This window comes from Salminus brasiliensis, chromosome 1 (assembly GCF_030463535.1).
Source record: "Salminus brasiliensis chromosome 1, fSalBra1.hap2, whole genome shotgun sequence".
NCBI classification, from domain to species: domain Eukaryota; kingdom Metazoa; phylum Chordata; class Actinopteri; order Characiformes; family Bryconidae; genus Salminus; species Salminus brasiliensis.
The window spans coordinates 56,357,719-56,501,897 of record NC_132878.1 but is presented as its reverse complement, the minus strand read 5'-3'; the positions used below and the strand labels follow the sequence as shown (position 1 = coordinate 56,501,897).

At 40.5% G+C, this 144,179-nt stretch overlaps 6 protein-coding genes across 6 annotated transcripts; 4 read left to right on the top strand and 2 right to left on the bottom strand.

Annotated features, from left to right (window-relative positions):
- Positions 1–23,840: 23,840 nt before the first annotated feature.
- On the bottom strand, positions 23,841–26,302 carry six1b (SIX homeobox 1b). The gene is made up of 2 exons (XM_072696573.1): positions 25,530–26,302; positions 23,841–24,822 (listed from the first exon to the last, which is right to left on the bottom strand). Exons 1-2 carry the CDS (start codon positions 26,087–26,089, stop codon positions 24,528–24,530), a joined length of 855 nt encoding a protein of 284 aa, XP_072552674.1. The 5' UTR covers positions 26,090–26,302; the 3' UTR covers positions 23,841–24,527.
- A 7,636-nt stretch (positions 26,303–33,938) lies between these two features.
- Positions 33,939–39,924, bottom strand: six4b (SIX homeobox 4b). The gene is made up of 3 exons (XM_072696561.1): positions 39,233–39,924; positions 36,607–37,238; positions 33,939–34,429 (listed from the first exon to the last, which is right to left on the bottom strand). Exons 1-3 carry the CDS (start codon positions 39,922–39,924, stop codon positions 33,939–33,941), a joined length of 1,815 nt encoding a protein of 604 aa, XP_072552662.1.
- Positions 39,925–76,798: 36,874 nt separating this feature from the next.
- Positions 76,799–99,616, top strand: prkchb (protein kinase C, eta, b). The gene is made up of 14 exons (XM_072682747.1): positions 76,799–77,475; positions 83,156–83,219; positions 83,310–83,466; positions 84,169–84,203; positions 84,348–84,427; positions 84,587–84,716; positions 86,133–86,266; positions 86,382–86,522; positions 86,927–87,100; positions 88,834–88,988; positions 93,033–93,171; positions 93,273–93,461; positions 97,428–97,574; positions 97,750–99,616. Exons 1-14 carry the CDS (start codon positions 77,131–77,133, stop codon positions 97,894–97,896), a joined length of 2,037 nt encoding a protein of 678 aa, XP_072538848.1. The 5' UTR covers positions 76,799–77,130; the 3' UTR covers positions 97,897–99,616.
- Positions 99,617–105,457: 5,841 nt separating this feature from the next.
- hif1ab (hypoxia inducible factor 1 subunit alpha b) lies at positions 105,458–118,459 on the top strand. Its single transcript, XM_072682736.1, has 14 exons — positions 105,458–105,849; positions 111,764–111,954; positions 112,603–112,748; positions 112,839–113,033; positions 113,390–113,592; positions 114,202–114,308; positions 114,467–114,614; positions 114,716–114,987; positions 115,194–115,426; positions 115,705–115,827; positions 115,933–116,270; positions 116,461–116,569; positions 116,681–116,798; positions 116,925–118,459. Exons 1-14 carry the CDS (start codon positions 105,818–105,820, stop codon positions 117,077–117,079), a joined length of 2,370 nt encoding a protein of 789 aa, XP_072538837.1. The 5' UTR covers positions 105,458–105,817; the 3' UTR covers positions 117,080–118,459.
- A 1,957-nt stretch (positions 118,460–120,416) lies between these two features.
- snapc1a (small nuclear RNA activating complex, polypeptide 1a) lies at positions 120,417–126,107 on the top strand. The gene is made up of 11 exons (XM_072682733.1): positions 120,417–120,475; positions 120,560–120,704; positions 121,489–121,648; positions 121,749–121,889; positions 123,017–123,121; positions 124,099–124,242; positions 124,426–124,497; positions 124,632–124,694; positions 124,960–125,101; positions 125,800–125,859; positions 126,003–126,107. Exons 1-11 carry the CDS (start codon positions 120,466–120,468, stop codon positions 126,038–126,040), a joined length of 1,080 nt encoding a protein of 359 aa, XP_072538834.1. The 5' UTR covers positions 120,417–120,465; the 3' UTR covers positions 126,041–126,107.
- A 1,601-nt stretch (positions 126,108–127,708) lies between these two features.
- On the top strand, positions 127,709–141,990 carry sgpp1a (sphingosine-1-phosphate phosphatase 1a). The gene is made up of 3 exons (XM_072682732.1): positions 127,709–128,813; positions 134,008–134,097; positions 139,871–141,990. The coding sequence occupies exons 1-3, from the start codon at positions 128,049–128,051 to the stop codon at positions 140,420–140,422; spliced, it is 1,407 nt and encodes a 468-aa protein (XP_072538833.1). The 5' UTR covers positions 127,709–128,048; the 3' UTR covers positions 140,423–141,990.
- Positions 141,991–144,179: the final 2,189 nt, after the last annotated feature.

Sequence of the window (144,179 nt, the reverse complement as noted above, 5' to 3'; positions counted from 1 at the left end):
ATTAAGTAACTGAAACAACTCATGACAACATGCTTCAGGCCATAAATGCAGACGTTTAGCATTTACTTCAGTTTGACACGTTTTTCTGTAGACGGCTAAAACGCTGGAGTCTTTGCGTTGTTAAAAATGAGTTCACATTTAGAAGGTGGATGCCGTTAATGGGTGAATGTAGACTGTAGCGGCGTGTTTAACGTGATCGCTTCCTGTGTGTCCGCTCGCGTTAACTGCACTGATATTGGCTTTGCGCTCCCTAATGCTCTCTGACAGGAGAAGGTCAGCGAAAGGGCGGAGCGCCTCGCTTTCAAAACGAGCAGGCTGGATACAAAAAGCCTCAGAAATCCTCTAATCCTCACACTTAAACTGTATATCATTCTTGGTATGGTATGTTTTGTTTATGCAGATTTGATTGGCGTTAATGATTACAGTAGTTTGGAAAAAGCTATTTTTGTTTGAATTTAGGTATATTATTTTCTGTACAACACTACAAATACAGTTATGTTAAACATGTCTGTTAGGCTCTAGTCTAGAGTATTAGGCCAGAATGTCAAAATATTTGACAGCAACATTTATATTATAAACAATGCTGCTAAGCCTTTATTTAAACTGCGACTATATTCCTCCACAGTGCCCCCAGAAGCGTGTCCTTTTCCAAGCTACAAAGTTCCCAGTTTAACAGCAGGCTGGTGAAATATAGACTCAAACAGCCAGACAGAATCGATCCACAAAGCAGACCGTGTAGTCTGCAGGCGAGATGTGTTCAAATGATGCGGGCATATCTTTAAATATTGATGTCGCGTCATCCGTTCCTTCTTTAAACTATATTGAAAATGCATTTATGCATGGTTTATTTCTCTCTGACTGTGAGTCACGACGCACAGAAAGGGCCTCTTTATTTTACTTGTGTTACTGGAATGAAGGGCAAGCTGGACGCTTAAGGTATTTTAACCATATGAGTGGCAAACTAATTGTCACTGTGATAAAAATGGAGGAACAGTGGAAGCAGGCGAAGGGAGAGAGAAGCTCATTGAATTTGTGGTCGGACAAAAGCGGAGAGGTTAGCTGAAAAGAGTGTTTCTGGCAGTCAATAAGGTTGTCAAACTGTTCAGCGCTAATCAGCGGTAATGACGGGCTCTCAAGCCCAAAGAGAACAAAAGCAAAGCCCCTCAAAGTTCTGCGGGGGATTAGAAGGAGGGAGCGCACTATATTCTTCTAAAACCTAGTTTACCTGGCTAACGGTTTCCATTTATAACACCAATATTACCTGCACCACCATTACAACGGAAATAATAACAATAATAATAATAGTATTTTTTTAATATATATATATATATATATATATATATATATATATATATATATGCCATCGCTGCCACGCAAAAAAAAACACCTTCTTACCTTTTAAACTGAAAACAATGTAGAAAAATCTTATTTCATTTAATTTTGGAGCGTTTTGATCTATTGATAAATTCATAATGAAATTTTGACGCAAAAGACAAATACCAAATTCTAGTTCTGCCAACAAAATGAAAAGCTATGATACATACAAAGTTTTGGCGTGACAGCGACGATATGTGATTGTCTTATGCGAGAATTCCTTGTGAAAATGACACATTTTGTCTGTCGTAATAATACGACAAATAATAAACAGAAACACTAAACTGAAATAATAATCATAGCCTCTGTAGTTTACCAAATCATGCTTTTATTCACAATTAACCAAACAATGTTTTATTCACAGTTTTTGTTCTTAAATACTGTCTCTCATACCATAACAGTAACACCCCACTGGCCTAACTCACAGCTTTCAAACGCTTTTGGTAGCAGCCAAACGTTGGAACTCTTGTTCTAAGTTGTCTTGCATACACAGATTGTTTGAATTGTTTCTTTAGGTACTTTATGGTGGATCTTGACTTTTTGAATCATTATCCTGTTGTTGAAGCCTTCCTCTTTTCAGCTTCAGATTAGTTATTTGCATTCATAATTTGCAATGTATTTTGTGAAATTCATTGCCTCCCCACCACGCAATGGCATTGGCAATACAACCCCAAAACATGATTGATTCACCACCATGCTTCACAGTTGGCTTGGCGTCCTTTTCATGAAATGCAGTTCCTTTTCTCCAAACATACCTTTGCAAATTGTGGCCAAAAGTTGTTTTTTTTATCCACCCACTTAACGTGTTTTTAAAACCCATGTGGTTTCTGTAGATGTTCTGTAGCATACTCAAAATGTTGAGTTTTGTTACAAGGTCACAGTTAAGATTTCCTACTTACAACTCATCCATGCTGCACAATGAAACATTGACTCTTGACTCTAATCTTCAATACAGGTTATTTGCAGTGGAAGGTTTGATTTACCTGTCTTACCAGCATATAAGAATTTTCTCTGAGAATTTTCTTGGTCTTCCAGATCCTATCTTGACATCCACAGTTCCCCTGAACTCCCATTTCTTAATAACATTCCTCACTGTAGATACCGCAAAATGAACATGCTTGACCATCTTGTTATATCCTTGCCATACCTTGTTGGCATAGATTATGCTCATTTTCAGATCTTTAGACAGTTGCAGAGGACGATTGTGTGATTAATATCAGTAAAAGGCTTGGAGAGTCAGAGAATTGATAAAGTTTGGAAATCTGATCAATTTAGAGTTCTTGATTGAAATTGGTGATACGCCTCAGGTCTGAACTGCTGAGACCTGAGGCGTATATATCTATAATAAAAATATATATATAATAAAAAAAAAAACAGATGCAATGCTTATGGTTTCTAAACATCTGCACAGGCCACACTGATGATTTTATTTGTTATGATGTTTTGAAAGATAGACTATGTGTTTATGTTTCATTACAGAGGCTGTGTACTACCTATTTTAAAACACGAGAAAATGTGCCAATATTCATATAGTCTAATTTGTTCTCAACACAGTCTAATTTTATATCAGATGGCTATATCACCAATGTCAATTTATTCCTGTTATTCTGTTTGTTAAAACCTAAATTGAAAAGAAAAGACAGGCACATGAAATGTTATTATGAGTCCGACAAACTGGCTTTCACACCTGACTACAGGGTCCATATTTATGAAGAATACTGATCTAACATCAGTGTTCATCAGTTCCTAGATCAGCATTCGCTGGTACCACGAGTGGTTTGGTAAACATGGCTCAAATTTCATTGTGCAATACTTAAGCTATAAGCTGCAGTATTTCAGATGTGAAAGGGTTATGTTAAACATGAGTCTGCGCTATGTGAGAATCGTATTTGCAAATCCAGCACAGTCATTTCTTTGTAGCTAGCCTGGCCGTGTCAGGCTGAGATTTCTGGGTTTTATCTGTTCTCTACAGCATGAACCAAACCCACAGTCCAACGGAGACGAACGATCTAGTTGTTGAGACTGAATCTTTATTTGCTTAGCTCGTTTTGTTCTTTGTATCATAATGTTGTTTACACATGTTCAATTCCACAGATAATGTTCAAATGCCTAAAATGACCAATAGCATATTCTGCTATTAAGTTACCAATCTACCCTTGTACCATGCATCAAGTAGCAAAGTCACACTGAAGTTTCTTCCATCGCTCAAATCGCTCAAATTCAGGAATTTGTCGCAATAGGGGTAAAAAGTTGAACTTAAAATCTTTATTGCTCTTTAGTCAACTTTGTCAACACTTACACTTAATATCCTCGTTGTCACCGAAAAACCTTAGCTTTGATATATTTTTAAGTGTTTTGGAGAATTTCTATTGGTCTATTCATAATGGAATTTTCACACAATGGAAAACACTCAGATTATGAAAAAAGTTTGAAACGATAAAAAGGGAGATACTGAGATTTGGTGTAATAGCGACGATATGTATTAACAGTAACAGTTGACTCACTTTCTGATAAATAATAATCCCTCCTTTATGCGCCATTGTTGTTTCTGAGTTTCATTAACATGTGTATTCTAATGACATTGTGATTTTCGCTAATGCTTTCCTATTTTGCAGGCACTGGAACCCGTGGTAAATTGCTTTACACAATACCTATACTTATAGAATTTAGTCGATACCTCTTAGAATTCCAATATAACATTATTGCAAAACTGGCTAAACCAAGAGCTACGAGATTGCTAATGTGATCAGATGCCACTGAGTACACATAGTACACTGACATGATGTGAGACCTAAAGAAAACATTTGTGGCTGGTTCAGACTTTTTGAGTATATTTCTCCTCAGATAATTACAAGCCTATGTTTAGAGAATACGCTATTCAGCACTACACGCTGAACAATTAAACACCAGATGAACTTAAAACTCTACTGAGTCGCACACTCGATATGTCTCAGTTATTAGTGTTGCATTTATTTGGAAGTTTTTACTCACTCTACCAATGAATTTCGACTTTAGGGTTTACAGAGCTGCTCTGCTCCAAATGCGAATGAGATAATGAGTTCAACAAAACAAAAACTGTCAACAAATTGACGGAAAACGTGATCAGTGTGAGAGACCATTTCGTTTAAGCAGGTAGTCAACGGAACCTAACGTCGATATTTTCCATTCTTGGACTTTCTTGTGGTTTATAAGGCGATCATCGGGGGCATAATATTAATGGCAGATAGCCTCGTCGCAATTAATTGTCAATCATATACATGTAAAGTATTTGTAATCAAATACTTGGCGAAAGTCCATTCATTTGGTAAGGTCTTCTAAATCGTGAGTGTTACGTGACCTATTGCTGAGTCCTGAGTCTTTATAGTGTAATACAGTAGACTACTGCACTGCAGTCAAAGTCAGTGTTTTAAGTCAAGGTAAACTGGATATCGTAGGTTATCCCCATACTGTGACTCCTTTCCATGTCTCACACTGTGAGCTAACTGGGCTTGTTCATTGTTGGGGTTGGTGGAAGAGGAAGGTAAAATATGTTATATTATTGGTTAATCCTGTTTTCCACCGTCCGGATGCATAATGACGCAATAAACAGGGTCACTATAGTAATTACGTTTTGATAGAAGACTGCAAAAGTTGTTGATGTCACGTAAGCAATAACTTTCGTCTTTTATTTAATATGGTGAAATTTGTTTAATATGGCAAGGGATATAACATACGTTTAAATAGGTCATTTCTATTTTATTTCAGTAGAATAGTCGTAATGCTTTGAGCCACGTAAGTATACATTTTAGACTGGAAGTAAGATTCGGCAAACTGCATGTTATTTAGTGACTAATATGATCATATTCAGTCTCCTATTTCCCTAAAAATTCATTTGCAGCTTTTACAGTTGCATAATTAAATCTATTGTATACTATTTGAATACACAAGAATATGCATTGTATTTGAATGTTTGCTAGTCTAAATGATTGACTGATTAATTCTAATAATTAATATTATATAATAAAAGTATAAATAACTGTAACATTTAATTACGCTACAATTGATTATGCTATTAATAATAGCGTGCGTGTTTTTATGATCCTTCTTACTTAATAAAATAAATAAACAGTATGTATTCTATATATTTGAAATTCTTTCTATACCAACATGTGCTCTGAAGATATCTCAGTGTGTTAAGTAATCTCACATTTGATGAAAAGATAACTCATTTTTTTATACATTTAGAATGGAAATCATCATCGTCTTCTTAAATGTGTTTTATTTACATTAACACGTGATTAATAAATGTTTTATTCGTTTCAGCCTATTAAGATGTTATCATTCTACCACGTAGATGTGTGCTTTCCTCAGCCTGTGTCTAAAGCCCCTGGGCGAATGATGGACGAGAGACCAGTGTGCTTACAAGAGCGTTCATATGGCCACCTCTTTGTTAGCCAAGAGCACCCTCTGTTGGTGAAACTGAAGAAAACCAAGACATCTGTCATACCCCAAAACAGAAATAAGTCATTTTCAGTCAATGATTAAAAATCTATTTAAATATAAATGAAAAAAAAAACCTATATGTAATCATACTACTGGTTCTTTCTGGACGGTCCATGTTTTATTCTTCAGCTATTGATTAACAAAGTATCTACCTCTATTTCAGTACCATGTCCAGAGTCAGCAAAACCCCACAAAATCAAAAGAGGGCTCACGAACACAACACACACATAAACACACACACACACATAAAGAGAGAGAGAGAGAGAGAGAGAGAGAGAGAGAGAGAGAGAGAGAGAGAGAGAGAGACTAAGAATAGTCTATGTTTATTAGTGAGCGTGTTAAAAAAAGCTACTGCTATAACAAATATTCACTGGAGTCAATGGAGTAAAGAGAGTTTCAACAAAGAATTTTCGCAGACGTGTAAGGGAAGTCTTCTTCTTCCGTTGACCTTTTTTTGTACAGGTGAAAAGGACAGCAAGTTGACTATACCTCGTCATTACCTCTTATCAAGTATTCCCTCGTCGCGGAAGAAGATATTTGCATCTTATTTGTTGCATTTCAGTTGCATTTTTGGTAATCCATTAGGAGCATAACCCCTGTTAATAACCATTGATATAACACAATATACACCATTCTGCTAAAGTCGTTTAAAAACTGTCCGATATCAAAACTAAAATCAAACGGTCACACTTTTCCAAACACATGTCCCATATTTGATTGGAATAACAAATATAGAGTAAATTTACACCGTATTATAATACATTCATTATGAACAAACGTAAAATAAATTAAACACCTTGGGAAAAACTAGCTGTATTGTTTTAGTAATAAGAAATGTAAAACCCTTTACATTAATTTTCTCCAAACGCTGCCAGTGACCTTTTGGTGATCTTTACATGGAGTGTCTCCTGTTTGAAGATTAATCCACGCTAATTTAAACTTGGACATTTCATAAGTCATGTGATGTCCTATATTAGTGCAATTATTAGTGCTGTTAGCTAGCCAACCATTTGTCACCACTTGTATCGACTATTATGCTGCATTTACGTGCTATCGGAATTGTGGTCTTGGACATTTGACATTTGTAGTGGGAAATTCGAAGATACTTGTGATAGTTGGGGTGACCTTTTAACATGGTGGTGAGGACAGAATCAGTATTGCATGGTACATAATTATTTATGTTTAGTGCAGCTGCTGTTAGTGCTGTGTTGTTTGTGCACATTATTTTAATCTGTAGTCTATGTGCATTTAACTTGATAAAGAACAATGTTATTTATCTAGTCACAACAAATTGACCAGCACGGTGCACGTTATTAACGCTACATTAGCCGCCATTTCTCATTTTGGTACAGCAGTGTTGGTGCAGCAGTTCTCTGAAAGCACTTGAATGTGACGTGCCTGTTTTTCAGACTTCAGCGTTAGTCTGCACTGGAGACTGTTGAAGGAGGCTAAAGGACAATGCCTGTCCTTCCTGAGGTAGGCCTGTCAGTTTCATTTGCATGAGCATGTTAAAGAGATTTAGCGCCTTAGTCTAAAGTTGCTCAGTTCCAAACGATGCGCAGGACTACTAGTCAGAAACAGGTAATAAAAAAGCGTAGTAGAGGATGTTAATGAAATAAATTCAACATGACCAAAAACATTTTTGTAAAGATTGCTGCTGGCCAAGGATGCTCAAATTAGATGGATTTTATACTTTAAACCTTAATTATTAAGGGCCTTGTTGTAAGCCTGGATGCTAGTGTACATTTTATCACAGTAAAACCTCATTAAGCATCTTATATATACAGAACTAAAATAAGAGAATACTGTGCTCTATAATATGTGCATACATGTCCAAAGGTTTTATTTCACATTTATGTATTCCAAAGCAGAATTACACTACAGCTTTTATTGTTTTTTCTCATTATAATTGCCATTAAAATGATATTCACAAAGATATCTCAACTTTCTGATTCTCAACTTCTGAACTGATGTCTTTTCTGTTACATGCACACTCTCTCTCCCTCTCTCTCTCTCTCTCTCTCTCTCTCTCTCCAACCATTTACCCCAGATAAAATGGGAAGCATTTTTGCACAAGCATTTGCACTAATAACTTTACTACCTCACTGGACTCAATATTTATTACACACTGCATAATTTGCACACTACCGCCAATGATTTATTATTCTCTGTCTGTACTGTGTTGTGTTGTCTGTCCGCACTTGTATAGTGATGCACTTGTGTTCTGTATGCACTGTCTATGTTGCACCATGGTCCTGGAGGAACGTTGTTTCGTTTCACTGTGTTCTCTGTATGTAGTTGAAATGACAATAAAACCCACTTCACTTGACTTGACTTGATGTATATGAGACATTTGCTGTTAATTAGGTTAGCTAATGTTTCATTTAAGCTAATGTTAGCAAAGATTACTAAGCACACACACAACTATACATACGTCAAACCGGATTCACAAATATGCCTTTTCGTTACATACTGCTATGATTTATAATGCTTAATATGTCAACATAAAACATGAAACAGACAATGTAACAGGAATAACAATGGGATGTTTTGGTACAGTACATGTTATCAGAAGAGATAAACATATATTGGCTAATTCTACGTCAAGTTTATTCTTAGCATTGTAACACTGAAATACCATGAAAATGTTACCACCATTTTTACCCTCTTGGCGTCACCAATACTGGAGGTAGAGGACAGCAGCCCAATTGGTAGTACAGACAGTTTCAACAGCAGCTTATTTGCTGAATATTAAAGCGGATATATTAAATTGTATAACTCAGAGCTGCTACATAAAAGTGTACAGCTCAGTATGAATTGTCCTTTCATTTTGTGATGTTAACCAGCTGACGTTAGACATATTGTTAACTAGCTAGAACATTACTAACTCATTGTTTCAAAAAGAGTGCTTAGTAATCTTTGCTAACATTAGCTTAAATGAAACATTAGCTAACCTAATTAACAGCAAATGTCTCATATACATCAAGTCAAGTCAAGTGAAGTGGGTTTTATTGTCATTTCAACTACATACAGAGTACACAGTGAAACGAAACAATGTTCCTCCAGGACCATGGTGCAACATAGACACAGTGCATACAAGACACAAGTGCAACACAATACAAGTGCGGACAGACAACACAACACAGTACAGACAGAGAATAATAAATAATTGGCGGTAGTGTGCAAATTATGCAGTGTGTAATAAATATTGAGTCCAGTGAGGTAGTAAAGTTATTAGTGCAAATGCTTGTGCAAAAATGCTTCCCATTTTATCTGGGGTAAATGGTTGGAGAGAGAGAGAGAGAGAGAGAGAGAGAGAGAAAGAGAGAGAGAGAGAGAGAGAGAGAGAGAGAGAGAGAGAGAGAGAGAGAGTGTGCATGTAAGAGAAAAGACATCAGTTCAGAAGTTGAGAATCAGAAAGTTGAGATATCTTTGTGAATATCATTTTAATGGCAATTATAATGAGAAAAAAACAATAAAAGCTGTAGTGTAATTCTGCTTTGAAATACATAAATGTGAAATAAAACCTTTGGACATGTATGCACATATTATAGAGCACAGTATTCTCTTATTTTAGGTCTGTATATATATCAGATGCTTAATGAGGTTTTACTGTGATAAAATGTACACTAGCATCCAGGCTTACAACAAGGCCCTTAATAATTAAGGTTTAAAGTATAAAATCCATCTAATTTGAGCATCCTTGGCCAGCAGCAAACTTTACAAAAATGTTTTTGATCATGTTGAATTTATTTCATTAACACCCTCTACTATTTTGTGTAACGGTCATTGTGTGTAAACAAGAGCAGTTAGTGGCTCTACAGAGAACCCTAGGAGCATAAATGGATCATGATCTTTGGAGCCCCCTGCACTTCAACAATGACATGAAGAGTGAGATTTAAAATAGTTTACATTTGTATTTATGTGCACCTATGAACATTGAAGAAAATGGGATTTGTTTAACTTTGTTGTTAATTTTACATTATAACTATTATTATACAGTATAATTTATTCTCTTTTGTTAATGCATTGCATTTATTGAGTTCATCTATTGGTTCATCTAATGTTTATGTCTGCAGATTTGAGACACCTTAGGCCTTGTATTCACAGGTCTACAGGCACTGGTTCCTCTGGCTTGGAGTGAGTTTCCCAAAAGCTTTGTAACGCTGCGTACGTCGTTAACTACTTCTTAAGAACATTCATGTTGGAAGCGTTTCCCAAAAACCTCCGTAACAAAGTTCTTCTTGAGGTGGGTTTTGCCTGCAGTTCAGCCCTTAAAAGCTAGGGTCCGCTAATTCTTAGGGGAAGGGAGCCACATTAAAACAGAGGAATGATTACTTCATTGTAACTTACAAGTTAAATTACAAGTGTTATTATTATTAATACATAATTTAACTAGAATAGCCAAACTTTTGCACAATACTGAGAAAATAATGGAGTAAATCCTCTACAGGAAATACATGTAAATATAAATATTTCTGCTCTTTTAAGACACATTTCCATTTTATTTTCTGAATGTAACATAAAAAAGCATATTTAATGTGCTATTACTTTTACACAAACCATATATATTCTCCATACATTCTTTGCTAAAGGTTATTTAAAGCTAATAATTATTCTTCTGAATGTGCAGATGTTTGTTCTCTGTAGAGAATGAACATTGTTTCTTTTATGTTAAGTCAACAACACTCACAAACCTGCTCATGTATTATTTCTTCTGAAATCAGGGGTATTAAGAGTTTATCCTGCCTTTGTTGTAACTGTCCAGGGAACTGTCAAGATTTTCTCTCTGCTGTGAGAAATTGATTGCATTCAGTGACAAGAGCGTTAATGAGGTCAGGCTGTGGGGTGATCACCAACCCACCTCATCCCCAATTCCCCAACTTATCTCAAAAGTATTGAGTAGAGCACCATCATTCCAGAGAACACAGTGCCCCTGCTCCACAGTCATTAAATTAAATGACTCATTAAATTTGGTTTGCAAAGCTCTTCAGAAAGTCATTACAGAACTTACCCCATGTTTTCTTCCATGCTTCTTAGTTGGTCAGTCCCATTCCTGCTTGTGGGACAACATATTGCATGCTTTTAGGTTCAGAATACTGCTCATTCACACTAACAAACTGGTAGCTATCTGTCGAGTAACATCTAAACTTATCTGTCTAAAAATATAGTCAAAGTTGTCCATTTTATTATCCTGGTTGATAGCACTTAACATCCCAATAGTACAACATACATTTCCACAGTTATGATAGCTATAGGAGTGACTGTGTGCTATGTTTCTGAAAATTAGACTGAAATAAGCTTTTTACACATGCTTAAAAAACAATTCCACTGACAACATGTTTTTTATATAATCATTGACAGAACGTATGGTTGAAAATAGGACCATAATTAAAAGCAATATTTTACCAACTAATTGAAGGACTTTGAGACATTGCCCAGGTGGAGTGATAAATCAGTTATATGTATTACAGGTTCTCTAATCACTGGTAATAATTCTACAGGTAACTATGAGAGTCAAGTCAAGTACACATGAGATTGATCTAAGGGACAATATCAAGGTAGAGTTCATTAAGACCAGCAGGAATGAAACTCTTCAAAGCATTCCTCTGACATCTGGTCTCTAGACTGTTTATCATCAGAAGCTGTAGCATCATAAAGTGGGTTGCTGGTAGCCTGTAGTTCTGCCCGAAAGGAAGCTTGAAACATTACCACCAAAGCCGAGAGGAATCTGGGAACTATATTTAACTACGGCTTTAAATAAGAATACAGTGGTGTTGTTATTGTATACTAAAATAATGTATGCAATAACAAGCACTGCTGTTTGTTCTGTAATCTAGCATTGCTTCATGATGCTCAACTCTTTGTGGAGTCGACTTTATGGAACCTGCATGCAAGTTTAGCTGAGCTGAGAGTGTAGTGCACGACTCCACTGTGTAGAGTTGTTAACATAATGAACATAATCTTCTTGGATGAGTCATAAGAAGGAAAACTGTTACTTTTTGTCACAGTTACCAAAACATTTGAGGTATTTTACAGAACATTCAGACAAGATACATTTTGGAAATGATGTTGCAAAGTGTTTCTAATGTCGAAATACACGATCAGGAAATATGTTCAGAGAAAAAAAGGAACTGCATTTCATGGAAAAATTACCTTGCCAAACGTTGAATAATGTCTTTGGATCTAGTATGCTTTGGAGTTGTGTTTCTCCCAGTGATATTGGCAGTATTGCCAGATGAATGGATTTTACTAAATACCTGCAAATCCAGGAAGCAAATTTCAAAACATCTGTAGACATGTGAAGCTGAAAAGAGGATTCAACAGAATAACCCAAAACATACCTCAAAATCCATCATGGACTACCTGAAGAGACACAAACCATGGACAATTTGTGCATAGACCTTTTGTAAAGAATATAGAAGAACTGAAACACATTTTGCTGCTACAAAAAGGGTTTTTCAAGCTGTGATTTTTGGGGTGTTGCCACGTCCTGAATCTAAGGTGTCCAGACATGTTCACCAGACAAATTGAAGGCTTAGATTTTTAGTTACAGAGGCTGTGTTTACTACTTCTTAATTAAAAAATACAAAAGGTTTGATCAAACATTTGCATAAGGCTATATTCGTGTTGCTACGGTAACAATTTTGTACAGACTTTTGGGAGGCTTATTTATTTAATGTGGAGGAGTTATGTGGAGTATGGCCTTAATAATAATATTCTTCTATTTATCTACCCACAATTTGGTTTACTGTTGCTCCTGCTGATAAGTGTAGCTCAGTACTTTTAACATTAGTTGCCATTATCATTAGTTAACATGCCAACTAACTACATAACATTACATACACCACTAGCAAACTAAAGCAGCAAGAAAAGTGCCTGGTCTCATGATTGTAGCTAGAAATCTGAGCGTGCAACCTTACTGCTCACGCTTTGGAAAAGATTACATATTCTGAACTGTTTTCTCATTTGGAGTGCAGAAAATATGAAACAAGAAACATGAAAAAGTGGTCATAACAACACTAACCGACAGGGGGCAACAAACGCTACGAATTACACCACCGTTATTGTAATGCATTTTGTAACCAGCAGATGGAGAAGTAGACTTGATTTTTAGGACCTGAGGATCCTGACCCTCTAACCACACACCCTGTCTTTGTGCTTGATGCAGACGATTCCTGGTTAAAATAACTGATACTACACATCCTCTATGCTTTGCTAAAAGAATGTTAATGACTTTACTTTTTCTATAAACTTGCATCAATATAACAATGAAAATGTACAATGCAGTGTGTCATTTTATACACACAGTCTATGTTTATTGCTCTGTTTATGGCCTGTGTGCATATATTAGGAGGCACAAAATAGACATACATAGTGAACCCACCTGCAATATAAATGATGGTAAGATGACCCTGTTTTTTTCTGCAGATGACCTAGGACACAGTAACCTGCATAGATAACACCCTGAGTTGTGACGTCCAGGTGGCCTCTGGCTGTGGGCCACCTGGTTGGTATGGCAGCACATGAATGATGCAGTGACCAAATCCCAAAGACAGAGCTGACCTCATTGCCTTATTGGTACATAATCCACCGTTGCCTGTGGTCACTTCCTGCTGCATTTGTCTTCAGTAGTTTGATCATTTAGCATTTAAAACACACACAAAAAAAATAGTTGAGATGTATTTAGAGCTTAGATACATGTAAATTGACATCTACAAGTGAGTACACACACACACACACACACACACACACACACACATATATATATATATATATATATATATATATATATATATATATATATATATATATACACACAATATATATACTATTTAATAACAGAAAATTATTTTTTCAACTGCTGAAGCATGGTTGGCCAATATTTGCCAACATGTCTCATGTTGGTACAGCCAGGTGGTACAGACAAACCACAGATAAGGTCTTGTCCTCATGCAAATAAACGTAATGCAAAACTTAGAGTCAGATTCTGAAGTCAACACAGTTTAACTCAACTCAATTCCACCTTTATTCCATTTTTTGTCCTATGCTATTTTTGTTGTCCAAAGACCACAGTATTGTAAATGTAAATATGTGTGTGTGTGTGTGTGTGTGTGTGTGTGAGAGAGAGAGAGAGAGAGAGAGAGAGAGAGAGAGAGAGCAAGCAAGAAACAATATGGTAAATAGGGTTAGGTTAGATCCCAGTGAGTGTAAAAACACCTTGAAACCCATTAAGAATAAGTGGTAGGGATGTTTTGTGTCATTTTCTGTAGAGGCCTTTTAAAACATGTCCCTGGCTCAAAATCATGTTAGTCATCATCATTGGGTAAAGAGTTCTTGAGACACTGTTAAAGATGTTTTAGCCCTTGTGTTACAAATGGTCCTTTTAGCAATGCTATAGAAGATCCACTTTTGGTTGATGTAAAGGTTCTTTATTAACCTAAAGTTTCTTCACACTCAAACATTTCTTTTACTAACTTGGTTCAGTTGTTCAGTTGCATTCTTTATAAAGAAGCATCTTTATTGAGTGTAGCAGAAGAGTTCATGTCCAACTAACCAACATTAATCAACTGAATTGTGTCCTTGGTAAATGGAAAGTGCCTTTGCATTTAATAATGTCTTGTGTATGATGTGAGTTGAAAATGTGTCTACATTGGATAAATAATTGCAATAAATAAACAACAACAACAACAGCCCATACCTTGTGACTTGTACCAGTGGCTGTACCAGTAAATCGGTGAGCATGTCTGAGAAAGGATGCTGACTTGAAGTATTGCAGCAGAGGTCTTATAAATAACTCTGGTCTCTGGTTACTGCAGCTGTCACCGTAGCTAATTCCTGCTCCTTGTGCCTCTAAGAGAGAGCTTGGTAAAAACTCCAAAAGACTTGGTGAAGTCTTGCCAGTCGAGACATTCATCCCAGGCCAGACCAGAACATATTATTATACATTTATTAAGAAAGCAAGAAAAAAAAACATCCAGTTCCAGGTTTGGTAGTTATGTTTACTAGTCCAGTCATATAGTCTATGAATCACAGTTGTAAGTCCACAAGAATGACTGAGGTGCAGTAATTGCTGTGAAGCTCAATCAGATAAAGTTGATAAATAGCTTCATGTTCTAACCTCTACACATCCCTCAAATAGCCTTCAGCTTTGCTGCATCACTTGTCATTTGCATCACATTTGAATCTTTTCCTGCATCCCTAAATTGAAGCTTAGCCTGCAATGTGACCCGGATCCTGGCCAGGGTGTGTTAAACCCCTGCACGTCCTGGTAATTCTGGTGGAGGTCTGGCAGATGCAGACTTAGCCGCTGAATCTCTCCCCTGGTTTCTATGATCCCCGGCCTACCAACAGAGCCCTGCCGGCTCGTTAGATGGCCAGTGGGTGCTAACGAGGCTAAAGCAGCTAAAGCAGCCCCTTCCGTGAGGGATCTGAATGTAGCGAACTGTCGGAAGCTCAAAGGTTTGTGACTATCTGCTGAAATCCTACAGGAATTGCTCCCATAAGAACACCTGCCAGTGATTCAATTAACATGAAAATACCCAACAAAACTAGCATAGTGACTGATTCCTCAATGTGAGCTGTGCTGCCTATGATTAGCATAGCATAACTGTGAGCCACTGACAGGCACAAGAAACATTCATTTGTTTGCCAGAGGTGTCTAGACTTGCTGCTACTAAGAAAACGCAAATGACATCAAAGGTGTGTGGGGTTTTTTTCACCTCATCCTGTGATTCTGTGCTGTCACTCACCCAGTCTCTCTCTCTCACTTTAGCCAGATGTGCTTCACTGAAGCATGAGACCTGCTGTCAAGCCCTGAGTGACTGCACAAAACAGCAAAGCATGGCCAAGGGGGCAGGCATGTGTGTATATAGGCATTGACCAGTATGTGCAATTTGCTGATGCTTTTTCACAGTAAGCTAATTAACTGCTTCATGTTTTCATTTTCTCTTTCTCCTTTTCTCTTTTTCTTCTCCCTCCATCAAATTCTGACTAGTTTTTGAGTGGCTTTTGTTTCAGTGTAGGCGTGTGTGTGGGAGGGGGGGTGTTGGGGGGGGGGGGTGGAGGGAGAGCGGTGTTGGCGCAGCAGGATCGTGTTTCAAACTTTCATTTCCTGAAATGTTTGAGGGAACATCCAGGGTTTTATCAGTGCCCGTTACATTGAAATGGTGGAGGTGGAGGGAGGGGCAGGACTCAAGTTACCTGGACCGTCACTCAACTATCAATGGACAAACAGTGCTCTCATAGCTGAAACCTGGGAGCTGGTGTTTGGTTCTAACCATCTAAAATCCCTCTCTCTAACACACACGTTAAAATACAATGCATTTAACTCACATGATGTATACTGCATCTATTAATGTTTACCCACATTCCCTAGAATAACTATACCAGCTACTAGCAACACAAACCACATCCACACTACTGCTGTTATGGTTTGTGCCTGACTGTATAAAGTGTAAGTAGGATATTGTGACATACACATCCTCTCTCCAGTGTATCTCCTCCCATGATGCCCCTAAATCATATATTTCTGCCACCTGTGCTTTGCACAGAAAGGGCTTTTAGCCATTCATTCATTTGTAAATTCATTTGTTCACATGTGAAAACAACACTATGGGTGGTATTAATAAAGCCATGTTCAGTATATACATATTGTTCTTACCTTTTATAAGCAAATGAAAATTAAATATTACTATTATTGTTGTTGTTGTTATTGTTTAGTAGTTCAGTAGCAGTAGCAGCAAAATAGAGCCTGAAAAATTGTTTGTTCTTTATCCTTTGCCTTTTTATTTTTTGTTAACAGTTTCATCTATTACACACAATACAAACCTGCAGAAATAAAACTAAATATAGTTTGTAAATGAAAAGGATATTGTTTTCACTTCTGTATGTTATAATAATTCTGTTATGTAACATTCTTTCCTCTCTTTCATCTGAATATCAATTATTTAATTATTAATTTATATAAATACAGGATACAGAAAAGTTCAAATTTTACTACAATATTAGGTGGAAAGGGTGGAAACATTTTTCTGCAGAAAATGGATTTGCATTACACATTAAAAGAAAGGGCAAAATTCTCCCTGGCATGTCTCTCTCTCATCAGTTTCTCTAGAAAAATAAATACCTCCATGTAATAAATGCTATAAATACACATAGCAGACCGATCGCCCCTAGGCTGGCAGGAGGGTCACACACTCATGGGCACTGCAGCTGCAGACCTTCTCTTATTAAGAGTAATGAAATTATTCAGTAAAATCAAGTAGATAAAATATAATTATAGTAATCTTCATAATGTAGGTCTTAATTATTTAATAATGTGTTTACTCAATAGGTGTGAGACCTATTGAGCTATAGTTTTTGACAGTAAGGTGGACAAGTTGATAGTGCATTAAAATGGCACAACAATTAATATAATTACTAAACAGGCACTAATGTTGTTTCTTTTCATGATTATGCTTTGGGTTTTTCTTTGCATTTTAAGTATTTGAAAACTATACTAAAACGAAAAAAGTAATACTGCTATAAATTCTTGTATTCCATTATATCCCAACCCTATGTATAGTAATATGTATGTGTGTCTGTGAGTTTGTTTGTCGTATAACAACCAAGAGAGAAAGAGTCAAATTTCAGTGAAGGTACAGCAGAACTTAGTTGGTTGGTCAGCAGTGAAGAGTATGAGATCAGCTTTTCAGTGCCTTACTTATTGTATGGCAACATTACCTCATATTCAGTAGGGAGTATAAATAAATCTCATCCATACCTGTTATCCATCAACTATCTGCCCTTTCTCTCACAAATAATGCTGTTTTTTGTGTAAGCACATGTAGTACATAATATATGACGCTACTTTGCACATTCTAAACCCGTAAGCATATAATGCATATAAAACGTTATTCAGCCAGTGAATTATTTAGTTGTTTTATTTTTCTGAAATGTTATTCACATTCGAATCTTGCTTTTTTATTAAAGTAGTACTTTGCCTATTGGCTGGAACAACATTGCTTATTATTTTATGTGAGCCTCAAATATGTAAAAGATATAGCTTTGCTCTTAAGAAAGTGTAACGTATGTCTGGAATTTGTGTTATTTAGTGGAATAGCTGTGTGTGCACAGCTATGATGTACAGCAGTGCATGTGTGTGTTTCAGTGAGTCCTGCTGCTGCTCTAGAGTTGCTCTGCGGTCATCACCCACACATACTTGCTGCGTGAACCCAGCAAGGGGCTGACGCCAGGCAGGGTGAGAGTAGGAGCAGGGCCTTACTCTCTCCTCTCAGGCACTGCTGATGGAGGGCTCCCGGCCTGCGGGACAACTGCCTCCGCTCGTCTATCAGCCTGGCTGGGCTTTGAAACTTGAGCCTCTGTGACCGTCGTGCTGTAATCCGTTATCCAGCTCCACACTGGCGGCCATGACCGGAGAGACTGCTGGGGGAAAAGCGTGTGACCCTCCAGTCCTGACCATTACAAGCATGAAAAGAGGCCAAGCTGAAGGTGCAAAGCGTGCTCTCTTTCGAAACACATCTCTGGGCAACACGCTGGAGGACAGCTTCTGAAATCAGTCATCATTGTCCTGGAAAGAGAGAGTGTAGATAGAGTGGCAGGTGTGCAGATGAACCTATTGCTTTTTGTACGTGGCTTATTGTGGCTTTTGTTTGTTTGGGTGTGTCTGTGTGTCTGCTGATGTGAATATGAGGCTTATGCTTATAACAATTTGAGGAAGGCTTGTAAAGTGTCAATAATAAAGTATTTTTTAAGTATACCATTTAAAATGAGTATACACAAAGATGTCTATGATGCCATAGAAGAACCAGTTTTATATGTGAGGATGAAGAACCTTTTTCAAGTTTAACCCCTTAACGCAGAAAGGCTTATAACACACTAATGTGTATTATTCAGTTACTACAGCGACTTCTGAACAAACTGGTGGGGCTATTCTTTGGGAATATCACTTTGGTGCTTTGCTGAAGATCCCAGGCTTTTTAAGAGGTTAAGAGAACTAGAACTGTCCAAGCCAAAGCATGTTTAAGGCCATGCTGTTTTAAAGACTTAGTCATTATTTAGGCCCCTTCACATCACAATCTATAATATTCAACTCTAATTATATTCTCAGTGTAATTCTACATTTTAATCAGAGGTTTTTTGATAAAGAAAATTGCTTGTGAAATTGTAATAATAATAATACCTTAAAGTACTAAAACTGCTTTTCCAAAAACAACCTCAAACAGCTCAAACATAACAGGTCACAAAATTACTGAAAGTGCTAAATACTTACTAAATACTAGTTATAGTTAAAAGACCTGCTACTCTATGTAAAATAACATGATCAATTACAAGGCAACACAGATCCTGTCACCAAAATAATGTTATCAAGCACAAATCAAGTAATTAGCAGCTGAAAATGAATTAATCAAATGTAGCTGAACAAAGAGTTATGGTTTAACAATATGTGTATTATTAACTGAGAATACCCAAGAATGTACACATCCCTCAAAGATATGAGGTCTCTTTGGAGTGATGGCACAACAGAAACACTTTTAAAATATATTACAGATAAAATAAAGGTTGCACAACAATTCATGGTCCTTCCAGAACTATATGTTTAAGCAATATATACAAATATATATTTGTTTGTTTTGGATGGGTCTAATTTTGGAGCTTTTTTATATCCATCCCTATTTTCACCATCCCTAATTTGCAACTGTATGTTAATGAAATAATAATAATGAATCAAGTAAAAGTATTAAAATTGAAAGAAAAATTTGATAAAAGCAGAAACACAGCAGGTAGCAGTATTACTTAAATTCTAGAACAGCAGTGGGATCCAGTGTTTTTACATCCAGCATCAGCAGAAAAAGTGGAGCTTGTTTTCTTCTCATTTTGATGAACTCACCATGTAGAATATAATGGCCAGTCACAAAGCAGGCTATGTTCCTAATGCATATATTAGAGTAATGTAAAAGTATTAAGAATTGAAAATACTTAAAAGTTACATCCATTAACGATGTAACTATGAGTAAATGGAAGTAGTAATCCAGCTAATGAGGTAATGCAAAAGTTGATGTTTTGTAATGGACAATGCTGGTCTTGTGAATTGACAGACACTGTGCAATGCAGGTGTGGTGATGACAGCATTAATCATTGGTCCTGTAAGATGATATCATGCGCTACATTGTTCCCACTCATCTGTCTTGATTCTTGTCAAGGACATTTTAGGGCACTCTATTCAAATCAAAATCTTTCATAACATATAATTGTGATCATTTCCCCCTGTTCTCTTGATCATTTTCATCAGTATTAATGCTTTCGTTTGTTATGTGTGACTCTAATGAGAACTACACATTATCCCATTGGGTTACTAAAGTATACTGTAGTCAATCTAGCATTTCAAATGTCTCCCAAAGGCCAACCCCCTTAATGCATCTCCATGTGGAAAACTACTTTAACCCACCTTTTATACTGAACCTATTCCCAGGGCTCTAATAACTTATAATCAGCTGCCAAACACAGCTGATTATAAGTGTGTGGGGGTTTTTTGTACAAAAACACAGTGTAATAGCTGTATTATATATATATATATATATATATATATATATATATATATATATATATATATATATATATATATATACATATATATTTTACAAATATATAGAGAAAACTATGGCTGATTACGTGTTTATGTGTTTACTTATTTTCTCTCATATTTTTGGGTTGTTAATACTTTAGAGCATTCCATGGTTCTTGCAAACTGGCAGATATGTTCTCTTTTTTTTCTCAGTATTAACTCTGGACTAAGATCTACTGATGCCTCAGTGAGTCAAACCTTGAGGCGAAGGGACAATGTAAGATCAGGTGACAGAAGGTAAGGGTGTGTGTGGGGGAAGGGGTGGTATGAGGCCCACCTGTTCTATCTTTGCACCCCCCTCCCCTCACATACACACACATTATGAGTGAAGAGAATGGTACTCACTCGTACCCCCCACCTCACCCCCACAGGGACAGCTCACATTACAGCCAAACTCTTTTCTTCCCACAGAAGAAACTCCCTATTTGTCTTATTCACATCTAGCACAGGCTGATGCTTTGTGTGCTCACCTTGATTTAGTAGTTCAGCAGAGAGAGGGAACAGAAACCTGAACCCCTTTAAAAGCAGCCCTGGCTCCCCACCAAACTCTGGTACCAAGCTCACTTGCTTTCCGGGTAATAACTAAATAATGGTTCGACTGAAGAAGTAGGAGTGAAAAGCTTACTTTGAAAGTTCATCCCTTTTACTTATTATTAAAGCTCCATTCTTGCCTTTTCACTGCCTTTTCATTTAGAAATTGGCAGGATAAACAGCTTTGGCACCACAATTTGATCTGTAGGGTTCAAAGCCATTGTTAATGTCTCTTTTACACGAATGCAATTTTTAAAATTAAAACCCAACTATGTTTTAGTGGTTACCGAAGATGTCTGTCTTTAATTATATTTCTAAGAAATACCATTTTGCTAATAATAACTGAATTTAAATTTTGGATTCAAAATTTACTTCATATTTCTTATGAGAATCAAGAAAACGACAAATGCAAAATCCTGAAATGGTGCAAATGTCAGCCCTTATAGTTTCATTGATAGTTTAGATTTATACCTTTAATTATAATTACTGTATTTTTTTCAATACAAATAAATAAATAAAAATATCATAATAATCATAAAACTACTTTATCTCCAAATTACGTCCCTAAGAGAACACTCTGGTGATGACTTTGGCAAAGCTGTGTTGGCCTCATACGGACAAGTTTTAACGAAATGAGGGCTTCTACTGCATGAAATAATGACTTAAAATGATCTCCCAAATAAAAATGTTAAATGTTAAATATTAAATACACACATTTGCATGGATGTGAGCTCACTTCACGCTGGTTGTGAACACAAGAAAATGTACCAGGGTTTCTATATGGACAGCGCTCTCTTTCTCTCTCTCTCTCTCTCTCTTTCTCTCAATAGCTCTGCTCAATAGCTCTTCAGTTTAGGCAATAGCCTGGTTCTGATTAGCGACCGGAAATCCTCGGTGCTCTCTGTTGAAAGCAATTACCCTGACATGCGCGCGCGTGGGATGTTTGGGAGGCTGAGTGGTGCCTAAACTTTTGGCCAGACTGAGGAACAGGTAGGTCTGTCCCAAAACACCTACGCGCGTCTGGAAAGTGAAGTGAGTGGTTTGTCTATGCAGCTCACCAGGTCTTCATATTCTGCTCAGCTGTGTGGATGCTATTGAAATGAACGTGGGAGGCTGGAGTACTTGCACTGGTGAGCTCACAGCGTGCACAGACACTGCACATGAGTGTGCATGTTTTATTACAAATTCTTGCCAGCTAGCCGAGATTGTTTCATATGTATTTAGAGATTTTCAGTCTAACACATAGCTGTATAAAATACTGACAGTTTTGTTAGTAGGCAGTTAATCACTGTAATGTGACCTGCAGATATGCGCGTTGGGTCTGACATGTAGACATTTTGATATATTGTCGCTGTCATGCAAAAAAATGAAGAAAAAAAAAAAAACACTTGTATATCGCAATGTAAACGTCCTAACCTTCAATGGAAGCCAATGTAAATTGCACTTTAATTGGTCCATTCATCAAGAAATTTTGATACGATTTAAAAACGAACTGCCGCATTCAAACTATGTCAAAAAGTGATAGAGTTTTTGCATGTATATATGTGCTAAAGCCTTACAGATATTTACCTAAACAAATATAAACATTATACAACTATAAAACATTAGAATAAGTGCAATTACACATATTTTCACCTGCAGTTTTGTGAAGTTATTGATATTTAGTATATATATTTATTATATTTATATTTATAAGTTACATTTTCCTGTGTTTACTCCTGTCAATGTATGGGTTTGTGCAGTTCCACCAGCAGCTCACCTGATTTACTTTAGTTAAGAACTGATTAGATAAACTAGGTTGTAGATGGTAATTGTAAATACTGGCCTTCCTTGAGGAGAGCTTTGGAAATGGTTAAGCTCACACACTCACACACATATAAAACCACACTGTATATTTTATTTGTATTTCCGACCCTAGTCTTTTAAGAATAAATAAACAATTACTGCCCAGATAAATAGCTTTACATATCATTTTCCCTGATGCCTCGGATGTTCATGATGATAGATTATCAGTGAAGGCCCGCGTCCCTCTTTGTAAAAACAGGTCCTGTATTTTAGAGGACGCAATATGCTGAAACGAAAAGTATTTCAGCGATAATAAACAGCTAGGCCAAAAGTCAGCTGTGCCTTCAGTTCGTGTTCCTTTTTTTTTATCTTTTTCTTTTTTCCACAATGAAACTTATGAATGGAGGCACGTGAGCTCGCCTACTGCAGCTGGTGTCTTTTCTTTGGCCCAGAACCGCCAGAACAAACAGTGAGAGAGCGCAAAGTAAACAGCCCACTACGACCCTAACCGAGCAGGGCGACCACAAAAGCAGCACACGCCTCCCTCCTGAGCGTGGAGCAAAGTCAACAAGCCTTCGCTCTCTCTGTTCAACCAAAGTGTTATGAAGACAGATTTCGCATGAAGGACCGCAATAAACAAACCCTAAACCATTATTATTATTATTATTATTGTTGTTATTGTTGTTAATATTATTATTATTGTTGTTGTTATCATTATTATGACTATTATTACTATTTAAAAATTTGTATTGTAATTGTATACTACGATTAATAATAATAATAATAATAATAATAATAATAATAATAATAATAATAATTTCTGTTCATTATAAAGATGACAATTTGTGTTATTAATTCTATTTGTTGATGGTGATATTCAGTTATTACATGTATTTGTTGGTTCTGATGCCCTTTATCATTAAGTCTGTTTATGAATGCACATCTCTGATTGTGTGATTGTTTTTTTTTTTCTTTGCAAAATTTCAACAACAAAATTGTGATCTTCTAATCGATTAGATTAAGGGGCTTGACCCGCTTTACTACAATGAAACTCGACAAAACTTTCATAATATATTTTGAACAGCTCATGATCCGTGTGCTAAGATCATTTTCAGTGTACAAAACTGTGTATTCCCATGGATTCCTGCACGGTAGGTGGTGTAACACAACCTGAGGCAGAGGAATTTAAACATGACTTCTTTTTCCTGTCTTATTTTCTAATTCGTTACACTGCTGAAATAAATATTACTCGGCCATGGTTCCCTATTTTTCCCTCTGTAGAAAGTTAAAGCATAATTTTCTTTTTCACATCACGAACAGGCATCAGATCTAAGACTCACTTTACCAACTGCAAGAGAAAAACAATGATATAGGTGGGTTTAGAGACAATCGCTTTAAGGATCCAGAAGCTGGGCGCTGCAGAATCAAAATACTGGAAAGGCGTCTTGAGATTTTGAAGAAGAGCATTGGTTTTTATTATTAACTGCTTTTGCTTTTGTCCTCTGTCCAGTTTAACGACTTGGCAAATGTCAGTCCATGCGGCTATCAGCCCACCATGGGGGAGAAAAAAACCCTAGCGTGAAATCCTACCAAAAAAACTACGGATTCTGAGTTTAGACTTACAGCGTTCATATGGTTTGATATCTACAGTAAAGTGGCGAATCTCGTTCTAGTATTCCGTACAAAATGAAGGGAGAAAAAAAATAAATAAAATCTCAGTCTTAATGGCTTAAGAACCGAGGTCCACTAGACTCGATGTCAAAGGTCCCAGTAATGAATCCTGGAGCTGGTGGGGGTGTCCTTGCATGCCGTGTACCGTCTGCGTGGCGCCGAGGCCGCTCATGGTGTAGGCGGGAGCGCCGGGGTGGCTCATGTTGCCCTGCAGCAGAAGCACAGAGCTCTGGTCAGGACTCTGCGGGGGCGAGAACTCCTCCTCCGAGCTGGACATGAGGGACTTCCCGCCGTCCAGCGGGGACAGCTGGCTCTGTTTGTTAGCGCCTGAGTTGTTGTTCTCGCTGTTCTCTCTGCAAAGAAGGGAACAGAGTGTGTTATTGTCATTTTTTTTAATTTACTGGAATTGCTGAAATCAATTTTAGCATATATTTTTAGCATATATTTTGATACATATACCATTATCCAGTGGTGTATATATATATATATATATACACACACACACACACACAAAATTGAACATACATATGAAAAGCGGATATGACTAAATCTACAGCGCTCAGTCACAGTTATATGTCCATCCTGACTTTTTTTCTAATATGTTGTTATTTATGTCTTTCTCAGCCATATTTAATGTACAGCCAAGGCAGCACTTGACAGAAGCATATGGGGTTATCTGAAATATATTATGCCATAATTTTATCTGGAACACATATCTCAAACTTTTAAGTTTAAAGTTTAAAGTAACTTTAAAGTTTTCCACCAACTTTTAAATCAAGCAAATACATGCAGTAAATACAGTAACGCCCTGTGCGCATTTTCGCGAAAATAAGTATCCAGTATTATCATTAAATCATTCTGTTGTCAGTTTTACAACATATAGACTGAACTATTCCAGTCTATTGCAGGATACTTCCAAAGGAATGGCATCAACAAGGGAACATCCTTAACGTGTCACTGGCTGTATAAACATACATCCTATTTACAAACGGTCTGACAGGCCTACCAAATCCATCAGCTGAAGTGTTGGTGAAAAAAGGGAATCTTTGGAGTAACCTACCTTTCTTTGGCCTCGGCGGCTCGGTCTCTCTGTCGCCGGTTCTTGAACCAGTTGCTCACTTGCGTGGTAGTGAGTCCCGTGGCCTCGGCCAGCTCCCTCTTCTCCCGGGGAGAAGGGTACGGGTTGTGCGTGTACCACTCCCGCAGGACGCCGCGGGACTTCTCCTTAAAGCAGTAGCTCGTCTCTTCGCCGTCCCATATCGTACGCGGCAGAGGGAATTTCCTACGCACGCGGTATTTGCCCACGGCGCCCAGCGGCCGCCCCCTCAGCTTCTCCGCCTCGATGTAGTGGGCCTTCAGCCACAGCTGCTGCAGCTTGGGGTGGTTGTGCGGAGAGAACTGGTGACTCTCCAGGATTTTGTAGAGCTCTCGGAAGTTCCCGCGGTGAAACGCCACCACGGCCTTGGCCTTGAGAACGGACTCGTTTTTGTGGAGGTGGTCGCAGGCCGGCAGGGACCACAGGAAGCGGCCCAGGCGCTCCAGGTTCCCCCCTTGCTGCAGCACCTCGCACACGCACGCCACTTGCTCCTGGGTGAACCCGAAAGAGGGCAACATTGACATGACGTCGTGATGGCGCGCGCTGTCTCCCTGTCCTGCTATCGCCACACCGCTCTTTTTTGGGGAGGGGGGTTTCTTGGAAGAGCGGAATGGAGGGACAGAGCCTGTATCCCCCGTGTAGTAGCCTAGGTTTGACGCTGGCGGAGTGTTATAGAGAGAGAGGAAGAAAAAAAACTTCTGCAGGCGCTGGAGATGTCCACGTTTGTTGGTCGTTTGTTGGTTGTAGACGCTGTTTGCTCCCTCTCTAGTCGTATCGCGCTAAAAGAGCCCTGCGCGCTCGCTGATTGGCTCTCCGTCCACCCTATCCTAAGAGCAGCGCAGAAAAGAGCTCTGCTCCCGTTTCCTCCCTCGGGAACGTGGTGGTCTGAAACTGGATCCCCCCGTCTCCAGTTTTACCTGAGGGAGCGGGGCACCTCGATACTAATCAATTACAGCGGGTCTCTCAAGGCTGCGCTCGCTCTTATCCCACCTCAGACCCACTTTGTCCATTCACCGGTCGCGCGTTCAGCTTAAACAACTTTATAGCCATTGCATTATTAATGAATTTATAAATAACTACATAAAGCCGAGCTCTTGGTCTGCATTAGACACAGGTCCACTGATGTAAAAACCAGACACATTGCTATTTTCTTAAAGAAGCCTTTCTGGATCTGTTATGGATGGTTATTTGGAGACATGTAGGTGCTGAACAGAGAATAGGGTGGGTACAAAAACCAAGAAAAAAAATGGCTAAGTCATTTTGGATGCCTATTCATTGCACTTAAACACCTGATCGCTTTATTGCATGACTGGTGTTCATTGTGGAGGCACACGCAGCGCGCAGTGCGTGAGGTCCCTGTGCGCGAGATACTCAGCGCTCCATTAAAAACCAATCCAGCTCTAAAGCTGGGGAGATAACCCAGTGCCGCCGAGAGATAAAGGAGTACCCCGGGTGTGCTGAAGCCCCTCATCAAAGCATCCTCCTGCGTTAGCTAGACGTTAGCTCAACGCGTGTGTCCATCTATAATTAAGAAACAATAGCATTATTTATGTTACATTTTAGTTTTATTAAAGAAATCAGCCGATCTGCAGCACAATTACAAATAAATAAATAGAGAGAAAACATCTTTAAAATTCTTAACATTTTTTTAAATAAAGGAGTCTATAGAAGAAGAACCACTTTTGGTTCCATAAACAACATTCAAAAAGAGATGTGCATTTAAAAGGAATGTGTAAATGTTGAGCACTTTTGCATCAAATAAAGTTAATTAAAAATGTTGGTTCTTTCCTAAACCAAAAGTTGTTTTTCTAAGGCATTGCAAAAAGAGCACTTTGCTCTGCATGTTGCTCTCTCATTTTAAGAGTGTACCCAGCTGGTCACCATCGTCAATAGACGTTATTATCTGGTTGAGTGTAGGTTGTGTGACGAATATTCAATGTCAGGACAACGTCTAATGCCAACATCAATTTGACACAGAATAGTAACGACAATTGACGTTGATACTTTTTGGTTTTAAGTAATGCTATTAAGTAACCAAAATTCAACGTCTGTCTAACGTTAGAGTCTGATGTCAAGCCAGTGTTGTTTTTCACGAATATGTGACTTTGATTTCCATCCAGAAAAATGTCTTAAATTTAACAGTCCAACGTTTTTCTGATCTCAAGTTGGTGGCCGGTGCCTTCTGAGTAGCCACAGCCACAGTTCAGTGATGTCTCGCTCATTTCCACTCTTAAATGTACCCGTGACTGTGATGAAAGGGTTGGACGCTCACTTTAGCAGCCTATATGTCGCTCGAGCAATTTGTTTTCTTTTGCCACATCGAGAAAGAAAAAAAAAAGAAGCGTCTGTCTCTCCCCCTCTCTCGCCCTTTCTTCCTCTCCCCCTGTCTCTGTACAGTGAAATCTAAAACCGGTGCATTAGTAAATGAGTTCTGTGTTCGTCGAGCTCTTTGCTGCTCAGACGCTGTTTTAAGGAATAGATCGCATTTCTTTATCTGCGCCCAAATCTGCAACCTGACACCAGGGCGACGCAAAGCTCACAATCACTCACCCGGAATGGAGCACCTCTTTATAATTTCATTTGAGACGCGGCGTCCATTTTCAGGACAAGCCAAAGGGCCTATAGCTTATACAGAGGGGCTGTACTCAGGGTCCTGTAGTCCACGCCGCCCACCGTCCTGCACTGGAGTTCAGATTCTCATATCAGCTCAGGCAGACCTGAGGTCACTCAGATACAATGAAGAGTTCATTAGTTTCAGCCAATCCGGTCACCTGTGAAAACAACTTTTTTTTTTTTTTGTCTCTGGAGCTTTCGACAGAGGGTCCGTCCATCTGCCCAGACGTACAACTCAATATTCCAGGTCTAATGGCGACATTCTTTTTTTTTTTTTTTTTTTTTTTTGAGTGTGTGCTGACAGAAAGAGAATTCAATATATATATATATATATATATATTAATTATCCCTAGATCACTTACTTAAGAAGGAAGTTACCTCAGATGTGCATGCGCTGCAGTGGTTCTTTAGTAAAAGTCACAATTATTAATATAATTATGATAAATGTTTTAATTATTATTTGGCTGGTTAAATTTGTCCCGGAGACAACGGAGACAAGGTTCCCCTTATTTTTTTGTCGTTTTCAAGTTTTGATCAAAATAAATACTACAAAGTAACTTATAATAAATAAAATCTTTAAGTTAAAAGTTAAGGCAACAGCCCTATACATATAAACAGCACCAAAAACGTTTCTTCCTTCAAAGAACATTTTTGGTGCTATACAGAACCCTAATGGTTATGCATGTAATTGTTTTTAGGTGGCCATTGCTGTGAGCTCTACAACGTACGATGTGAAACTGCAGGCTTTATTGGGCTTGATGACATCTAGGCCCATGGATCAGCTCGCTGCAGAAGGCTGCTGCAGTTGCACAGCACGCGGGTGTGTGATTGACGGCTCTGCTTGTCGTAATGTCTCCACCGCACTGAGGCGCGCCTCCTTAAAGGCCCTGCCCGCTCTCAGACCCTGATCATTTCAAGATGTGCTCTTTTATGGCCCCAAGGCGAGGCCTGGCGACCACAACGCCACATATCGATGGCCGACACACCATAAAGCTCTCTGGGTAAAAACACACAACATTTCGCGTTAGAATCACGGCTGCAGATCTGTTCATAGTTTCCGTGGCGATATATATTTTCCTGCTTTGTTCAGCCCATGTGTTCATACTGTTTTTATGAATCCCCGGTGAATGGCTTTGTTTCACATTCAGATGTCTAATTTAATGTCTAGTGTGTACGTGGGCTGCAGTCGTTATGGTTCTCAGGCTCCTGCAGCAGCAGTGCCACACACTTACGAGCTGAGCTCAGCGTCCGAAACACAACTAGCAATTCCCTGAACTACATTAAGGCAATATGAGAGGCGCCCACCTGAAATAATGCTCTGTCACAACAACACGGCCTTTTTCTGGTTTCTTTAGTTTTATTATTGTGACTAGAATAAGGCTTATTGTATTGCTCTGTTTCGAACACGAGAAAGTCTTTACTGTTTTCTTTAAAAAAAACAATGACACTATTAATAAATCATTCATTATTAGACCGCTCTAGTTTATTCATTAATTGGGTACATTTATAAACAGTACATTCGATATTATCAAAGGGTTTAATAGTGTGAGCATTGGAGTACAGTTATTTAAGTTTAGGATTAGTTTGCTTGTTTGTTTAAAGTAGATTAATCTCGAGTGCTTGAATAATACAATCTATTTATCCATAAAATATGTTTAAATTGTTTGTTCATATCAACTCCAAATACACCGTATATACTGTATTTTTTCAGCATTTTCAGTGTGAACACATTTGTTACTCAGCCTATTAAATATATTTTGATTAAGACATTTTGCTTTATTTGTTTATTTTTTTACTGTTTGAGGTCATGTAGACGTTTTCCATTTTTTTTCCCATTTTGGTATTTATTCTACTTCGAATGATATAATTTATTTGCCAAATTGCAATGAAAATGTCATTAACCGCACTACCACACCGATGTCTAGCTTAGCTATCAGTTGCACCAAGTTTGCTGCCAAACCTTGATAAATATCTGTAAAGGAGAAGGGTTCAGCAGTCTAAAACGAGAGTGCAATGTTGGGATATAGTCTTTAGCACTCTAAGCAATTCCATCTTTAAAAGGTTAACATGAATATGAACTAATTGTTGGAGTAACGTCCTTGTATTTTCTGTCTGAATGTAAGGTTACTTACATTATTCTTTGAAAAAAAAGTTATATTCGTGAGTGACGTCACAGCCGGAAAAAAAACATTTTGAAATGGGACTCTTTTAGAAACCAGACTCAGTAATACGCGTAAAGACGCTCAAACTATATCTACAGCTAAAAGCTGTGATTAATATAATGTCAATTAGGGTACATTTTTGGCAAACTAATGGATTGCTTGCTTTTAGTTAAGGGATATTTTAGGTAAAATGTAAAAGAAGTTTGTACTATATTTTTTTTTGCATCACTCTATTGATAACTCATTTTATTATAACATATATAGACTATTTATTTTTTTATAGTAAAGTTTATTTTTGTTAGTATAGTAAGATTTACCAATTTGCCGGTTTCATCATTGAAAATGTTTCAAAGCGTTTCTAAATTATAGGATCAAAATTTTTGTATGTTTAAAACTGTTCATGATTTTTCTCTTGCATTATTCATGGGTTCACCACTTATGTCACACTGACCTCTGCTGGCTTGGAGGACCCTTTCATTCGTGTCGGCCTGCATTAAGGGCTTAAACGTCATTACTGCCGTTACCTCTTACTGTTTATCTTTTTTGCTACATTTTTAGAATACCTGATGCTCGGGATAAAACCATACATAATTGTAATACATGAGAGAGAGAGAGAGAGAGAGAGAGAGAATGTGTGTGTAAAAGTCTGCCTGGTGTCCATTACCTACCCTACTCTGTCAGACACAGCACTTTCACATTGATTTGCTGACAGGCAGATATTCAAGGGCACTTAATGATTTATTCAAATAAGGCCAACCAAAAACACCTTTCTGGTTTATTTCCTATGTATATATATATATATATATATATATATATATATATATATATATATATATATATATATATTGTGTGTGTGTGTGTCTGTGTGTCTGTGTGTGAAGTGGTGGGTCTGTGAGTCATACAGACCCAGTTGGCCTCTGACCTCACATTAGCACAGTGTGTAGGGCTGGGGCACGCTGTGGCCCGGCTCAGGTTACCCACGCCTCACAGGCTGCGGCGGCGCACTAAATGTCACGCTTTGAAAGTGCCTGCAAAAGTCAGGGGTCAGCTTCTTTAATAAGCCCACTTCTGCAGGGTTCCCTCTTTTTTACAGCTCGCCGCAGCCAGCATTTATGTGCCTGCCACCAAGTTTTAAAGCCATACCCAAGGACAATTGGGAGATGGCGTTGTGTGATTCTTCAATACTGTGCTGTTTTAAGCTTATGAGGAGCATTTTGATATCAATTCAGCTCACAGAGAATTGTTTCTCCCTTACCTCAATCCTATTGTGAAACTGGAGAATGGGGTGATGTGGAGGTTTGTTCTGTTCCTCTGAGCTGTAGTTATTTCCTAGGAGTCGATAAGCTCTCAAAGGTTTTCACAAAAAGCCACCCCATTCACTGCACATGGAGACGCTGTGACGTCTGTATTTGAACAATGCACCAAAGCAACAAGATACCCCTGCCTTACACACCGGCTGACACACAGGCAGCCCAAGGGAAACAGGGGACACGAAACACACATGTCCCTTTGCTTGTGGCCACTGGTTCTTAGCTCAAAAGCCCCAAACAAAAGTGCTTTCTTACTCTTCAATATTCCAGGAGGTGCCATTTGATACCCAGCAATCAGCTAATCTGCTGCCCTAGGCGACAGGGTCACCTTTGCACAGGTAACAATAGATTCTTTACCTGTGCATTTTTCCCCCCTTTGTGTGCGGGAGCCAGTCCTACCTGGGCGCCATTCAATTAGCTTCGACTCACTTGGCCTGGTGTCACAAGAGGGAAATGTTCCCACGATCGGGCACCTAACTTCAGCACCGATTCCTTCCCAAAGCCTGTTCTACCCCTACACCTGACAAACCTCTTCTTGCATCCCCGCAAGTCAGCATTTCATGGAATGTTCTGCTACACACAGATGCACGTGGCTGTGCAAGCACAAAAAACTGTGATCTTGCACATGTTGTAAAGCTGTTCCTACTTGATAATATGCAAGATCTTATCTGGATCTGCAATCCATCTTTCACACTCTTTGCCGTTTTTATCAACTACTGAATAACGAGCAAGACGGGGCCTGTTCCTGTTCGGTCATGTGCAGGAGTGCTGGGCAAATCCGATAAGGATATGCCACTTTTCCGTATCCTCTCTGCCTCTCTTTTCGGATGATGACCTTTTCATTTGGCTATGACAGGTACCATATGACACTTTAAAAGTGAGCTGTGGTATGCAGCTGCCAGGCACTGGCAAACGATCACAGAGGACACCCATAGTGAGAACATGAGCTTGATCTCCATCGTGCGGCATATGCATACATTCATGCATTAGTAATGTCTGAGGATCACAGCCAGCTGTCCTGGAGGCCCAAGTCGTAGTCTAATCTTGTTAAATGGAGAGAGTCTTGGATTTCCTCAGGACTGATGTCACGCTATTGGTTCAAAATGTAGAGCCAACTTACCTACTTCTCCCAATAACGTGTGATTCATTCCAGGTGAAGTCATTTTCATCAGTTATTCAATTGTCAAGCTCAGGACTCTAATGTGAAACAATAGTGTCAAGGACGTAGGAAGCCCATTCACCATTCATCATACATGTATAAATATAAAGATTTAATAGGGGTGAAGGGTTTAGAAAAATATGTTGGTTTCATTTCTAAATGCAGTAGGGTTTAGGCCTTGTCATCATTTACAGCATGTGCAGAGTTCCTGTTTGCTAGCTACATCAGTATCCCATACATTAAGGTTCATATTCACTGTAGGATCAATGAATGCAATGTAATGCCTGCTTGTTTTGGGGCTTTCTGCACATGGCAAAGCAAGACTGAAATGCAAAACTGATTTGTCCAGCACTTAAATTCCTTAAATAATTCCCTTGTGTAGAGATTCCATTTCTTTTAGGAAGGCACATGAAACCAGTTGCTGAATGCCCAAGAATACAGTGTACTTATGTCAAGAAGAACACAGCATTGTCAAGTGTGTTTAAATCGAACATCCCTTGCCAAACTGAAATTTGAAACATATCATAAAAACATTGTTCACATTACTATTGTTCATATCACGCTCAAAAAATTAAATAAAAAAGACCAAACAACAACAACGACATCAACAAAAAATTAAACATCTGTGCTTTGATAAAATATTGAAGAGGAAAAATAAAGAATCGGTATAAAGCTGCAATGACTGTGCAGAGACGTTTGCAAGACTCATCAAAAACATCTGTCAACTTTTTCACTGCGTTATTTAACAAGTCTGTCTTTCCTTCCCTCACACTTTCACCTTCCATCTCTCTCTCTCTCTTTCTGTCTCACTCACTCTCTCCTGACTAAGTTCTCCCTAACAGTAAGAGAGAAATGACAGTGCTCAGACATAATCTTTGTAAGGTCAGTGCATCAAAACGTAAGTTCTGCAGATATCGTAGGCTACATTTCTGGGGACGAAAGGCACTGCTCATTTTGTTCACCCATTTGTACATGTATATCTTGCATACGTTATCCGGGAAGCAACGTGGTATCTGAACTGGAGATTGACATGTGCATAGGAGACCTCATAAGTAGGCCGCAGTGGGGTGCAAGAAAACCAACTAAACACTCATGAAACACAGCTCTTCAAATGGTGTGATCACAGGGGTCAGAGGTCATTGTCCGTGTCCATCTGCACAGTTTGCAACTTGGCCAGCTCTTTCCCCTCCATGTCCAAATCCCTGCACCCCGGCCCCTCTCCAGGCCCTGCAGAGGCCTCTAGGTTGTTGGATAGGGGCAGCTGAGCATCTTGGGTCGTGTAGTCTGAGGGCAGAGTGCTCCCGCCCTCCAGGAGACCGCGGGCAGTGTGAGTCAGAGTGGAGTGACCCTCAGTGCTGGACAGGACGGAGGTGACAGCAGCCGTGGCGGAAGGGGCAAGAGGGCCGCCGCTGTCGGGCGAAGGGCCGAGGTTGGAGGACAGAAAGAGAGAGGCAGTGTAGCCAAGGTTGCCAGTTTGATCTAAGGCCAAGGCGGAGGGATATGTGTAGCCTACGCCAATGTCCAATGGTTCCTGCTTGACCACCTGGTTGAGTGTGTAGAGTAGGGGCTGGGACGAGTGTTGGGATGAGTCGCTGACCACACCGTCCAGAGGAGTAGAGCCTGATAAGGGAGAAGAAGAGATGGAGACAAGGTTGGTGAACTGAGTAGGTCATGCTGCCCTTTCTGATCATGGTGGCCACAGGCTAACTCCACACATACAAACACACACACACACACACACACACACACACACACACACATATACATGCCTTCACCCTGATCTAACCTCATCAAGTCTTTTCCTTCATGAGCTTCTCCAGGAACTGGCAGAAGGAGCCTGTCTCACAGCTCATAACTGCTGGCCCCAGAGAAGATGAGTGAGAACAATGTGGAAAGGAGAAGAAAGGGCAGAAGCTATGCTAGTTTGTGTGTCTCCAGACGTTCTACAGGTGCATTGTAGCTGGGAATTTTGTGTCTCTGTCTCTACGCTTTTCTCTAACTCTCCAACACTTTCCTGCCTCTCTCTCTCTCACTATATTTCACAATATATCTCTTTTGGCATGACCCGACTTTTCAAGCATTTTTTCTTGTGAAATATAAAATGAAACACCTTTTTCATTTTCTGTTTGCGGTTGCACTCGCTGTGATTTCCTTGTAACTTTAGAATGCGGCTCTTGGCACACTGCTCCCCCAGCGACAGGCTCTGGCACTGGGCCAGACCCCTTTCTTCCATTAGGCTTGCTGAATGTCTGATAAATAATCATGCTGTCCCAACCCCCCACCCCTTTGCCAGCTTATACTCACTTACTGGAGGTACAACCACATTTTTCTGCACACTTCCCGTAGAACTCTAGACCTCAATACTCAATACATTCGAAACTGTATAATATATGACTGAAACAGAGGGACAAATCAGTACTGGTGATAGGAAACTTTTCTAATGCATGTACATGTTTGTGCAGTGCATTACATCACTGCGTCTGCGCTTTGCTATAATAGGAACTGGCATCTGGATGCGAGCCTTGTACCTCACAAACACCACTAAACGAATAAGGCTATTGTTTCATTGTGTTTCTGCAGCAGGAGACATCAAACCCGTAGTATATTTTATGAATACATATTTTATTGAATTGCCTTTTAAAATTATGAACAGAGGGAAAGACGGATTTGGCTAAACAATTTTAATATCGTCCTTTTTTTTTCCTTTCGATGGGCCATTTGGGCTCAACTATTTTTCCTCCTAAATCAAAAGTTCAGCCAGGGGTGGGTTTGTTTTTATGTGGCTCGTAAACTGCATATTAAAGGATGAAAAAGATGAGGGTTGTATGGAGAGAGCAGCAGCACCCAGCCAGTCTTGCTGTTATTGATGTGGCTATAAAATATTCATGGAAAGAACCATTAGTGCGTGGTTAGGGCCATGGAGAGGAGGTGGGGATAATGTCATTGAGGCCTGTTATTTGGTACGATCCTGAAGTCATTGCAAGCTTGACCTGACCCCCCCCCCCCCTCATTATTTTACCCACAATACACTCCTCCTGTTTCTGACTTACAGTCTTCTCTCTTACAAAACCTTGAACCTCTAGCCTCTGTACAGAACAAAGCATTGTGCCTGGTTTGGGAATGTCAAACTCCATGAAATATTCTCTAGTAATATACTCCAAAGTAGTGAAGCAATTAGCTAGAGTCTGGTTTGCAGCCCATGCCAACTGCTGTGCATACACAGGGGAGAGCATAAGCAAAAAGGTTTAATGCTTGAATTGATCTTTTGGACATATGCTTCCACTATTGAAGAGATGCAGTATATCTTGAGTGCCCAACCCTGCTCTTGGGGATGTGCTGCTTAGCTGTGTTTAGTTCCAACCCTAATTTAACACATCTGGTTCTAACAATCGAATGTTCTTGGAGACCTTGAGAAGCTAGACCAGGTGAGTTAGACTAGAGTTGAACTAAATTCTCAATGTCTGTGCAGCTTTAACAGCAGAGTTGAGTATTATATTGGATGGTTGTCACTGAGTCAGGTATTTTATTCATTTGTTTTAAAATGAAGCTAAGATCATTTCAATGTCATAAGTGTTCCAAAACATTTGAATTTAAGGAGGGTTTTTGAAAAGAATAGCAGTTGACAGCAGCAGTTCTTGAATAAAAGTGGTATGGTTCATAATGTAGCATTGATATATTGATATGTCCTAAATCTGTCCCAAAAACATCTGTCCCAACTGGTCCTTAAACTCTCTCCTCCACATTACACCACATCTTGTCCGTGCTGTGGATCTACATCAAAAATGATGTTCTCTTACCATGAGAGGGAGCTGTAGAGGATGGGGGTAGCAATAAAGGAGGAAGACCCAGATTGTTCTCAACCCCAGAGAGGCTGACCATGCTGTAGCTGCTGAGATGAGGAGCTCCAGAGGTAGAGGAGGACGAAGAAGGTGTGGTGGCAAAGGTGACTACGGAAGATGCTGCTCCGTCATCTGAATGGGAAACCAGAGGTTGCATTCCATCCAGCTTTCCAATCGCGGCCTCTGAAGCTTCCATTGAATAAGATGCATAGGACACAGAGGAGCCACTCAGTAGCCTTTCTTGGGCATGGGAGACCCTCTGGGGATCGAAGGTCAAGAAGTGGCTACCTGTGGCTCCAAGTCCATTCAGGAGATTGCTGTTGCCATGTGACTGAACATAGGCTCCACCATTGATGTAGTGAGAGTTGGTGCTCGTCAGCTCACCGTTGTAGCCCATCCCTGCTGAAAGCGGGGACATTTTGACATCGCCAATTTGCTGGATGACAGTGGTGGTACCATCAGAGTATACAACAGCAGGGCTAGACCCATGGGTGGTTGAGCCAGTGGAGCCACTGGAGAGGGGGCGAGGGGACAGGTCCTCATGACCTTTACTTGACTCGTCCTCTGTGCTGTGGTTGCCGTCCGATTCACTGAAAGACACAGTTTAAAAGCTGTTTTTAGACAAATATTGTACTTTAAACTGGCAGTTTATTACATTAGTACAATTCTTTAAGAAAATAACAATGAGAGTGGGGTTCAGTGGTTGCCCCTAGGCTGTGAATACTGCCAAAAGAAATGTGGTCGGATGGCATGTTGGTTTAATCCAGAGAAACTGACATTGTCCACATCCTTACATAAGATTTCCACATTAAATAGGTACTGTGTATTATGAAGAGACTTACAGGTACTGTGGATTTACATTCAGCCACTTGAATTAATAATTTAATGTATCCTGTAATTTATCTATGACATGTTTGATCTGATCGGAAAAAAAGAATGAAAAAATGAATACTTGTGTCTGAAAGCAAATCATCACTTCTCATTTCCATTTCAGGCCATACCCTCAAAATGAAAGCTGCTGAGTGAAATTATGGCATAAGAAGTCCTACAAATGGAACTGGAAGGCAATGCTAATTGTGGTGCACTTGCTTCTAATAGACCTATTCCCTCTGCTGATAGAGGCTTATATTGCCCTAAATAATTGATGTGCATCCCTCCTAACTATCTCTGTCTAACATAATGTGGAATCTTCCTTAACAGGAGCACTGTGGAAGTCCATCAAGAGATTTAATAACCCAGCAATGCACACTATTTAACAAAAGAAATGTGCCGTGGCCAACTTAAACCATCGAGGGTTGTTTGCTTAGCTTTGTATGAAAACATAAGCAATGAAAAACCCCAACAAACATCTACATTTGGAGCCCAACTTCTTAAAAGTGACTCCTTGCCTTCGGGGTCAGAGAACAGATGAAGAGCTGAGAGCCCCTGCGAGTCTCCTTACTGACTGGGACAGCTGGGGATGGCCGTTTGCAGCAACCGAGGCGGCCAAACCATACAAAGGATCTTATTGACAGCGAGGACTTGCTTCATCTACCGGGCTGAAATCAGGCCTATATGCTTCTGACCGCTGACGCAGACAGAAAAAAGGCGTTTGACCTCCCGTATTTACGAGACTTTTGATGTATTATTTATGCTGAAAAGCAAGCTATGGCGCTACCATTTGTGGGTGGGTGGGGTGAGAAAGAAGTTATTTTGGTTCCGTGAGTGTCAGTAAATCATGGGAACCAGGTGCACACGGGGGTGAGTGTGTGGCTTTACCAACACACACACACACACACATATTCACACGCGCGCGCGCACACACATACACTCACTCAACTCCAGGTTCTTATCTGGTCCTAACTGCCCCAAGCTGTGAAGGGTGCTTTGTCCACGTAAAGAGATAGAGGGGATAGATCTCCCTTGCTGATTATCAGGGTGGAGACAATGGCTTTAAAACCCACACACAAACATAAACAATGGGCAAGTTCGTTTACTCACTCATCAACAAAGTAAACGAAGCTTCTCCAAAAAAAACAGTTAGAAGCCCCTTTAAAACAGTACTGCTTGTGTGTACCGAGCGCCATTAAATAATACCCGTCGTCCTGCCTCTCTGTAGAAGTGCAGACACGCTGAAGCTCCCTGCAGCGCTGCTGTTTGCTCGCCCTTGAGCGCGGCGTGCGCTCCGCCATTCTTAAAAAAACGACACCTCGTTTAAACGGGCAAAAGCTTCGGGTTTCAAAACACTGTGGAAACGTGGCCCCCCTTCAGCGACCGCACTAACGTGCTAAGAGCCATTCCTGCACAATGCGCGACCACGGACGAAGCAGTAACGCGTAAAACTTCTCTGAATATCAAGCTGCATATTTACACACTTTCCGTGCTGCTTTACTGAACACAGTGCATTAACGCAGTAGTGCATTATAGTTATATACTCACGCAGTTCCACGGTTCTGTACAGCATAGCTCTGCATAGGCTAACTACAGAGGGGTAGCTATAGTTCCCACCACAGTCCTGTAACGCAGCAGAGCTCTGCGCAGGCCACACTGAAGTACAGTAGGGTTCTAGTTTACACCACAGTTCTGAGAGCACGCTCCTCCTTACCTTTTGGACTGCGCCTCGGACGGATTCCTGTCTCTCTGCCTCCTGTTTTTGAACCAGTTGCTGACCTGGGTCAGCGAGAGGCCCGTGATTTTGGCCAGGTTCCTCTTCTCGGCCGGCGACGGGTAGCGGTTCCTCTTGTACATGTCCTTGAGCGCGTTGCGCGACTTCTCCTTGAAGCAGTACACGGTCTCCTCGCCGTCCCAGATGGTCCTGGGCAGCGGGTACTTCCTGCGCAGGCGGTACTTGTCCACGGCGCCCAGGGGCCTGCCGCGCGCCTTCTCCGCCTCGCTGTAGCGCGCCTTGTACCACATGTCCTGCAGTGACGAGTGGTTGGCCGGGCTGAAGCTGTGGCTCTCCAGGATGCAGTACAGCTCCTGGTAGCGCGCCTGGTGGAAGGCCACGATGGCCTGCGCCTTCAGGATGCTCTCGTTGCCGCGCAGCAGCTCGCTCTGCGGCAGCGACCACAGAAAGCGCGCGAGCCGCTCCACGTCGCCGCCCTGCAGCAGCGCCTCGCACACGCACGCCACCTGCTCGGGCGAGAAGGCGAGCGGCGAGGTTACGCAGGACGCGGGCGCGCTCTCCTCCGCGCTCGGCGGCAGCGACAGCGGCGCGAGCTCGTCCAGCGTCGTCCTCGGGCTCTCCCTCTTGATCTCGTCGGCGCGGATGAGCTCGCTGGAGGAGCAAGAAGCCATGTCTTGTCTTCTTTTTCTTTTTTGTTGTTGTTGTTGTTGTCCCTCCTTCTTCTTTCTCCTGAAGGGCGCACGTGCTGGTAGGTAGTTGCTAAGTCAGTCGGTCACTCCTCCGGGGTCTTGCGATCGGGTTTCACCCCGCCATTCCGAGCGCGATCGGGTTCATCATTCCGGCCCCGTCGCGCGCACTGTCCCGAGCGCTCGCTTCTCCCCGTCCGGCGCGAGTTTGACTCCACAGCCGCACGCGGGAAGGGGGTCCGACTACTACGCGCTCGGCGATTGGCCGCCTGAGGCCCTGAGCGAGGGGGGGAGGGAGGGTGTAGGGGTGGGGAGGAGGAGCGTGTGAGGTCCTAACACAAATGTTTGCCCTGGGAATGTCCGTCAAGCGTACAGGCGAGGCGCGGGTACCTGAGCGAAGTGAGGTGAGCGCAGTGTAGGGGGCAGGCCTCCTTACTTTCTACACGTCTTCTCTGTGATCTGGACGTGCGCTTCTTGGGAAGACAGGGGCAAAGGGTTTTTCGCGATGTGTAGGTTCTCAAAACTTTCAAAACCTCCACACACGCATTTCATTGATAAAGACAGTTTTTAAAAGAACCAACTACTGAAAGCAAAAGTGATTCTTCTATGAGAGGCGATCAGCCTTTTGCTTTAGATGTCAATTGCACCATATAAAAACAAACATCTTCATTAAATGGTTAACATAAACAAAGACGTCAAAGAAACTTCGGGATTGTCTACAGTGGCGGTGATAGAAACCAGAGGCGTTTAAAGAGAATTCCACTCATATTTTTTTCCCATTTTCCTACTTATTCAACCCTTTAGACATAAGCAAAGCCATTTAGTGACAAAGTTTTTTTTCAGTGTGGTTTGATGTTAAATTAATTGTACAGGAACTTGGATTTCTTTACAGTGGTGGTGATAAAAACCAGAACTGTGCACCCTTCAATTCTTTAGAGGTAAACAAAGCCATTCTGTGTGGTTTTATGTGAGATGAACTGTGGAGAGGTTGTCCACTCGCCCATTTATTTACAGTGGTGCTGACACAAAATCAGGGCCCTTAATGTCTTCAGTGCAAACATAGCCATTTTATTTGTTATCCAAAAAGACCAGTGAACTTTTTTTCCAAAATGTTGAAATGTTGGTGATAATAAGACAGTGCTGATCCTGTATATTCTTTGGGTTAAAACTTACACAGAAGGATTTTTCAAATATATTCTAAACCTTCAAAACCAAAACTATCATAAAGCAGCGCTCAGCCTTCAGACAACGCATTCATCTCCATTACATGTAAATGTTCTCTGTGATGCAGCTTTTAGAGGCATTGACTTCAGGCATCTTTATTGCCTCTTCCCTTTAATGCCTACTAAAGCTCACTGGAAGACATTATATGACATTATGATGATGGTGTTTTTGGATTTACTCATGGCAGAATGGTACATGCAGGGCATCAGATTGTTTGCCATGATCATTACATAACATTATTCTGGATAAATGTGGATTCATTGCATTCATATTTTTTTGATAGTACATCAAATAGCTGGATTCGAGATATAGACATTGCAGTATCTGATTCCACTGCCATTGTATCAATGGTTGGTAGGTTTCACTATGCAATATTTTACTTTAAACTACTCTGAATGACTTTGTTTACATTTCAGATGATAGAATTACGGTTTAAAGAAATTTGGCTGATTTATTTAGTAAAAGTGTAGCATCTGTTTTGCAGTTTATATTGAACTACCCTGGACACTTCCAGTTACTGGAAAAAGCATTGTGCAGAAGTATGAAGTAAACTGAAAGATTCAGTTGTGTTACTCACATGTATTTTATTTATTTTAGAAATTATGTTCACATTTGAATCAAGCCATTTCTCTATGTCTAAATACCCAGCTAAAATGTTCCTTATGTTATGTCTGTATGTTTGCCTGTCTGTCCATTTGTCAAAGAGGTACACGCTCTGTCTTTTGGCTGCAGTCTATTTTTTTTTCTTTAGTCTGTCATGCTGTTTACTGGAAACTGAGGGGGTACTGTATGGAAGCCAGCGACCGCAACAGCTGACGGGGCCCCTAGAAGCCTCGAGCAAAAGTGCAGGACAGTTTGACGTGACCACCTCCTAAAATTAAACCCAGCATGCAGCAAATACCTGGCATCAGCTTTGTGCACGGCAAGGCATTCACATGCATTTTGGTATGGGTGAGGCTTGCCGCTGGTCAGTGCCAACCTATGTATGGGCTATGTCTCAGCGTGTGCGGAAAGCCATGTGTGAACGTTTGCTCTGCAGAGTTTATGGGGGAACGTGGTAAGGGTTGTGAAGAAGGTCATGCGGAACCCTGCATGCAGATGCTATGGGCCCATCAGGGCACCCCCCTACCTATCCTTGGGGCAACTCAGTAGTCATTGGATCACACTGCTGTTGAGACAGGCATGTTGCCGCCTGACCATGGCAGCCAAACTCCCACCCGACATTTTTGTTTCATGCCAAATCAAAGGAATTGTGGGTTGCCTCTGTGGGCATGCCTCACTTAGCACTGAAAGAATAACAGGCCTCTCACCACTCTCAGATCCATGCAGTTTCTTCTGTGCCATTATTGGACGTTATCTTGCACACTGGTCAATCTACTGAGTAATGTCTTTGGATAGTGTTGCAAGTGCATATTAGCACAAAAATGATCTTTTGCTTTTGGCTTGTAAGAATGTTTTATTATCTTAATTTCCCTTCAGGCTAATCCTATCTTGCTTAAGCTGTGATGACACAATCTGAGTATTTCCAAACACTCTGTCATTGTCATAGAAGCTTTTGGACCAGGCACGTACACACAAAACAGCTATGGAATCAATCATAAGAACACTCACCACAAAGTATTGTTCTTGTAATTCATTCAGCTCAAACTCATTCAGTTTGCTGGAAGACTGGGTAAGTCTTATATTGAATATTGTAATGTGTGTGAGTGTGTGTTTGAGATTGTCATCTGTTTAAAATGTGTGCACAAGATAAGGTTGGTGAGTTGATGGTATGTGATTGTGTGTGCATGGTATGGAGAGAACCCCTGCAAGTTTGATGAGCCAAAACACATGTTACAAATCCACCACAATCCAGATTTATGGGGGCAGGAGAAGCAGAGAAATAAAGAGGCAAAGGAAGATACAAAGGGGTCTATCTATTCAGAAATGTACATTGATGTAAATGAAGATTCTATTAATCTAATTCATTTAAGAAAGTAACATTTATATATATTAAGTTTTATAGTGTCCAATTCATTATAAAAGTGCAACATTATATACATAGTTATATTATAGCAATATTATACATAAGTGTGATATAATAAATAAAAAAAGGTCATATGACACAATACAGTACAATACAATATATATAGGACAGCTTAACATGCTTAGAGGAGAACACTACCTGCAATGCTATTATGTTGGCTAAGAGACACCCGCCTTGGCTAGCATCATGCTAGGTGATGGGGGAGAGGGAGGGCCATTCTAATCTCTAAAGAAGGCAAAGCCTTCTTTGACGCAGAACCACTGATGGCTGTGAGATTTTCAAGGATTAACCTTGCGATCTCTGAACAACAGAGCCAAATATTAGATGGCTGCATCTCTTGGGAGCCAGCAAGTTTATCTTTTTTTTCCAAGAAGATCTACAAATACAGGCTCTCCAAACATATTTTAAACATAACTGGTAATAAAATGTAGTTTTCATGTGTCTTTATTTCCTCACCAGCCACCTTAATCTGGCTCACTTTATATTCCCTTATGGACTTCACATAGCAGTTGCCAAGTCATTCACATGCATGCTCACGTTAGACAATGAATTCTTCTTTTTTTCCTTCCGCAACATGGATATTCATGTTGCAGAGTATCTGTTTTATTGCTATCGGCATCTCCACATGTCCACCACCATGGTCATGAATGGGCTCTTTGTGGTCAGGCCAGCGCAGAGAAACGATCATCTCCAACCCCAGCACAACCTCCACCCTTCAGTCCATATGTTCCCTATCCATCTGAACCTGGGGCCTGAGGGCCACCATCCAACACCTGCCCCAGCTCACCCACAATGAAGGCCTTTCTTCACCAGGGCTGGATGAACCAACATGGACACAGACTGCTGATCTTACAAATGAGGCTGAGAAGCAACAGAAGCGACTTCCTTGAATCTTGCTAGCAAGTACAATCCGAAATGCAGATGTCTTTGAAAGCAATTGTTTCTGTGTGTCTGTGTGTGTTTGTGTGTGTGTGTTTTCTTTTTCGGTTTCTCCTGCAACTGGTTCTACCAGTCTTCGGTTGGGGATTTTTGATTCTTTTTTTCCACATGCAGTATCAAAGCATTATCTCAATAATCATTGTGCTCCGAAAACCTTGTAAAATGCCGTTGATTTGAATGTAATGCCAAGTTTCAGATGGAATGTAAGCAAAACAAGCTGGTGCAAGAGATTTGCGTTACACATTTTTCGTAATCGTTGCCATGTTTCTTTATGAAGGCATATGTCTCCCTATTCTTATTCCAATGAGAAAGGTTAAAGTATCCCATTACTCAGACTGCATTGCCTGGGTAAATTCACAAGAATCCAGGTCTTCAAGTTGGGGTATCTTGGAGTACTGAAGCAATTACAGAAATACAAGTATGTGCACACATGATCATTCAGGTAGAGCAGGAAAAGAAGTGTTAACCTTCAGTTAAGTCCAGCGACTCTATTTAGGATGTTCCTGTCAACATAAAACTGCCATTCACCATCTTTGATGCACACCTTAAGAGAGAAGGATGGCTGGTTGCTCCCTCCAACCACTTTGCTTTGTTTTGTTGTCATGGTCATGAGGGCTAAACTGTTAAGAAGCAGACTGTTGTGTCTTCTGTTGACTATGAACACAGTGTCCATACAACTTGCTTAGTCACAAAATAGCAGTCCTGCTGCTTTGCTAGCAGAACATTCCCTCAACTGAACCAGTTGTGCTTAATAACATGACTCTAGATGCAGAGGCTGGGTGGCAGGCATATGTGTTTAATCTAGCCATTGCTCACTGCTGGAGGGAGAATCTGACTTTAGCCCTCTCTTCATGTGATTGACATGTGGAATGACTGCATTGCCTGAAGAATGAGCTTTTGTTTTTGACTGCAGGAAGATTGCCCTTCTATTTAGTGGCACTAATCATTATCTCTCATTGTGACTTTTGAGGTGCCTGTCAAAAACACCTCCCCTTCTTGTCTTGCTGAAATTTGTCATTGTGAATTGTTTTACCGTTTCCAATTGACTTCAACAGTAATTCAACAAACAGTTCATTCAGTGGACTGAAATGTCTAAAATAGATGAAACATTTCCAACTTTGAAAGACTATTGTGCTTGTTTGCCTGGAGTCAAAAGGTCTTATCAAGAAGTATCTATGTCTCCTTTCTGGGACCATTAACAGAAAACCTCTTGTCTTTAAAAATTACAATTGATTTATGCAGTATCATAATGGGTTCCACTATTTTTAAAGAACCATTTTTACTACTATGTGGAACGGCCTTTGCTAGTATATGCTAGTATATATTACTGATTTAAATATACAACATTTGTGATATATACACATATTTGTAACCACTGCATTATGTATCTGCATTCATTAAGACATGCTCATCAAATCTACTGAAGTTGTATTGAAATGATATAGCCTTATTTCTGAATTAAGAACTAGAGTATTCGGACCATAATAAAGACATTTTGAATCTCTCATAGGGGTTATACCCCTCCCTTTTGCTAGGTCACCTTTGGCTTGATGACAATGCTGTGTTTTGTAGTGCCAACAAACCTTCCATTCCCAGGCCCCTCAGTCCTGGGTGTGTCTCAGCCTTGTGTACTGTCAACATCAGGAGAGGGTCCGCCTCTCACACTCCCACAGTAAAGATTCAGCCAAGTAAGTCCCATTGCTGCCATCCACACACAACACATCATATATCTGACATAGTGGCACATTAGAAAAATGTCTATAGTCACCAGCTGATTTTGAATAATATGCTGATATTGAGTTTTGTAGATGCATCAGTTGATATTCATGCGCAGGTGTGTGTTATCAACAAAGAAATCTGTCTCAGCTGTTTTTTGTACAGTGAAATGTACAAGAAGAAATGAACAAGACTAAAACTCAAACTACTGTAGGTCGGAGGTATACATACACTCATTATGAACATGAATGTCGTGGAAATTTTAGGCTTTCATTGGATTCTTTGAATTGTTCTTTTACTGAACTTCACTCCTAAAAAGCCTATGTGTTATACAAAAGTGTTATTACAAACTGCTATTACCAAGGAATGCCCCCAGCAGTTTGTACAGAAGTCCCTGTAATTACTGAGTAATACAACTGTGTGTAAAGCCTTGGAGTGTTACGGTGTTAATGGAACAAAACAGGAATTTAGTGCACAACTTTGCATCTGTGCACCAGACTAATGTTTTTTCTGAAATGAAAAAAGGTCCAAATGAATACTACAGGGTTAAAAATAAACATATGGCATACCTAATTTGATTAAATTTTCCTTTGCAAGTTAAAACTTGACCAGACGCTTTTGTTATACACCTAGTAAGATTAATAATTCAGTGTTGCTGAAAGTTCCAAAATGCCTTTTAACTTGTCAAGACCAAAACGTCTTAATTTCCATAACTGACCACAGCTAGTAGCTTCTCTATGGCAACATAGAAAATGATTTGTTTGACAGCACTTATTTAATTGACCAACACACAGTACAATGAGGTAGTCCAATGAGCTCAATACAGTCTTGATGCCATTTCTAAACATCTGCATATTCTGAAAGCATCAGCTGAGACATAAGTTAAATACAAGTCATTGGAAAGCATAGCCAACTTGACAAGGTCTGGAAGAAGACACAAACCTGCATCCTCAGCTGTGAGGAAATTGGTTTGGATGGTCAGGAATCCCCTAAAAACCACCAAGGCACATCCCTGCCATGAACTGGAAGCAGCTGGAACACCAGTGTCACTGTCTACAGTCCAGCAAGCTTTATATGTTTGCAGCTGACCACACGGGCAAAGAAAAAGCACTGTAGAGGAAAGAGGTATGGTCAGATGACACAAAGATGTTAAAGGGGTAAAGGTGAGCTGTTTAACGTCATGAACACTGTTAAGCCTGGTGGTGGTAGTAGCATGCTCTGAGGAATCAGTGGGACACTATCTGGAATTCTTCTGCATAATCTCAAATTATCAGCAAGACAGTTGAAACACAATTGCATATTCCAACAGGACAGTGACCCCAAGACACATTAAAGACGTTGTGGAATGAATAAAACAGGTTAACATTAAGATTTAGGACTAATGTTCCCAGGTCCATGCCAGAAAATCAACCAATGTAATTGTTGAATTGCTTCTTTATGGCAAAAAAAGTGTATGGTTAAGGTGTAACTTGCAGGGGCATATAACTAAATATTAGATGTGAAGTATGTATATTTCTGATCCTGTATATATATGCATGACTTCAGAGAACTAAAAAAATAAACACCAGAACAAAACTAAATTAATATAACATTCATGTCAATGCTAAGTGTATATAAACATCTGATCAGAAGTGCCGATTTAATTTTATGCCTTTTGTAACTCTTTAAACTTAAATTGTTTGTATATTGGTAGCACTTCAAATCCTCACTCTATTAAATAAATATGTTAATGATATAGTTATTATACCTACAGACAAATATAATACCAAGCCTTGCGATGAATAACTGGATAATAACCCTGCCTGCAGGCCCAAAGTGTTGTTACAAACTTCTGTTACCAGAGAACAGCCCCACCAGTTTGTACAAACGTCCCTGTAGTTACTGAGTAATACACCTTAGTGTGTAATAAGCCCTTCAGCATTAGGGGGTTAAGTCAATGGGTTCAAACATTGGTTGGAAAATAACTGAATGGTCATATCTTTCACCATCCACTTTTGGATTTGTAGTTTTGTTCATTTATATGAAATGCATAGTTATACAGTATTAGCTATAAAGGTTATGAAGAGAATAAAGAGCCATAAACAGTCAGAAAAAGTAAGAAAAAGTGGGATACAGAAATGTTTTAAACCTCTGCAGGTGTTGTCATAATATGCCAGTATATTGACATATTATTGCATGCCTAACTGATTGACCACATGCATATGCCAGTGAATACACAAACACATACACACACACACACACACACAGACACACACACACAGACATGCACACTCACAGTGTGGATAAAGTGTTCTTTGTGGTTTTTGTTGTCTCTTGTAATTACTTTCAAACAAGCCTCAGTTTTGCACAGTGAGAGGTCTTTAGCATGAGCGGAGAGCTTTGTCTTGTGCTGTGTTTGCAAGCCTAATACTCCACTGACAGCTAGGGTTTAAAGAGATAGATGAATGATGGAAAGATAGATAGAGGGATAAGAATACAGACAAAGGGACAAAGCCGCAGATCCTACATCAACACCTAGCCCTCATTTGTCTCTTTGAAGAGGTCCCTCTGTCCCAGCAAATGCTGACTGGAAATGGCGTATGAAGAAGTTGTGTAGGGTTTTTTTTTGACAGATTCGTGCAGTAGTTCGCCTTTTGCCTCCCTAAATGTGAGAACCCTTACCTTATCTCAGCAAGGTGTGTAGATAGGGGCTGCTACTGCTGCTGAGGCTTTAGTGGTGAGAAGTTTGCAATGTCAGGGTTTTTGCACCGCACTCACTGTTCTCTGCCTCAGTGTTCACAAACACCCGGCTGCCACTTTCTGTCACAGGTGTTTGCTCTTCAATGTCCCGTCCATTCATTTCATTGTGTGAATTTGTCTGTAGAAGACTTGGCTTTCAGGGGCAAGACCTTTACACTGAACGGGATGAAGGCACTTCTCCTTTTAAGACTTCAGACATCAATAAGCCTATCATGCCCATGCCATCATGTAGTAACATTACAAAAATGCCAATGCCAGCGTGACTGTGTCCTGTATTACAATAATAATTATAATTATTACAATAATGACAAACCAAGCAGTAAAAAAACAGCCGTTCAACAGTGCATACTGTAAGAGAATGTTATTAAGGCCCTGAGCTTGAAAAGCCAATAATGGATTGCTCAAAACCGTGTATCTCCATTTGATCCTTTTTTTAATATAATTTTTATATACTATAATTTACAGTACCGTTACAGTACAGTTTGGTCACAATATAAACATCATCCAGATAACATCTTAAAAACATTTGATCCAAATGCTATGGTGACCACATTTTTATTTTCGAAAAAGAGGACACTGGGGACACAGGTATTCACTGTAGTAGGGATGTCATGACATGGGGGTTCAAGTAAGCCTTAGTTGTAGGACCATGGCAGTGTATGTGGGAGGGTGGAAATACCTCCCAAATCATATTAATATTACAGAATATTAATGTAAATTAATACATACATACATACACAAGTTATTGTGAATAGCCAAAGTGAAAGATGACCTGATGTCTTGAAGGTATAAAGTTAAGGATCCTTTCATCATTTAAGCATTCAAATATTTTAGTGTTTCAAAATCGTTGAGGGACTGTGTGGGCAGTGATGATAAACCTTCACCTTTAGTGTTTGGAAATCTTCCATTTGACATCTTTACGTTTGCTTCCAGAATTTGCTGGTGTTTAATTGAAATCTATTCTGCCCTCTACCATTGAAATGTTCCCTGTGGCACTGGCTGCATTACAAAGCATGATAAACCCAAATGCTTAACAGTTGGAGAGGTTGTCTTTTCATGACATATCCTTTTTAGATAAAATAAGCATTCATTATACTTTGATGACATATCAAAAACATTCAGTGGATTATCAAGAGACTTTTATCAAAGGCATCTACTGAATTCTGCTGCTCTTCACTTTATTTAGACTGTAGGTTTAATTTCCACATCCTCATCAAGCTGCTATAGACATGCTGCTGACACCAGCCTGGAACTGGAGCTTTAACTGGATTAGGCTGAGATTAAGGGACCAATAAGAAGGTTAGGATTAGGTTTTGGGTTGTGGTTAAGGTTAGGATTAGGGCCAGTGTTAGGGTAAGGGTTTGGGTTAGGATGAGGATTAGGACCAGGGTTAGGTTTTGGATAAGACTGGGTTAAGTTTTGGGTAAGGCTGGGATAGGTTTTGGGTAAGGCTGGGTTAAGTTTTGAATAAGGCTGGGTTAGGTTTTGAATAAGGCAGGGTTAGGTTTTGCATAAGGCAGGGTTAGGTTTTAAATAAGATTGGGTTAGGTTTTGGATAAGACTGGATTAAGTTTTGAATAAGACTGGGTTAGGTTTTAAATAAAACTGGGTTAGGTTTTAAATAAAACTGGGTTAGGTTTTAAATAAGACTGGATTAAGTTTTGAATAAAACTGGGTTAGGTTTTAAATAAGATTGGGTTAGGTTTTGGATAAGACTGAGTTAGGTTTTGGATAAGACTGGGTTAGGTTTTGGGTAAGGCTGGGATAGGTTTTGGGTAAGGCTGGGTTAGGTTTTGAATAAGGCTGGGTTAGGTTTTGCATAAAGCAGGGTTAGGTTTTAAATAAGATTGGGTTAGGTTTTGGATAAGACTGGATTAAGTTTTGAATAAGACTGGGTTAGGTTTTAAATAAAACTGGGTTAGGTTTTAAATAAGACTGGATTAAGTTTTGAATAAAACTGGGTTAGGTTTTAAATAAGATTGGGTTAGGTTTTGGATAAGACTGAGTTAGGTTTTGGATAAGGCTGTGTTAAGTTTTAAATAAGACTGTGTTAGGTTTTAAATAAGACTGGGTTAGGTTTTAAATAAGATTGGGTTAGGTTTTGGATAAGACTGGATTAAGTTTTGAATAAGACTGGGTTAGGTTTTAAATAAAACTGGGTTAGGTTTTAAATAAGACTGAGTTAGGTTTTGGATAAGACTGGGTTAGGTTTTGAATAAGACTGGGTTAGGTTTTGGATAAAACTGGGTTATGTTTAAAATAAGACTGGGTTAGGTTTTAAATAAGACTGAGTTAGGTTTTGGATAAGACTGGGTTAGGCTTTGGATAAGACTGGGTTAGGTTTTGAATAAGACTGGGTTAGGTTTTGGATAAAACTGGGTTATGTTTAAAATAAGACTGGCTTAGGTTTTAAATAAGACTGGCTTAGGTTTTGGATAAGACTGGGTTAGGTTTTGGATAAGACTGGATTAAGTTTTGAATAAGACTGGGTTAGGTTTTAAATAAAACTGGGTTAGGTTTTAAATAAGACTGGGTTAGGTTTTGGATAAGACTGAGTTAGGTTTTGGATAAGGCTGTGTTAAATTTTAAATAAGACTGTGTTAGGTTTTAAATAAGACTGGGTTAGCTTTTAAATAAGGCTGGGTTAGGTTTTGGATAAGACTGAGTTAGGTTTTGGATAAGGCTGGGTTAGGTTTTAAATAAGATTGGGTTAGCTTTTGAATGAGGCAGGGTGAGGTTTTAAATAGGATTGGGTTAGGTTTTGGATAAGATTTGGTTAGGTTTTAAATAAAACTGGGTTAGGTTTTTAATAAGACTGAGTTAGGTTTTGGATAAGACTGGGTTAGGTTTTAAATAAAACTGGGTTAGGTTTTAAATAAGACTGGCTTAGGTTTTAAATAAGACTGAGTTAGGTTTTGGATAAGACTGGCTTAGGTTTTAAATAAGACTGGCTTAGGCTTTGGATAAGACTGGGTTAGGTTTTGGATAAGACTGGATTAAGTTTTGAATAAGACTGGGTTAGGTTTTGGATAAGACTGAGTTAGGTTTTAAATAAGACTGGGTTAGGTTTTGGATAAGATTGGGTTAGGTTTTGGATAAGGCTGAGTTAGGTTTTGGATAAGGCTGGATTAGGTTTTGGATAAGGCTGGGTTAAGTTTTAAATAAGACTGTGTTAGGTTTTAAATAAAACTGGGTTAGGTTTTAAATAAGATTGGGTTAGCTTTTGAATGAGGCAGGGTTAGGTTTTAAATAAGACTGGGTTAGGTTTTGGATAAGACTGGATTAGGTTTTGGATAAGACTGGATTAAGTTTTGAATAAGACTGGGTTAGGTTTTAAATAAGATTGGGTTAGGTTTTGAATAAGGTAGGGTTAGGTTTTGAATAAGGCTGGGTTAGGTTTTGGATAAGACTGGGTTAGGTTTTGGATAAGGCTGGGTTAGGTTTTAAATAAGATTGGGTTAGGTTTTGAATAAGGTAGGGTTAGGTTTTGAATAAGGCTGGGTTAGGTTTTAAATAAGACTGGGTTAGGTTATGACTCTTTATTCCCTTCATAACCTTTATAACTAATATTGTATAACTATGCATATTGTATTGCATTGTAAATACAAAAGTGGATGGCCAAAGATATGATATATAAGTCTTTTATAATGAAAGTAACATATTAAGTCTACTTGATGTAACAGATCAACAGTAAATCTACTTAATGTCAGAAATGCATCAACAGATCTTCTTTAAAATATTTATCTCAGTGTATTTAGGTGCTCCACTGCTGCTACTGCACTGATATGCTTTTGATGTGTTATGATACTCTGTTAAGTATGTAAACTAAGCTGCAAAACAGTTCATTTGAATTCATTGCATGTGTGATGTCACAAAATATATCCCCCTATTTGGCTTACATCAGTTCAGCCCCACCCCTCCCTGCTGCAAGTACAAGAAGTGCTTTTTTGTTTGTTTGTTTGTTTGTTTGTTTGTATGCCAACTGGAACAGTAGCAATTTACATCTATGATTCTTAAAGTGACAGTACCAAATTCAGTATATTAGGGTATAAAATCAACCATGACTCGAGGCATATAAATAAATAGAAATAGAACATCGGCCCCTGAAGGCTTTTCAGCTACTTTTTACAGCTACTTGAATGATTTTCGAACCACTATTAATCTAATATGTAAGTTGCATAGTTTGTTTGTTAACAATATTTTAATGGCAGTCAATGGCAGTGCTCAAACCTCAAGATATAATTAACAGTGGAAAATGCAAAGACATTTTTTTACAATGCCACCTGTGGAAAGGTAATACCGTAGTAGAGTAACAGGGAATTTCTGCTGAATTGAAACTTGGGTGACATCTCCAGCCCTGTGCCTTACCACACACAAGACAGGTCCTTCAGGTTAGCTGTCAGTCAAGCTAATGCGGCAGCTATAGTGAAAGAGAAATTAGTAGCTATGTGATCACTTGAGAGTTGTGATGAAAGCAAAAAAATCAAAGAGCAGAAAATTGTGCTGATGTCAGAAGCTGTTCGTTCAAAGCGAACCATTTAGGCAGCTGCCATCACAGCTACTTTTTCTCTTGTGGAAAAATGTGGATGTTCATCTTTGATACAGCATTACCCTCTATGATTTTCCCCATGTCAATATTCACAGCTTGCCTTTGTTCCTGTTTGTCTGGGCCAGATCAATATTATTTTTCTACAGGGTAAAAATAATTGTTTGAGTGTGAGAGGGTGCTTTCATGCTATTAGCTGTTCTCCCTCCTGCTATAGCCACTCTCTTTTCCTGGGACTGATGGATGGGGAGCTTTTCTTGCTGCTGATTCTGTCATCTAAGAGGTATGAGGCACTGGAGGGTTTTTTTTTCTGTCGGGCTTCTATAAACCAGCTGTGGGGGGCTTGCAGGGGCCTTCCCGCAATTTGACTGGCTCAATATAAATCACATTGCATATTACTTTTTGAATATGGAACTTGAACTTGTGATTTTGCCAGGCTGTCTAGCATTACTCAGCACTCGGGTGTGCAAGTCTTTTCTGTCAGGTATGTGTGAGGCCAGGGGTTGGGGGGGTGGGTGGTATTCATTCTTGAGGCATGCTTGAGGTTAAGTTTCCTCACTGAATACACTGAATCAATAGGAAAAAGAAAAAATAGGACACAGCAGTGAATCCCATTAAGGCTACGATTAGGAATTCTAGAGGTTCTGCCAAAACTCAACTCAGAGATCAACATGGCTTTGTAAAATTAGTAGTATAAATAAGCACACAAATAATTCCGGTAATGATTTGTGACTAAATAACAGGGGGGGGGGATGTGGAGTGCTTGTAGACTTATGGCTGAAGCTTGTGTTGGTGAAGATCAGGAAGGCTCCCAGACAAGATCAATATACAGTGAGACGTGATGCGTGGGAGCGGGATTTCATTATGTTGCATCTACACATTTGCAGCTATAGATGCATGCGTTTATGGATGGACAGCTAAGGCTATGGGTGTGGGGGTGGGGGGGGTTACAAAAGACATTTGGCAGAGTATAGTATGTCATGTGGAAGAAAAACTGGAGAAGGAGTTTGTGTTGTAGTCCTTTAAAGTTGACTAAAAACCTCAAGTGCTGACAAAAACAGAGTGTGTGTGTGTGTGTGAGAGAGAGAGAGAGAGAGAGAGAGAGAGAGAGAGTTGTTTCTATTGGCACGGCACACAGAAATGATTTAATCTTGGAGAGACGCAGAGTTCTCGCTGTCAATGTGGAAAACATTCCATAGATTCGGTCGCCCCTTGCGGGTTAATTGGCATTGGAAGCAAAGCATTTTCTTTTCTTTTTCCAGGGAGCAGTCATCCCTCATCATCAAGGTGAAAGAGGAAAGCAATGAGCACTGTTTAGTCTGCTTGCCTCCCTACCTCCCACCAGTGCTATGACGACTCAAAGCAGGAAGTCCGTCCTTCATGGAAATCGAGAGGGTGGAGAAGGTCATAATTAATAACCAAATGTTTATTTAATGTTTATTAGTTTAGCTAAAGCCCTTGCTTCACAAACGGGGAAACTCTGCCTCATGTTTCTATGCAGACACAGTTTTCAGTGGAAGTAACCTCTTAAAACTAAGTAGCTACAAAGGATTCTTTTCTCAGGACTGTGGAAGAAACACTTCAGCTTGAACCTTTTAAAAGCTTAAGGAACTTTCATATAATCTAAAAGTTTTGTGCCAGCTCAAAATTTCTTGATTGAGCCGTTATATCATGTGGGGTTTCTCAAACATACTCAAACCTCTCAATGAACTATGGTTCTCCATTGATTATCCAATTGCCTGTTTAAATATTTGTTATGACATGAAAAGCTGTTCTTCTATGGCTCATGCAAAGATTTTGTGCTGGCATTGAATTTTTAAGAGAGTAACTGCACAATCCTTTACGCATTTCTAAAAATGAAAAGAAAATCACAAGGATAGAGGAACCATGTTTGGTTCGCATAGGAACCATATTTAAAAGAACCACACCAAAGGTTCTACCTTCTACACCATTACAGTTTACAAAATCTGTTCTTTACAGAACCATTAATTGTAAGTTTTTTAACAGGAATTTAAAAACAAACGTCTGTGTTCTTCTGTGGCATTGCACAGTGAATCACATATTTATAAAAATATCTATCGATGATTTATTACATGCATTTAAAAAATAAATAAAAAACAAACCTTAGGTTACTTTAAGACATTTTTAATAGATGATTATTTAAAGAGAACTTGAACATCACTTCAAAGCTTCACTTAAAAGAACATGTGTGTTCAAGTATGTGTTTAAGAGTAGGTGTGTGTCTGTTATGTGCATACATACATATATGCAAGTGTGTTTGTGCTTGTTTTTCGGTGTGTCCATGTGTGTGTTGTTCCTGCTTTCTTTGACCAGCAGGAGCCCACTCCATCACCCTTGTCCTGGGGGCACTGCTGCCGCAGTGGAAATGATCATGTAAACAGTGGATCAGGAGTATGTGCCAGGATAGTGTTTGCTAGTGGGGGAGGAGAGGGGAGAACAGGAGGGGGGGTGCTAGAGAGCCAGAGGGAGAGGGCAGGGGGGGTTACCATTCCTTTACTGGCCTCAGTTTATTTCAATCCAAGGTCAGAGGCTTTTGCCACCCAATGAATGTGGTTAGATAGAAGAAGATAAGAACACTTTGCTTTAGCTTATACAGGCCCACAGCAGTTGGAGAGCAAGATGTATGGATGGTGTGAAAGAAAATAACAGGGAGTCCATTCAGTAATCTTAATTTCCTTTTTGAAGAAAGTTATTAACATTTCATATGAACTGACTGTGTAGGTGCCTTCTGACCATGACAGCCATTTTAATCATAACTGCAATTTCAGTATGCTTCGCTCACAAGCTTCATTTACCTGTTCTTGATCTTGATCTTGTTTGATATTTGTTTCCAGAGCACTGTTTATTCTTATCACACCTTTGCCTCAGTTTCTCTTTTGCATTCCCTCACATCACCTTCCCCCTGCTACACAAAATCCACTGCAGCTGGAAGCAGACGGATTGGGTTTCTGTCCGAATCTGCGGAGGGCCAAAAGCTGCTGTTTTTCATTACATGTGCCTCAGGAGATGTGGTCACAAGGAGCAATCAGGTCACCAGGTAGCTCTCTCACTCCAAGCACGTATTCTTAATACCAGAAAGATGAACTGTCAGAACTTTCCCTCTCACAACGAGAAAACAAAAAGGAAAACAAACTATTTATAACTTACTAAAATGCAATTTTCCTTAAAACTGCATTATATATACTACAAAATATAGTATAATGTTATGAAGTAAATGCTTAAAAACTATCAGTCGTCTTTGTATATTAAATATTGTTGAATCTTTTTGGCCTACTGCCCACCACAAAGACAGGAAAAAGGGTATGCTGCACTAGGTAGTAGAACTTTTTCATTAGCCTTCATTATTACTGCAACTTTTCATACACTTAAACCAGAATTGCTGACAAACTGGCTAAAAGAAACTTTAAAAAATATAAAATTTACACCACAAAAAGCTGCTAATAGATGCTACTTTGAGAACTGGTGGGTTATTTAATCTTCTGAATCTCAGGAGCCCTTGAGCATTGTTTAAAAATGCTTTGTTGTTATTATATAAGGTCTATATTTTAGAACAATGAGGTGTTTTTTTTCTGTAAGGATGACCACAGGTTAAAGTGGCCTCGGGGCACACGATATGTCCTAGATAGCTGATATGTGTGCTGATGCTGGGCTCATAATGATATGAGGAACCAGGTCATTACTCTCCCAATCAAGTTAATTACTACAATTAGTCAGGTCTCTCCTTAGGCACAATAGATGCCTCAACACCCAGTGAATCCAAGCAGGGTTTTCTCACACCTTATCAGGACTGCGCCCAACAGAAGCACATTTTTGCCATTGTGCGAGGCAACCCTAGAGCTATACCTGAGGATTCCCTTGCCTTATATCATCTCCCCAACCCCCCGTCAGGGCTGAAATCAGATCTGTAGAATCTCAACAAATTCGAGTCCATCAGCGCCGAGCAGCAGTGGAGGAAATGACCCCATCAAAACTTCCTGTTGCTGACAGACAAATGAGCTTAACCTCCATGAGTAGGCCAAGCAGTGTAGAGCTCCTGTGCACTGTGTGACAGCGAGGCTGAGGAGAAGTGTAGCCCTTGCTGTTGTGAAGATCTTTTAATTGTCAACACTGATGTTAAAGAGAGATGTCTGACTGTGTGCAGTATTTGATATATCCATGTTCTACGCTCTTAAAAACAGATATCTTCAAGGGTTCTTTACTAAACAGGATGATGACATTTCGTAGATAACTTTTGCCTGGTTCAATTGTTCTCTAGATTGATGTAAACCTTTCGTGCATCATTCTATATAACTTTTTTCAAGAGGGCTTCTAACTTTTTAAACTATATAGTAAAAAATCTGGTGGGCCATTTTAACAATCTCTTAAATTAGAATTCTACGTTGTTGTATACCTATGAAGGGTCACACTGTTGGATGACTAGTTAACGTGTAAGCTATAACTGTAACTTTGCTACAGAACCATTTAAAAGTTTGGACACACCTGGTTGAACGTGTGCTGATCATCATCTTGAAAACATTTGCTCCAAAAGTTTAAATAAAAGAGGACAGAGGGGACACACAAGTATTCACTGTAGTTAGAATGTTGTGGCTGGGGGGTTTCAAGTAGGCCTACGTTGTAAGACTATGGCAATGTGTGCAATTACATATAAATCATGCAACTACAGTATGTTAGTGTCCATTAATACCTACACATTTACCCAATTAGGAAGACTAATGAACAGCCTTAATAATAGCCTACATGACCAAATAGTTCCCTTTCAGTTCACCTTACAACATACTTGAAACCCCCCAACCACAACATCCTAACTACAGTGTCCTCTTTAAAAAAAAAAACTAAAAAACAAAAATATGATCACCCTAGCATCTGTGTCAAATGTTTTTAAGATGATGACCAGCACCTATTCAACCAGGTGTGTCCAAACCTTTGGCTGGTAATAAATAATAAACAACTTTTGCCTCGTTGGTGTATTCCCGCCTTTAAAAACTCAACTACATTATAAAAACTACCTCCAATCCATCTTACATCCAACAGCGTCACCTTTCAAATACTTGCTAAATAACAATCATTTGAATTATAATAAATGATAATGTACCCTAAAGGTTAATATGTTGACAAAACATGGGATTTCTACCAACATTAGGTAAAACTTGAACCTTCATAGCAGTTACTGTGAAAGCATGTGTATGTAGGTGAAGTCTGTTGCACAGGACTAATGTAACAACACAAGGCAATTAAAATGACTTGGACTATTCTTGTGTCCATGTGGTTTCCCCATTCATGCACATATTTCCATAGTTTATGTTCTTGCATGCATGTAAGCGTCCAGAGTTTATGCTACTCCATGCTGGCCCACACATACACACACATAGGCCTGTAAGTAGAGCCCTGTGTGGAATGCTAGAGAGGGGGGGGGTTAGGGAGGAGAGAGGAGGAGGAGGGGGGGTGATTAGTGGGGGCAGCTGAGATCTGTCCCCCAGCTGTAATGACAGATTACCCAGCAGGTGTGCCACTCATCCTTCACACCGCAGCCAGCCCCCCGTTCAGTCCTGCCCAGCCAAAACTTCAGCCCCCTGCCCCTTACTAGCCTCCACCCCATCACCCATATACCTCTGTTACGAGGGCCAGCAGGCTCAGGGGCCTAAAAAGTTGGACTGTACTAGCTGAAGTGTCAAAGTGAAATATGGTGTGTACAGCTGGATCACCGCATACTACTGCTACATTTCTCAAAAGCAAGCATAATCGTACCATAGCAGGGAGAGTATTAAATGGGATTTTTAAAAAGGATTTGGTGTGGAATGGTGAAAAAAAGTAGGACAACCCATTCTGAATATTTAGCTGTTTTTATGCTAAAATGTCTGCCTTCATTTTAATGTGTAATAAAATTCTAATAACTTAACAACAATGCAGATTGTTTTGTTTCTTTTTTTATCCAAGAGATCTGTGTATTTTAATTGGCCTGACAAATGTTTTGGTAGCCAAATAAAATTTTTCATAATCCTAACTTAATTGTGCATTAAAATAACCCCATTCTGTAATTGTACGTAATTGTTTTCTTTGGTGCAAATGTGAACAGTTAGCACCTAGAGGTTTCAAGAGTGTCTGATATGACAATACAGATCATACGTATAATTCAGATTCGTACTGGTCATTAATGCACATTTCTACACATGTACAGTCGTCACATATAATTTCCTCCAGACGGACATGAACGGAATACGCTGACAGCAGATGACAGCAGTTGTTGCGGTGGCTGTTAATGAAACAGCCTGCTGTAGAGCCAGACCTCACCATGCTGGATGTTCACTACACAGTGAAGCTTTTTTCTAAACGAGCAAGCTGTGGTTGTTTCAGACAGCCTTGGCCATTTGTAGGCCTGTGTGAATGAGAATGAGCTGCCTGCTGTTTTTACTCTACACAGACACCTTGACTAATTACTTTAGGCAATCACAAAAGGCAGGTCAGCAGGGAGAACTTCAGGCTTTTTTTTACACTCCTTCAGGAGCAGCAGGCCTGCTCTGAGCCTGGATCTGAGAGTAAGAGTGAGGGAAGACAAACTCCTCTACTTTATGTCTGCACGCATGCCATTATGTGTGTGTGTGTGTGTGTGTGTGCACATTTGCTTTTTTACACTTTTCTTCTGCAAAAATATGTCCTTACTTTCTAAGAAAACCAGAGGAATGCACAGTTGACCTTTTTCCACATTTTTGATTTTTTGAACAAGTATAGGAGGATTTTATTAAAGCCTTTTTAAGTTCAATAACACTAACTTTAGAATTTATACAAAAAAGCCAATAAACAGTAGTGTAATTTTATGTGTGTGTGAGTGTGTGAGCTTAACCATTCCCAAAGTTCTCCTCAAGAAAGGCCAGTATTTACAATTACCATCTACAACCTAGTTTATCTAATCAGTCATTCATTAAAGTACATTAGGTGAGCTTCTGAAGGAACTAAACTAGAGTTCATCAGCTATGGATACAGGCTGGAGTTCACAGAGAAGTCAGTAACCAAGCTCCTTCTAACTGTGCTCTTCTAACAGCTTTTTTCCAAGCAATGTTACATTGTCAGATGTAAAAACACAGTTACTGCTGGGGAAAATGGTGTTATAAAATTTCCAGATATGTGTGTGTGTGTATATATATATATATATATATATATATATATATATATATATATATATACATATATATATTTGTATGTGTATATATATATACATATATATATATATACATACAAACCTTAACAAGTTATAAAAACAAGCATGTGTATGTGTGTGTCTGGCCTCCCCCCAACCAACTACCCATTACAGGCCCTTCAGTCTGTCACACTTTCGTTTGATGGCTCTTTACAGCAGGGCAGGTCCGGCTGCAGGGGGGAACTGAGCCTTTGATTGCTTTTATGCAGAACACATGTGGGAGAAGACCTGCGGCCGCCCTGCTGAGAGCACCTCTCCCTCTCTGTCTCTCTCTTTCTCTCTCTCCCCCATGCTACAAACACACTAGCCTCTCTCTCTACTAAAGCCTTATACTCTCCCTTGCCCTGAGTTCTCTTTCTCGCTTTTCAACACTCATGTCTACACCACCACCCTCTCCCACACACACACACTCACACAAATCTCTCCCATCTTATTCCCTTCATGTCTGTTCCTCCAGCTCTTTCTTTTCCATTCGAAGCATCTATATTTTGCAACATTTCTCTTGTCTCTTGTCTGTTTGGTTTGGTTAAAGCTTCAACATCTATTAAACTTAAAGAATAATTTCGGGCCTTCATGAGATGAGTGTTCTCTGTTTGGAGGTGTTGATTTTCTGAGTGAGAACTAAACATGACCTGCTGTGGCCTTCTTGCTGTGTGGCATAAGCATGTGAATGCATGAGTGAATTTATCCAGAACATAGATGGTCTTTGTCATGGTCCTAATGGATTTGAGAGAAGCTCTCTTTCCGTGGATCTTCACTGGCTCTTACAATCCACTTTTCTGACAGGTTGGTGGGTAAATTCAGCATATTGTCGCTGTTGTTTGAAGCCCAGAGTGATAACTTTCAAAGAAGGGTAAGGTTCTTAACAGAACACAACCAATTGACTTACAAGTTTTAATTCCAAGCCATTTTAGATCTTTTATGTTGGTTCATACATCGCAAAGGGTTCCTACAATTTCAAGGGAAGCTGGATTCTTTCAAAGGTGTAAACAAAAACTGCAACGTTAAACAAAGTGACACATTTTTCTTGGAACAGCATTACTATGCAGGGCAGTCGTTGTTAGGTACAGCACTGGCTGGTCAATGACTCAACGTTACTTTCAGAGTGGTATTACAAATGATGTCATTGGTGGTGTTATCTCCATGCAGGTCAGTCTCAAGTGTACTATGTACTCTTGTCAGTCTCTGAGTGTTGTTAGACATAATGAGCTTGACACTGCGCCTAAATCCTCTCTCCTCTAGTGCCCTCTGTTGGTGGCTGAACCGCTCATGTCTGTCCAGCTGCCCTGTATTTATCCAATAACAAAGCCTTGTTTGAGGGCCCAGATCAAGTTGCAGCTAATGCTTTAGCAAGGGCCTGCTGCTGAAAGATGTTGCTATTTGAAGCGGCTTGGGTTTCAAGGTGGCTAACAAAGCAGAGTGCAGCCTGTGCAAAGGAAATGAGATGGAGGGAGAGATGGAGAAAGAAAGGAAGAAAGGGAGAGTGGAGAAGGGGAAAAAAAGGGGGGTGGCGAGAGGAAGAGGGCGGATGAAGAAGGAGCAAGAGATTGGGGAGGGAAGGAAATAAAAGGAGAAGTGAGAGATGAAATGATTGCGCATGGGAGTGAGTGTGGGAAGGACAGGGAAAGGTGAACAAAAACAGTGTGAATAGACCGCAGAGGATGGGGCGAACCCCTGTAGATGGGATGGTGGCCATAGCAGTGTGTTGCTTGAGTTAGCACAGATTTGATTTGGTCATATGGGAATAAAGAATGGGCACTGGGCTGGCAGGCTGCTGAATAAGCGCAGAAACTCTGACAGTACAGTAACTAGAAAAATGTGGCCATTATTTATAATAGAAACTGGATTTTCCTTTCAGTCTCCCGCTCACTCTTTCTTCAGTGAAGAAGCGGACACAGACACCCAAACGCTTCGTGTTTTTTGCTTCGTAAGGACGTGGGGTCATTTGTGGTGTCTCATTTACAGTATAAAATATGTTAGACAATTTCTTACTGGGTAAATAATTCAGTCAAAAAAATTAAACAAGGAAATTACAGACCATTTCTTTATTCATGTTTTTTCTGGTTTTCCTGCAAAGTCAAGCACACACCCACAAGCACACACACACACACACACACACCAAACATTTGGTTCTTCAGGGGCCCCTGGTGGTGTTTGGTTACCGCTGTCCATTTTCTGGAAGGAATGACCGCATCGGTTGCCTAGGGGATCAAACCAGGAAGGACAGCCGCCGGAGCTGGGCTCAAAATAGCCCTGAGCAATAGCCCAGCTAATCAATACACTGCTGTTCCCTCCCAGATGGAATATAGCTAGCTCGTACCTAAAAGTTTCATGCGCCTGTATGAGACATATGCCGCACATAGCCGTGTGTGGGCATCAACTTCATTACGTTAGGCCTGTGGAATTCCCGTCAGCCAGCTCTATAGGGGCTTGGAAAGGCTGAGGGTTGTTGTCATAAGGAAGAGGAAGTATTAGTGTGATTCAGGGTCAAAGGTTAGCTGTTCAGCTGTTATTGCGGTGTCTGGTTTTGGATATGTAAACCCTTCAGCTTAAGGTAAACCATGTGGGGTCCAGTGCTCAAAAAGCACTGACCATTTGAATTCTTAATACTGAAACTGCAAATTGGAATGTACAGATTCTAAAGATTTCAGTTTGAATTGCCATTATTTTTGTATATTTGCATGCTTATATTCATGATATTATAGTATTATTTAGTAGTGATGCTGACTAGTGCTTATAACACTTCTTTAACACGTCTTTTGTCTTTTCAATCTCGGTTCTTTTGAGTTGTCTGATTTATTAATGATTGATAGCTTGATTAATTTACAGTTGGGAATTATTTTCCAGGAGGCTGTTGTACATTTGTTTTAACTGAAAACTTCGGTGAAGCTTCGGTGGTTCCAGACATCATATCGGTGCTGTCTAGTTTAAACCATGTCCATCTCCATTTTTATCCGTTTTTAGTTTTCTCCATGGTTTGAATCCTGTAGCTGCTCTGTACACTGTATAACTAATTCTGGATGAATGGACCAATAGAAATGCTCTAAAGTTTACATTCACTTCCATTCAAAGTTAAGAACCCTCTCCTGTAAAATCACCATTTTGGAGATTTCCATTGGACAGCAACAATATACAGTGTATAATGTAGTTGTAGATGTAGTAATTACTGAATTATAAGTATTAATTACACAGTAATAAGCCTATTTACAAGTGACTAATGAACAACAAGATGTAAAATATCTTAATAAACCAAATAGAGGTAGCTTGTTCATTTGTTAAGGAAAACACCTGTATATCCTGTACTACCAGATTGCAGTACTATAAGCAACATTTCTACACTCCAGAGCTGCCTTCTCCAATATTGGTTGTACGTTTATTTTCCTAAATGTCACAAGTATCATCCCCAGAATAAGACTTACTGATTATTTGAGGAGAGCGATTTGGATTGCCATTTCCCCTTAAACAATTTTTTCAGTCTTCTGTTTGCTTGTCTGGTGTGGAGCAATATATCAGTGTTTATTTCCCTTAGATATGTTTATTGAACTTCAGTGATTCCCTGTCTTCAGCTTTCTCTACTTTCTGTCATCTTCCTGCTAGTCTGACAGCTCATCCTTTTACTTCTCCTTTTCTAAAAAAGGACATCGAAGATGGTCAAGAGAGACACGGTTTGCAGTTCAATGCTAATCCTCACAGTATGTTTTCCCCCAGTACTTGCAAACAATTGGCTGGAACAGCGCTACTACTGTTTCAGTGTTTAATGTTAAATAGGATGAAGATTCTTCTCTCAGTGCGTAGAGTAATAAAGCTATGCAGAAGTGACAGAGTGTGAGACATTGAGAACCAACTCAGCCTCTCTGCATGGTGCCAACTCCATTTACGCTGTGCCATGCTGTTCTCATCTTACCCTTGTGGCCCTGGCACATCAGCGTTTTCTGCACACCTCCCTCCTCTCTCGCTCCCTTTTTTCCCTTCCAGTGTCCTTCAGAAGGGCAGCAGCATGGTAGGTAGTTCCCCCTACCACCACCTCAGTCATTTACAGTTCTAAAGGGCAATCCTCACAAGTGCAGAGTCCCTTTAGTCTCAACAACAGTACCCTCCACACAATGCAAAACACTCATTGCAACGGCCTGCTCCTTTTTAGACTACACGTGCTGCACGTATATCTGCCAGGACGTACTCCAGTGCATTCTGCAAAGGTTATAGTGATACCTTTATAAGGTTCATGTTCTGTAGGTCCTTTTTAATGCAATAAAGTAAAATCAAATGTTTGGATTACTCCACAGAACACGAATCCACAGCTCCACAGCTTAATGCCAGAGGGCTTTATACCCCTCCACAGCAGCTCGTTCTACTATAGGAATGTGCAATGCTTTTCAGTGAAGATTATAAAAGCTGTGTGTGCTGAACTGAATGCCTGTGTCAGCAGTGGTCACACCTTAAAGTAGCTTAACTGCCTAATTAGAAGGGCTGTCCGGATACTTTTGGACATGTTGTGTAGCTTAATGTCGTCCAGTGCTTCAGGACAGGATGAAAGCTCATCGATCTCCTGTGCGGTCTTCAGCTTCATCTCAACCACAGCAGAGGCCACAGGCTAGCTTTGGTCTTTTCTGCTGACTTCACAGTAGAACAGGGTCACCTGGCAGCAGAGTATCAAAGCCCTGACCTTCCAGGACATAATAAGATGCGGCAATGACAGCTCTTAAAGGGTCAAGGGAAAAAGTGGGAAAAAGAAAAGGAAAAATCCATGTTTGGTGACTACCTAAGCCTTTCCTCAAAGTCAATTCCATAGGGGTGCTGAACGAGGAAGAAAAAAAGGCAGCATTTAGTTATTCTGTGGTCATCAGAATTTATAATATGATTCATTCGCTGACTAACAGAAAAACAAAATACTGAGCCTTGCAAATCCTGGAGCAGAGAGGGCAGGATAGCCTATTGTTCTGCACAGTGTGTGAGCTCTACTAGACCTTAACTCTATTCTGCTTCCCTGTCACTACTACTGTTGAACATTCACCGTTCTGTAAATAGTGCAAGACAATGTATGAGGTACACAGTTAAATAATACGAGAGGTCTGCAGCAGGTAAGAGCATAATCAGCACATATAAAACCCCAGACCTTCCTCAATGCAGTCCTCAATCTTCACTCCTCCAATACCAAGCTTGCCCTGTGTTGGGCCATGCCAGGCAGAACAGGTGCTGTGTCCGGTCCGGATCTGTCCAGTTAGAGGAGGATCACTGAGCCATACCACCCCGATCAAGCAGGACAGCTGCGAGAAGGCCTGGACCCATGCTAGGCCCCACAGCTGTCACTTGTTACCTAAACCAGCACAGAAGCAAGCAGCCATTATTTAAAACTTGCAAAAAAATGCATATTTTACAGTGTCACATGTTACAGAAAACCAAGTTACCCATGATGTGTTTAAGTGTGAAAGTATCGCAAACCCTTCTGGCTCAGTGCAACAATTGCACATGGACAGGCCAAGCCCCAAAAGCTTGACCCCCTCATCTGACACTGATCTGTAGAGCACTTGACTGCTGCAATGCTCATTGGTTGCCTTAGGTTCTTGGCCAAATATCAACGATTTACTGATTTCAATATTCGGACCTTAACTGTGTCCTTTGGATTAGTCACTTGACTGTGTATTTCTTGTGTACCTGTGTCTTGACCTGTGCCTGTTAACAATGATGGCTGGGGTTTTGGATTAACCCCAACAGAGTCACTCGGCAAGTGCAGGCTGTGTGACAGAAGACTTTGCCGATAAAACCATAGGGACCCACAACAGTAAAAGGACGTGTATGAGCCATTTAGACTTATACCAATGTGTCGTACCAGTTTGAAGGGGCAAAAGAAGCCTGTATCGTTCTGTTACTGTGAGGGCCTACCTTGGACTGGGCGGCTCACATGTAACATTTCAATTCACGGCTTTGCTCAGTTCTGGGACCATCACAGTCCACCTTTTCCTGCTTTTGCAACAGGTGCCCCAGCCATCTTCTTTTCTGTTGGGCATCAGGGGTAAGAGTGTAATGATACAAAAAAGTCACAGTTTGGCACACACCATGGTTCGGACCTCACAGTTTAATTTCGGAACAGCAGGGGAAAAAAAATTGTGTTGTGAGCTACAGGGCTGGGTTTCCATTTAAGCTCACATTAAGTATCATCACTGTTTAATGGTAGAGCGAGCATTACATGAAACACTTTCTCTACCACTGAAGATGATCTTGATACTATGAAACTGTAGAGAAATTGAGCTGGTCAAATCACCATTACAGTCAGTACTGGTTTCACCCAGTTTCACCTGGTTACACTGGGTAATACTCAGTCATTGCATGCAGAGGGGTCTGTAGCAGGCACTTGCAGCGCAGCAAAAGAGGTGGAGTGCATGCAAGCTTACCCATGCCAGCAACTGTACATTTCTTCAGTCAGCGCTCCCGCGGCTTCTCTGTGCACCTCTCACCCACGTGACTGTGCTTGCCCTGCAGGTCATTGCTAACAGAAGTGCATTGGGAGCTCAGTGAACTGGTTCCAGGTGGAACTATACTGATTCATATATAACTGACTCATATATAAACTACATGTACCATGACCCCCTACCATAACGGTTCAGGATGAATCCACATATCGTTACACCCCTAGTCAGGAGCCACGCGTTTGTGGTAATCTCGCCATCATTTGCATTATTCTTAATAAAGCCACTTTGTGAACTAAGCTTTCCTCACCTCTCACTATGTTACAGGAATAATACATAGAAATTCTATTTGAGGTAAAAGTATGGACACTGTACCCAATCAAAAGCAGAGGTATGGGACAAAAAAGAGCTTCATTCCAAACCACATTATGATATTTCACATGCATTGTCTTGAAAAGCCGATTTAACACAGTAGAAACACCTTTGTAACAATGGCAGGTAACAGTAAATGAATCAGTGTATTTTACAAAATGCCCTAGTGTATAATGTACTGGAAAACTAAACTTGATAATGGCCTTTAACAGGCTTCAAAACCTATAATGCCGGCACTAGCTGGCCTAAACTACTGAGTCTGCCTTATCTTAATACCTTTCAACAAACTCTTCCATCTTTTTTAAAAGCACACTTGAACCCTGTTTGCACAGTAAACAGTGATAAGGATAAACCATACATGCATACATGCATAGTGTGACACTGGTGATACTGTTAGAACCTTTGCCATGCTCAGCATTATCACTTGCCCTCCACTCTGCACTCCTGCTCCTGATCCTCCTCAGCAATGCAGGCCATGATGGTAGTGCAGTCAACAAATAAGTAACATGGATTTTTTCTAATTAATAAGGACATTATTTAACTATCTGCCACTATTACACAGTATGTAACCTACCCAGTTTATACATTCCCATATGTAGAAACTAGGCTGATCAAACAGGCTGTTTTTAATACACTTAATTAATTTTTTTTCTGGATGGAATAGTTTCCTTTCCTGGCTCTCCAAATTTTTTCAGTGTGGTCGGGAGAGCCCTCTACCCTGGAGCACAGGAGGGAGGGAACCACACACAGTGGAATTTTCAAGCCTCACTTCCCTGCCCTGAGGGACCACACCATTAGCCCAGGTAATCCTCAACAGCCTTAGTGCACAGCCCAAGCCAACCTACCCCAAACGTTCGAACAACAAACAATCCTCTAGCCCTCTATTTACCAGACATACCATCTGCCACACAATTAGCCTGTGTTGAGTAAACACCACTTAACCCAGTCTAAAGTTGATGAGCTAATTGGGTTTAATTATAGTGCTGTTGTTTTGGGGGTGAGAGCTGGAGGGTATGCATTTTTCTTAATTAAGAGAGTCGGGGCTGTTGCCAGTGATATTTAAAGTGACTGTGTTGAATGTATTCCGCTACACTGAATGGCGCACATACTGAAAGCCATGGCTGTGATTTGCCACCCCTAGCTATGAACTAGCTTGCCGCAGCTCTTCATCAGGTACCCAAGTGACCTGTTTTGTAGAGAAATGGCAGCGATTGTTTTGTGAAAGTGTATGTATCATATCATAGGTACCACACGGGATGCTGAACTCCTAGACAAAGGATGCTTTTTGTTTGATTCTCGACTAAATGTAAAGCCATATTGGAGTGTTTTAAATGTACAGCTCTGAGGCAATGTTTTCCTTGACCCACTTCCACTCTGGGTGTGTTTTTGATGTCAGTCTTGTTATTTCAGGATGATCCGAGCGTGGCCTCGAAATCCAAACCAGGTCCAGATTGCCTGTATTGCACAGCTTTAAGACTGATAAGATCCAGAGGTAGAAGCTGGGGCTGAAGAGACCCACCCAGGCTCAACTTACAGCAGCAGCTGGACTGCTGGAGTGAGGAAGGAGGATGGCGCGTCTAAATGGAACACTGTAGAAAGACAGCTTGCTGTCTGAGGTCCAGAAATGACTTTCCAAAAGTGACTATCAGAGTAACATGTTACTTAGACAAGGCAGAAGACAATGTGGAAAGCATCTAGACTATGGCATTTGATTGAATGAAATGGAGATTTGCCTCTTGAGCATAAACAGACCTTTGCCTGTCTAACTCTCTCTCTCTCTCTCTCTCTCTCTCTCTCTCTCTCTCTCTCTGTCAGCTAAAGGGGTGGAAAAAGAGGGCTTGAACACTGAGCTTTGGCGCATCCGGCCAAGGCCTGGAGTCTAATACTCCTGGCTTTCCTAGAGATTTCCTGAACCTGCTGGCCCACTCTGTCAATACAGGGTGAAAAAAATGCATCTTGGCCCAAAACCAGATTGTTTATTTTGATTTGTTATGCCCTGCCATGGTATTTCTTTCCTCAAGAAGGTCGTGTTTTTTTGCTTACACAAAGGCCGAGTTTGTTTTAGGGCAGGCATTTCATTTATTTTAATTCAAACTGATCATAACATTCTTAAAAACTCTCCCACAGACAGCCTGGGGTTTGCCCTCAAAACCAAACCTTCTGATCTCAGGGTATTTCAAAAAGCAAGATTTCCCAATTATCCAGATAACTCAATTGTCCAGATAAGCCGAATGGGCCAACAGGAGGAGATAGCATAGATATTCCTCCTCAGCAGTGTTGACATTTGGCTTGAGTTATTCAGCTTACATCCTGCTCTGTGGATCACCCCCTCGTCTTCACTCTGACCGAGAGACGTTTGTCACCTCACAGTGCCCGAGGGCATTCTGGGGTGTGGCTGGTTTTGGGTTGGAGAGATCCTTGCGTCTGGTATGACAGAGGTTGAGGTTAAGCTGGAAACTGGGCAGCATTCATCTAAATAATGGTTTGTGGTCTAGGAGTACAAATTATGAATGCTATTTGGCAAAGACAGTGAATGGGGTTGGCTTAAAATCCAAATTTAGATTTATATCAGGCATAAATGATGCCTTGGAGTGTGACATTTGATTAAAGTTATAACATTGTTTACTCTTCCAGGGGTTTGGTTTTTGGGTAAAAAAAAAATGAATGGCCCAAGTTCAAGTTTTGTTGGGTTTGAATATTTAGGGAGGGACATTTCCTGCAAAAATCCCTAAAATCATTCCAAATCATCCACAGCAGAGCCGAACTGCCGCCTAATTAATAACAAACCATGTCAGAAACAGAACTCCATGTACTATCCATCATTCCAAAGCCAAGCATGAGCTCAGGCCAGGGATAGACCCCAGCTTTTTTTTTTTTTTGCCCATTTTAAGGATATAAAAACGTTTATCTGAAACTCATGCACAATCAGCCAGTGTATACATTCCAGCATTTTGCTTTATGTGGACTGCACTGGAAAGTCTTATAGAGATGTTTCTGAGCTGAGAAAATTACGTCTTGCTCTGATTTTCTCCCCTTCAATCAGAGCAGCCCTGTCTGCGCAGTGGCCGATGCATCATCTTCAGAGTGGCATGTCCATACAGCTGGGCTGAATTAGACGTGGCTGAGGCAAATGTTTCCCACGTGTTTCCCAGTCACTGGCTTATGGCTTCATCTCAGCCCATGCGTAGAAATCGCGGCTAACGCTTCAGAAACCAAACGTGGCTTTCAGAAACAAGTCTGTCAGCGTGTGGACTTGTGTGTCGAATGCTTTACATTCTCGCAAAATAAGAATCGCTCCCCTACATGGCCTATTTTACAGCAGTTTGGAATTTACAGCGAGCCCTCAGCCGAGCCATGGCTTTCTGTGTACGTAAGGCCATTTCAACAGATTTAACCACTTGCCTCACAAGGAGCTGCTGATAGAGTTAGAAATGTGCTGGTCGGCTTTGTTGTTTTTTCCTGAGACCATCTTGTCAGCAGTAGGGAATAAATCCAAAGCCTCGCAAAAAGCATTTCCAGCTAAATGATGGACACATGTCTTATATATGTCATTCAGGTAGAGTGCACTTATTGTGTGCTCGCGAGTGGTTTCACATGTGTCTTTAGTATCTCCAGAAGCCAAAAAGGCCATAACACACAAGCCTCTTCTTTCCTGGTGCCTACAGAATTTGTGCAATGATTGAGTGTAGAATCTCTTCAGAGCCTTAATTTGATCAGGCCTCTCTCTATTTCTCTCTCTCTCTCTCTCTCTCTCTCTCTCTCTCTCATACACACACACACACACACACACATACATACAGACACTTACCCTTGAAGAGGATGGATGAAGCCTTTACAGGGTCCTCTGCATCATCTGACAAGAGCAGTTGGGAGCTTGGGTTACATGTCCGCTTTATTTCCTAAATCGGATCCTTCAGATGCTGTTTTTCCTCCCCTCAGAGGAGAACTGCGGTGGCTGGTTGTTCAGGCTTAGAGATTAGGTCGATAGCTTTCAAATGGGAACACTTTGTATCAAGGGCTCTTTATTAATGCATTGCACTGTGCGAGGTTCAAGCACTTGAATAGCCGCCAAAGATCTTCCAGCTTGACTTTGCAAGGCAAGATGATGCAAAAGATGTTGTGCTTCACATGCAAGAGTATCAAAAACCTCTACTCTACTACAAGCCAGTTATTGTTACTAGTACTGTCTTTATAGGATCTGTTCTGGTAGCAATTAGTTCAAATCCAGCTGAAAGAACATGAGGCACACATTTGAAAGGGGGACTTGGCCCATGCTTGTAGTTGTTATCGGCCTACTCTGCGACAGCTGCAAAACTCTCAGTTGCCCTGAAAGCAATGGTGCTCTGAATTTACATGATGCAAATGTGTCGAGCGGTTGCACCTGAATGAATAATGCGTTACATTAACACAATCCTGACCAAATGCAATATACTGGATTTTGTTCACGTGCAACCACTTAACACATCTGAATGGTGTAAATACAGATTTCAGTGTAATATTCCAAACATGAACATTTAGAAGTTCTTGGTTTCCGTTTCAAGGATAATTTGAGAAGATACCAGCATAATAAAACGGCATAGTCGACTGACACGGAATTGGCATTTGAGCAATGCAGCATTTTTAAAAGACTTAGTCAATAATGTGGGCTACCTGACAACTGGCCGATTGGAGGTGTTTGGTAGAAGCTCAGTAAATCAGCGGCTTCTATTTTTTGCAGGGCTGGTTGTGGCGCACGTGTTCCCAAGGGATCTTTATAGAGCATGATGAACGAGGTGCTGCCTGCTGTCTGAGAGCTGACTCGTCCCACTGCCAATATAGTAACTCAGTAGCCCAGCACTGACATTCAGGGGTCACATTGCAGGGGCTGTGATCGCAGAGCAGGTGTTGTCTTGTTTTTATTTTTTTCTTCTCGTTTTGCGTCACATACACTCCCTCCCCCACCTGTCCACCGCGCTCTCTCCCTCTGTCACCAGCGTACTACTGGAAGCCCACAGACTTGCTTACCCGGCTTGTCCTCCTGAGGTCCTCCTGGCTGCTGGCCCGAGCTCAGTCTTGTTATCGCTCATCTCGGATATCTCTCCACCTCCCCACCTGCGCAAAGAGAGGGTTTGTTAATCATATGACCTTCATGACTGCAAGGCTGGATAAAAAAGGTCTACATTAAAGGACGTTTTCGAGGGATGTCCGCAGAGGAGAGCTGTGAAGGGTATTCTGAAATTAAACAGGGTAAATGTGGGGTAAAGGGAAGTGAGACAGTTGTGCTGGTTCAGTTCTTGACACACAGCTGAAGGGAGTGGTACATGAACCTCGGTGAGCTGGCCATGAACTCATGAACTTGGCAGTGAGGGTCTTCTTTTCTGAAGGTACAGGGACATCTAGTGGTTTCCCACCATCAGCTTTCTTCTTCTGGTGCTATCTACATTAACTCACATGAGCACTGACTATTTTTGTATGCATTTAATTGTCTAAAAAGTAAAGAGGGGAAACAAGTATGTTTGGAGCCATTTTCCTGAGCTGAATTTATTTTGCTGCTGCCATCAGCAGTTACTTTATCAATGAAGATAAGTGAGTCAGTCTTGTGGCAGCCATACAGCCGCAGACCATTACACCCCCAGCATCATGCTTTACAGATGGTATGCTCTAGACCTTGGGCAGTTTCTTTTCACCTCTACATTTTGCTCGTCATCACCATGATGCAAGTTAACTGTATTTAATTCCAGAACTCTGTAGGTTCTTTCAGCAACTTTTTTTTTTTTACCCACACTGTAACCATCCTATTTTTGTGGATAACTGATGATTTGCATCCTGCAGTGAAGCCTCTGTGTTCTGTTCATTGTGTTTTCTGCAGGCAGTAGTCACTGACAAATCCACACCTGCCTTGTGCAGAGTGTTACTGATCTGTTTGACAGGTCATCATGATGAGAATTCTCCTGTCATCAGCAGTGAAGGTTTTTTAATTGGTCTATACCATTTTTCTCTTTCTTTTAGTAAGGTTTGGCCAATGCCTTTTACTGTTTCTTTCTTACTTTTCAGCCATATAATGGTTTTCTTGACTTTCATTGGCCCAACTATGGTCCTCATGTTAAAAAAAAAACAGTTTCCAAAGATGACACTTAGAAAACAATGAAACACTGAGGGGGAGGCATATAGACTGTCCTGCAAATTGCACATGGTAAATCTAAAATGTACTAAAATAACAGATTCATTAGATTTTACAATATACAATACAGATCAGTTGTGAGGAAATGGAAGCTGCATCATACCACACACACACACTGCCTAGGCGAGGTAATTCCTCAAAACTCAGAAATCAGCATCAGAACATGCAGGAAATTTGTGAGGGGAGCCACAAATAAGCAGACATTCACACAGTTCATTGGCGGAGACTGTAGCGCACTTACACCTGTCAAGGGTTTTAAGAGCTCTAACTGCAAATGGCCTGGCCAGGAGGTGAAGAATAAAAATCAAATATCAAAGCACGTCTGCAGTTTATCAGAGGACCCGAACGCTGACCATTCCTGAACAAACACCATCTCAACTGTGAAGTATGGGGGTGGCAGCATTGTCTAGTGGGGATGCTTTTCCTCAGGCGGAAACTGGCATCATGTAAAACTGATGGATGGATGAATGTAATAAAATAAATAGAAATACTGAAAGACAGGCTGCTTCAGTCCCTTGGGAGAAACCTCACCTTTTAACATGACAATTTTTTACTTTAAGCATGTTCTGGTTTGCAACACAGTGTATTGGTTTATTGGTTTATTTATTTAAAGTTGAACCAGTATACCAGGGGTACTTGTTGCATTCCTGTTTCCATCCTGTTTCCATCCTTGCATTCCTGTTTCCATCATTGAGAGTGTCAGAACTTAGGTAGTGTCAGCCCCTCTGTATCGCGCATTGTAGGTTCAGAACCTGGAGGTAGCCAGAAAGTCTTGTGACTCAGATCACAGTTTGTTTAGGCCAGTTTGCTTCACAGTTCAGGTCCTCTAGCGGACCTTGCTTCTAGCGCCGAGTTTTGCGAAGCTTCTTCACTCGCTCTGCGACTTATCTTATCTTATCTGCGACTCTCGCTCTTGCTAGGCGACCCTCTTCGACTTCGCATCTTCAGGTTTGGTCAGCCTAGCCGTTTAGGGTTCAGTGGCTGGTTCCCCAGCTCTCTCTCACCAGCTCACTTAGCTTAGTTCCCAGAGCCCCCCTGGTCTCAGGTGTGCCATGACAGGTAGGTAGATTTCTATGACAAATAATCATTGTCATTGGTTTGGAAGCTGGTAACTTGTAATTTACCAGAAAAAAACTATGAACGGTTCATATTTGCTAACATCATGGAAAGGGTGAAAGGAAATGGGTTACATTAAATTACAGTGAGATGAAGCAATGCCAATGGATGTGCAGTACACCAAGTACCCTAACAGTAAAGATGACATAATAGAATTGAATAGAGTGAAGGTTCACTGAATAACTTCGCAATTAATTTTTTATTTGCTTTATTTTTCATGTGGGGCCTTTTTGAAAATAACTATTGGACTTTGTAGTATTCACAGGATGTCTTAAAAGCAACCAAGTCAAGAGCCTCTAAAGAATGTTTATTTCCAAGACTGTAGCTTTGCATTCAATGTCATGCATGAATAGGATGAGGTTGAGTGCCAAAGCTCAGTGTCAAACAGATCCTGGTAAGTTGTTCAAAAGAATAATGAGATGGTCATGTCTACAGGCACCTTGGCACACAACCAACTCAATAAATGTAAAGAACCACTTGACCAAGTCACATTTATTGGTATAAATGAACGGCTGCTTGTGAAGGTTAAGGGGGAAGAGCATTCATGCACACATGCATACACATGCAAGGCCAGGCTGTTAATGAATGACCTTATGAAAGAACACACAGATCTTTAGATAGAACTTCATGCTCAAGGATTGATCCTTGTATACTTCAGAAATCCTGTATGCTATAATAGTCAGTCCTTTCCTGCAAAACACTCTTAAATAACAAAATAACAAAAGTGTGCTCTAATACAGAGTGGAAGAGGCTGAACTGCTCACTCTGTGCTGTACTTTCTGAACTCTGCCACTGCTCTGACTGGTAAAATGTACACCTCGCTGTACACTTGTTTATCTTCAGTAGGCCTCATGGCGTCCCCTTTCCTTGATGTAGTAGCCCATAGCCAGCCCTGCTGGTTCCAAGTTGTAAATGAAGTCAAGCAATTAAACTGCTGTTACATTAATCAGTAATCTAATTAAGTGAGGCGTAAAATCCGCTTTAACAATGCCCATGCCCAGTCTAAACCCAGTCCTGGTGTTCTTCCTGCCAAACAGCCTGACATTCGCATTTTCTGAGATTCGGCTGTGTCTCTGACACAGGCCTGGGAACTCAGATGTTGTGGACACAGGGCCGAAGCTGCTGGTGGAAGCACACTTTGTGTGCCATAAATCCACTGAAATAACACCTCACACCGTTTCTTCCCCTTCTCTTCTAGCCTGAACACTTGTACACAAGACCAAAAAGCTTCAGACTGAACCTCATCACAGGGTTCATTAACTTATAGGACTACACTACAGGTAGTATAAACCGACAGCACAGTGTAGTACTTTCAGACATCCTATAGACATGATTCCGCTGAAAACACCACCACTTCTATTTAAGTGTATATCAGATAATGCATGTCTGCAGAGCTAGAGTCACTGTTTTCCGTTCTTTATCACACATAAACCTAAGCCACAGCGTTATTTCCCACTTTCATCAGACAAGGTCTGCATAACAGTCTAACGTTTGCTGTTGCTGTCCTGTGGGGTTTTTTTTTTATTACAACACTGCCCCCTATTGGGTCGAAAGCGTAGAGCAAACATCCACTGTTATACTGTTTCCGACACATATTTATTACATTTATGTTCATTTAAGTAGAGCCAGGAGTTATGTAGAGCTGATGAAATGCACGTGCACATATATCAGCAAGTCATTTTAACGACACGTGTTTCTCATTTTTCATGGTTTTTTTTTTGTGTGTGTGCATAAACTATATAGTCGCGATCACGCAAAAAAAATTTTTGATGATTTTTTGATTTTTTTTTCACTTTTTGAAGGCAGTTTTTCTTCATATCGTGTCAAAAATGTACGATGATTAAAAAAAATATCTAAAATAAAAAAAAATTAAAAACGCTTTACACGGACATCTGAAAGTTAAAAAGGGGCTTATTTCTCGTGTAAAGTTGATATTTAGGAGATACGGAATTTTGTTTTTTCGTGACAATGACGATATGCTACCATCCAAAATCTTCGAAAAGACAAAAAAAATGTTTTGGTTATTTTATATTTAGCAATAACTTATGTGGATTTGCATAATGTAAACAACAGAGCGCGGGAAAACAATAATACTATTTTATTATTTTTTTTTATTTAGTTATTTTTTTATATAATTAATTTGTTTAGTTATTTTTTTCCACGTCAAAATTATAAATTGAGAAATATATTTAGAATCAGTTCTTTAGTCTGGATATGTGTAGTTTACAGCTCTTCGGTAACTTGATAACCCCCTCCAGCCCTGACACCTACTCACACAACTCCTGACCGGTATGCTCTGATGTCAGGGCAGGTTATCAGATTTTTTGTACTGGAAAGGTGAGGAATGTGAGTGGCCATCGCTGTGTTGTTGCTGCTGTAGCTCTGTGCCGGTGATGAGGGACGGGCTGTTGCGGAACTTCAGCCTCCGAAAAATGTGAACCACGAAAGACTGCAGAGCCGGGATTTCCCACCGCGCGTCCCCCCGCTGGTGACCGCTGTACAGCCTCGGTTCTTTCCGTCGCCTTCCGTCTATTTAGCTGATTAGTAGAGCTGCAGGTTGTGTGGAGCTGTGTTCAGTTCCGAAACTCCCGACTGGGTGTATCTCCAGCCCGCCCGTTTGGACATGAGCGCAGGAGCCATTTCTCGCGTTGTTTCATCGCTGAATCAGCCAGAGCGCGTCTGAGAACGGCGCCCGCAGCACCAGCTAGCCACTCTCCCAGACACACACGGCTCGACATGAAATTCAACGGGTACATGAGGCTGAAGATCAGCGAGGCGGTGAACTTAAAGCCCACCACCTTCTCCACTAGACACACGTTCCACAAGAAGACGCTCCAGCTGGACCCCTACATTGTTGTGAAAGTGGACAACTTCAAAGTGGGACAGACAGCCACCAAGCAGAAGACCGACCGGCCCAGCTTCAACGAGGAGTTCTGCCCGTACGTGACTGAAGGCAAGGAGCTGGAGATCGCCGTGTTCCACGACACCCCGATCGGCTACGACGACTTCGTAGCGAACTGCAGGATCCAGCTGGAGGACCTTCTGACCTCGTCCAGCACGAGGCAGAGCTTTGAGGGATGGGTGAGGATTCGTTTTCATGGTTAGATGAGTCAGTCAGGTTTTAGGAGGTGACTGTTGGCTGGTTTGATATTTGGCAGTGTTGTTTGGATCTGTTCTGCTGGAAATGATACTTTTTCTAGATGATTTAGTTTGCTGGCATTTGTACTCATTTTGTATCATAAGGATGAGGTGGGATGCTGGAAAAAAAAAAAAAAAAAAAAAAAATATATATATATATATATATATATATATATATATATATATATATATATATAGGATCCGCCTAAGGATGCATACACAAAAATAAAGGTGCTACAAAAGGGTGATGCCATAGAAGAACCACTTTTGGAACCAACTATAATGAACCATGTTTATTGGAAAAAAGTGTCAGAGTGAAAACCCATCTTAAGGGTTTAAAGAAACGTCATTTGATGTAAAGGTTCCTCAATAATCTTTGCACCCAGATTTTTTGACCGGTTCTTCAGATTGGCTTCCACAGTGGACCAAAAAAATTTGGACAGAAAGTAAGAAAGAGATAAGAAGATATGTCAAGAAAAGAATAGAAGCAACTGTTTAATCCAGTGGAGGTGATTGTCAAACACAATCTAGAGCAAGGGTTGTATTCGAGTTCTCAGGCTTCTGTCTGGGCCTGGTGATATACCACCCTGGTGATCTGCCACCCTGTAGACTTTAACCCTACTGTAATACACCGGGTTCCAGGAAATAAAGGCCTAAATGGGGCTCTCTGAATATTAGAGCTGGGTGATAGATAGAGTGTTACTCAACTCTCCAGGGTGATAGATGTCCAGGACCAAGATAAAGAATATCTGGTCTAGAGCAAACCAAACCAAAAGCCAAATATCAAAAGTGGAAGTGTAGCCCAGCCTGGTTTTAACTGTACATCACTCCCAGGGGTCAGGTAATCAAAGACAGGAAACACTGACCTGCTACTTCAACATGATGGTGAAGATGCAAAGGTTTAAACATTACTGTGTAGACCCCCCTGCCTCCCCCTCAGTCTGATTTGTGTCATTGGACTGTAAATGGACTGTACTGGCACCTGTGCAGAGAGGAAACCATGCGAATGATGTACGAACCTGCACTTTGTCTAGCCTTAAGTATTTATCCGTACAGTATAGCTTTGTTTCTCTGTGTTTGCTTCCTTTGTGAGGGTCTTCACACTTCTGTTAGTGCATTGGCTAGGCTTTGCACAAAACCACAGACTGCAACCCACTATGCGTCATGGAAACTGTGCTCCACAGCACACACACAGCGAGATATTGTGCTTGCTTTGGCTGATTTTCCTGTGTGTGTGTGTGTGTGTGTGTATAAAGGTGTAAAATGAAAAAAAGTGAAGCACACTTTAACTGTTCAGGAGTGTTGTATTTCTGCACGCTCAAAAGTCCTGCGGTCATCGTGACCTCTAGCGCTGCCTTAATATGCTCTATGCTTTCAGCTTCTTCCTGGCTGTTTTCCAGTGTTCAGCATCAAACACATTTATTAAACCTGAACAAATCCTAGTGTATAATCTAAAAAGAAACATTCTGAAATGTCTGAAGGGTACAAGCAGGTGCATAGATTCACACCAACATGTGCTGCAGCAAGGGCTCCCTGCCCAAAAAAGAAGAAGTGCCCTTTTTGCTCGAGTTTCTTTTTTTGGCACCTCCACCCACATACTTTCACAAGAGCACACCTTTATGTACTCTTTTAGCCTAAATGGTTTTCCGTAGTACATATATTTACATATTGTTATAAATGGGGTTTAACTCCTTAACTCAGAAAGGCTTATTCCACACTAAGGTGTATACTCAGTAACTACAGGGGTTTCAGTGCAAATTGGTGCGGCTATACATCGGTAATAGAAGTTGGTAATAACACTTTCAGCCGTAGGTGTTTTAAGGGTTAAGGGAATCATCTACAACAATTTCTCTACGTTTTCCTTTACTAAAGGGTATTTGACAAATCCCTCTTTTTAAGAGGGTTGGCTCACTTTACATTGTGAGCAAACATTAGAAAATGTTGTTGTTGGATTTTTAGTGACTTGTTGTTTCAGTGTATAATATTATGCTGCCTCAGAAGGTCTGTACATGTAATAGTTAGCACAAATATGGGATGGCTGCCAATTTACTTACTACCATCACTTACTAAACATCTTTCTCTTTGATTCGTATTTTCAGATGACGTCAGAAATATTACTGAAATAGTTATCTGATATACATAAAAGAAACTTATTCCACACTAAGGTGCATTACTCAGTAACTACTTATTTTTAGGTAATAGAAGTTTGTAATGACACTTTCGACCCACCGGCAGACCATAGGCTGTTTAAGGGGTTCATATATAATGTAAAATATGAGTTTGGCCATTGTTCTTTACCTAGTGTTGAAATGTTATGCTGAATGGTTCAACAGAAGCGGTCCAAAAGTTTCATCACTATATTAAGTTCCATATAAGGCTAAGAAAGTCCTTTAATTTCTCCTGTCAAGTTGCCCATTTGGAAATACAATGTTTTTTACATGATGATCATTACATTATATATAATATATAATATGACAACTAAGAAGATTTGGCACATGTCTTATGGAATACAGTCTACTGTACATTGAAGATTGTTTTTTGAGCAGATCAGCGTGGTGTTTTAATGTTTTCTCCCTCTGAGGTCACAGACTCTGTTATCATTACTGGAAGCATGCTGTTCAACTAACCGGGCTGGATTCCCATTCCTACTCCATATCTTAGGCTGAACTCACAGAACCACATTGTTTTCAATCCAGACCTCTACAGGTGCAGCAAAGGCAGAAACCAGTGAATCACGCGAATGGAATCATTTATCTGAATGAAAGATTGAAAGAAATGTGAGAGTGTGTATTTCAGACTGCTTAAGAGGAGCAAGCCACCTCCTTTATTAAGGAAATGAGTTCTATGTTCAGTAAAGGAAGAAATATAGTCATTAAGTCGCTTATTTGGGTACAACTGATGTCATACTAAAGTGTCATACTCATGATAGGGGATTGATGAGTCACTGTCCTGACGAATATATTTGAATAATGATTAATGTTCTAATATGTCATAAAAATAAAATAGTGATGGTGTACATTCTCCTATTTCCCCTTTTAACCTGTCTACGTCAGCTGGGACCTTTGCTGAAGATTTCTTTCCCTTGTTGATTCTATATTGTCTCCAAACCAGAATGATCTCATTTAAGGTGGAAACAAAAATAGAACCCATTCACATTCTGGGGAAGGATTTTAAGGATTACACTGTCTGATTTGATAACCAAGTGTAGTGACTTGCTCTAGAACATACAAAGGCCAGGACAGAATAATAATTATAGGTCTTGAATTTGTAGTTGCTGTAGTCTCTGGGTACGTGTGTCAGACATTGGGCCGCTGAACCGGCTTGTCTGGTTCCCGTCTTTTTCCTCATCTCACTGCTTAAGTGTTAAAGAGACACACTGAAAGAGAGGGTAAACTGTTTCAACCCAAATGTGAACTTGCAGTGCATATTTATTAGAAAAGTAGCACCTGTTCTAGTTCTGATTATCAGGATCATCAAGCAAAAGGCAAAGATAGGTACAACATGCTGGCCTTTCTTTCCTGTGAACTATTAATATAGACTATGTGCTCACAAACCAAACCAATCCAAAGTGACCACATCCTGCTATAGCAAAAAAAAGAAATATATAGAAATATAATGATTGGTCACAGTTTATGTGAGGTGCATGTATTATGCCTTTCAAAGACATGGAAACAAGCTACACAAAAATATCTACGAATCATATGAACGTAATCAGAATCAGTATTGGAATCTTTTTTTGCCATGTACCAGATGTGTCCCTTGGTGTGGTAAACGTAAACTTACATTCAGTGACATGTGCTGATGTAATTGATGTGAATGGGTTTTTTTTTTTTTCAGATAACAACAATGTCATACAGAGTTGGGCACCCTTGGCCAAATTACACATTTTGTCTTGGTCAAGTAGTAAATACAGCCTATGTAGCTAATCAAACATAAAACACAGTAGTTTTAACAAACCCGAAATGCACAGTTACTGTGTCTTTCTTAACTTAAAAAATACATTTAAAAAAAACTTAGCAATATGGCCTGTACAAAAGATTTGGCACGCTAAGCGTTGCAAAGGGTCTGAGCCTAAGGGAAGCCACCACTTGTAATTACGACATTTCTAAGCTTCATAAAAAGTCTTATCCAACCTTGTACTAACACGCGTCAAACATGAGCTCCTTTAAGCAACTGTCTATAATTGATGCCCACAAGGCAGCCCACAAGTGCATAAAAGTTAGCCAAGTCTTTTCAGCTAGTGGTTTCTATGGTGTTGTCTGTTATTGAGAAAGAACAGGGGAACTACGGTGGTTAAGATAAGATTTGAATCACTAAAAAAAACATTGGCCAGAACTAATTGTTTGCTGGTAATGCAGCAAATCAAAAAAAGAAAAACCTTCATGGAGAAGTCACAACAAGGAGAACTTAACTGTGACCTTGTAACAAAACTCAGTGTCTGAAGTATGCTACAGAACATCAGGAGAAGCCTGATGAGGTTTGTGCTGTGGACTAATGAAGTTCAAATAGAACAAAGGGTATGTTTGAAGGACCTTTATGTGCAGTTCATGAAAAGTACAAAATACAACCACAAGAACTGCAAAACCTTTAGCTGTTACAAAATCAGGGTGGTAAGTTGTGATTTCAGCTAAAGAGGGCAAGTCCTGATTCCATAAGATGCCCAAACTTTTTCACAGATCCTATTGAGGATTTTAATTTCTTATGTTTAGTCAAGGCAATGAAAGCCAGTGCTACTACTTGTCAGAATAACATGAATGACGTGCAAGCAAGTACAATGTACAATGTAAAGGATGTTAGTAATGCTATGTTATTCAGTTTGTCGCATCACATTTAGTGTTAGTTCACATTTCACTTTAGAGAGCAGAAAATAAAATGTTTACTTTTTGAGGTTATTTTTTTGTTGCAATTAATACTTTTTGCAATTAATTGGGAATTTTAGATTTTTTAATAAAAATTACCCTTAGATTCTGTGCACTCTGCTATATGTCTGGTGCTCATTCCGTAAACCTTGTCCAAAGAAAACCATCTCGTTCTCCATCTCCTTAAGCGTGTATTTTTACAGGAGAAGGCAAATGTTCTAAACACTGTAATGTAAAAATAAGAGTATATTTAATAATTTTAAGCATTTCAAAATTCATCCAGAAATATTGACACAGTGTACAGAGAAGCTACAGGGTTCAAATCATACAAAATGGACAAAAGGGGAGATACTTTTTTTTTCATTATTAGACAGCAGCGATATAAGAGGCAATTTCTCTTCTCCGAATCTGTCCAGCACATGAGCGTGCTACCAAGCTATTGAGTACAAGGTGCAGTGCAACTAAATGTATATTTGTATTGGAACGATGTGTGCCGTTAACCTGTTTATTAATACCATATGTGTGAGTTTGTGTGTAAGAGTGAATGGAGGTACAGGCCTCAAAGGAAATGGCCTCATGACCTCATTTAAGGAGTGCTTTGCCAATGTTCACTAGTTGTCAAAGAAACTGACTGGTATTTCCAGTAATAAATCATTTAGATCAACAGTATCTATATTTTAAAGTTGCTCAGACAGAGAAATGGATAGTACTGTAGAGGGAAATGCCCGGTAGTCTAACTTTGTTCCCTGTTTGTGTGTCTTCAGATTAATTTGGAACCAGAGGGCAGTGTCTACATCTACATCTCTCTCAGTGGATCCTTTACTGATGGTAAGTTATTTGGCCTTTTCTCTCTCATTTCTTCAACATCAACTCCTGACTCATTGTGTTCTCTCTGCAATACTGTTTCATTGATTTCAGATGATTCCACTCTGAACAGAGGTAAGATCCATAAGCAGCTGACCAGGAAAAGACAGAGGGCTTTAAGGAGGAAGGTGCACCAGGTCAACGGACACAAGTTCATGGCCACCTTTCTGAAACAGCCAACGTTTTGCTGCCATTGCAAGAACTTCATCTGGTGATGTGAACATAGATGCACACATTCACATTAACTGCTACATGGTTTTGACTCATATTATGTAATAGGTCAGGAGAACAAAAGAGGGTTGCATTGACATGGCTGTGTTCATTAAGGAAAACAGCCAAACCGGAATAAAACAAGATATTATCTTCTCAAGTTAAAGACAGTTGGACTCGACAGCAATTCGTCCAAATTACCAAAGAACCAATGCTTCATGGACAACAATGTGTAGCCAGGAATGTACTGCTAATCACACACATTCTGAGGATAAAACCTCATACCTTTGAGCACGAAGTCAAGTGAATTAGGCCTTAGGAGTGTTTTCCACTGTTTTCAGACACACTTAGTAGACGGGATCATTTGGCTTTGCTTACTTTCCTTATTAATCAAACTTAGCATGTCGCTAAATGCATAAGTTGGGCTTGTTCTTTCCCCACCTGTTTTTAGATCGTGACTTTACTAAACAGTGAGCTCCCACATGTTTCAGTGCCTGGATTCCAGTATTGCAGCAATCCATTAGTTTCTCTTCTCTTAAGTATATATTGAGGGGGATTTCCTTATGTGGTTTATGCTTGTTGGTTATCCTAAGCATGAAAAATATTTTTTTCTCTGGTGAATTGGTGAGTGAGTGGTTTTAAACTTTGAATCCTTGAAAACCTTGATTCTGACTCTCTATCTTTATCTACCATATCTCTGTAGGGGTGTTTTTGGAAAGCAGGGCTACCAATGTCAAGGTAAACATTAGTTTTTTGTATTTTGCTTTCTTTTCAGTTTGTTGACAGACTTTGGGTAGTAGCCCCTGATTTACACTTCTCTAAATTTTTACACAAATGCTGTGTGATTTTTCAATTCGTGATTTTTGCATCTCAATACTTCAGTGTGTACCTGTGTGGTCCATAAGAAGTGCCACCATCTGGTTGTGAGCGAATGTCCAAGGATGAAGAAAACAGCAAGCGAGGTAGGATTCTCTAGCTTCTGCTGAGCTTGTAGTTGTCATTTATTGTAGGGAGATGGGGAAGTCAAATAATAAGATGAGGATGTGTTGCAGGGGCCTGTCTTGTCTTACAGTATTTAATATATATGTACAATTCAGACACTTGCCCTCTCTTTTTTATAGGGCCAAAGCCAAGGATTTGGCATCAACTTACCTCACCAGTTCAGAGTGCACAACTATAAAGTGCCTACCTACTGTAATCACTGTGGATCGCTACTGTACGGGCTGTTGAAGCAGGGACTGCAGTGCAAAGGTAACAACCTACATAAAAAGGCTGGTGGCAACTTTATTGGTAATCAATGGAAAAGAAAACTCTGCAATGCCACAGTATTGCTTATAGTGCTACTTAATACAAGTAAAGGAAAGTAAAGTATATAAAACAAGTGTATAAAAAAATTGCTAGGTAAGTATTAGACTACAGCTACAACTTCTTTAAAAATTTTGCACACATAATCATGTTGCAATACAAGGTTGGTTGGTTTGTTTGTTTGTTTATTTGTTTATTTATTTATTTATTTATTTATTTATTTATTTAAAATCTGGGTTGGATTTTTTAGAAACATCTTAGCACAAAAACTCTTTCAAAGCGACCATCACACTGAACACGTTTTACTAGTTAAGATGATCTTAACTGATGCTCTAGGGAAACTGGGTCATTTTAAATGACTTATTAAACTACAGTTTACTAAACAAAGAGTCATTTTAATACTGATATTTTTTAAAAGACTTCAAAGCAACTCAAAGTAGCTCGTTCTAATTTATATCAGACTTTAAAGAAAATAAGACCAATCATAATAAAAATAGTCCTAACAACAATGAAAAATCTATCAAACATATTGTGTCTCTAATCATGATGCCAGTCTGTCACCAGCATTGTACCCTGTTTGTCACTTAAGTACCAATTTTAAGTTTTTGTTTAGACTCCAGTCTTTTGAATTACTTTTGTATTTTTAAAAAAACGTAGGTTATGAAAAGGGACAAATGTGCAATGGTAAAGTGACTGAAGTGTACTTCTGCATTTAAGGGCACATCTGTTTGTTGGCCCCTGCACAGTATCTATGTTTCTGAAAAATAAATAAAGTATGGGTACAGCGTAATCCTTTAGAAATAGAGCTATGGGTGTAGTGGATCCTGTCACATGGATCTAAAAAGAATAAAGTTGAAATATTATAAAATATATATGTAATTTATATGTATATGCAAAAGGTAATAAGTAAATGGGGTGTACACATACACTGGCATGAGGTGTTCTGGTTCTTTCCCAAAAACAAACAGAGCATAGTTTGGGACAGTTTAATTTATTATTTATTATTATAACAGTGACATGAATATACATACATACAGCATTTTAAAGAAGAGAAGAGAAGAGAAGAAGACAAAACACAATGATTTTGTATTTTGAATATATAAAGGAAAATGTAAGGAGTAATGTAATTGTTTTTGAATACGTTTGCAGGTATTTAGGTTCAGTACTACCTGAGTAAACATCTTCCTAAATAATACTAGAATACAGCAGCTAATCACAATTATTTGTGTATTTTTCTGTACTTTTATTTTGTATAATTGCATAAAAATAAACACCTGTTTCATTTTAACTGTTAGCTGCATTCCACACTGTCTCTGTGATAGGTGTTTGCTGTTAATGTAATACATGTGGTAATGTGTTCAGGCTGTAAGATGAACGTGCACATCCGCTGTGAAAGAAATGTGGCCCCCAACTGCGGAGTGAACAGTGCAGAGCTGGCCAGCAAGTTGGCAGAGATTGGTCTGCAGCCCAGTAGACTGTCTAAAAGAGTCTCTCAGGTAGGCGAGCTGCTGTGTGGGTAAAAGTGGTGAACAGCTACAGTTTGAACCTCAAATGGAGAAAAGGTATTCAATGTAAGTGAATACATGTGTGTCTTACATGTCTGTTCCACAGACGAGCATCACTCCTGTAAAATCAACTAATTCCAGTATTAAGAGCGAAGGGCAGCCTGAGGTGACTGAGGAGGAGTATGTAAAGGTGGGCCTGGAGGATTTCACATTCCTACAGGTGCTGGGAAAAGGCAGCTTTGGCAAGGTGAGACACACTAACATAAAGTATATCAGTACACCAGTGGCATGTATATCTGTAATCTAATGTGTCTCATAATGTAGGACAAAGCCTAATCTCTTTCAGCTGCTTCTTTGGCATACGCCAAATGAGTAAAGACAATCGTTTCTGTTCACTATACATACCATTTGAGGTCAATGGGCAGATGCTCAAACCCAAATTCTCTTTTAAAATACTGATTACTGTACTTCAACACATCACTCGTCACTCATTCAAGCTCAACTTACTGTAAGTTCAATTAAAAAGATATTGTAGAAATTCAAGAGATGTACAATATGTAGCGTTCCTAAATTGTTTGGGTTTTTTCAGCAATTACTTCTTATTACTACTTAGAAATCTAATTGAACCATATGCGGTGTGTTTGTGGACAGGTAATGCTGGCTCGCATGATCAGTGGCGAAATGGTGTGTGCGGTAAAGATACTGAAAAAAGATGTCATACTGCAGGATGACGACGTGGAGTCCACCATGACAGAGAAGAGAGTGTTATCTCTAGCCCATCATCATCCTTATCTCACACACCTCTACTGCTGCTTCCAGACCACTGTGAGTGCTTACAGAATTGTGTGCATTCAGACACACAGTCACTCAAAATCCTATTTACACTCAGAATTATTATTTCATTTCTTAGAGTCTTAGATTTCTGAGGTTTAATTAGTCTCTCAATGTAGATTGACTGTTGGGGTTTCCGTAGCTAACTGCCAAAGAAACTTCCTGAAAGATTCTTTACAGGTCATCCAAACTTGTTTCAAATGTTGTGGACGAAAGAGGTTTTTCCCCTCCTCTTCCTTAAACTAGCTAAACTTTCTCTTTTCCAGTTCTCTCTCTCTCCCACTTTGTGTTTTCATTTCTAGCATGAATGGAATGCACTCTTTTCAAAAGTGAGCAGTCACATTTAAAATACTCATACTTAGTCATACTTAAACCACTAGATGGCAGCACCTTATGCATTTTCATTGCAGGCTTCCAGAACATGCTTTTTACAGTAAACAGCGCGTGACACACTCTGCCTGTCTGCCCTTGGGGATTTTCAAGAGCTAAGAGACAAATACAAATCTGATTGATCCATAGCACCCAGAAAAGCAATTTACACTATATGATGCATTTAGCTACTTTAAAGTCGCCCCCATTGCTGACACAGATGTGCAAATGCACACACAGCCTGTGTAGTCTCTATAGAGAAGTACTGCCAGTAGAATAAAACTCTCTGGAGCAGATAAGCATGAAGCTATTGGCAACATGTCCCTCAGCATTGAGCTGTGGAGCAGCGACACTGTGTCCCCACTGGCATGAGTTGGTGAGTTGGGGTCAAGGTGAGGTGGTGATCATCCAACATCCTGACCTCTTTAATGCTGTTGTCGCTGCAATCAGATCCTCAGAGCAATGTTCCACTTCCCTGGACAGTGGAGAAAAGCAGGATGAACTTGTCGCTGTCCAATGAAAAACATGAATCTCCAAAATAGCAACTTTACAGGAGAGGGAAAAAAAACGTCTTGACTTTGTGCCAGCAAAAAGACTATAACTAAATGGCCGACAGTGTAGAAATATTTTATTCCAAGTCATTCTAGGGGTTCAAATAATGAGGGAAAATAGAGATAAATGTTTTTCATTGGACAGCAGCAATATACAGTATGTTTGGCAATTAAATGAACATATATGATGTAATGTAAACAGATGTTGTGACGCATTCATTTTGGTCGTAAACGTATTTAAATACTTAATAATTATATGTCTTTTGATGGATTTGTTGGTGCAAAATTATATAGGTTAAACTGATATAGATAGCACATAACTGCAGTGGAAAACAATGGTGTGTAGAAATGCACCATGTTATTAGAGATTACTGTCTTCTTCTATAATCTTTAGTGTAAGTAAAGTCAGGTCAAGGTTTATTTGTTATTTGTACAACATGTCCAGACATTCAAGCAAAGTTGAAATGCTTGTGGTGAGGCTTAGGTAATCACTAATTCACAGCCGGAGAGGATAGCTCTAATATACAGCACCCAATATACAGAATGGAATGGAAAATGTATTCAATACCAACATATTCAACAAAAAGATAACCTATATTGAAAAATACATTGATGCTGGAAGCTGCAGTACCCACATGCCAGATGGCAGTATGGTAACAGACCATGTGCTGTGTGACTACACGCTTCTAATGTAACTTTTTTGGTTATATTTTGGTCCAAAAATTGGGATAACTATAAAGAAAATGTATTGGTTTATGACAATGTTTCGATTCTTGAAAGGCTTACAAGTTGATTTCTCTTTTGTAGGACCGTTTGTTCTTCGTCATGGAGTTTGTTAACGGCGGCGATCTCATGTTTCACATCCAAAAGTCTCGGCGGTTTGAGGAGGCACGGGCTCGGTTCTATGCCGCTGAGATCACTTGTGCTCTTATGTTCCTTCACTCCAAAGGCATCATATACAGGTAACGTGAAGTCAGTGCTCTGCTACTTCATGCATACTATTTCCAACCATTCAGAATTACATTTTATTCGAGCTGACAGCATCTAACCTTAATATCAGCTGATTTTACTGCTACAGATATAATAGCCTTGACCTACTTGTCCAGGTCAGGGCCACAGGAAACCTCTGGGTGTCCATACCTCTGTTAATTCGAAAAAATGCCAGGAACCTTCATTGTGACTGAGACTCCTGGTGAAAACGTGCTGAAAGTCAAGTACAGTCCAATCAGTGGATAGAAAATGAAACATTTTCCACTGGTCAAATGGAAGTCTAAATTACTAGTCACAAAATTAAGCATAGCTGTGTTTTTCTAGATAAACACAGGAGAATTTGAGGTACAATTAATAATTATATAGCTGTGTATAGCTTGAGATCTTGCCCCAACAAGGTTTCCCAATGACATGGCATTAAAAATACACTGTCTACACTGAATATGTTCATGAAGCTTCACGTTTAAGACTAATGTGGAACTCGCTACAGTTCATTACCAGCATTTCTGCTGACCACTAGCATTAGCCTTACAACAATGTTACAAGAAATGAAACTTTTTTAGGGTGAACCAGAGGTAACACTGTAGGATGTAATCAATAAGTGAATCATCTTTCAAAACTGCCCAAGATGTAGAAGTACTTCTGGCAGACTGACAAATACAACCCTAGTGGTAGCCACTGAATGAACCTGTGGGTCCCCACTTCCCAGGGCCATAACTTATTAATGTTTCTCTATCTCTAAAGGATTTATGATGACTCTTTGTCTTGGAATAAATCATTGATATAACTAACAAATGGCAGAGGTCTACGTAAAACCTTAAAGCTGGCAAATCAAGAGCATCAAACATCTGTCTTATGTAATACACTGGTTTGTAGGTTGATGGTTTAAGACTATAGAAATAGCATGAGCCGCAAGACATCCAGAATTCACCTCAGATGTAAAGGACAGGTAGCTGTGTTCTACTAACTGAAAAATGTTACACAACCAACAACAATTTAACACCAAGGCCAAATACAATGGCAGCTATCTAAGCAGTACATTGGAGCAAAGGTACAGCATACCCTTAAGTAAGGCATTGATCCAGTTGTGTAAACCTATGGATTACCAATATATGAGCTCGTAATGAACAGGAATAATAGTGACCTCTGCTCAGCAGGTTCTGCAAGAACACTAGGTAACACTGACTGTCTGCATACCAGTCAGAAACTATTTGTCGACAACAGACATACATGGTCGGTGCTGATAAGGCTTTGCGTGCAGGGTTGTCCACAGTCATAACCCAGGGCTATATGTGTAGGTGAACTGCAATGAAAATAATTCAGCTCCACACTTATTAAGGGTAGATTCATTGAGAAATGTGAGCTAGGATTTGCAGGAACAGGTGGTACCAGATCTTTCTTTCTTTCGTTAAGTTTCTGTGCCTTTGCCAACATGCTACACTCTTGGCAACGGTTACACTCTGTTTAGTTAGATGTTCCGTTTGATTCTTGCTGACCACCAGTGAAGCACAGTGAATGCCAACTGCGCTTCACCTCACAAAAAACGACTCTTCCTCAAACCTTGGGCTGCCTAAATGGGTGGCTGGTTAATGTCATCCAGTGCAGAATTCACCTCAAGTGTTGGGGACTCTTAGACAATCCAAGCAGCTATGGTAACCACCAGCAGAAATATGTTCCACTGTGAAATCCACTTGAGGCCTCTGGCAAGCCTCTGAGAGACCTCTTTGGTTCTGGCCCTATGAACCGGTAAGTACGTCAACTGTAGCCCCATGAGACCTAGTTTGATATCACAACCACAAATAGAAGTGTGAGAATAAGAATTAGCTACAGCATTTTGTGTTAAGGTGAAGAAGGAAGTCGTAACTTTGCACAAACTGTATGTCATGTGTTCACCAGTGGCGTGCATCCAGTATTTTGTCTGAATGTGGATTTGTTTGCACTTGCCTCTGTCTCATTTGTCTTGTGGATACTGCCCAACCCCCCTAGCTGAAGGTTCCTTCCCGTAGTTGAGCAAGCTAAATTTCCTGGCTCTGTTGCCTCTGTCACATGACCTGGTCCAGCCTCCACAAGAACTTCATTCACCCCACTCCTTTGTGTCTGGATGTTTCTTTTGGGCCTCTGCTATTTATGGTCTTTCGTGCAGGGCCATTTCTGTAACGTCTTAGAAATCTCCTCTAGCCATTTGTTTCTGGACAGCCCCCTCCCCACCTTATGACCCACCTTTTAATGGTCTTTCAGGCCATTTCTAATCACCCTGGCACTTTGAAGTCAGTTCTAATTATAGCAAAAGGAAGAGTGTTTTGCTTTAGGCAAATTGGTTCCGGGATTGTGTGCGAGTGTACGAAAGCGTCCTATGGGATCAGGTGGTGGGAGCTGATGTCACAGCAGTGCTCCCAATGGAGCAACATTTACATAAGCTGTTTACCCAAACTATTGGTCAGAGAGTAGAGAGGATGGTAGGAGAGAAGCCCTTTTGAGTTTACGCAAACAAGGCTCTACACATATTAACTTGCTTTATGAGCACTTTCGCTTGGTTTGAGAAAGGCTTTGCAGTACTACATGTTTACACAACATAAACACATTAACTGGAACTCTCCAGTAGTGGAAAAACATCATTAGGCAATTATCCAGGTCCCTCTGTGTCATCTTGCTGACCCGTAATCTTTGATTAGGAGCAGAGACAACATAATCCAGTGCTAATCTGTTTCTAATCTAATCTGTGGAGAGTTGTCCTCCCAGTCCTCTGGCCTGCTTTGTTTGTAGTCCACTAATGATTTTATTATCCTTTCACCAGCCCCCTGTTCTCTGGGGCTGGAACAGGATGCACTTAAAGGAGCCTTGCTCCCAAAGTTGCTAATGTGGCCAGCAACCTATAGACGCAAATGGAGGCCAGTTGGAATCATCTTATTTGGCTAATGTTAACTGATATATAGCATAGCAGTTTTGGGTAAGGGTGTGGCAATTTCTATCCATATTTAAAACTACATTGCTAAGACACCCCTCCGTGTCTTCAGAGGGTATCTCATTTATCATTGCTTGTGGAAACCACTGTCAACGATTCTGTTGCCTGGACTTATTTCACTGCTAGTTGTATCATCTGTGAGAATGTACATGTTTTCTGAGTTGTAGATGTTATATATACTATATAAAACCATTGTCTTTACCTAATAACCCTTGAAAAATCCTAAGAGTGTATAATTTTTTTGTTAGTTGGTTATTGCATTTTTTTATACGAAAAATTGTGTAATCATTAACATATTAACATTGACATATTAATGCAAGACACACATTAACCAGAGACATTAGACAGACTTAAAAGACACTTATTGAGAAGTATTGAAAAATGGGTTGTATCAATATTGAATGAAAATTTCCATATCGTTATACTCTTAATTTGGGTGATGCACTCCTTTCATTGGAAACTAGGTATTAAGGTCTTACCTGGTTCCACTGTGGTTAGATTATGTACATGAGCGAAGCTGCACTGAATTAGTGAACTCTCTGGGAGACACTGTTGCATGTTGAAGGTTCTGGGGAAATTTAAATGAGAGCATTGGTTTTACATCTGTCAATCAGATGGTTGGACAGTAAACTATAAAAAGAATCTGTTGCTTTTTATGCAGTCTCCCAGTCCTTTGGTTTGTGGCAAGGCCCAGGATAGTGAATATGCCTTGCAGTGTATGTGGCGAAGCCAACTCCGTGCCACTGTAAGCATGAGAAACTGCATGTCCTTACGGGGCCTGAGGATTTTGTGGCTTTTCTCTTTTTCCAGCTTGCTTTTAGACAGTTGCAGAGCAGGCTGTGCTGTCTTCAGAGTAATGAGTTACTTGGCATGTGTTTAACATTTGCTTAAAGAAGGCTCTCAGCGCTGGTTTACAGTGACATGATGTAAATGCTGCTGCTTTTAACAAATTACTTTTGTGTCAGAATTACCTGCATAACAAAGATCTCTGCAAGATCAAAATGTCACATTCCTCCTTGTACCAAACAAGTCCATTGTATGTATGCTTATACAGAGACCTGAAGCTGGACAATGTGCTTTTGGACAAGGATGGCCACTGTAAACTGGCAGACTTCGGAATGTGCAAGGAAGGGATCCATAATGGACTGCGGACAAGCACCTTCTGTGGGACACCAGACTACATTGCGCCTGAGGTACGAACATAAAATTTGCAAAGACTAAGAGAAGACATGCCAGTGTAGCATGTAATGGATGGGATTGCTAGTGTCATATGCCTGGTTTCTCTCTCTCCTAGATCATCCAGGAGGAAAAGTATGGTGTGTCTGTTGACTGGTGGGCTATGGGGGTGCTCCTGTATGAGATGCTGTCCGGTCATGCTCCATTTGAGGCTGAGACAGAGGACGAGCTCTTTGAGTGCATCCTCAGAGATGAAGTGATCTACTCGTCCTGGCTCAGCAACGAGGCAGAAGACATCCTCCGGGGGGTACGCTGAGCAATTTCACATATATTGAGATATAATCTACATAGAAAAGCAGTGGCAGTTTACTGCTCTGGAGACGCCACACATAAGTGAGGGTCACTGTGGCATTTGAATACTTTTGGGATGGATTAGACTGGGGTTTATGATCAAGAACTAATCATCCCATATCAGTACCTGACCACAGTAATACTCTTGTGGCTGAATGCAAAAAAATCTTTAAAGCTAGTCTATCATGCATTGCATTGCAAATGTTTTCGCACTGAGGAAAAGCATCCCAACAACATGATGCTGCCACCCCCATACTTCACTTTCTGGATCGTAATTGTTTAGGAATGGGCACTGTTAGATTTGTGCCACACATATTGCTTTGAAATGTTTGAAAACAGGCCAGTTGTGTGCAGAGATTTTATTATCCTTGACTGGTGTACCCTCATTCCAGTCTCAGTCACTGAACTCTGTAGCTCCTTCAAAGTGATGGTTGACCTCTGTGGCTTCCCTCATAATGCTCCTAGTCATTTTAGGCACAGCACAATGTATCTGATGAGGAATTGTATGTAAAGTATTTTTATACAATAGGCAATAAGCTAAAATGCTGTGTTTATGTTCATATTCCGACTACGATTACTGGAGCACATCTCTTTTTGAGATTGTGGGACAGTTCTTTGGTTTGATACACAGTGTATAAACGACAACACAGACAGATGATTTTTCATGTCTGAACCCGAGTGTTTTTTAATGTGTCAAGCTACCAGCACAACTAGGACAACGGTGAAGGCATGAGTCATTTAACGTCTGAAGCACTTCTTTAGAGGAAGAACAGATACTCTGTTAGCCACAATGATGTCATGCTCAACATCTGCATTTTCCGTGTTAATTCCACAATGTACAAATCCCTACCTTCTTATGTTACACTGCAAATCACAGTATAATCCTGTGTAACTTCACACCAGTGTTCATTCATCTGCTTGCATTTCAGATATGCAGATATGCCAAAATGTGCATGCAACTGTAGCAAAACAACAAAAAGAGATGTGATATAATCAAAAGCCTCATATCATAGTCTTACAAAGCATAATGTACCTGCATGTGAAATCTGAACTTCTTCTTTACCACCTCACTGACTAGTGCCATTCAAAAGAGTAAAGGGACAGTCTGCTCTGGTTCCCAATGATATGGTGATTACATTATATAATTCAGATAAGAAGATGTGTCCTGTGTTTGATGTCGGTAATCTTTCCTCAATCAGCAGAATGATCTGTTCCTGCATATTTACATTAAAGGGGTTAAATGTACTTTTTAACAACTTTAAATACATATGATTCAGTCCCCAGTATACATTGCCCATATATGTAAACTGTGCTGCAAAAACATCCAGTTTAAATGAATAGTTTTTGTGATATCACATAAATCACATTTATAACACAAACAGACCTGATTACCTCTATGTGACCTTCATATAAAAACATAAGTACATATAAATGTCAGAAACTAGCCTAAACAACAGGCTAGAAACTAGGTAAACAACAGAAAGCCAAAAATGTTTCTATGACTTTATGAAATTGTACTAAACATCTATGTAACAATAAGAGCTGGATAACAATGGTTTTAGTGCATAGCTTTTTTCCTTGTGGTCAAAAAGTGGTCAAAGAGCAGTACATGTTAATATCAGCCCAGCATGAGAGGCTGGAGGGGGTGTAACCAGCTTGGATGGCATTAACCAGCTGTTGCAGCATGCTGATTTGCTGGATTGGGAGGGCTCTTATGTAAGTGGTCTGTCCCAGGCAGGGGGGGTGCAAATAGCATAGCCAGATTCTAGCTTAGATGCTAAACCTAGCGTGCTGTAGCTGCTGCCTCAGCTTCTGTTGTGCTGAGAAAAGAGAAGCCAGTGCTCTCCCAGGCTGACCTTGTTACGTAAGCCTGCCCAGGCCCCTCGGGCAGGGTCCAGGGTTCTAGTTAGTCAAACAAGAGGAGTGAGTGTAATCTGTTCGACTTTGGCGTTGACTTTGCAGCTTGGGGTTTGTTTTGACATGCCTGTGTTGTGGCATGGTATTCGAGCCAATTAGGGGAGGATACAGTTCATATAGGGAAAGACAGCAGTAGGACTGTTGCCAGCACACCATCAGGGTTATGGTAGTGTTACGTAGATCAGGCAAGACTATTAGCTCTGGGAACTGGTTGAATCTTTTGGAGGCCTTTGGTCACTGAATTTAATTTCCAATCCCATTTAACTCCAGTAAGGGTTAAAAAGATTCATCTCTGTGGATTAACCCTTGCACCATGTGACAGTAGACAGATCCCTCAGCGGAGAAGAGGCTTATGTTTCACTCTGCAGCTGATTGGAGCATGCATGGTCACTGACTGTTCTCGCTAAGAGGCCTAATGTAATGCTTCCTCTGTTTATATTCCTGTGCAGTTTGTGTTGGCCTGATAAAACGAATGGAGTATCTGCACTGTATCTTAACCCTAATCAGACACCCATATGCTATGAAATGTATTTAGACTGATTAAAACAGACACTGTATCTCACTTGTGCACAAAGCAACATGACTCTTATAGGTTATGTCTCAAGGGACAGGCACACATGTCCAAAAAAAAAATGTGCTGCAGAGTGTACACTACACCTATAATACTGTAACCACTGGTAGGTCAGTTAAATAACCACTGGTAGTCAGTTTAATACCATGAGAGGCAGGAATCCTGTCACCCTGGCTACACAGTAAACAGTCATTTTCCCAATCAGAACAACGAGTTAGATTGCATTTCTTCCTGACCTGTTTGTGAAAGAGGCTGTGTCTCGTCTCCTCTTTCATTCAGAGATGTGAAGGAGATGACATATCAGGCTTTTCATTCTGTGTCTAGTGACCAATAACAGACACTCTTAATCCTCTTGGTCAGCACAAAGGATAGGGGTTTGACCCTTGTATGACCCTTGCTGCCGACCTTCCCCCCATGTTAATAGTCTGACCCATTTGTCTATCTCTGAAAAAACACAGCAGACTTGTGAAGCGGTAGGAAATGGATAAAGGATAAAGGATAAAGGTGCACGTATTTGTCACTGTACAGTGTGGACTGTACAGCGAAATGTGTCCTCCGCATTTAACCCATCTGGTAGTGAACACACACTCACACACACACACGTGTTAGGGGCAGTGAGTACACACACACACCCAGAGCGGTGGGCAGCCAACTCCAGCGCCCGGGGAGCAGAGAGGGTAAAGGGCCTTGCTCAAGGGCCCAACAGTGGCAGCTTGCCGAGCCCGGGAATCGAACCCACAACCCTGTTATCGATATCCCGGCGCTCTAACCGCTGAGCCACCACTGCACCAAATGCCTCAGATGAAAGACGCCCCTGCCTACACGGAAAGCCGTCTGGTTCAACTCATGTAGTTTTGTTTTTCCACCAATGATACAAAAAAGCAAGCTTGTACATTATGGAGTGTAAACAAATGTAAGCTTTCATTTAAATCAGTGTGGTAGTTATGTTTTCTTAATGACAATTTGAACAATTGGAAGAATGCCAGAAGAGGAAAACTTTCCTACATTTTTCAGAGGAATACTCCAGCATTTGTCAGCCAGCATTTGTCTCTGCTGTATCCCTGGAATACGGTTGGCCAGTTATTTAGAATTTAGTTATTTAATGTAGTAATTTAGACATGTTCTCCTGTTCCTAAAAAGGTAGAAAACACAGTGACTCATAATGTGCTTTGAGCTGAGTCCTCTGTGCATTTGTTAAGTGTAGGGAAAAAACCCAATTGCTTTGACCGTTAACCAGAAGTGGTGGCTTAGAAATCTGCTGGTATATTCCTTTAAACGGAGATTTACTAAGGTATTACAAGATGGCCTTGCTTCAAATAACCTTTATGGAACCATTATTTATAAGAGCGTTTGCAGTAGATAAGTGTTCAGGGCCCTCACACTTGAAGTAAAGTCAATAATATGAAGCACCTTCCAATTTTCTGTCTCCTCCAGTTTCTGACCAAGGACCCTTCATGTCGACTGGGCTGTACAGAGAGGAACGGAGGGGAGAAAGCCATCACTGCTCACCTGTTCTTCAAAGAGATGGACTGGGAGAAGCTGAAGAAGCGAGAACTAGAACCCCCCTTCAAACCACGAATAGTAAGCCAAGCTAACATGACCTTGTGTATGCAGTCCAGTTAGCCTACAACTAAGTAGCCTTTACTACTTTTTTGAGTGTTCTTGTCATTGATATTAAGATGAGTGCAGCTGACTGGACTGAAATAGCTCACCACTTCATTTTTAACCTGTGACCTTTTCATCTTGTGCTGTGCAGAAATCATTGGAGGATGTGAACAATTTTGACCCTGACTTCACTCAAGAGGAGCCAAGCCTCACCCCCATCGAAGAAGCACTTATCCCCCTCAACCAAGCAGACTTCAAAGACTTCTCATACACAACGCCGGAGCTCCAGCGCAGTTAACAGACAGACTAGTGCATTCTGCTTATTATTTATCACCGGACAATTAGACTTGTACATGAACAAATGGGCATTACTCTGGCAAAATGGTTCATGCATTTTGGCAGTGATTATTTAAGCAGACAGTTTTGCTCACTGCTATTCAAACACACAGCCAGTCCCTTCGAGTCCCCAAGACTTGTCCTTTGCCTGCTTTAATACATCTTACACAATTTATCCGATATTAAAGGGGGTGTAAAACGAAGAACTTCCAGTAATACAATCTGACAAAGATTTTTTTTTATGCTCAGTCCATCTAGTCCGTTCATTTTATAGAAGCATTATGTAAGAATTGTTATTATTGGCTTGTGGGTTCCTACATTGTCTTGCAGTTCTCGCGAGAGGTCTCGTGCTCCACCAAAGTTACATAGTGACATAGTACAGTAGCCGGAGGGACAATGCCAAATATGCTTTTCCTTCTATTATAAGTCAGAGGGAGGGATCTGGTTCCAACAGCTTTCTCCTGTCTTATCTTTTTTCCCCTGACAAACACATACAGACCGTTTAGTGGTTTTATGTACCAGTAACACCATCAAAATGTTTTATTATCAAATGACATTTTTGTATTACTGAATTGTGTGTGTGTATAAGTCACTATTTTGTCATTATTTTAACAGTACACCATTGTGAAGAGTGCAAATAGCTCATAGTGTGAGCTAACTAGCTAAAGTACAGCCTCCACATGGCCGGCAGAGATGTTTTTAATTCAAATCTCAAGTATATATATATATATATATATATATATATATTACTGTGAAACTAATACAGAAGCTGTGTAGGAAATGAGTGTGAAATTGCAGTGTGTGAATACATATGGGGCCTTGCTGCTAAAGTAGTTCATTTTTGCCTTTATGTGTGATAACAATGTGCTGTACTGAGAATGGTCAGTTTACATTCTAGATGTAACACCCTTGCTTCTGGCTTAATAGTGCTAAATTGCACAATGTATTTGTTTTTCGAGGCTGTTTCTGGGAAACACAGATGTGGAACAAAGTAAGGACTGTGAAATGTTTGCAGTGGATTTTCCTCATGCGCATGTGTGTGCACAATGGCAATCATACATGCTTATTCATGTATCAACATGCACTGGGAGTGATGGGTTTGAGCAAGTCCGTCCACAATTCTCCAAATGTCTACATTGGTCTACCCTTATATCCAAAGATATGTTTGTGTGATGATGCCATGGAACTATTCATTTATGTTCTACTGTTTCAGTGCACTGCGTTATATTTAAGCGAAACAGTTTGCATATAGTCTATTACCGAAGAGTGGACAGTGCTTTCCACAAGCTGACTGACAACATTGCAGCCATTCAAATGGCTTTATCGACTACTGTTAGCTCAAACTTATAACCACCACATATCGTTTCTTCTGCTTCACTGAATTATAAAATATACATGCTTAACCCGACACAGGTGGAAGCATGAATTTTTCAGGAGAGAAATAAAAACATCTCATTTACACATTAAAACAACAGAGGTGTTCTCCTTTACAGTCACTTCAGTTAGCACGCATGCAAACCTCTCATGAATTTTTAATATCACTGCTACAGTGTCAATCACAGGCTTATGTGGGAAATGCGCTCTGTGGTTGCCTAAGTGAGATTAAAATGGACCATTTTTGTTTGTTTGTTTGTTTTATGAAGTAAATTTGGTTGAAATAAAACTGTTTTTATTAGTTTTCATCTGATAATGAATGTGTCAGCTATTTTTTAAGTGTTTTAAAGGTTTTGATTTGACTTGACATGACAAGTCTTTCATTTTAGTTTTGCTTTTAAAAGTTATGTTATAAAAAGATACAAACTTACTCTGTTCTGCTGGGACACTAATTACAATTTAGTGCCTTTAGTGCCCAATTGGACCTTAAGGATCTTTAAAACTATTATATAGAGTGTTGTTTTTTTAACACATTGGGGGCCCAATTCAGGCTAACATCGTACAGTGTGTTATTTTACTTAGCATAGGGGATATGAATTTTTCCCTTAAATATATGCTGTAATTGTACATAAACCATGCGGGTGCGGTCATTATCAGTATCTGATAACGTGTGTTTGTCTGTATTAACCAAGAACATACTGCACTAGACTTAAAGGTGCTTCCAATGGATAGTCTCATCAGTGGTGTAATGTAGACTGGGACAATGCTTAGGCTAGTCTATGCGTGGAAAATAGCCATAGGATGTGTAAATTAATCATGCTTAGTAAGAGGTCTGGTTACTTGTGTGTCATAAAGCATGGAGTTGACCTACATTGAGGACACCTCGAGTGCTCCACACTTGAGTTTCGTTCCAATTCTAATCTTAAACACCTTGCTCTAAGATCGAGATACTCCTGAAGAGCTTGACAAGCTGCAGCAGGTGGGTTACACTGGGGTTGGAAGCGCTGTCTGCATGCTGGAGTGTCTCCAAGCACAAGGGTTCAGCACCTCTGACCCAGACGAAAGCTCATTCTTTGTGACAAAGTGCTTCGTCATGTTTGGAAAGGAGAGGCAGCTGAGTAGTTGCTTAGTAAAGACTTTAACACACATTCATGCTTACCATCTGGTTTATGGAGGCAGATGGCCAGACTTATAGTCCAGTTTATTTGTGTGATACAGGCCAACGTTCCTGAGGCAGCCAGAAAAGAGGGTGTATGTTACTATTTTCAAGATGCTTATGTGATTTAATTGCATTAACTTTTTATGACATGGCTGTTTTGACACCATAATTAATAACTGTGTTTTGAGATAGAGATGATAGATGTTTTGGCTATGGTCTGTTTTTTTTTTTTAGGTTACATTATCTACAAGCAGTCTGTTGTTGTTTGTGAATTGCTCTGAATTAAAGCCAAATGCCTGAACGTAAATGCAAATGTTTGCTTGGTGATGGTTGAAGAAAATGCTCTCTATATTATCTTCTGCTTCAGGCAAGAAATTGAATTTTGCCACCGATGAAGAAGGGAAAGTTTAAACTTGCATTTGTATTTCCTCCTCCAGCAATCGGCATTAGGCCGCCAAAAGCCAGCACAATCTGGCTGAATGGTGTCTGTGTGATTCAGACTTAGTCGACACACTGAGTCAACACTGCTGAGAAGTTCACTGGGTTCTTCACAGGGGATGTGCCAAGGCACTGGGAGTCATTTCAGCTATTCTAATTCAACAGTGCTGGTGTGGCTTTTGGACACTTTCGTAAATGGAATTTCTCCGTTGACAACATCAATACCCGCCTTCAGTGTGGAGAACCATTAGTATCTATTACTTTATGTAATGTGCCTTTGTTTCGTTTGGACAGGACAAATATTTGTTTCCCAGCATCCTCTGTTTAGCGCCCTGAATTCCATAAATACACACGACGTCTAGCCAGCAGTCAGTAGTGGCTCAAAGCACTGTTGGCAATATTCAAATGAAGAACAGACCTGGCCGAAGGCCAGCTACAAGTATGGTCACATTGCTGGCAGACTGTAGGCTGAATAGGTCCTTTTTACCTCCCAGTGGCTTGTAGTAGGTTTTTCTGTATGCTGTATATTTTTAGTTGTGTGGCTAAAAAGTTTTGGCCTTTAAATCATAATGCCGTTCACCATTACATTACATTACATTTAAGGCATTTAGCTGACGCTCTTATCCAGAGCGAATTACAAGGTTACTCGTATTACAGAGGAGGGCCAATGTAGTGTTAGGAGTCTTGCCCAAGGACTCTTATTGGTGTAGTGCAGCACCCAGACTGGGAATCCAACCCCAGTCTCCCACGTGGTGTGGTAGCTCACTGGCAGGTACTGGGGTTATCTGTTGCGTCACACCAACCACCATTATGATATTTGTTCTCTTTTTGCATACTTCAGTGTGCACTATAACTATATTTGCATACTGCGTAGTGACTTTATGGGTTGCAGTATCGGTTAGGCCTGCAACGGATGCTGTCTCAAAACAAAATGCGTTTCAGCGGTGAATCAGTTATGTAACTCACTGTCCCAGTGGCTACCTGGTAAATGCTTCTCTAATCTTCCCTGAAGGACTGGAGATAAGCTAATGTTTTTTTTAGACCTACTAGGCTATTCCTGGACTACTTTGCTCTTGCACACGTCTTTTAGCTTTGGTCACTGCGGTCATTGTTAGTGGTGGTGGTGGTGGTACTGTGCCCCACCCAGCTGTGCAAAGTTGCATACCAACATTGTCTGAATTGTGAATAAATTTCCCTTTCACATGACGTCTCAATGGTCAAGTCAGCCCTTCTGATGTGGTACTTCATCTCATTACCACATAACAGCTGTCTTCCTACTTCCTACTTCCTACTTAACAGGTGCAAGAGACACAATAACAAGCTCCAAGCTGAGCTTGCACCATCCCTTACAAACCTACTGTACATAACGTGTTAAGACTGTTTTACCAGTTCTTTCATCACAAAGCCCAAGTCTACACTGACCATACGTTGTACTGTAAGAACAGTGAAAACCACTTTCTACGGGCACAAACCCTTTCACTTTCACTGAAAAGGCCTTCAAACCGAGAGCTGCCAATGCCTGTTGCTGTTCCAATGTCACTCATGCCCATCACATTGGTCCCCTGGCTCTTCACATCACACATTGGTGCCACTTTCTGTTATGGAACACTCTTTAACCTCAAAAGGGGGGATTTACACAAGTGTCTTTGTTTTAAAACAGTTAGCAACAAGACAGCCTTGCAATGAGCACAGTTTCTGCTACAAACTGTTCTGGAGTTATGCTCATATTGGTAGGCAGGACCTACCTAACCCAGTGTTTGACACCCACAGTCAATCCAGCCTGCTGTTCTCTTCCAAACTGGGTTATTATTATTCTACAGCACATTGCTATCTTTCATGTGAAGTCATGTGAAAACGTTAAGACACCCCAGGAAAATCTTTTTTTATACAAGTTTAAACAAATGACCATGTGATCTTCACTTGGACAATATTGGTAGATTGAGGTAATATAACTAAATATATACAACAGAAGACATATCTCTTAAAATCAATTGTAAAATGTAATTTAAAAAAGTTAGGACACACCCACATTTATTACTACTTCAAATGCCTATAATTAGAATCAGGTGCAGCACATCAGCTGCAGATGATTAGGGCGTCATTAAAGGGGAGTTTGGAGGAATCTGTTTTATTGAGACCAATTAAGTTTGGCTTCCTCTTGATTGGTAAAGTGAGTGTTATGACCATGGTGAGATCCAAAGAGCTCTCGGAGCATTCAGAAAGAAGGCTGTTGATGCAGACAAGTCTGGGAAGGGATTTACAAAGATCTCAGAACACTTCAAAATCAGCCGTTCCACTGTCCGCTAAATCAATTACAAACAAGGTTGAATAAAGACCAAAAATGCTTAAAAACAACAATCTTCAACCACAGAAAACCTCCAGCAATCCCAAAATGTCATCATTGGGCCTACAGGTAGCTCTTGCCACAGCTAAAGTAGTCAAAGTACAGCATCTACCATCAGAAAGAGACCACATATATATTTGGTTTTCATGGGAGGTGTGCAAGGAGGAAACCCTTGCTGTGAAAAAAAACACAAAAGTTTTCCAGAGAACACCTAGACCAAGACCACAAGCTCCGAAACAATGAGATTTTGACAAATGAATTCAATGCTAAAAAATTTGGGCACAGCAACAGAGGACATGCTTGGTGTAAACCAGACACATCATTTGAGCACAACAACCCATATCAAATATGAAGCATGGAGGTAGAAATATCATGTTTTGGGTGGCTTACTTTTCTGCAGTAGGGTCTGGAGACCCTCTCCAACATAGAATCCACTAGAAATTCTTAACCGTACCAGAGGGAGCTTGAGGAAAACGTGAGACCATCTTTCTAAAAACTGAGGCTGAAAGAATTCTGCATGGAGGAGTGGGAAACACTTTCTCCCAGTTGATGTCCGAGACAGGTAGGTAGACCATAATAGGAAACATGTAACTGAGGTTATTTCAGCCAAGGGGGGGAATGCCAGCTATTATGGCATAGGGTGGTCTAGCTTTTTCTTCACATGAAAATAGTAATAATAATATTTTTACATTTTTACAGAGGATTTAAAAAAGACATTTCTTCAGTTTGATTGATTTAGTAATATTACCTCCACCTCGTACTCTTCTCCAAATGAAGATTGAGGTTTTCAGTGGTCACTGAGGTTTTCATATGGTGTAACCTTTTCACATGACTATACCAAAAAGAAGTGGACTGTCTATGTGATAAACCAACATTCTATAAAAAAAAACTATATACTGCGGTTTGCTCAGATAAATAAGCACTTCTTTACCACATGAATGTCACTGAAATAGGTATAGGTGCTTTTGCAAGAACACTTAACGTAATGCACACTTAACGCACACTTTTTATAAACATTACAAAGCTGATATTCCTCTGATTGATCCACCTAAAGTGAGACCTGACTTTTAAGCCTCTATATGGTGTACATGTTGTTAAAATATAAGTTTTTAATGTAAATATATTGATGTATTTTATGACATTTGTTTTATGAACTCAATCTCTTTACTAGTAGGTTAGCATTTCTGTTGCGACAACAGACTCTTTCTTTTCTCTCTGTCTCTCTTTCTCTCTTTTCCACTGAGCGAGGGGCAGTGTGCTAAATACCTAGTTTACCTCAAACATATAATTCAGTCTTTCCAGCTTTAGAGTGTGACATCACCCAAGAGGAAAGCTTTAGAGATGGTCTTATTTTCTGTAAGACTAAATAGACCAGCAAAACCATGCAATGTAAGCTCAGTGTAACAATGGTAATTTCCCAGAAGAATATTTGTCTATTTTATGTACATGGTGTACAGAGCAACTATGGAGCCAAGAGAGAAAACTAAAAAATGGAGACATGTGTTTTTGGATATATGTGTTTGTGTGTGTGTGTGTGTAGTATAACAATAGCTGACAATAGCTAATTACAGATCTATACACTGTAATTCTGACTAGACTATCTACAGCATTTGGCTGACAATCTTAGAGCAATTTACATTTGAGTCATGTAACACAGGACGGGCCTGACTTAGAAACATATGAAATATATATATATATATATATATATATATATATATATATATATATATATATATGCTGATTCAATATAACTCTAATTTAGTTTAGACCGGTTATTAAATGCTTTCAAGTCATGTGCAGTTTCAGCTCTCTATAGTTTTAGACATGCACAGATCGGTTTGGAGTAGTAAGAATAATGGTACTATTCTAAGACTTTAGAATTCACTAGAATAGTGTGAATAAATGTATACTGGTTAAAAAATTACAGTAAAAAATATTTATTGTGATTGAACTTTTTACTAATGTAATTATAGGTAGTCAGTGGTGACCTAAACTAATCAAAAGTCCTTTCAGGGTGTGTGTCGTCCTGAAAACATGACTAGAATATCTCCATAGTCTATCTGTAGATCTGACATTACTGCTAGTAAACTATAGTAGCTCTGACTCCTATCGCTGTGGCTTGCTCGCTGTGTCGTGGGCTGAGCAGAGCTAGGCTTGTTTTTCGATGACGTTTGAGCAGAGCCGGTCTCCGTGCCAGCAGAACATGTGATTGCGCGCTCCCGTAATCATGAACGAGCCCTCATAGAGCGTAGTAGCGGAGCCACACTGAAGGAGCTAGCGTTAACTCTTTGTGCCGGGGAGAGCCCAACCGCAGGAATACAGATGTTCTGACCTTCACTTCCACGGAGGGTCGACCTCTCGAATCCGACTTTTTACACACAGCAGGACAGAGACGCGTTAGCGGGGCGATTTAGCTGCGTTTTGTTGGTTTGGGCCGTCTTATTGGTGAAGACAGGTGGCCACGTCCTTCATTCTCTCGGGTCTGGGAACTAGCTATCTAGCTTAGCTACTGTTTTGTTGCGGCGGTGGTTCGGGAAAACCTTACACATTAGGAGGTTTCACCCAGGAATGGATACTGGAGTCGTCACTGAAAAGAAAAGGTACTGTGGACGGTTTTGTGTGTGTTATTGTGCTGTTTTTCACCGGCAGGCTGCCGACCGCGACGCACTGTTCCTCCTCCTCCTGCTGCTGCTGCTGCTGCTGCTGTTCGCTATAGCTAGCGGAGATGCTCAGAGCTAACGACGGTTAGCAAACAACCTTTCTCCTAGCTGGGTCGCCATTTTGTGCTTGCGGGCCGTCTGAAGCAATTTGCTAACAAGTTTGCAAACGAGAGGAAATCGCACTCGCGCCAGCGGCCGGGCTGTCTGTAGCTGTTAAAAGCTTTCTTGTGGGGAGTTTTTGGATTCGTTTTATTCTGAATAGAAACCGAAAACACGGTCTGTCTCTGAGCGTTAGCTAGCAAGACCGCCAGCTAGCTAGCTGGCTAGTATGAAGTTGCCTTGATTTATGGTCCGCTGATGTGAAGTGCATGTAAGGTCTGTGTGTGTGTGCCCGAATATTTCTATTTTATTTATTTTGTAATGTAAGAGACTAGCTTCAACATAACAACATATATTACATGCGTGATAGCTCGCTAGGTAGCTATCTATATCAGTTAGAGGAAGGGACGTCAGCGTGGCATGGACTGGTGTGGAGGAGGGAGTGTGTGCACTAGTCTACTGTTAGCTGGAGATCCTCCTAACTAAAATCGCAGTGTTTTTATGAAGGTGGGCGACTTAATTTGTGTGATCGGCCATTTAGACCCACTTTACTGTAGCGATAGCTGTATGGGCCTTGATTACGTCCCCTCATTCCGTCCCCTCATTCAGACCCTCTGCTGCTATGATTATGTGGGAGTGTAATTAGCTAGCTTGTGGCTGAATACCAGTCCAGAGTTTTTCAGTATCAGCTTCATAGATCTGTGGCTTATTCATTCTCCTCTTAGGGTAGGACCTGCACAAGTCTGTGAAGGCTGCCAGACTGTAAGCTTTGTCCATGCTGATTATCTGTCAACTCCATTTATTATTATATTATTAAATATTATTTTATTTAGAGTGATTACAAGAAATCCACCAAACCATAAATATATACCTAATAGCTATATTGACTGATGTTTTCATTGCTTTGGAGTTTAACCCGGATCAACCTTTAGCCCACATTTGAGCATTGGCATGCATATCTGATCTTGACTGCTGTTTTGCTCTTTTTCATCATATCTTACTCACCACATGTTGACGTCAAAGGGATTTCCTGCTTGGGTCTGTGGCAAGCCATTTGCAAGAACTGTCAGGAAAGAGGTTGTGTCGAATGCCACACTTCACTATTTTAGGTCTGTCTGAGTCTGTGTGCTTTTGTGTGAGGGGGTCAAGATAGATTTAAAAGGTGCTGTGTGGGGTCACTTTCATGTGGTTCACATATGTCTGGTGAAGACAGGGCTGGTTGATATGGTTTGAAATGTAATATCACTATAGGATTTATGATTTTATTTTGTTTTGTGACCTCTGATGAGTTGGACCGGACAAGCCCGAACCAGGGATGCCCCATTTCAAAAGAATCTGTCAGAAATGGATGAGTAGGGATGATGTTATTAGACATGTCATGCACTGCACTAAATCCAATAAAAAGGACTAGTTCTGATCTCTTTGCAATTAAATGAGCCAACAGTGTCCATGACATGCTGAGAAAATCAGGTCTGTGTGTAATTTATTGTCTAAAAGACAAATCCCCTCATACTACCCATTACTTTCTAACTAATCAAATCATTTTTCTGGTTTTGTAGTGGTAGTATTATTTCAGTGTATACCTTTAAAAAGTCAAGATCATCCGTATTTGTTATTGTTTTGAAATGCTGGTGCAGAATCAAGCCCATGCTAATCTCTTCCATAATGCCCTCCTAGTATCTGGCCCAGGCCCAGGCAAATCTGTCGGCCCTAATTTCTGTTCTGATACTCTTCTCAACTAGTGCCATGGTGTGTTGCGCAACACATGCCATACTAAATGTGGCTGGGCTGTCTCCGTGCAACGACATAAACATCTCACTGACCTCTTTGTATGAGGGCCTGGTTTCAGATTTTTTGAAAATGCATGCCTTTAGTTCAAATACATGTAATGTAACAGTTATATGCTTTTTTCTTTTCCAAAAATAAATAGGAACTTTACATGCCAGACCTGAAACGAGTGCAGTGGACATTTGTCATATGCCACTGTACTGTATATGTTTGCATATTATATGAAAAGAAAAGTTACACCCAATGCGTTGTGCTGCCTTTTACTGAAAGAAATGTAGCACCCTGTCAGATAGGCAGTCTGTGCTTCAGGTGTAAGTCTTTTCAGTTAAAGGCCACAGTTAATGAACATGCAATTATACACTTGCTGTAAAGCATTTTCCCTTTTATTAAGGGCGAACCGAATAGTCACTCTCAAATTCTCCTGTTGAATGCCATGTGTTCCATCAAATCACACTTGTTGCGTCCCGACCACTGGTATACAGTGTATACACCAGACATAATCATGGTATGGTTTTATTTAAATCCGTCTGTAGTGTTGTTTAGATGGCTACTGCTGCTATATTTAACAATCAGTTTAATTGGTCTACTTTGTAGTCCATATGGGCATGTTTGTTCACTCTGTGGGCAACTTTACAGGCATCTTTACATCTTTTTCAATAGGGAGAGACCAAAATAAGGGCAGATTACGGTTTCAAAATCTGAAAGCTCCTGAATAATTTGTAGCGTTCAGCTCAATAATACGCAAAATAGCTCTGGCTACTGCAAAGAATCAAGGGGCAATGCTTGCGGCATAACCAGCAAACTGATTTGGTCGAAGGAAGGAACATTAGACGTAAACGGACACTATAGGTGTCATGAGAACTTCCAGTGATCTTTTTAATCAGTGACTAGTCACCGCATTTATGAAGTCTCTGGCTATAGCCTAAATCTAAGTATCAGCACCGTTTATTGAATTTAAAGGCGTGGTTCACCTTAATTTATGTTTGAGCCCTTCTAAGTGTGTGATGTGCAATACTATGCATCTTGGACATCTGAGACTCAGACATGTTATAGCAATTGCTTTTTCAGGTCATACAAATAAAACTGCCACCCCAAGACACATCTGATGTGTTCGTAGTAATCATCTGAAGTTTTTTGTTGTTGTTGTAGTTGAGCTGGACCCACTAAGTCTCTAACAGTCATTACAGTCTATAAGTATATAAGTCTATACAGTCATTTCTTACATAATAAAAATAGTCTGTTGTTCTTCAGGCTGTTGCACACAGTCTAATGCAAACAAAAAAAGAAATAAATAACAGAAAAAAATAAATTTTTGTTTAGTCAGCAAAAAACACGAAGCAGGCAAAATGTGTGCAGGAGGACTGAAAACTGTGAAATGAGGTTTTAATTATTACTGTTTCGCAAGGAAACACTCCTGCAGTTTAAGCCACATGTGTTTTAAATATGTTTCTGACATAGTTCGCACGAGGGTCTATAATCTGGTGACTTTTTATTTGCAAGTAAGGGATGCATGTTTGCACGCTGTACAGTTTTTGTTCAGATTTAAGGCATCATTATCCAATTAATATGATCTGTGCCACTGCAGAAAGTTTTATCAGTAGAACATTGCATACGGAACGAACAGTACAGTATTACTCGGGAACAACCTCCTGTGTAATGCTCTGATTCTTTAGAAAACTGGTAAAATAGAATTCTTAATACCTGTTTTCAGGTAAAACTGATTACTGAAGACTCTGTTTCGGTATCACCAATATATTCAGGATCCTGCGTTGCTTGTAGCCATACCTTGCACACATCTCTGTCTCTCAGTCGGAAAAAAGGACGAATTAGTGTTCTGAGTTTTTCCATGGCCTTTAACAGCTTAGCTCATGTTAAAAATAATAATAATAATAATAATAATGGAGACCTGAATCACGATGGGAATGCATATACCTTTACGAAAAAGCAATTTCTGGTGAAAAAATAAATACAAACAGAGCATTGAAACTGTGTGTATTGATATAAAAAAACGTTGCTGTTTGTTGCATCAAGAAAATGTCCCTAACACATTTTCAGTGAACTTCCCCCTTTACACGCTTAAGGCTGTAGTGTAGTTAACTGCGCAACAGTTTAGAGGACTTCAAAGGAGTGGAGGCAGTACTGAGAAGACGCTTGTGACTAGTTTTATTCATTTCTCACTTATGTATGCCCCCTGAGGATGGTGCTACCATGACTGAAAAAACTTAATTTAGACTACAAAACCCCCCTCATAAAGAGACCTCCTAGTTTTCCAGACAGTTTTAGTCAAATACATTTCCTTTGTCTGTGACTTGGTTATCCTTACTACTAAGCATGCTTGATCATATGGTCACACACATGATCATATGTGTTTACACTTGGGACATTTATCTATCCTTGTAACCACTGCATTGAAATTAAGTTATTTTGTAATTGATAAGCCTTCTGCTGTAAGACATTGTTTATTCCTGGCAGCCTCTTGGTAACGTTGATGGACTTCCTTCCTTTTTCTTGCATGCCGTTAACACCCTGAAATGCCATTGTGTTTGCGGGTCTGACTGCTCTTTGAATAAGAATAGCAAGACTTGTTGAAGATTTTATTATTCTGTTATGAGTTTCAGTAGGGAAGCTGTTCATGGCACGAGAGACAGGTTTACAGTAGCTTCCTGTTATTGCTTCTAGATTTTTCCTCAAACAGGAAGTCCATCTTTTGCTCATGGACTTATCAGAACAATTTATCACACTTACATTTATGGCGTTTGGCTGACATTGGCTCATGTTACATTGGGAGTCTTGCCCGAGTACTCTTATTGGTGTAGGAATGTGTGCTTGCCTGGTCAATGAATCAAATTCAGTTCAAGATACTCATTTTGTGTGTATGTGTCCGTAGTAACCATGCCTTCTTTGTTCCATTAAAAAAAAAACATTTTAATGTGTTTATTCCAGTACATCGTGTTAAACTACTAACATGCTCAGAAACGCTCAGTTTTTTTTCACTGTATCTTCTCAATGTTATCTTCTTGTGTTGTCTGGGCATGTGTGTTTTTTAATCCTTCCTGTCATTGTGATCTACGGTTACAATAAAAGTAGGTCAGTTGCAACCTCCGTGTTCACGCTTTTATGAGTGACTGTGTTTAAGACAGGTTGTTCAGGTATGACATAGTCTCTTGAAAGCTCTGAGAACAAAAAAAAGTCCTGGAACTGCTCGCAATGAAAACATCAAATGAATGGTGATTACAACTGGGAATAAATACACTGATTTTACATAGTTTCTTCTCACCATGAACTAAAGCTTTTGTAAGGCTAATTCATGGAATTACTTGTTCTTAATTATTTTTGTCTTTTTTTTTTTTTCTAGATTTATTTAGTTCTAAAATTTGTGGTGTGTATGTACACTGTAAATTATTTTTTTCAGTTAGGCTAAATTAAATGTAAAATTCAAGGAAATTTGCGGGCATTGTTATTCTTAAAGATTTAATAAATGCAAAATGTTTCTGTAGTCAGTGAGTAATCGTGTTAAATGATTGTGATCTCTGTACAAACCAAAAGAATGTGACTTGATTGTGACTTTAAGCCAGTAATTGAGCAGCCCTTCTGTTTCTGTATCTTTTTGATAATCCAGGTAGATGTAGTCTTAATTTCTACCTTCTGCATTGGCAGATATGTACCTGCAGAAATATTGTATAATAGCCCACTGTCCTTGTATCGGAGTGTCCCCGGTATGTTGTTTGTTTGCCACTGTTTACACTGAAAGTTGTGGCCATAACTTACCAACCAACCTTTGGCCTTGACTAGTTATCTTCCAGGAATTATAACGCACCCTCTTCGGCAGTCTGACCGCTCCTCCTTATCTAGTCACTTGCTTGAGAGCTTCCTCATGCCTTTGAGATTGGCCAATCAGATTGCACTCATGCCTGTTATGCAAATGAGATTTAACTTTCCTTCTTCCCTTTTTAAAATTTTTTTCTAGGGTGAGCTCGGAGCGCAGGAAGGAGAAGTCCAGGGATGCTGCTCGATGCCGCAGGGGGAAGGAGTCTGAGGTGTTCTACGAACTAGCGCGCCATCTGCCCCTTCCCCACAATGTCAGCTCCCACCTGGACAAGGCCTCCATCATGAGGCTGACGATCAGCTACCTGCGCATGAGAAAACTTCTGAGCTCTGGTCAGCCTAATGAAATGGGAACAAGTATACTCAGTTCTGTTCACAGTGTAAACATGTATCCACTTGTGAAAAACCAAATGCCTTCTGTGGAGGGTGTGTGACAGTTTACCTCTTAAATACCAATGAACTACCAGCAGTTCTAGACTTGATTTGCCCGAAGTTACGCATAAAATCCTGTAATATTACTCTACCACCACAGTCTACATGCTTTGTTTACTTCGGATGTTGTTTTTTTACCTTTTAGCTTGTAAAATGCATGTGAATTCCACTGTCCAGCTGTGGGCGGGAAGTACTTGGTTAAGGCTACCTTAAAGTGCAGTGAAAGGATTGTCAAAGTATTTTTTTTTTTTTTCTTAAATTAAGTGTTATGGGGTATAACACCACATACATTGCATACATGTCTGCTTAAAAATGTCATCCTTACTTAATTGTCAGGAGGGTTTAATGTGTATTTCTATGACTGCATTTAGATTGTTTAATAGCTTTGTGTGGGAATTGGCAGGCATTAGAGCTTTTGCTGAACTGTGGTCTGTCAGCCACAACCCTGTTTCACTAGGATGCACCCACAAGAATTATGACTTGGGAAAGTTCATCCTTTCAGCGGAAATGAATCAGCATAGCAGACTAAACTGTCTTTTGTGTTTTTAGATGATGCAGAGGAAGAATCTGAGCTGGAAAGTCAGCTCAATGGTTTCTACCTGAAAGCCTTGGAAGGCTTCCTTATGGTGCTTTCTGAGGATGGTGACATGGTCTATCTCTCAGAAAATGTCTGCAAGTGCATGGGACTCACACAAGTGAGTACTGTGCCACGTTCCTGCTTGTGAGCATTTGGGTACTTTTTTCAGATGCCATGTGTAAATGTTTCTTTCTCTTCTCTCTTTCAGTTTGATCTGACTGGCCACAGCGTTTTTGACTTTGCACACCCTTGTGATCATGAGGAAATGCGAGAGATGCTGGTGCACAGAACAGGGTCCAAGAAAACCAAGGAGCAAAATACAGAAAGAAGCTTCTTCCTGCGCATGAAGTGCACACTCACTAGCCGAGGGCGAACTGTCAACATAAAGTCTGCTACATGGAAGGTAAGCCTTCACATTCTTCATACATCTGAACACTCTTATTGTTAACCACGGTGACTGAGTTTTGTTTTTAAACTTACCAGGAGTTCATTTGGTGTCTTTGCACACACCAGCAGTAACAATGAAGGGCTGCACTTCAGTCACCTGAGATTTTCAGTTGAAATACCCAGCACAGCTAATTATCTTCGTTTGGCTCACTTAACCTAATGGAACATTTATCTTCCATGACTTGCATGTTTTGTCATGTATCCACACTTAGGCAAAACCTTTGGGGCATGAAATGTAGTCAGGGATGGGTATACCAGCTTCATACACAGTATGTCAAAGGTACATTTTTTTTTTTTATGTTTGTCTTCCAGGTCCTCCACTGCACAGGGCATGTGCATGTTCAGGAACGCGGTGAGGGTTCTGGAGACAATGGTTTCAGAGAGCCTCCTATTACTTATCTGGTGTTGATCTGTGAGCCCATCCCCCACCCCTCAAACATAGAGGTGCCTCTGGACAGCAAAACCTTCCTAAGCCGCCACACTCTGGACATGAAGTTCTCCTATTGCGATGAGAGGTGATTGATTTTATGCGGCATCTCCATGGTAAAAAAACAAAAAAACCTTTATATTTAAATCATGCCACCACAGATTTGTTTTTAATTCTGTACACATACTCTGTGTAATTGGTTCACTACTTCAGTCTTATACTACGCTGCCGTTAAAAGCATTTCCTGCCTCAGCTAATAAAGGGTTGGATAGTTACCTGATGAGTTGGATCAAGTGCATTGCAATGCAGGACTGGCTGCAATTTTTCATTTAAACAAGCAGAAGTACACTTCATTCCACTTGTTTTAATCAGTTGTTCTCAGTTTTAAAACAACTGATTAATTATGTGGTGTCCTCCTGCCTGGTTGAAACATAAACATGCAACCGCACACAAGCTGAACCGAACATGTAGGATTTTACAGGTCCTTATCACCACCTAGTGGTATAAATATGTATATATACGATTCTGTAGTTGGTGACCATTGTTTTGTTGGGAAGGGTGATTTTAATTTTTTTTTTTTTGCCTAAATCTAATTATTAATACATTTAATGATTGATTCCCCTTTTTCATTGTGTTCATTCTCTTGGCCTATACATATGTTTTCTTAAGCTAATTCATTTAATCTTTTGTCTCTCAGAATCACAGAGCTGATGGGCCATGAGCCAGATGACCTGCTGAATAGGTCTGTGTACGAGTACTACCATGCTTTGGACTCTGATCACCTAACCAAGACACATCATAATCGTAAGGATCCATAGGCTAATCATTTGCAATCTGATAATACCATCCAATCTGTTATCTAAAAATTGTTACCAGACCGAAAATAAATACAATTGATTTATTTCAAGATGATCATCTTGGCAAGATGAATGAGTAATTTTGTTCTTTATTTGTTCACTTAGTGTTTGCAAAGGGACAGGCTACGACAGGCCAGTATCGAATGCTGGCTAAGAAGGGGGGCTATGTGTGGGTCGAGACCCAGGCGACAGTCATTTACAATCCCAAAAACTCCCAGCCACAGTGTATTGTGTGCGTCAACTACGTTCTCAGGTATGCCTTTCATTTCTTTCATCTGCGTTATAACCAGTCTGCGTATTGTAATGAATGCTGTGTGGTATTTTGGGCCTCACTGATGATGATATGTCCCACAGTGGCATTGTGGAGGGAGATGTGGTCCTCTCCCTACAACAGACGGTGACTGAGAAGCAGACGGCCGTGGAGGAGGAAGAGGAGGTGGAGTCACAAAAGGAAACGGAAGAGGATTCTGAGGTGTCCTTCAAGCAAGAGAAGCTGACGTGTTCTGTGGAGAGCCCAGAGAGCCCAGAGAGCCTGTACGAGAAACTGAAGGAGGAGCCTGAGGCGCTTACAGTGCTAGCTCCTGCTGCAGGAGACACCATCATCTCACTGGACTTTAACAGCTCTGGTTAGTACTCCTCATCTATACTTTTTGCATTTGGCAACACCTTTTTTTTTTTCTCAGTTAAATGGCAAAAAGCAGTCTTTATCTAAAACAACTCAGTATATGGGAATGTTGGGGAATAGAAATTGCGCTAATGTGACATTATGAAGTTTGATGCTTATGGAAATTTTTTTTTTTAAACCAACTTACTATCTTTCCTGTATCTTAAGACTCTGAGATGCAGCTACTGAAGGAGGTGCCTCTCTACAACGATGTCATGCTGCCCTCCACCAGTGAGAAACTGCCACTGCCCTTGTCGCCGCTGGCTCCAAGTGAGCCCCCTCCAGCTCTTACCAAACTTGAGACTGGAGGAGAGGACTTTTCTTTTCCTTCTGCTTCACACCACAGGGCAGATGCTGCCAATACTCCTTCTACCCCCTCCACTGGATCCAGCAGCTCAGCGGTAAGTAGATGATTGTTTAGCATGATTAATGAATAAATAAAACTGATATAATTAGAGATGGAAAAATCGATGCATTACCAAGTTTGCCTGAAAAGGTTAATGTAGCATCCTGCACCTCCCTCGATTGTTATGTGTACCAACTTATCATACTAAAAGACGATTTGTGATATCGACCAGAAACATCAATTGGTCCCTCTCTAATTATAATTGATGTGATGGTGATGAATTTTAAGCTCCTCAGATGCTGAAGTAATTGCGCTCTTTCCTTTTCTCCCCAGCCCAACAGCCCAATAGATTACTGCTTCCAAGTTGATTCAGATATTGGCTCAGAGTTCAAACTGGATTTGGTTGAGAAATTGTTTGCTATTGACACTGAGGCCAAGACCCCGTTCAGCACTCAGGTAAAATGAAGTGAAGTTTACCTAGTACCAAATAATCATACTTTGTGTAACTCGGCTACATATTCTAACATTTGGTTGTTGTGTTTTTTTTGTTTTTTATAAAAGGATATGGGTGATCTTGATCTGGAGATGCTTGCTCCATATATTCCAATGGACGATGACTTCCAGCTGCACATCCCCTCTCCTCTGGACCCTCTCCCCTCTGTCCCACACACTGTCTCAGACATGAACTCCCTTTTCCAGCCCTTACCCACTCCACCATCTACAGCGTCTAGCTCCAGCAGTTCAGAAACTCAGGAGCCTTCTTCGCATGTTCCCTCACCCCTCCACCTTCTGCAGGAGGTACGCAGCGCCCCCATCTCACCCTTCAGTGGTAATCGCAGTCGTGAATCCTCCCCAGCCTGTGCACCCACCCCACAGGGAGGCAGGACCCTTACAACAGGGTAACATTTCTTGATTTTACTTGTCTCTTGCATGCTCTCTCACTTAAACAAGTGAAGTAAAAATTCATCCAAAATAAACTCAGGCTTTAGAAAGTAAACTTATTTTGTCTGTATATAGGATAATTGACTATTGCTGCTGAGGCTGTGATTTAAGGTATTCTTTTCACTGACATAAACTTCTGCCTTTCAGGATGTCAGTGGTGGATCGAGAGCTCTCACCAAAGGTTCTAGCCATCCAGAATGCCCAGCGCAAGAGGAAACTAGAAGAGGTTACGTCATTGTCCCAAGCTGTTGGGCTGGTGAGTCTTTAGCTCTGTACTCTGTAATTAATTACTGATGGACTGTATCCTTGAATATCTTAACATTTTAATATAATATTTATGAATGCTCTCATGCTCCTCTACCTCTAGGGTGCTTTGCTCCAGTCTGTGGATGATGCTATAGAGCCAGGAAAAAGACCCAAAGTACTAGAGGTTAAAGGCTCCAGTTTGCTTGGTGGGAACAAGACCATTCTTATACTGCCATCTGGTAAGTGAGGTGCTTGACTATTGAATAAACACACATGCTTATTGCAGCTATTTAATTTCATTAAACATTTTATAAGCTGAAATTTTAATATTTGGCTATTTTTGTTTGTTTTTTTTTCCTCCAAAGATGTGGCCAGTCGGTTGTTGTGCAGCTCATTCGAAAGCCGTGGAGGGTTACCTCAGCTGACGCGCTACGACTGCGAGGTCAACGCTCCTATTCAGGACCCCCATCCCTTGCTACAGGGAGAAGAGCTACTGCGTGCTCTGGACCAAGTTAACTGAGCTATGCTCTCCTTTACAATACTGGACACTGCAACCCCTATACCTTACCCTATGGTCACCTTCTAAAAGTAGAAGAATAAGCCCTCCCCTCCCAATCTACCTTTCATTCCCTGGCATCTGACAGATTCGTAATATGTATTTTTCACAGCTTGTTGTATTGCTGTCTGCCAAGTGACCCTACATGTTTCATAGTTTTGGTGGACTTCCCTCCCTCTAGTGGCCTGGTGGACAAACCTTGATTTGAATATTAAAGTATTAGAGGTAGTTTCTCTCCTGCCAGTGGAGACAAAGGAGCGTAATCCGAAACGGCGGTGGAGACCAGTAGAGACTAAAGAGCCTTAATGCTAAACGCACAGTCCCCTCAACATAAATATATGCTTGTCCCACTTCCTCTGGATCCCGTTTATTGCTGCAGACCCCTTCCCATCTTTGTGCCCTGCCTTTTGCCCATGCCGCCCCCCCCCCCCCCCTTCCTCCTAAGCAGTGTGTATTGTAGCTAAAGTCGCACAATGATCTATTTTCTTAAGACAGAATACCAGCAGTTCATGCAATATACAAAACCATTTTTACAAATATGTACTTTTAACTAAAAGAATAACCATGTTGTTATTTTTCTGTCTGTTGCTTTTCTCATTTATTATATTCGTTTCAAAACAGTTACATTTAAGAGTTCTGTGTGTTTATCCATAGGCTACTTGGTGAACGCTTATTCATATTGCTGTGGACATATTTACATCATAGATCACCAACCAGTTCATTGTAGAATGGCACAGCTGAATTGTAAAAGGCACCATTGAAAGTAATTCTTGTGAATGTGCAAAAGGGAATTCTCAAATGAGATTTTTTGGCGTTTCTGGTGAAATGCAAGTGTCCAGGTGTTGGTTTTTATCTTGAAGAGGCTGAAACAGATGTAGAGTTTATTGACGCGATAGATTTTTATATTTTTAGTAGTCATTTCTTCGGTCTGTGTATCTTCATTGTAGATGCTCAGTAGTCATTTATGCTTGTCCATTGTCCTACGACAGCATAGATTTGAATATTCTGCTTAAAAAGCACGTCGTAGAGTGATCATGCAAAGCTGGCGTATCAGTTATTCATGTTTTAAGTGTACAATGGCATCTATATATAAATATATATATATATAATGCAATGCTTAGAATAGGCATAAACAAAAAGGCAATATTTGTTTTCCTCATGCTTTCTCAACAGTGTCCTGCAAATATTTTATGACCTTTTATCTTATTTTGCAATGGATTTATTTCCTTTCTGGTTGTCATATTGTAATCTATTCATTTATTTCTGCAGTCTGTACGCCTGTATTCCCTTAACACTAAATGTATTGTTTATTGCATAATCATTAAAGAACAATTGTGGACCAGGCTCCTTTTGTGGGATGTGTTTTCTTTGTTAATTGAATTTATTAAAATGTGTAATTGCAAACCTGGTCATTTTTATAATCTATTACCAATCTACTGCCTTCACAACGCCAACTGACAATCCGAGAGAGGATTTCTTTGTACTGACTAAGACTGACAAAGGCAGGAATTCAGTAGGTCTGTATACTTGCTTCCGATTACACTCAAACAGGTGCTGGCAACTCAAGGTTCCAGAGGTGGTTCTATTAGGTTTAGATCTGGTGACTGGGGAGACCATTGAAGAACTCATTGTCATGTTCATAAAAGCAGTTTGAGTGGACTTGCTCTGTGACCCAGTTCATTGTGCTGAAAGCTGTTAGAGGATGGGTTAATTGAGGTCGAGAAGGCAGGCACAGTACAATATTTAACAAGCAATGATTGCCGCCTGCCGCCCCCCTCCATCTTTCATTCCCTGGTATCTGACAGATTCATAATATGTATTTTTCACAGCTTGTTGTATTGCTGTCTGCCATCAGACCAGGCTGTGTATTTCCAGTATCCATTTGTGCAGCATCAGCTATCTGTTCTTGGTTGACAGAAGTGGAACCAAGCATGTTTCACCTCACCAACCGTGTAGTTACTTTCCTTCAGCTCCAACCAGTCTGGCCATTCTGATGGTTTACATGAACATTATCAGGCAAGGGTCATGGCAAAGCAGTTCTGACTGAGCTTTATTATATGATGACATTTCTATATAGATAGTAGTTTCTCCCTAGATAAGGCATCATCTGCAGAATATCAAGGTTTACTGAATGATTTGAGGAGTATGAAAATAACGTAGGCCTAAATTTAGCAAAATTTTCATTGGGGCTCAGTAAAGTATCTATCATAAATTGTGGCCTTCTTAGTTCTCATATCTCAACTGGCAATATTGAAGAGTTCAGACCAATGTGTTAGACAACACTCCCCAACACGATCACCAACAAACCAAACCAAATTTTTTTGTTTTTCACAAAGTTCACTAGCGGTTATTTTAGATCCTTTAGTCAGATGTATATGTGGTACTTTCAAGGTTTTCAACTTGACAAATACATCCAGTTTAGGCTGATGACCCTTCTTTAAGACTTGTGCAACTTGGCAACCCATTCTTGCCTAATCAGTGCCTGCATTGATCACAGTGTGTTTGTCCACCCTCTTTTCGAAGACTGACCGCAGGCTCTCTGTGGGATTGAGAGCTGGGGAGTTTCCTGGCCATGGACCCAAAAGTTCAATGTTGGTGTTGGCTGAGCTACTTGGGAATGGTGCTCTGTTGCTTCACTGTTAGCATGGTACAGGGCTCATAGTAGCGCTCGCCTTTTCTCCTCGGGACAATCATTTTTATCCAGATGTCCCAAACAGTCTGAAGGGGGCTCAATCAGAGAAAACAACGTAACCCCTTCTCCTTCTGCAGGATGTCCAACCCTTGTACGTCCTGCAAGACGTCAGTCTGTCCTTGATGTTTTTCTTGGAGAGGTTGCACTCACACCTGCTTTCTGCCATTCCTGGGCAACCTCTGCACTGGTGGTGACCCAGTCCCATGGCTGCGTCCTCTTTCGGAGAGGGTCCAGGCGCCTGCTTGACTTTTCTTGGACACCCTGAAGGCTTAAAGTTCTTGATTGATTTGGGCACAAGCAGCAATGTCCTAGCCTGTGAAGCCATTTTTAAAAAAAAACAACTTTGTAATACCAAGACATGTGTCAGTCTAAATACTTTTGGCCACAACTGGACAGCAGGAATTCTGGGGCCAACATGTAAAATAATAAACTTGTGCACACCTGTCTGCACTCATCATTATTCAGCAGGTGTGAAGGTTTATCACGAAGTTGTAAATTCTTTCATTTTTAAAAGCTGAAAGCTGATTGGTTGAGCTTTAGCCCCTGGCCAATCGATTATTCGAGGCGTCGTCTTTGTCACGATTGGGCCGAATTCAGTCGGGTTAAACCAGCTGCTCCAGGCCATGCTTAGGGTTTCTGCACCAGTTCCCGATGAACTATGACCACAGGTAAACTCATTACACCTGCCCCCCCACTTCCTCACTTCCGCCACGACCACCACACTTTTCACGCTGTGGTTCCTTTTTTTTAAGCTGCTGCAAAATCCTGCGACTATTTCTGGGTTCCGTTTAAAACGGACTGCGAGGAGCTGCTGGGCCGGTTCCAGCAAACGGATTCGGTGCGATATGAGGAGTTTGCGGCCATATGGAGAGACATGGACTTCTCCAGTGTGTTTCAGTAAGCCCTCCCTGCGCTCACTGTAGCCCAGTGTGTCGTCACTGCTCTGTTGATGTAGTCGTGTTGTTGGTGTTGGGTGGTCCTGAATTTAAGTGTTACATTTAGCCAGTATATGTTAGGATCTGTTTTAGAAGTCTTTCAGAAGGATCAGGTGACATAGATCAATTATTTATTCTAATTAAAAAAATAATAATAATCTTGTGGCCTCAAGATATTATTTTCTGCATTTGTCCACCCTCTTTTTGAAGATTGACCACATGTCCGCAAAGAACTTTCCTGGCCACAGACCCAAAAGTTCACAATGTTTTGATTACCGAGCCACTTGGTGATCATGTTGGCCTTGTGACATGGTGCTCCATCATGCTGGGTTCAAAAGCAGTATTCAGCATTAAATAGCTCTGGGAAAAGTTGCTCTTGGAGGGTGTTTTGAGGCCAGTCCTTATTCATGGCTGTATGCTTAGGCACAATTTTGAGCGAACCCATTCCCTTGAATGAGAAGCAACCCCACACATCATTGGTCTCAGGATGCTTTACTGTTGGGATGGCACTGGACTCACCTTTTCTTCTTGTGACCTCAAGTTATTATTCTGCGGCCACTAGAAACTTGATTTGTGGCTTCAATATGTTATCTGGTGGCCATGCCTTATTAATATTAATTTAGACTTAAATGTTAAAATAGGCCCATTTTCACCCGAAAGTGTTTTTTTAATTGCAGCTTACATATATTTATATTTATTATTATTATTATTATTATTATTATTATTATTATGCCTTTTTCCTTTAGTGGAATGACCACGCGCCAGGAGAAAAGAACCTTCACTCGTCTGGTCTTTGCCACAGTGTACAATTACTTCTTGCCCCCGTACAGCTTTCAGATCAGGGCGGGGGCACTGTACATGTTCTACGGCCTTTACCACGCCCAGCTTCCCTTGCCTAAGGAAAAGGTGCTTCTGCTTGTATTGTCATTGAACTCCCCAAGTCCCCTTGAATTTATTGCGTGCATGTTGTTGTGTATCTTCACGTATACCTTCATGACTCTTTCAGATTTGGATAGCTCTGAAGGATTGGGTGCATATCCAGAAGTTCTTTTCTGATGCCTTTAGCTGTCAGCACTTGGATGTTGTATATGTCTACAGGAAGCTTGAGTCTGAGAAGGTGTTTTATTACACTGCCATGTCCAAGCAGGTTCTCAAACTTTTCCTCAAATTCTTAAAATTATTATTTTTTTTGTAAGAATATACTGGCAGTCAAAAATAATTGCTCAATCATTCTGCAGTTATTACTAATAGATAAAAATAACAATAATACTACTGTTAATAATGCAGCGTGTTCTGATTAGAGCCTTAGACAAGACAAGACAACTATTTGTGATGAACATGGATGGAATTTGGCTTTTATTCCGCTTCTATCCCATCTGTGCAGTGAACACACACAAACACACAGTGGACAGTGAGCATACGTGCCCTGAGCGGTGGGCAGATATTGCTGAGAAGGTGAAGCCTCCTCTGAATTTCCTCCTCCTCAAACCACTCAATTACTTGATGAGTGATACGAGATCCTGCATTGTGTTGTTGGAATATCAAATCAAATCTAATCAAAGTTTGTCACATTAATTAGTATGCACAGTGAAATGCTTTGATGATGATGCATGAACTGGTCATGATAAGGTAATAAAATGTAAAAAATATAAAGATCACAGCAAAAATTCTCAACTAAAATTAAGATTAAAAATATGTACAGATAAGTATATAGATGAGAATAGCTGTATATAGGTGTATATACACACTAAAATCTAGAAATCTAAAAGAGCTGTACTTCTGGTGTGCAGTGTAGAGAGCAAAGGCTAAGTGTAAAGTGTGAAATGTGCTCATAAGTTGAGCAGATAATATAATAATTGTAAGTGTGGAATGTCCAGTGAAATGTCCTGTGTGCAGCACCTGTATATAAAGTGTCCTAGATACTGTCCTGGTAATATCTACGCTTTACCTCTTTAAATGAACCATGCTCACGTGTTTCCCTAAAGCGCATTAGTGTTCATATCACAATAACTGGCAGAGAGAGTGTTCAGTGTGATGCTCACTCCACCATTACAGAATCATATTTGTGCTAAAATGCTTTTAGGAAATGAAAATGTTAGGAAATTCCCTCAAACAGCAGGTGCTTGGCATTAGTAATGCATTAGTAATTAGTTTTTGACTGCTGGTGCAGAAGACCTGTGTTTATTTTTGCTGTGTAGGATGGATGGTATAGAAAAATAATACCCACAAAGGCTCAGTTGATCAACACTGACCATACATTTATCTTATTTCCAGCTGACATTCGATGCAAAGCGCCGTTTTGTGAACAAAGATGTCAATGAAGAGTTCCAAGATCGATCAGCCAGGGTGGCGGAGCTGGTCAATACAGACACACTTGAAGTGAGTGTTATTTTACTCTAACTTTAATACTGAAGATTGATTGAAGTGATTACTTCCTTTATATTATTTTATTGTTCTTTTAGGTGCTATATAAAACAACAACTAGAAGACTTGAAAATGCTACACCCTGCTACAAATGTCAATTTGCAAATATAAAACCCTGTGAAACCATGCTTATTCACTGTGATCCATGTCCAGGATTTATTCAGACTTTTCATGTGGTTTGGCATGTAAAAATTATGATTAGCAAAGAACTCAATAGCAGAAAGGATGTTCTTTTTTTTTTTGATGGCTGGGAATGTGTAATCATAATGTTGCCTCTGTATAATGAGCTTTAACAGCTTTTCACATTCCCTATTAAAGCATCAGTATGTAGATTTTTACGCTGTTATTTTAACTGTAAAAATACATGTTGATGTTACTTTGACTTGTAAAAGGAAGAGTAGCATCCATATCTTTCCGATTCCAGGCTCTGCATGCTGCTAACTGCACTATGTAACTTTGGAGAAGTGAGCAGGACAGAGCCTGTGAAAACTGTGTAACATTGCACAGTGTAAAATCACAACATAATCCTGTGATCCCAGTCTACCATGTCAGTCCACATTTGTCTTTCACTTTCAGTGACTGTTCCGTATCTCTTAACGTGTCCAAAAATGCATGTCCTCTAGCGCACTTCCCAACTGTAGAGGGAGCCAAGGAGAATGAAATACCAATTCTTCATAATGTTGCTTTAATTCTAACAAGTATAGTATATCAACATGTTCATAGGCAAGTTTGTTTACTCAGCAGCCATCTTTGCAACACTGCAGGACAGCTGGGCTCCAATATTGTTGACCCGTGTCAACAAGACGCCATGTTGAGCGTTGCACAAACCTCCATTCATATTTCAACCAGTGACCGTCTCCTCAATTAAATATTTAACCGCTCTGACTATATTTACATTCAGAAGTAACCGTTGAAAATGTTTCCTCCTGCAGGAAATTGCTAACGTTCAGAATCATTATGAGCGGATTAAGCAGGGTTTGTCTGTGGCCTCCTCAATAAGTGTGACTCCAGTCAACCTGACTGCAAAGCTTCAGGAATGCACCCTTGAGTTTCAGCAGTGGCAGGAAAAAAATACAGTAAGTGTGGGCCACCCAGTGGCCACTTCAGACTCTGTCTGGTGTTAAGAATATATAGCATGTCTTTCTTAGCCTTATGTGGTTTGTATCATTTGAGGTTGTTTGTTTCTGAGGTTCATTTGAGTTAGTTGGAATGAGGTGGTTCTGTGAACTGTGTGTGATTCTTCTGGAAATGTATTTCAGAATGCGAAGACCAAGAGGAATAAAGACTCCGGCACTGAAGCAAAGGAAAGCACTCAGCAGACTGAACTTGAGGTTAGTCCAGCTGATGTATTGTACATTTCAGAAGAACCCTCACAATACAAATTGTAGGCTACCTAATCCTGCCCCCAATGAAAGGGGCTTTAGAGGCCTTGAGTGCACTGATTATTTCTCCCTGTACTCCCCAGTCCTCCATGAGAATAGAACTACTTGCTTCCATAAAGTCAAAGTCTTACAGCCAGCTATCAAAGGTTTGTGTTTTCAACTACTTTCGTTTGCTCCTTTATAAATTCCTTAATTTGTCATAAAGGAACAGTGTGTATTACCTCTGCACTAGACTGAAGTTGTACTAGGTACAGCTACTTTACAGCATGGACAAATGTGCGTACTATCATTGTTACTCCAAAGCCTGTGTGGTGTCCAAGGTTGTATTGAGAGTTATGTTGTTGGGTTTTTATGTGGCCCTTTCTATATATTATATTTCTCCTCATTATTTTGGGGGTGATTTCATCACAGGCATCCAAATCCCGCCGACACAGACAGGTGGAGATGGACACCTCAGGCTCAGGAACGGACCATGCACAGGAGTGTCTGGGAACCCGTAAAAACAGACCACCTTCCCTCAGGGCCAGGACTTGGAAAAACCTAGGCAAAAAAGGTTAAGACTCCATAATACCTCTTATTTAAAGATTACAGGAAGATTGCCAGTCTAATAGGATCACACGCATCTACACGGATAAGAATTTTAGCCAGAGTGATGCTCATTGTTAAAATGACAAAATTCAAATTCCAGCATTTCAATTGAAACCCTCTTTTACAAAAAAAAAAGACAACACAAGGAACTATTTTAATGCATAAGTGGAGTTTTGGGAGGAGGAACATGCCTGAAGCCCCTCTTCTTTAATCTAGCTTTCGAATAATTCCATCTCTACCTTGTTTAAGTGTCGTTGACGAAGTCTTCGCAACCCTCCACCACCCTGTCTGCTCCCTTGTAACCCTGTCATTTTTGGCTCCACTTGTCAAGGGGGGACTGGCCTCTACCACAAAGCAGAAGCTACTCAAACTTCAGCCCAAAGTCCTTGTCCTGTCTTATGGTCTTCTCCCAAATCATCATAAGCTGAAGGCATGGTCCGAGCTAGCAAAATGTTTTGCATTTTTAAAAATGGTCCTATATTGCACCATGGAGTGCACCAATATTACCTACTAATACCAGGCAAAGAACCTTTTTGCAGTACTCTGTAGAACTCTCAGTACTATCACAGATCAGTCTAGCTGTATGTGTGTGTTTGTGTTTGTTTATTTATGTATTTGTTTGTGGGCTAATATGTAAATGTCATACTTTTTGGGTTCCTAAAGAGTCCGATGAGCGAACACAACACTGGCTGCTGAGCACAAAGGAAGAAGACAAAAACGCACGTAAGGAAGACTTTTTTTATATGCTAGAGAGTACAAAGAGACCCTTAACTAATTGGGTTTTGAATAATTGAATAAACCATGCAGCACGTCTTTAAATGAATCAATCCAGTGCATATTCTCTCTACACTTTCTCTCCCTTTCAGTGAAGCGCCCGCAGCAGAGAAACAGATTCAAGTGGTGAGAAAGAGATTCGGCATTGCTGTGGAAGTGGATTTGTGTATCCTCGGTCAGTAGGTCTTGACATTTGCATACTGGATTTATTTATATATATATATACATATATATATATATATATTTCTTTTGATACTGTGAGAATGTATGGACCTTTTGCATTTCCCCACAACTCCTATTTGACCATGCAGACAGTTCATCAGAATAAATATGGCATTTCTTGTGTTGTTGAGGTCATATAGAGGAATGTTTGGAGTTGTGTGGATTACTTGTTTGTGGTTTCAAAGTATTATGTATTTTTTTTCTGTATTTTACTTGAATATTAGAATTGATTTGATGAGAATTGTTCATTAATAAATAAAGCTGGTAACTCGGCGAGCTTGAAAATCCGCTTAAGTCAAGTCATGGACTGTGCTACTCGAATTGTCTCTAAACAGGAGTGTTGACAGATTTGGGCAGCAGATGGCTGTATTTCACATTAGCTGTGATTAAGATCAGACGTTCGCTTTGATTAGGAAGGAGAACAAACGCTTGTTAGTATTGCAGGACTACAACCCAGACCCATTGCACTAGAAGTGGAATAGTGTTACTCTGGGTCCTTCATTCCACTATTAATCCAATCAGGACAGAGACACTAAATTAATAATGTATTGCTGGATTAATACTGGAACAGGGGGGCTCAGACTGGCGTGATTATTAATAGAATAGTGGAATAGTGCAGGGTTCTTGTACAGCTTTTTTTCGTGCTCAGACACCCCAGACCCAAATCATGCATTAAATGCTAAATTCAGCTGGTGTTAAAAATAAACAGTACATCAAACTGCTATTTTTCCATTTTACAAGGATATGACTATTTTAGCCTTTTCAAAATTATAGGCAAGGCAGAGAGATTTACAATTATTTAAATTGAGGCTGTGGACTGTTTAATTTAGTTGGGGTGTAAGAGCAGGAAAAACACCACGCTGTGCTGCACTTCAGCCCTTGTTCCCAGTTCCCTAACCATTGGAAAAATGGGACCTGGGGCTATTGGATTAATAGTGTAATAAGGATAAATTCATTGAATTAATAGTGGAATAATGGGCACCGAGACACAGGGGGGACTCAGTCAGATGTGATTCATTCATGGAATAGTACTCTAGTAGTAATTTAGTAGTAAACTAAATTGGTTTAATATTTGAACAGTTATTGAAGTTTGATTGTTAAATGTATGAAAAACACCAAACTGTGCTGGCCTTAGGCCCTCAGTTCCCCTCCACTGGAGCCATTGGATTAATAGTGTGTAGTGGTGGAACAAAGACTTATTCAATTCATATACTAGTCATATACTAACTGCTATCAAATGTAGTTGGTGATAAAGCAGAGAAATACGAAAGTGTCAGTGTTTGTACATTTCAGCCAGAGGCGCAGCCCTGCCAGCCTCCTGCATCCCTGCATCCCTGCATCTACGAACTGGACCACCACTGTCCACCGGAGAAACACACACACACGTGCATCAGTGCAGATGACTAACTACAGCAGCTTAAGCTTGCAATGTTGAAGCTGTGGACTGTCTTGATTTAGCTGGTGTGTTAAAGTAAAGGAAAATCACCACACTGCGTTGTGCCCTTAGTTCCCTACCCCCGGAACAGTGTTCTAATCCAGTGCTCAAAGGGGACCCGCCACTACGTCATCATCAGCGCGCGTGCCTGCGCACAATCTGGCCAACAGCTTCATTCAAGTCGCAGTCCGCGAGCTAGCGCGACGCGCCGTCTGTCTGCAGCCCAGCTCAGATGAGATTAACCGCCTTTGTCGTCGATATTTCTGGCTAGCTGCGCTTTGCTCAACACGGAAGGACGAAGGGGCTGCATTCGAGCCGCGGACCCCTGAAGAGCCCGCGAATTAGCCCGAGCGGTTTCCGGAGTTCGCTAGCCTAGCGAGCTAACAGAGCCAGTCTTGTATATGCTGCCGCTCGGCGTGCTGCTAAGGAAGCACCACCCTCGCTCTGCTCGGCGTGAGGGGCTCACAGTCTGCCCCTGAGAATGGCGAGCGCTGTGGTCCAGCGATTCATCGGCCTGGGCAGATACTTGCAGGACCCCCGTCATGTCGCCCGGTTTCAGCAGCTCTGCGGCGTTAGAGGAACCTTTCCTCGAAAATCTCCGGGAGCCGAGGAGGAGCGGGAACCCTCGCCATCGCCTAACGGTGCCTTCACGGGGCCGGGTCAGGGACAGGGGGCCGGGGAGCAGGAAGTCAAAGGCCCTCGGCTTCGAAAGAGTGAAAACACACACGACTCTCTGAACGGGGCAGCGGCGGTGTCCGGTACGGACACCCAGGATGGACAAGGAGGACCAGGACCAGCAGGTCCGTCTGAGAGCAGCTCTGGACTGCCTGATGGCTCCGGCGAGAGCGCAGGCTCGACGGGGCCGAGGGGGAGGGTGAAGCCCCTCCGCAAGAACTCTCTGACCGGAGATGTTGGACAGGAGTTCATCATCGAGAACAAGTTCCTGTTCTACCTCTTCACCATCGGGACTGAGCTGGGCAACGAGATGTTCTTCATCGTCTTCTTCCCCTTCCTGATGTGGAACGTCGATGCCTATGTCAGCCGGCAGGTCATCCTGGTGTGGGTCTGGGTTCTGTTTTTCGGACAGTCCACCAAAGACCTCGTGGGATGGACGCGTCCGGCCTCCCCGCCTGTGGTCAAAGTGGAGGTCTTCTACATCTTCGAGTACAGCATGCCGTCTGTACACGCCATGACCGGAACCTCTGTGCCCTTCTGCCTGTTTCTGCTTACCTACGACCGGTGGGAGGTATGCTTTCACCGCATGTACCGTTAGTCTGTGCCTAAGTCTCCTTTAGTGCCACCAGAGAAGACACTGGCGTTGACATTGTGCGAATAGCTGTTTGTTTTCCAGCTGTGAAAGTCATTCAGAGAAACCTACTGGCTCCTGTTTACATTAGTGCTGACAGGAACCAGGAATCCCATACCTACAGTGTGAATTTAGCCATTTAACTTACTGTCTAAATCTACTTTGAGTTTAACATGCAATCATTAATGCAAAAATTTTATTATTTTCTTTTATATATTTTTTTGCATTACATGTTTCAGGGCACAATCCTCTAAATATCTGGCTCCTATCACCACCTCAAAAAAATTTCAACCATTTACGTTTCTCATGAATGGCATGTTTAACACCAAGCCTCTCTGATAACTGTTTACATAAAAAAAAAACCCTGCTAAAATTCCCCTTTACGAAAGCAATACAACTGATCTACTCGAACCACAGCGTGGCCTAGCCCAAGCCCAGGCAGTGAGATGTACTGATTGAGGCAGGACCGGTCTTTAACCTTGGCCCTCACAGAGACTCAATTCTGATGTCTGCTCTCAGACTAGCTTCATTAGTTCAGGTCTCTGCTCATGCTTTTCGATGCGTCAGAAGGATAATCCACCTTGCAGCCTTTCCTACAAATGTGACCACTGAGATCACTGAAGCATGACCGGTCTTATCACCGGGAAGCTGGTCTGCAAATGACCCGTCGCCCTGTATCGACTGTGACTTACAGTCGCTCATCAGCTCCACGGTGATGAGCAATGACCAGGACTGAAAGTGTAAAATTTAAAAGATGGATTAAAACTTCAGTCAGGACTAAAAATCTTTTCAGCATTGGGAAAATATTTAAAAGACAAAAGAGAAAAACTAGTACAACTCCCAGCAACCAAAAAGGCAAATGAAACCAGAAGTGGAGTGAACCATTAAGATCCCAGAACAGCTGCACACTCTGACTTCCCTCTTTGCTCTTAAACGATTATTATAATGCAAATATGTAAATCAAAATGATCAAAAAAGTGACTAAATCCAAAACCATTGATGGCATTTGTCATTATGACAGTGTCAGCACTGTCTAACATTTTGGATGTTTAGCTCAGACGGCCATTAGCCCTATCAGCTTGAAGATAAACAAACACGTTTCTTATCTCCTGTCACCACGTCACTCTCTGGGAACAATCAGTCTCCATATGTTAAAGAATCTCTAAAAGTCTTTTAAAGTCTCTGAGAGAGTCACTGCCATTGAGAGGGTGTGTTTTCGAAGTCTCAGTTTCCACATTAACACAAACCCCTTGAGTTGGAGAACTGAGAACCATATGACCCTTCCTCAGAGTGTATATTGTGTACTTGCTATAATGCACTTAAGGTCATGTTGTGGCCTGAGAAATTGGCAGTGGTGTGCTGCAGCCGTATGCACGAGACCATAGACTATTACGCAATTATACTTCAAAGATGTAAAATCCATAATAATACAAGCTCTTTATTCACTCCAGGTTGTTTCATGTATTGTTTGATACCCTTGTGTATTGACTTGGGATTCATATTGAGTGACCCAGTACGAGGCAGAGTATTGGTACATTTCTCCTAACAGTGTCACGGTAGGTAGGTAGCGCTTTCCAAGACTTCAACTCTTTGTAATAAACTCTTAGCCACTGTGTGCGACCTGTCACCCAGATAGTATGTGAAGAGGGAGTTTATGCTGGTAGGCTGTTGTGTGAGAACAGTAGGTGCTTTCTGATCTCTTGGTTGACCAACAGGCAGTGGAGTTTACTGGGTTCATGGAGGAGATAGTGGTGTGAGCTTCCCTGTTCAATGAGTAAAGGGTAAAAACTGACAGTTGTTGGAGGTAGACACTTTGTACTGATTCAGCTAATAGATATACTCGTGCCTTCAAGATTGCAGTGTTGTAACTTTGTCTCCCATTCATGCAATCTTTAACAAACAGGCCTTTTGGCCAACTTTTGGCCAAGTTTTATGGCTTTAAAGGATCATTGCAGAATGAAGTTTCATTGATTCCGACAGCTTATGTGTCTGTCTCAGCAAACGTTGATGGTGGTGTAAAATGCGCTACGCTATTTAATGGAGTCTCTGACAGTAGAGAGGTCAAGCCAAACCAAATTTTGTCCTGGCCACAGAAGATGGGGACATCCATAGTGATGAGGTGACTTAATTTTCCTTCCTGTCATGCACTTCTGTAGAATAATGGAATAGCAGGACGTCATGAACAATGGCCCAAGGTCATTGTTTCACCCCTTTCTTTGTCTCTTGCTAGCTTAGTGTTTTCATAGAGTTCCTTTGTGTTTTGTGAAGCGTAATTCGCAGGCTGTAAATTTAGTAACACTGCTTGCACGCTCTTCATGCCCCTAGTCTAAAGAGAATGACTCACCCACTGCAGTACAGCAGGGTTTTCTGGGTGCACGGCAGATGGCAAACTGGCATCCCAGTAAGGTTCAGCCCAGCACGGTCAGTGGCACTGCTCAGCAAATATGTGCCACCTGTTTTTAGATTTCATTCTACACCTACATTCATCATGCAGGCATTGACTTTGGATGTGTTGACCTTTACAACTGTGGTAATTAATGTCACGATCTTGTCCACCTCTGTTATCATTACTTATAATATCTTCATGACCGTCCACTTCTGTTCATGAACACTAGCACTAGGCAGTAGCACAGTAATGAGTTTCAGATTTGCTTAGAGAGGGCCTCTATTAGCCATTCCTACTTAACCTCAGAAACATGAGATGTGGCAGAGGCCTGAGCCAAGGGTAGCTTTAATCCTGCCAGCGGGTGTGATGGCTTGAGCAGGCACTATTGGCACAAAGACACAGTGACCTGATGGCTACAGCCCAGTGTGAGGTACAGGCTTTATGTTCATCCACATGAACAAAGGTGCCTCTGGAAAGGGCTGCGAGGTGCCTTAGAGGCGGTAACATTTTCCCAAGCAATGTTTAGGCAATTTTATTGCCATACTTTGCGGTCCTTTTGTCTGTTTGTCAAATCGGTACACTGTCACCCTAATGTCACCCAACATAACTGACATTGTGTTGTTTAACAGGATCACCATCAGTTAACTCACTAGCTTACAAATATTCTGAATGCTGTCTAGCAATAGACATAGACAATTTCCATTGTCTTGCTGGGGAGTTTCCGCAGTATAGCAAAATGGTTGTTAAGCGGAACCTAGATAGAAGATAATCCACTTGCATAAAGAAGTAGAAAGTCAGTGGAGATTAAGTAAAATACCCAGAGTTTCTAAAACTATTGTTCAGAAATGCTTCAGAGAAAACGAAACTCCTAACAACTCTGAAAGACTGGGGGCAGTGGTGTAACACACAGCAAGGTTGCTCATTTAGGCAGATATCCTAAGCCCAAAGTTCAAGTTTGCCCTATAGGAATTCCTCTGCCCTTTTTGCCTTTGGGACAGACTTGACGTTGGGCTTAAGTTATCTGGATAAACCGACAAATTCCACTTTGTGGCATACCGTTCTGATCAACCACAAAAGCTGTCCCATCAGATAAACAGCACTTTCATCATTGAGAGACACTCCAGAATCCAGAGTTGTACTGTGGCTGTTTTGACTGGAAATTTATTTAAAATTTAAAAATGGTTTCATTTCTATCATGGAAAAATGACACACATTTTTTTCCCCAGTTGCAGAACTTAATCCTGATTGATTCATACCCAAAGCTTCATCAGTCTGTTATAAATGAAGTCATCAGATCAGTGAAGCCCTGAGGAAACATCTGCCTGGATGGACAGTGGTGGCTGGCATAACGTTCACTTAATGTGCAGCGACTATATTGTATTTGTCAGTTTCCCTTGAAACAGGAGGTAGCTTCAAAGCTTATGTAAGGGCATACTCTATCGAGCTAGGGGTGCAATGAATTCTCGACTTGGTCGACTAAAATCAACAACCACATTAATTGGCAACTAATCTAGTAGTTGATTAGTTGATGTCATCACGCGTGGTTCCCACACTAACTAGGAGCGGTTAGGGACGCATATGAACCGCAGACTAAACGCCAAAGTTTAACCAATAAAGTGTAGAATACAGTTAGCCTGTTGATTTATACAGTAGAAATTCTCTGAATCTGAATGGAGGGCTGCAGTAAAAACGCACAAACTGGGCAGCTGTACGTCACGTAAATGGAGCATGGACGGCCACACATCTGCAGGGCAATCAATCTGCTGTGTGAGTTGAGTGCAGAGTTATATCTGTGAGGCTTGTGAGTCTCATATGGACATGGGCGAAGTGTGAAAAGGAGAATTCTTCAAGCAAGTCAACCAAGCTGAAATACAAATGGGAGACGGTCACTGGTTACAATGTGAACGGCAGTCCTTCTGCTCAACATGGCGTCTGTTTATGGATAAAGTCCGACTCTACAAATAAGTCCTGCCCTTCGACCAAAAATGCCAATCAGAGTAGCGGAGGAGCAGCAATGGTGTGGCGGATCAGCTGTGACTGAAAGTTAAAATTACTGTCTTGCGCTTGTTTCACTGTTTTCTGTTCTGCTGATCTGAAAATGAATTTACTTTTAGCTTTTATTGCTCAGACTTTCCACATCTGAGCAATAAAAAAAGTTAATGTGTGAGTTTTATTAATAATTCATGTTGGCATGAAAAAAAATGCATAAAAAACTTAAGCTAAATTTAAATGAGCAATTCATAATCTAAAGAACTAGTTATTCGTTTCAATAATAGATGGATTATTCCACAGTCAAGTCATTTGTTGCAGCCCTTTATCAAACACTAATTGTTTAGTAAGAGTTAAGTGAACACCATCCTACAGTGTGGGCAGTCACTGTTGTGGGAAAATAGTGTGCTGTTTTTCCTAGCCTTATCTTTATGCATCAGTAAACCCCTGGAAGGGCCGGGGCCTCTGGCTTTCATTTCCTCTTTGACAGTCATTTTACTTCTCAGTTCTGCCTGGATCAGGAAGGCCTGTTGTTCATTGTGTGACCAAAGTGTTAACTGCAACGTGTGATGCTTTAGTTATGCATACTATGAAGTGGTATCTTGCCGGCAGGCACTTAAAACGACAGTACCGGACCCCTTTCTGTAAACAGATTCACATTAGCCTCTGCCATGAAAGGCTGCACTGTAGCTTTATTAACCTGCTGGTGTAAAACGCCTTCATAATTGTTCCATCTTCTCATCTTTCTCTGTCTCACAGTACCCTTTCCTGTTTGGACTGAGTGTGGCCATATGCTGGAGCTTCTGGGTATGCATAAGCAGAATCTACATGGGCATGCATTCGGTCTTGGTAAGTAAGAAAATCAGACGTGCAGGTCCAGTGCATGTATTTCAACTTCATAGGAACTGTGTATGTATGTTGTGACAGGAACTGGTTATGTGGGCTGAATTTGCGCAAAAATCATGTTGATGGGGTGGATGTTCCTTGACCCAGCCAAGACATAGTATTTATTCAGTGAAAATAAACAATGGCATCCGTTTTCGATGGGTGTCTGGGATGGATACTGCACAGAAAGCAAGGCACAAAGCAGCAGAGAAATGAATCATACTGACTAAGAACTGTCTTATCTTATCCACCTCCGCAGTCAGGACCCCACTGGGTCGATGTGGATGCTCACAAGCTAAAACTGTAGATGAATCATCATGGCTGATGACTCAGTGGCAGCTGGTTGTCTGCATTAATCGCAGGATGCTGAATTTGCTGGCTGTTACACCCCCCCTCAGTGAGCTGCGTCGTTCATTGGAAGCTCGCTGTCCTTTGCCCGAGGGAGCCAGTGACTATCCTATCATCGGCTGTGTGAAATTGGTGATGCACACGGGCAGATGTGAGCACAGGCTGGCCATTAGTCATCAGCGCTGCACTGTAGCAGATGTTTAATGATGATGACGACATGCTCTATCTACATTCAGTTCTGTTCTTGGGATTATCTGTAGAGACCACCAGTGAGAGGAATGGAATTTAAAATGTTACCTAATATATATGTAAGGGCTCTTAATCTAAGTTAGTGGCTGAAATGATAGTGACCAGATATTGTAGGGTAGGGTGTACTGGTCAGATATTTTTTTTGGAACACCTTCCATTTTTTTTTTCCAGTTTTCATTGACAGCTAAAGCAGCATTGCGCAGCAATTTTTGGATTCCTTTCTCTTGGGCTCCCCCTACACTTGGGAAGTAGAATTGTCGCTTTGAGCCACCGCTATAGGACACGTTCTGCACATACATTTTACAAGCGGAGAGATCCAGAACTGTGAAGGAATCACGCAGACAGCTTTTAGTTTCAGCTCATGCAAATGGACAGTGAATAATACTTATAATACTAAAACAACAGATTGTGGGTTTGATTCCCTATTAAGGTAGGAATGCTACTGCTATAACCGTACACATGCATATCCGCTGCTGGAGCACACACACTTTGTTGCATAAACGAGGATCTTTGGACTAGGATCCTAGGTTACATTCACCATCTTGAACATTCAGTAAGATATACCCCAATATTCAGCACAACCAAAAAACTTTTAAAATAGCAGCACTGCATTTCAGTGAAAGTGTCAGTTTTACCAGATTTACAAGCTCTCATGTAACCATACCGGGCATGCTCTACATAAGGTTGTTAATGTTTTGGTTAATAACCAGTGGATTTGTATTTATTTATTTATTTTTTGTGTAATAGTAAAGTTAAGCTTTAACAGGGTTAAAGCTATGTGGTCCGGAACATCTTGAAAACCTCTTTTTCCTGGAAACACCTGGAAAATGTTAAAATGGCTAAAAATGTGCTGCTGATATTAGTGACGTGTTGGAAAAGTTTAGCTATTGAGCCCCTGAGACCCCTAGCCTAGCGCTGCATAGGCATTGTGTATTACAGTGTGTATTATTATAAATGGAGACACAACTCACTGCTTGTTATACAGATATTTGTTATTAATGAAGTGGACATTAACACATGTGTCTCGCACACATTGGCAAGCTTTCCTGTTCGCACCTTTTCTGAGGAGTTTCATGTTTGGTGCGTGGCTGTGTGGCATTTGCTCGTAATTTAATGATTGGTCTACAGGTGTAAACATGAGGATGTAAGGCACTATTTATGCATTTATCATTTACATCATTGCTGGTATGTGCATGCTTCCTCTGTGGTTATGACTTCCTGTATAACCTGCTACTTGACTGACTTGATAGAAGTCATTATTTAGGTTATTTTGGTATTTATCTACCAAAATAACCCAAGACTTTCTAATAATCTCCAAGAGCAGTTCTAGATCTATTATTATTATTATTATTATTATTATTATTATTATTTTTTTTTTTTTACATTTTATTTATTTCTTTCTTTTAGTCATAGCACTGTATGTTTGATTGTTGTAGTGTATTATATAAGTTGTTGTGATTAAAATCCAAAATCATGATGAAAGCTTAGGTAATTGTTGTGGCAAGGATATTTATTGGCACGTCTACACTATGCTTTGAATAAGAGCACCAAATAGATATATAAATAATCTTGTATGAAAAATGAAATGCTTATAGGACAATTTCTCTTCAGTATTTCTCATGTCTGACTTGACTTATGGCATATTATTAACAATTTCACGTCTGTGCACAGATTCTAGTATAATGTTTTTAAAAAATCATGCTTTTTAATCTAACCATAAATAAGATATATATCATTTTTGTACATGTCTGGTTTAAAAGGCCTATGTGATGAATCAGCCATTATTTCTCATTACTTTTCCTCAAAAATGGAAATGGGCTTGTTGGTACTCAGATACTGGTTGCATTACAAAGCAAAGGAAAGCCTGTCAGGCTTTTAGAAGTGTTTAAAAACACTGGTTCTGTGCTTTGGTGTGTATGTAGTTGAGAGGTGGGACTGTGCTTCCCTTTGACATTGTTCTGTACATTTTAAGAGGAAAAAAAGTCCATGTGTTTGTCTAGTTATTGTTCCTGGTCACAGCTGTGATACCAGAGTTCATGGGGCTCCCAGGCTCAGCAGATTCTGGCAGATTGTCCTCCTGCCTTGTACAGTTTGCTTTTGTGTGTGTGTGTGTGTGTGTGTGTGTGTGTGTGTGTGTGTGTGTGTGTGTGTGTGTGTGTGTGTGTGTGTGTGTGTGTGAGTAGATCATGCAAACGTAATTGACATTAGGTAATAATGGGCCTCTTTGTCAGGTGTTGAAGGTCATTTTGTAATCTCCTGCAAACCTTGAACGCACATCACGCCAGATCTGACAGCAGGAGCAAACCGATGAGGCGTGCGCTTCTCAGCAGACAGGATCTGAAGAGTGCCAAAGCTGCTGATACTCCGCTTAACATGATGTCAGTGGAAAAAGGAGAGAAAGCAAGTGTGAGGTGATGAACAATAGTTTACAGTAAGGCAGACAAAAGTAAGCTAGTCCCGGATAGGGAGAAGTGTTGTACACGCGAAGAGGAAGGCCAGATTGCCTTGAGAGAGTGAAAAACAGGATGTTGGTATGACCGACAGATAATTGCTTCAGGAACTGCCAGGAGCGAAGATTATGTTCTACATTTGTTCCCAGTTCAGAAGCAGGGAGCCATTAAAAAAACAAAAACAAAAAACAAACAAACTCAAAAACAAACATCTGCATGAATTGTTGTGGTGGAGCAGTTTTAGAAAGTTTTTTTTGTTTGACCCATATACTTTGTAGTGGTGCACACTTGGAAGATCCTATGTGGTTCTGTTCTTATAGGAAAAAAATGCTTTAGTTGGTACCCAGCCCTTTAAAAGGTCCTTGGCAGAATTCTGGTGGGATATTCGACCAGTTGAGTAGAGTTTAATGAAATGTGATGGTTTCCTGGCTTTTAAGCACGGTCCACGTAGTTTCAATAGGGTCGGGGTCAGAATTTTGAGAAACCGTAACCCCCCCCCCCTTAGCCTGCTTTATCCATTCCGCAACCATCTTTGATGAGTGTTTGTTGTTGACCTGTTGGAACACCGAATTGTGTCCAAGTTTTAACCCTTTAGGTTATGCTGAAGAATTCTGAGATGCAATGTAATCCACTGGGAGCAAAAAATGCCAAAGGATGTTGTTACCACCACCATGTTTAACAGTTGGTACAGCGTTCCTGAGGTTGAATGCTTCGCCTTTACTCTTACAAACATCTTGGTCTCATCTACAGAAAATTACTTCTAGAAAGTGTTTGTGTCCATGTGGTCAGCTGCAAACTTTAGTCAAGCTTGAATATGTCGATTTTGGAGCAGGGGGCTTCTTTCTTGGACCACAGGCTCTCATACATGGCGATATAAGACTAGCTTGACTGTAGGCACTGGTATTCCTGCAGCTTCCAGTTCATTGCGGGTCTGTTCTTTGGTGTTTTTTTGCTTGTTCCATCCGAACCAAGTTCCTCTGAGCTGCAGATGTTACAGATTTGGATCTTTTTCAAGATCAAGAAGTTTCATGTGTAGCCACACCTCCTAAAAAATTGTTGTCGCAATTTGTTTAAATGGCCTCCAAGAGACATTTACTGTGTAAATATCTGTTCATATGTAGGGTTTTTTTTTACCATCAGTGATAGTAGACCAAGATGTAATCTTAAGGTTCTCAAAATACTCTTAATGAAAGAAAAGTAAGCTGTGTGTGTGTGTATCTGGGTGTGTGGTGTGAACACACTGGTGTTTTGTGGTAGCTCACACAGAAAAGTGATTTAAGCGCAGTCACTTCCACTTATGCTAACACAGTGTCTAACACACACGTCCCGAAATGTTGAGGTGTGGTTGGAACCAAAAATATCAGTTTGCATCCAGATCCAGATTAGTATGTGAGATAAGTGGTCTGTGTTTAGACTAAATCCTGCCTGCCAGACGACTCGGTAAGTTGCCATGGTTACACTGACCTCTCTGAGAGCTTTTAGCACTAAGTGCTGATGTTAATGTGGAGTCTGTTCTGTTTGTCACGTCTTGCCTCGCAGGTCCGTTCTCCTGTAAATTAGCTGGACACCCTGTTTATTGTAGGCAAGCAAGCCTCCTTAGTATTGACTGTGAACTAAGTGATGTGGGAAATCTTATTTACTACCAGCTAAAGCCTTGCCAAATATTCAACGGAAACTGGCCTTAAGTGTACGGTGCATGGTTTACTTGAATACAGTGTATATAAAGAACACTGCTGGTATAATGTCTGAGTCTGTCACATATTTGAGAACTTGTTTGGTTGGCATTGGAATCACAGAGTGGGAACTTCACATGGTGGGACAGTCCTCTGGAAGAAAGAGTCCATGTACAGTATTGTCTAGTTAAGGACCAATTACTATATATTGAACATAAGAACAGTTGCTGTTCTTAATAGAACAATGAATTGGCCATCCAAGACTCCAGACCGCAATAATGCACATTAAGTTGTATAAGTTCTATTATGTTTGTTTGTTTGCTTTTTCTTCCAAATCTGAAAAATGCTTAATATCTTGTACTTAATGATTTGTTACGATTGGAAAAAGGGTATTTTTTTATGTACTGCACCCTGTCGGGGGTGGGGGAGGTACTGAAAAGGTATATTTTTATATTTTAAGTAAAAACAATATAACTGTATGGGTTTTAAAGTGTACCTTTTTAAAGCAGTGTTTCTCATGCCTGGTCCTCGAGGCCCACTGTGCTGCATGTTTTAGTGCTTTTCCTGCTTCAGCACACCCATTTTAACTCAATGGGCTGTTAATCAGCTGGATAGTTGGATCAGGTGATGGGAGCAGGGAAACACTACAAAGCGCAGGGCAGTGGGCCTCCGGGACCAGGTTGAGAAATCCTGCCTTAAAAGTATTTGTACTTTTTTACTTTTTTTTTTTATGATGTCTATTTTTCCAAATAGAAAAATAAAAGGGCTGCATTCAAAACTGTGAGCAGAGGTAATCCGACTTAAATAAAAAATAAAAGCGAGAACACCTTCAAAGGTTAGGTTTACTGTTAATGTGTAAATGTTACATTATCCTGAGGGAGGAGACACCAGAGACCTTTTCAGCTTTTTCTGCTAAACGTGTAGATCAAGAGACTGGAAAGCAAAGTATGCTCGATTCAGCTGTGATCATGTGTTTATATTTCTACACTAACCTGTTCTTGTGCTTGCATGTTTCAGGAGGTGATCGTAGGCTTCCTCTACAGCTTGTTGATCGTGGCTGCCTTTCATCCTGTGCTGGACGACATTGACGCATTCTACCTGTCCGCCAGCTCTGCCCCTCTGGTCATCTTGCTGCTGCACATCGGCCTGTCCCTCGTGGCTTTCTCCTTGGACTCCTGGAGCACGTCACGAGGGGACACGGCTCAGGCTTTAGCCACTGGAGCTGGAGGTGCTCTGGCCTGCCACCTCAACCACCAGTTGGGCCTGCAGCCGGACCCTCCACTGTCCTCCCTGCCCTTGAAGCTGCCTGCTATTGACAGGGCTCTGCTGGGACGTTCGGTGCTGCGGCTCCTTGTGGGCGTGGCTGTGCTGCTAGCCGTGCGAGCGGTCATGAAGGCCGTGGCTATCCCGCTGGCGTGCAAAATGTTCGGCGTGCCCTCTGACGACGTGCGCAAGGCCCGGCAGAACCCTCACGTGGAGCTGACCTACCGCTTCCTGGTGTACGGCACAGTGGCTTTCTGCTGCGTCTTCTTGGTGCCCCTGCTCTTCGACCACCTGAACCTGTCCTGAAGAAACTGTTGAGGCCAGTAATACATCGTCGTTTTTAGGCTCCTCTCTGCCAGTGCTCTGTACCCAAATAAGGCTTGAGCTTTTCCAGTTTGATCAGAATTCTTAATGGGATATGCTGATTTCCAAGCTGACCTCGGGAGGCAAAGAAACCACTAAAGCAAATGAATTTTGAAGTATGAAGTCTGTTAATTCCTAGTAAATTAGCTTTAAGATTTTTAGTTTTTATTCATTTTATTCTTTTATGTTTGGTTGTCTTATCACTGTTGTTTCATTGTTTAAATCTTAAATCTACAGAATTTTCATGTGTCTTTTTTTTTTTTTTTTGCCTATACATGGTATGCACAGCTCTAAAATAGGAATGATGGACAGGTCATCAGCAGAGGATTTATCCCACCGTCAAGACCAAGGAAGTAGTCCTGACCTTCAGAGTGAGTTGTTCTGTAGGTCAGCTGAGGGACTACTGCACAACACCGTCTGTGTCTCTGAAATGTCACTGTAAAAGACTGAACTGATCATGTTTTTAAACACTTAAAATCAGCTCTGTTCAAAGCATTCAACTTAGTCATGTGTGGATCCTGTTTTTGATCTCCACCCTTTCTTCTCAACCGCCATACTACCTACACCCATCCTACACCATTGTGTTATCTCTGCTTTGTAACAATATGTTGGCTCATTTCCCACTAAATTGAGCACGAGCGCTTATACTTCTGCCTGCTCTTGTTGAACTTGTGTATACAAACCCAGTGCTAATGGCTCCCCCTCAAGGCCTTGCTCAGATCATATCCTAATCCTAGCTTCTTCCTGAAGCTTCTTTTCTACTCTTTACAGCTCAGTGCAGAGAAGGGATTTGAGTGTTTTGGTGAACAGCGTCTGTTCCAGGCTACCTGTGTGGCCGTATGCAGTGCTTCTGAAACTCCAATCGTCTTGCCATTATTGGGTTTACTTTGCAAGTGGGAGAGTGTTGCGGGAACAAGGCGAGGAGGTCTTCCTGTTGGAATGAATGATTTGAAAGATCTGCCACTGATTTTTGGTGGGCACGTGAATGCTGATAAACTCCAAAGACTTCTAAAATTACAGTAGTTTACAGTAGTAAACTACTCTTGATACTTCATATAGACTACAGCAGTCCCGTTGTCCATAGATATTTTTTCATCATTTTTATTTTGGGGTCTAACCAGGAAAGTATTTTGTAAAGCTGCTTGGTCCAATGAACTTCACATTTTTCTAAAAGTATTAAAGTGCACTCGGAGCTGAGAGGTGCTGAAGGTGCATTGTATGGCTGTTTATGGCTTTGTGAGGCTGTTGTGATTCTTAGCAGCTGGACAAAGAGTGGGTGAGTACTGCATACTGCAGTGGCATATATTGAAGCTATTCCCTCAGTGTTGAAGGGTGTAATTGTAAGAATAAACACCCAGGGAGTTGTAAATGAGGCATTTAGACTTGGCAGTGTTTGTGCTGAAGTATATTAATGTGTCCCAGTTTCCAGGTTGTGGAAAAGCCCTTGTCCAGGTATTTCAGTTCATGTCCAAGTGTCCATGTGCGTGTTTTTTTTTTTTTTTTTTTTTTTTTTTTTTTTTTTTTTAAATATATAAATATATTGGCTAATGTCATTGTGCTTGCTTACAGCAATACTCCCGCATTTCTCAACTTAAACCCTGTGTACTATGTGGTTGCTTATCATGGATGTTAAGACCGCTGATGTTGTGTTGTCCGATATAGTGCCCATTTTAGGAGCATTCTTAAAAATGGTCTTTATTGGACCCTGTGGTAGACTGAAGAGTTTCGAACTTGATGCATTTACTTCTGTGAACAGAACACACCAACACACCACTCAGTCATCAGAATTATGAAGCTGTTCACAGTTTTGCTACATGCAAACTGTACCTGGAACTGACCTCATAAGACTGGCAACCTCCATAGAAAAACAAATCACCTTAAACAAATTATATAGCTGTTAAGAGGGTTGTGTGGTCAGCTAGCTAAAGAGATTGTAGCCAGTCAGCTGGGTTAGCTTGGTTAGCTTTAAGCCTAGCACCCACCTAGCACCTGCTCCCCTCACTGAGAGCTCTCCTGTTTGCAGACACTGGCACGGGCCAACCTGTAGCTGCAGAAAGAAGAGATGGTAAATGCTAGTTGGCTAATGATTGTCTTGTCACGGATATCTCAATATATCACGGATATATTGTCTTGCAGTCACATGACCTTTTTTGCTTAGCATTCCATTGCATTAAGCCTGGAAAGGCTTTCGCTAGTGCGTTGGATGTATATAATGTGTAGAAGCAAAAAAGAAACTAGCAAAGTTTCACATTTCGGGACACCTTTTATGGATTTAGGGTCATTTAGTAGAAGGTATGAAACATGTGGGTTTACCACAGGCACCAACCACAGCAATTTCTAATATGGGCAAGATGTGGTCAACGGATTATTAAAAAAAGAAAATGCCAGCATCTGTCCATTGGATTCTATTATGACAATGTCAAAAGGTGTGCTGCTGTTTTACAGTACTAAGAAATCACACATTGGTTTTCCATGATAATCAAATGCATACATATACGGTACATAGAGTTTAGATTGTAAAATGCTGGAGTTCAGATGGACTTTTCATATTTGACTCATATTTTGACCTCTTTTCTAAAATAACATTGGAATAATACTTATTCCATGCTGCGTGTAGTCTAGGTCTTACAGAGAGTCTGCAGTATAGACTGATGGATACAAGCTTGTACCTGATCTTCAGTGGTTCAGAGACAGATATGCTGTTAACATGGATTAAAAGGATCTTCCACAATAACCTTGAAGAGAAAAAACAAGACCTGGAATTCTGATCTAATACAATACAGTCAGCAGTTTGGGCAGAAATCAGTCACTGTAACCTGACACTAGACTTCATGAGTTTATTTTTTTTTTATTTTGTTTTAGATTAAATCTTAACCTGCTTGTTTGGACTTTCTCATGCTTGGTTCAGTACATCACTCACTATGTAAACTAGACCAAAATAAAGACTGTATTTGAGTTTCCACACGTGTTGTACTGTGTGTAATCTTACGAGTAAAGATGTATAGTAGCAAGTATTTGCAGGAAAGAGGTTTTCTCTTTTTCCAACAATTCATTATTTGTCACAGGATCAGAACTTCAAAAAAGATCTTGAGGTCACTTCCCTTAATTCCATAAAATAAGGTAAATGGGGAAAATGTGCATGTTTGATATGAATGTTTGCTTTGTAGAAATGATTTCTTTTGGCCTTTTCTTTTTAAGTACATACTTGCATGTTTAAGACCGACACTGTGCATGTATTTAAGGTGAGCAGTGTATTTTAAGGGAGCTCTCTGTTGACATAAGCTCTGGGCTTAATTTTAAAGGTGCCACGGAAGGCATTTCTTAAATATTTTAGGTAGATTTTTTTTTTTATGTATAAATAGTAAGTATGTGACTCGTTTGGGCACAAAACAAAAAAACCCAGAAATAGTTACACATCCACGGCCCATGTTTTGGCCTCAGAATTTCACTTTTACGATGGGCTCATGAATTATTTGCCACTGCGGCGGCTCACAGGAGCTTTGTTTTTATTACATTTTATTACAACATTAGACATTATTCTTAGTGCTTGGTTCCCTCTCAGCGCAGTGTGCTGTGCGGTCGCTGATTGACTCGTGTTAGCCCTTAGCCTAGCACAGATACCTGTGGCACCCCTTCTACAAACGATGCTTCCCCTTATCGGCTAGGCTTAACTTTTAGACTTGAGTAGACGTATGCGCAG

Excerpts from the sequence above, each read along its gene's own strand:
- six1b (XM_072696573.1), bottom strand. The coding sequence starts at position 26,089 with ATGTCAATGTTGCCCTCTTTCGGGTTCACCCAGGAGCAAGTGGCGTGC. Across the intron at positions 24,823-25,529 it reads GCCGCCGAGGCCAAAGAAAG|AGAGAACAGCGAGAACAACA; the intron begins GTAGGTTACTCC and ends CCTTCTTTGCAG.
- six4b (XM_072696561.1), bottom strand. The coding sequence starts at position 39,924 with ATGGCTTCTTGCTCCTCCAGCGAGCTCATCCGCGCCGACGAGATCAAG. Across the intron at positions 37,239-39,232 it reads TCCGAGGCGCAGTCCAAAAG|TGAATCGGACGGCAACCACA; the intron begins GTAAGGAGGAGC and ends TGTGTCTTTCAG. Across the intron at positions 34,430-36,606 it reads CTCTACAGCTCCCTCTCATG|GCTCTACTCCTCTGGACGGT; the intron begins GTAAGAGAACAT and ends CTCCCTTATCAG.
- prkchb (XM_072682747.1), top strand. The coding sequence starts at position 77,131 with ATGAAATTCAACGGGTACATGAGGCTGAAGATCAGCGAGGCGGTGAAC. Across the intron at positions 86,523-86,926 it reads GAAAAGGCAGCTTTGGCAAG|GTAATGCTGGCTCGCATGAT; the intron begins GTGAGACACACT and ends GTTTGTGGACAG. Across the intron at positions 93,462-97,427 it reads CAGAAGACATCCTCCGGGGG|TTTCTGACCAAGGACCCTTC; the intron begins GTACGCTGAGCA and ends TGTCTCCTCCAG.
- hif1ab (XM_072682736.1), top strand. The coding sequence starts at position 105,818 with ATGGATACTGGAGTCGTCACTGAAAAGAAAAG. Across the intron at positions 113,034-113,389 it reads TAAAGTCTGCTACATGGAAG|GTCCTCCACTGCACAGGGCA; the intron begins GTAAGCCTTCAC and ends TTTGTCTTCCAG. Across the intron at positions 114,988-115,193 it reads ACTGGACTTTAACAGCTCTG|ACTCTGAGATGCAGCTACTG; the intron begins GTTAGTACTCCT and ends CTGTATCTTAAG.
- snapc1a (XM_072682733.1), top strand. Across the intron at positions 120,705-121,488 it reads GACTTCTCCAGTGTGTTTCA|TGGAATGACCACGCGCCAGG; the intron begins GTAAGCCCTCCC and ends TTTTTCCTTTAG. Across the intron at positions 125,102-125,799 it reads GAAAAACCTAGGCAAAAAAG|AGTCCGATGAGCGAACACAA; the intron begins GTTAAGACTCCA and ends GGGTTCCTAAAG.
- sgpp1a (XM_072682732.1), top strand. The coding sequence starts at position 128,049 with ATGGCGAGCGCTGTGGTCCAGCGATTCATCGGCCTGGGCAGATACTTG. Across the intron at positions 128,814-134,007 it reads TTACCTACGACCGGTGGGAG|TACCCTTTCCTGTTTGGACT; the intron begins GTATGCTTTCAC and ends TCTGTCTCACAG. Across the intron at positions 134,098-139,870 it reads TGGGCATGCATTCGGTCTTG|GAGGTGATCGTAGGCTTCCT; the intron begins GTAAGTAAGAAA and ends TGCATGTTTCAG.